This window comes from Hemitrygon akajei, chromosome 3 (genome assembly GCF_048418815.1).
Source record: "Hemitrygon akajei chromosome 3, sHemAka1.3, whole genome shotgun sequence".
Classification (NCBI taxonomy): Eukaryota; Metazoa; Chordata; class Chondrichthyes; order Myliobatiformes; family Dasyatidae; genus Hemitrygon; species Hemitrygon akajei.
In genome coordinates, this window is record NC_133126.1 from 137,563,787 (window position 1) to 137,707,965 (window position 144,179).

General features: G+C 41.2%; 2 protein-coding genes across 3 annotated transcripts; both read left to right on the forward strand.

The window, feature by feature from the left end:
* The first annotated feature begins 252 nt into the window (after positions 1 to 252).
* rbp1.1 (retinol binding protein 1, cellular, tandem duplicate 1) lies at positions 253 to 15,985 on the forward strand. The gene is made up of 4 exons (XM_073040911.1): positions 253 to 432; positions 2,762 to 2,940; positions 10,947 to 11,048; positions 15,739 to 15,985. Exons 1-4 carry the CDS (start codon positions 360 to 362, stop codon positions 15,790 to 15,792), a joined length of 408 nt encoding a protein of 135 aa, XP_072897012.1. The 5' UTR covers positions 253 to 359; the 3' UTR covers positions 15,793 to 15,985.
* Positions 15,986 to 16,107: 122 nt separating this feature from the next.
* Positions 16,108 to 68,050, forward strand: LOC140725448 (retinol-binding protein 2-like). Of its 2 annotated transcripts, none has more exons than XM_073040912.1 (5): positions 16,108 to 16,490; positions 28,817 to 28,903; positions 60,244 to 60,422; positions 66,121 to 66,222; positions 67,895 to 68,050. In XM_073040912.1, exons 2-5 carry the CDS (start codon positions 28,831 to 28,833, stop codon positions 67,943 to 67,945), a joined length of 405 nt encoding a protein of 134 aa, XP_072897013.1. In that variant the 5' UTR covers positions 16,108 to 16,490; positions 28,817 to 28,830; the 3' UTR covers positions 67,946 to 68,050. The 2 variants fall into 2 exon arrangements, with proteins under 2 accessions (XP_072897013.1, XP_072897015.1); XM_073040914.1 differs by lacking the exon at positions 16,108 to 16,490 and adding an exon at positions 17,771 to 17,898.
* Positions 68,051 to 144,179: the final 76,129 nt, after the last annotated feature.

Below are 144,179 nucleotides of genomic sequence, written 5' to 3' on the forward strand. Positions count from 1 at the left end.
TACACTTTTATGATTTTGCAGGCCATCTGGAATCCTTAATTAAATAACATTTAAAACCTACCGCTTTCAAGGGGAGTGGAGGTAGGTAATTAAGGTACGTACTCAGTTTGTTTTGAAATATGAAGACCATAAAAAGCAGATATTTAATAAATGCAATTGATTTCAGCTAAAGAGATTTCTTAGCCTGTTCTGAGCATTCATTCTAGCATTTTCCAAATAATCGGATCAAACAGCTCTCATTCTTAAACAAATTAATATAGGTCAGTGGCAACAGTTGCTGCAAGTTTTTGAACACAGAGAAGACGGACCTGCAAAGTGAAGTCTAACTTAGATCGCCATCTGTTTCTAAAGAGTTCAAGATGCCAATTGATTACAGCGGATACTGGAAAATGATAGCCAATGAGAATTTTGAAGAGTACCTGAAAGCACTAGGTAAGAATTTTAGTCAGAAGTTTGAAGTTTTGTACTTGGTAGATTAAACTGATCCTTATAGAATTAACAATATGATTCATTTGAAATCATTGTAATTTTTCAATAGTGTGCAAGCTTGTTCATAACATGAGCACTCCTAATTACCAATTTAAGTGAGGTTTACATTTTTAGAAGGAGGTTTTTGATGGCATTTCATAAAAGTTTTGTTAAACCAATTAAAAAATATTTCATTGTTCGCAAAGTGTTTTAAAACATGCCAAGGTAGTGAAATTACAATGTTAATTCATGAACACTGGCTGATGAGAGATATCAAGGCTCTGTTAAGGTAAAAAATTGAAAGCATATATTGAGTATAGGCAGTTGGATACCAATAAATCCCTCAACAAATATAGAATATTTAAGATCAGGCTTATGAAGTAAATCAAGAGGAAAACAATGGTGTGAGATAGATTTGATGGGCAGGGTTAAAGATAATTCCAAGCAGTTCTTCAGTTATATTATCAGTAAAAGATGACCAAGGAGAGACCAGGTCCTCCTAAGGGCCATCAGGGTTACCTATGTATGGAGCCACAGGAGATAGCTGAGACTTCTAATGTCTATTCCTCTTCTTTGTTTATTAAGAAAACTAACTCGGATACCAAATAAATGAGAGTAATAGATAGCGAGATCTTGGATCATATGCATATTATAAGGGAAGAGGTATCGGTAGTATTGAAGGGCATTAAGGTGGGCACACTCTCAGCCCTAAACAAGTCTATGCCTATATCTCACATGAGCCAGGGAAGAAATTGTGGAGGCACTTGCAGAGAGATTTGCTTCATCATTAATCACCAGCAAAGCTCTAGAAGACTAGAAAATGGCTATGTGTTCCATTGTTCAAGAAGTGTAGCAAGGATAGGGCAGAGAACTATACGTTGGTGAGCCTGATTCCAAGTGTAGGTAACTTATTGGGGGGAAATCTGGGGGATGAAATCTACCGTCATTTGGATGGTCAGAATAATCAGCGTGGTTTTGCCCATGGGTAGTCACATTTGATGAATCTGTTGAAGATTTCCAGAGAAGTAACTAAGGGATAGATGTTGTCTATGTGGCATATGTAAGGCCTTTGACAAGGTCTTGCATAGCAGGCTGATCTGGAAATTTAGACTGCATGGGATTCAAATTGAACAAATGAGTTGGATTCAGAATCGGCTTGGTGATAGGAAACAGGGATTGATGACTGATCGTCAATTCTATGACTGGGAATTTGTAACTTGTGGGGTGACAGAGAGGTTAGTGTTGGGATCTCTTTTTATGTAAATGATTTGGATGTGAATTTACTGGATACAATTAGCAAGTTTGCTGAGGATACTAAATTAGGGATGTTTTTGATAACGAGGCAGGTTACAATGAATTGCAAAGAGATTGTGATTGGTGAGGGACTTGGGCTGAGGAATGGCAAATGGATTTCAACTTGGGTGAGAGTGAGGTGATGTATTTTGGACAGTAAAGCCAGAGTCGGACTTGTACAGTGAATGGTACACTGATGAGTGTTGTGATAGAGGGGGACCTGGTAGTACGAGTGCACAGTTGGGTGAAAGCAGCTGTGCACGAAGGCAGAGTGCAAAGAAAGATTTCAGCATGCTGGTCTTCATCAGTCAGGGCATTATTTTTAGGAGTTGGGATGTTATATTGTAGTTATACAAATTGTTGGTGAGGTCACCCCTGGAGGGTTGTATATAAGACAGGGGAAAGGCATTGGAAAGACGTCTAGATTCAAAATGAGAAGAGAGAGACTAAAAAAATCTTGAGAGGCAACTTCTTCACCCAGGAGACAGTGAGAACTTGGAACAGGTACCAGAGGAAGTGTTTGAGGCAGGTACAATTACAACATTTAAGAGCCCTTTGTTTAGGTACATGGAGGAGAGGGGCTTGGAGAGTTAAGGGATGAATGTGGGCCACTGGGGTTAGCAGGGAGGATGCTATGATCGGCAAGAACCATTTGGGCAAAAGGGCCCATTTCCATGTTTTATTACTCTATGACTCTATGGCTCTAAGGGAGTGCAGAACATTAAGTTAATAGCAATGCTGGATCTTAGATCCTGATATTTATCTGAAGTGGATATTTCTGTCATTTTTACACTGCTGGCCAGAGATACAGTACAGTCAATGAATGTGATTGCATTAAGACCAGATAAAATACAATACGCGAGAATATTTATTGAGTGTTAATTAATCTTTTCATGTTAAACTAATTTTCACCTTGCATTATGAATAATACTCAGAGAAGAAAAAAGAAGAGTGCCATTTTGCTCTGGTTCAGTACAAACAATGTTTTCTTTGGCTACAGATGTTAACATTGCTTTGAGGAAAATTGCAGTGCTGCTGAAAGCGGACAAAGATATTACTCATAAGGGAGACCACATGGTCATTAAAACCATCAGCAGCCTCCGTAATTATATCATGGAATTCGATATTGGCAAGGAGTTTCCTGAGGATTTATCTGGAATAGACGATCGCAAATGTATGGTAAGCATTGTGCAGTCATGGTATCACGTGGTCTAAGAGGATCTTGTTAAGCTCCTGATCAGGATGGATTTGCAGCTAATTATTGTGAATAAATATTAGAAAGGTTGTGAGAATTAAGCACTGGCCAATTAGTGCCATGTAGACAATGACATTTTGTTTGAATCTCTGGAGAAAAGGGGAAAACTGAAAGAGGATTTTTTGACATAGGAGAGGCCATTTGGCCCATGATGGCTCCCAGAGGAGTAATTCCATTAATTCAATTGCTTTTCACAGCCTCCCTATATCACTCTGTTTGTTAAAACAATAGATTCTCAGATCGAACTTGATGAGACAGAAAAACTCCCAACACCAATTATCTACTTAGAACTACAAAACTACATTTATAAGGACAGACCAGAGCAAACATTAAAATACCTATCTAGGTATGCATGGGCCCCTCTCATTGAAGCACGCCTCCTGATCTACAGCACTGGTTCATGACCATCCCACCAATGTGGCCTTGATGAACTAGCCCAAGCCCCCTGATACCCTTTGCACTGATATGAATTGTTGCAGTAGGTGGGCCAAAACATAGCACCATCTCAAACCACCGAATTAGAACCTTTCATCACTAGTTATCGCTCTAGCTGAGCCCCATCCCTGTGTTCAGCTAACTTTCATGCTGTTCCCACAGTCAAAATCAAAGCCAGCTCTGTTACATTCAAGGCTGCTGTGGTGCTGAGACATTCGACAAGCATCAAGATTAACCCTTTACAGTACCCTCTCTTGCACATGCCCATCAACTCACCTTTGATTCCTTTTACCATCGATCTACATCAAGGGATCATGTAAAGCAGCAAAATAATCTATCCACACATGTTTGGGATGTAGGAGGAAACCAGAGCATCTGAAAGAGACACACTCATGGAAAAAACATGAGGTTAGAGTCAAAGCTGGGCAGCTGGAGCTGTGAGACAGCAGCATTGACTTTTGCATGAGCACAATCCCATCTTTCAATAAGGGGATTCTTTAAGGGAATTAAATAAGAAGAGGTAAGACATATGTGAGGGGAAAATACTAGAGCAGGTTTAGCATGTATATGGTAAGAAACAGAAATAATTACTAGCACAGATTTAACTATGTGGCTCTGTAGCTGATATCTAGATACAGCTAAAACTAGGTCAGGACCTGGGAAACAACTGGGAAACAAGGAAAGGAAAATGGAGAGGAATAATGACTATTTTGGTCATTGAAGATACCTTTAACATCAATAAAAAAGAAGATATATTGAGAGCTAAGCATACGATGACAGAAGTAAGAACTAGAAAAATACAAGATGTATCTGGACCCTTGGCAGAAGTTTGAAGTGGCAGGATGTATTACTGTTGAAAGTAGGGGGGCATATGGCAAGTTGGAATCATTATATTTAGGGACTTAAACTTCCATGCGTGTTGGGATGTGCTGAGTAGCTAATAGTGGTGTGTTGGACATTCAGCATAATTTTCTGTAAAGGCAGAGTGACAGGCAATATTTGGTTTAACAATGAATAATGAGACAAATATTGCTAACAAGTTAATAAAGCAAAACATTCTTCAAAGAGTAATATGATCAGATTCCATATTGCATTCAAAAGAGAAAATGGTGAATGTTAGCCAATGTAAGTTTTACACAGAGATAACTTCAACCAGCTAAGACAGAAATGACCTGGCGTAAATTGGGAAAAATTGCTGATGGGCAAAGGTAGAAGGATATGAGTTATACAGCTCTTGATACATGCACATGCAATTCAAGTCTTTGAGTGATTATTCAGAAAGTTTGAAGTTAATAACTCATCTCTTTCTACCTTAGGCCACGAACTTATTAATCACCCCTGATGAGTTATTAACTGATGAGGTATTAACTTCAAACTTTCTGCATAATCACGCAAAGAGTTGAACTGCACGTGCACGTAACGAGAGCTGTAAAACTCATCTCCTTCTACTTTGGGCCATGAACTTATCAATCACCCCTACTGTTGACACTTTCTGGAGGTCCAAGATCCGTATGCTCCACAACCGTTGGACTAAGTGTGTAAATGTAGGAGGGGTCTATATTGAAAAATAAACGTGCTAGGTTTTCTAAAATGGACTCCCTCTACCTTAGGCCACGGACTTATCAATCACCCCTGGTGTATGTTAATCCCACTTACCAACACTTGCTTTGTAGCCTTCTGGGCATCCATAATTCATTTACTTGTTGAAATAAGTTTCACGTTCCAACATTGGTGTAGGAATTAGAAAACAGCAAAAAATGGATAGTTCCTCAAACTGGAGCTGTGGTATCACCTCATTGAGAAACAATTCAGATGATGAAATAAGGTGCTCAGTTTATTCAATATACAAAGACGGACATCAATGAGAGCAGATGAAAGCAAAATATTGTAAATATATTTTAAATAAATGGGCAAACTGTAGAAAATACTTTTTTATGGGGAATAGACATTGAGTTCACCCACAAAAATAAATGATAATTCATATTTGTCTCTAATCAATGTAAAGCTGAAAACAGTGCCCTCAAACAAAAGGAAGGAACAAGCTACAAGGCTATGAAAATATCATGGAAAAGTAGAAAAGTTACTTTCAGAAAAGGCATCATGGAATAGAAAAGATACATCGAAGAGAAAACAACATGATAGGTCCTGGACTCCGAGATTTGAAGTATGAGATTGCACCAACTCAGTATTTTTTCTCCTTGAAATTTAGCAAGTTAAGGTTACAGAATGAGGGAAATTGATAGAATAGACAGAGTTTTGGCTCCATAAATCTGTCATAGCCAGGGGTAAGGGGTGGGGGATGTCAGTGGGGATGAGCTTCCACTACCTATTAAATGGCATGCATCTCAAATAGCCTCTGACTACCTAGTCCAGCTCCTGACCTTCACGTGTGGTTTAGCTACAAAGCCTAGCGGAGCTATTTCTAATGAAAGGAGAAGGGACAAAGGTGGATTACTGGTACACTAAAACCAGTCGCTTCAGGCAGATGGCGCTTGTTAGCTGTGGTTGGTAGCTCATCTAGGAGAAGGAAAACTCTGATCTCAAACCTCCACTGCCTCGTGGCTATACCCACTCAAGAAGAAGGCTTCAGGAGTACATCCAAGAAAATATCCAGAGCTAGAGTCCCGAAAGCAGAGCTATGTTGAGTTCAACGCTGACTGGCAACTACTGTGACATTGGTGGTACCAAACTGAATTGGTCTTTGATGTTCCCTTGGATTCATCAGCTGCATGGAGAGGGGGAGCCTGCTGCGTGGGTAACAGCTTGCTCTCCGTATCATACTGACCTGGTTTGAGTTTTGACTGAATGTAGACAGCGAGGACACAACATCCATGTTTGACCCCCACCAACTTCTCAGATTTCTCAGATAAAGTTTTGATAAAGGTTCCTGATCCCAAAGCAATAACTATACATTCTTCCACATGCACTACTCAACTTAAGTGTTTCCAACACATTGTCTTTTACTTTTTGTTTCTGATTCCGCTTCTAATTTTTTTCAATAATGATTATGTGCAAATAGTACTGATGTTTTAAACAAGGGCAGGTGCAGAGTTAAATAGAAATATCCAAAAATTCTGCATTCTACTGTTAACAAGTTCCATTTTGCTATCTGCTACACTAGACAAGCTTGTAATTATGTGAGAATTTTATTTGATTGATAGATGTGTATAAAATTTAATGTAATGATTTATGATGTGTAATGGTGTCTTTAGATAGATAGATAGATAGATAGATAGATACTTTATTCATCCCCATGGGGAAATTCAACTTTTTTCCAATGTCCCATACACTTGTTGTAGCAAAACTAATTACATACAATACTTAACTCAGTAAAAAAATATGATATGCATCTAAATCACTATCTCAAAAAGCATTAATAATAGCTTTTAAAAAAAGTTCTTAAGTCCTGGCGGTAGAATTGTAAAGCCTAATGGCATTGGGGAGTATTGACCTCTTCATCCTGTCTGAGGAGCATTGCATCGATAGTAACCTGTCGCTGAAACTGCTTCTCTGTCTCTGGATGGTGCTATGTAGAGGATGTTCAGAGTTATCCATAATTGACCGTAGCCTACTCAGCGCCCTTCGCTCAGCTACCGATGTTAAACTCTCCAGTACTTTGCCCACGACAGAGCCCGCCTTCCTTACCAGCTTATTAAGACGTGAGGCGTCCCTCTTCTTAATGCTTCCTCCCCAACACGCCACCACAAAGAAGAGGGCGCTCTCCACAACTGACCTATAGAACATCTTCAGCATCTCACTACAGACATTGAATGACGCCAACCTTCTTAGGAAGTACAGTCGACTCTGTGCCTTCCTGCACAAGGCATCTGTGTTGGCAGTCCAGTCTAGCTTCTCGTCTAACTGTACTCCCAGATACTTGTAGGTCTTAACCTGCTCCACACATTCTCCATTAATGATCACTGGCTCCATATGAGGCCTAGATCTCCTAAAGTCCATCTCCTTGGTCTTGGTGTCCTCTTTCACACCATGAGTCATGTTAATGTATGCCAATCTATGCCTTTGGCACTACAATTTGGATATTGAGTTTCAGTCATTAAGTTCTTTAAATTGCTCAGAATTATAGAGCAATTCAGCATGGATACAGGCCCTTTGGCCCATTGAATCCACGTCAACCATGGTTCCCACCTATCTAGTCCCAATTCAGATCTGCTGGAGGAACCATCTATGAAGGAAAATGAACAGTCGACATTTTGGGCTGAGACCATTCATTAGGTCCTCAGTGTCCTTTCTTCTCATATTCTGCTGTTATCATCAAACTTTCAGAAAGGTAGTGTATAAAGTTGTTTAAAGCTGAAGGGTGAAAGAGCTTAAGCATACAGTACAATCTCTTAAGACCATAGACAGAGAAGCTGAGTTAAGCCATTCAGCACACCATCTGGCACTCCTGTATAGTTCTGATTGTGTGCTGTATTGTCACTACATCTGAAACTGAATCTTCTCACAAATGTGCACTTAAAATGTCCAGTGGCAGTTTTCAAAGGCCAGTGTCCTTGCCTACATTTAAGTGATAAAGTTACAGCAGTTCAAAGGATTAGATTATTAATTTATTGTCACCAAACAATTGATACTACAGCGTACAATCATCACAGCGATATTTGATTCTGCACTTTGTGCTCCCTGAAGTACAAATCGATAGTAAATATAAATACATCCTCTACATAGCACCATCCAGAGACAGAGAAGCAGTTTCAGCGACAGGTTACTATCGATGCAATGCTCCTCAGACAGGATGAAGAGGTCAATACTCCCCAATGCCATTAGGCTTTACAATTCTACCGCCAGGACTTAAGAACTTTTTAAAAGCTATTATTAATGCTTTTGAGATAGTGATTTAGATGCATATCATATTTTTTACTGAGTTAAGTATTGTATGTAATTAGTTTTGCTACAACAAGTGTATGGGACATTGGAAAAAAAGTTGAATTTCCCCATGGGGATGAATAAAGTATCTATCTATCTATCTATCTATCTATCTATCTATCTATCTATCTATCTATCTAAAAATTTAAATTATAAATCATAAACAGAAAATAGAAAATGGAAAGTAAGGTAGCGCAAGTCAGGTCCAGATATTTGGAAGTTTTGGTGCAGATCTGGGTCAGGATCTGTTCAGCAGACTTATCACAGTTGGAAAGAAGCTGTTCCCAAATCTGGCCTTACGAGTCATCAAGCTCTGGAACCTTCTCCTGGAGGGAAGAGGGACAAAACATGTGTTGGCTGGGTGGGTCGTGTCCTTGATTATCCTGGCAGTACTGCTCTGACAGCATGCGGTGTGAAGTGAGTCCACGGATGGAAGATTGGTTTGTGTGATGTGCTGGCCTGTGTTCACGATCTTCTGCAGCTTCTTCCAGTCTATTTGTTTCATTGTTGTTAGGAGAAACCTGCTGTTTGAAAATTGGTTGCAATTTTTTAACTTTTTCAGAAGTAACTGAAATAAAGTGTTGGAATTGATAAGATTGAGAAAGGGATTGTGTAATTCTGACAAAGGTTCTTCAGCCTGGAACATTATCTCTGTTTTTTTTTTGTTACCTGAGTTGCTGCATATATCTATCATTTCCAGCATCAGCAATATTTTTAAATTTCATACAAGCTCCTATAAACCAATAGTTGCAGTTGTAATTGTACGCGTGTGCTGAACTGGTGACGGAATACTGCTGTCATTTCACTAAGCTAATAATTTATCAACTAATATCAGTTACTATTGCTGGATTTGTTATGTGTGAAAGTACTGTGTAATAGCTTTTAACTTAGCTTGTATTTTAAAATTGATTAGGTGATGCTGGTTCTCATTAAGGTGTAGGATACTGGGCAGTGAGGCAACCCGGGGCTGTAATTTGCCCTCAATATTTAATAAATATGGTAATGTATACATGTTGTATTTTGCTTGAAATTTTGGTCCATTGATTGTAATGAATTGTAGGTGCTGAATTTGGCATACAAACAATGCTAATAAATCACCCTTCTGGCACGGATGGCTTTAGATGTTTTTTCATTTCTGGAGGTCAGTCAGCAATAAGCAGAAAAGGCTCAGATTCAGTGAGATTATGCTGAAGGCAGACATATTCCACAGCTGCACATTCCCCCAAGGAACTGTGACTCCATCATGGGCAAATATTCTTTTCCTGCAACTGCGTTAATTATCTATTTCTATTCCAGTCAAAATCAGAATCAGGTTTAATATAACTGGCATATGTGATGAAATTTGTTGTTATGTGGCAGCAGTATATTGCAATAAATAATAATAAAAACTGTGAATTGCATTTTTTTTATATATATATATTTATGTGCAAAAACAATAGTGAGGTAGAGTTCATGGGTTTAATGTCCATTCAGAAGTCAGATGGCAGAGGGGAAGAAGCTGTTTCTGAATTGTTGAGTGTGTGCTTTCAGGTTCCTGTACCTCCTCCCTGATGAGAAGAGACGAGGGGTGTCCAAGGCGATGAGGTCCTTAATGATGGATGCCAACTTTTTGAGGCATTGCTCCTTGAAGTCCTGGACGGTGGGGAGTGTAGTGCCCACGATGAACCGACGAAGTTTACAACTGTCTTGTGTCTTATCAGATTATCCCTTTAATTTCAGATTTTGAACATTTCCTGAAATCTGAGCTTGCATTAAGAAAGGATTTTTCCTTCCCTCCCACAGGAACACTTCAACTATTCAAAAAGTCTGGAAAAATATCAAGGGACATTAGAAATTAAAAACACAGAACACATTCTAAAATATTCAACATCTAGGCAGTGCCCATGAAAAAAGGACTGAGTTAACATTTCAGATGTTGGCCTTTTGTTAGAACATCTGACAGATATACCTGGAGCCACCAGGTTACGAAGAGATTAACTTTGTGGATTGTATCAACCAAATCCCTCTTTTTAAATTGATAAAGCTGGTCCTAAGTTCTACAATCATATGGTTGGGTAAAAAGCTTTTGTTCACATGCGTCTTACAATTATAAGCATTTGAGTTGTGTGGAAATCGAATTTCAATGATTTATTATTAATCATTTATTGCCAGTACAAAACTCAGAATGTTACATTCCATGATAATGATTGTTTAAGTATCATTAAAATGTGCTTTGTTGTTGGAATGAGATAAAAGATAGAAAATCCAGATAAAGTTAAGAACATCTGGAAAATATTTACAAATGACTGCTTGGAACAAAGGGAGTATTTAAGTACCTAATTAATTTTTCAAGATTCATACTATTTGCGACTCATGATTCATTCATTTACTGGAGTTCCACTGTAGCTGTTTTAACATTGTGAAAATGTTGTTTGATTATTAGCTGAATTAAAATACTGGGTACTTCAGCAGATTATGATTCATGATTTTGTAATTAGTGATATAAATGCATGCAAAATCCATAATGGAATAAATTAATAAGAAGAAAAATGTCTCTCTTTTGACCAGCATTTGAATCATCTCAATGTGCAACCTATCTTATTTTTATTCCATGCATTTGATTTTATTTTCTTAGACTACCGTGAGCTGGGATGGAGATAGACTTGTGTGTGTACAAAAAGGAGAGAAAGAAGGTCGCGGTTGGACTCACTGGATAGAGGGTGATGAGCTACACCTGGTACGCAACTAATTGGTATTTGTAGACTATTTGTATTTTCAAAGAGTTTGAAATTTTACAATTTTGAATATAGCACACTCAACTATAAAATAACCTTGTTAGTGTTTCGAGCTACAGAAAAATAATTGGCAGATCATTTTTCCTTTTATGTTGAGAGCCTAAAAGTTATTACTGTACATGAATTCATCATTGCCAGTAAAGGAAACAGATGTCTTGTCTGTCAACACTAAATATTACAAATAAAGCCATTTTTATAATCTCTCTATTTTTATAATTTTTCAATAGGAATTTAAGATTGATACAGAATTCTAATCATTAATACATCATAATGGCGGTTCGTGATGCAGAAAATAAGTATTTTTGTCTTTATAAATTAGTAAGTTCAAGAGAAATGTCTTGGATCTGGCAAATGGTCAAATGTTTTTGAACAAGTTGTAATCTTAAGCATTTCCTAGTTTAAAAACCCCTGAGATTAATGGGACCTTGGAAAAAAAGCATGAAAGGGCAACTTTAACTGCACCCACTTGTCCTAAACTCCCTGAATCAGCAGTTAAAATCAATCATTACTTCTGAGTAGGAAAGCTACCAACAACTCCCACTGCTGAATTTGAACTAACTATTTGTAAAGAGCATGGTCACTTATCTAAAGCTAGAATGGTCCTCCTCTACATCTAGATGTTCAATCTCTTATTAAGCCTCAGCCACAATATTGTGTTTGCCTGACTATGTAGCTCTCAAGTAAAATAGGTAGATGGAATTGTGGTGAAGGAACCCAGTAGGTCAATAGATATCAAAGGAGAAAACATTCCAATGCCTGGAGTTGGTGCTTGCATAACAAAGGTGCCGGAGGTGGCCTATCCTGGGGTCAGAGAACTGTCTGTGTGTATGACCGAGTGGGAGGGTAGATGGTAGGGTGGAAATGGGCTTTTTTGCTGCTGCTGTTTTGTTACTGTTATTCTGCTGAATATTGTGGCCTTGTTCAGTTAGTGCCAGAATGTGTGGTGACACTTGCGGCTGCCCACAACACATCCTTAGCTTACATTCGTTGTTAACACAAACATTGTACGTTGCAATGTACATGTGATAAATAAATGAATCTGAATCTTATCTGAATACAGGAAGATGTTTGTGGCTGTACGAGATCAATCGTCTCTGCCAGGGATATCTCTCAGTGCTTCCTCACGACAGTGCCTTAGGCCAAACATCCTCATCTGCCTCATCCTTTGCCTTCCTTTCATCAGGAACTCAGAAGCGGGGATGTTTTGATATTGACTGATGATTCCATTCCATTCATAATTCCTTAGAGACCTGTGCAAACACAAGCTAATTAGAAGCAAGTAATTCTCATGCCACAAAAATAACAGAAAGTTACCACTTCCGCCAAGAGACAATCTAACCACGTACCTTCAATATTTAATGGTTCATCAGTATCTTATGTAGGATACTACTGAACTGAAATTCATCTAGAGCAGCCACAAAATTACCACGGCTACAAAAGCAAATGAGAGGCCAGGTTATGCTGGGGTGAGGTCGAGGACAACAAGCATATAAGAACACCATCACCTTGTAGTTTCCTACTAGCTATTCACCTCCCTGTCTAGATCTGTATATTGTCAGTTTTTCATTATTGTTGAGGCTAACTTGTGCAGCCCCCAGCGGTATTGTGGAAATACTTTCAGCAGAAAGACTACAGACGTTCAAGATGTCCACCTTCCCCAATCAAGATTATTATCATTTAATTATATACATGCATATCATCAAATCAGACAACGTTTCTCCGAACCAGGGTGTAAAGCAAAATAGTGCACATAACACAAAAGTTTAGGAAAGTAAGGATAAAACCTACAAATGAATTACACATGAATATGCATTGTAAAGTGCATAAATTAAATATTGTAAGGTACAGAACAGATTAACTGGTGACACTTCAAATGCGATGGGCAGGGAGTTCAGGATCCTAATGACCTGAGGGAAGAGACTGTTTCTCATCCAGACTGTTCTTGTTTATATGCATTGTGGTCTCCTGTCTGATGGTAGAAAGTCAAAGGGGACGCTGGATGGATGGGTGGGAACCTTGATAATACTAATAGCACTGGGTATGCAGCACTCTTGATAACTGTTCCCAATGGACGGTAGGGAGCCATTCTCCCAGTCTTTTGTAGGGGCTTCTGGTTCGATGCTTGGCTGCTCACAAGCCAGATGGAGATGAAGTTTGTCAGGACATTCTCAATAGTGCTCCTGTACAATTTAGTTAAGATGGGGGGCTGGGGGGGGGGGGGAGGGGGGAAGCCTTACTTGCCTCAATCTCCTTTGGAAATAGAGGCACTGCTGTACCTTCTTGCGCAGTGAGGTGTTTTTGAGGGACCAGGTGAAGTCACCCATGATATGAACTCCCAGGAATTTGGTGCATTTAACTCTCTCTACGGAGGGGCCATGTATTCGCAGAGGGGGTGATTCGCTTGGAACTTCCTGAAGTCCACAATGACTCCTTTGGTTTTCTCCACGTTGTTCTTCTCACCAGTTGCTCCACTTCCTCAGTGTACTCCACTTCATCATTGTTGTTGATGAGGCCAGCCAATGTTGCGTCATCTGCAAACTTAATGACACGATTGGCCTGAATCCTGTGATACAGTCATGCATCGGCAACCTGAACAGTAATGGCCGGGGCACACAGGCCCTGGGAGCAGCAGTGCTCAGCGTAGTGGGACTAGAGATGTTGCTGCCCCCACAGACTAACTGTGGCCTTACTGCTAAGAAGTCCGAAAGGCAAATAGTTCTGTTGAGAAGTCTCAAAGGCAAATAGGGAGGGGAAATAAAACATTAGCTTTGGCAACAGTTTTCCGATCCTGAAAATTAATCTAAGCAAGTTGAATGTTTATATATTGTTGAAGAGTACAGTGACAGTAGGATAACCTAAGTGATTTCTTACAATTTTTTCAAATTAAATTCAGTGAAAGGATTATGAATAAGATCAGATGTTATTTCTGGAGTAGCAGATGAATATCCAGTTCACCTTATTAGCCAACACGAGGAAATCTGCAGATGCTGGAAATTCGAACAACTCACACAAAATGCTGGTGGAACACAGCAGGCCAGGCAGCATCTATAAGGAGAGGCACTGTCGACGTTTCGGGCCGAGACCCTTCATCAGGACTACTTATTAGCCATTCATCTAAATCATGACTGAAATTAAAACTGGAGCCAGATATACCAGTTTTAAAATTTGTATCCATAAACATTTTATTGACCTTTATGTTTGATATTGCAAAATATATTTAATTTTTTTCCATTTTTTGCCCTGTCCCTAACACCAGTAGATAATTCTGACATTTATATGATGCCATATCAAGGAGTTATTAATTAGTTTCAAAATTTGAGACTAAATCTTTATTCACCAAGGGCCTATAGATGTAGTATCCCAGAATAACTGGATTAAGATTAGGAGCAAGTACACAGCCTCATTATATCTTCTTTATCTTTCCTCATCCCAGGGAAAAGGGAAATATAGCTTGTTGTAATTAAATTATTAAGCGGAGAGCTGGAAACAAAGCTATGACCCATTTAAACTGTATGAATATAACTGGATTCTATTGTTATCATACTGTTCCCTCATTAAGTCATTTGTCAAAGTCCCAACTCACTTAGTTTCTGTTTTCACTACTCTATTTGCTACTAACAATGAATTGCAATGCATCGCAGCCTGGTGTAGAAACACCGATGCTCAAGAACGGGAAAGCTTACAAAGAGTGATGGATACAGCCCAGACCATCACAGGAACAGCCCGCCCCATCACTGAGCACATCTGCAAGTCGTGCTGTGCAAGAAAGCATCACCCATCATCAAAGACACCTACCATCCATGCAATGCTTTCTTCTGGCTGTTGTCATCAGGAGGGAGGGTCAGGAGCCTTGGGTCCCACACCAGGAAGTTCAGGAACAGTTATTGCCCTTCAACCAACGGACCCCTGAACCAGCAGGGATAAATTCATTCAGCTCAACTCTGAACAGATTCCACAATCTATGGACTAATTTTCAAGAACTCTAGAGCTCATGTTCACAGAATTTATTTATTTATTTATTTGTACTTTCGTAGTTTGTCTGTGTGCACATTGGTTGTTAGTCAGTCCTTGTTTATGTGTAAGTTTTCATTGATTCTATTGTATTTCCATGTTCTACTGTGAATGCCTGCAAGCAAATGAATCTCAGGGTGACATATCTATACTTCAATAATCGTACATTTACTTTGATCTTTGCACAAATTATGGATCCTGAATTCTCTTCATAAGGGCATCAGGCAATGTATTCATTCTCTTGGGCACCAATGAAACAGCCTAAAATAATGGAATTAAAAAGCACCATCAATATTCTATATTGGAAGATCTTCCAAATATGCTTTATTAATCCTCAAAGAAATCAATTAGTTCAGCTACAGCAGCAAACAAAATGCTGGAGGAACTCACTGGGTCAGACAGCGTCTCTGGGGGGGAAATGATCAGCTGACATTTCAGGTTGAAACTCTTCATACGGACTGACCCAAAAATTTGACAATCCATTCCCCTCCACAGATGTTGCCTGACTTGCTGAGTTCCTCTGGCATTCTGTTCATTGTTCCAGATCCCAGCTTCTGTAGTCTCTTGTGCCTCAATTAATTTGACCTTTTTATTTTCTCTCCTGCTCTGTTTTCTTTCCAGGAGCTACGTGTTGAAGGTGTCATAAGCAAACAAGTCTTTAAGAAAGTGGAATGAAGAACTTGACCAGAGGCAAAAATGAAAGAGGAAATTTTGCCTTAAACCAGAGACCTCAACACCTCAGAGACCTAATTTCTAAAGGCTAAGTCTGTTGATATTGTCAGTGGAAACAATAATCTTATACCTGTTCAAATGTTACAAAAAATGAGATATTGAGTACAAATCACTCAAATAAATTTTTGTACCAGTAGAGTCATTTCCTACAGTATTTCTCTTTGATTGATGACTTAGCACTGTATGTATTTTGAATCTAATTTTGTCCTTCTATAGCTAGTAGCTCACTGACAGCAACCAGCTCAGTAAGTTTGTAGTTGCAGCTATTTTTCCGTGTTGTATGACCTTCCGTTATTTTCTTTTGTCTTCTTTTCTCTATTTCTATCACTTTTTATATCCTTCCTTTTCTATCTCATTCAATATTTTTCCTATATCTTGGTGTAGTTCTCCTCACTCTGTTCCAGTTAATGTAGATCATTTACTAGAATTACATTATTAGGAAACATGATCTTCACCCCTATGTGCCAATGCAGTGCACTTTATCCCTAGAGCTGGAATTCCCCTATTTCTGTGACTTTAACCTTACAAGATAAATATATTGTAATTAAATATACTGTATGTTACTGGTCAGCATATTTCAATAGCATTAGTTCAGCACCTGAATTTTGAACTTATTGAATGTTGCTACAGTCCATATCAAGGTAATATAATATTTGCTCAGAATTATTTTTAGTTATTTAGAGACAACTAATATATGGAATTATGCCTTAATTCAACTGAATCATAAAATTTCATCTTTCTGTAGATAGCTCTTCGAAAACCTTCATTGCATTTGCATTTTGTGATCACTGCCAAATATGCTTCAAGCCACTAATTTTATAATCCACCACAAAACATTATATTAATTGTGGTCTCAGAAGGAAAAGCAAGGTTATTATATTGTATTATGTACAAGTATAGAAGGGACGAGGAGTAGAACAAAATATCACCAGCCTTGCAGGGAAAATGTTAGTAATAAGCTTTCAACACAATGCATGCTTTTGTCTTTTCGAACGAGCTTTTTAAATTGATAAATTTGAGTAAAAGTAAATCCAGGGCAGAAATGATGCAAGGTCTTTATTCTATCAAAGTCAGGTTTGAGTTTAATGTCATAGGCACAAGTACATGTACGCACAGGAGTAACAAAAATTTTACTTGCAAACCACATCACATCATGTCGATCCCAAGAGTGAATTAATAGTTTGGAATTATTTGCTTTCCAACATTGCTGGCGATAAAACTGTGGCAAACGTGAAGTAACATTGCGGAGAAGTTCAGTAATGCATTGAAGCAAATTGAAGTCTACTGGTAGAAGATTAAAACTGAATGAGGCTATCCTGCAGTAGCACTAAAATCCACATTGAACCCTCTGAATGGATTTGCAGGGGCCCTACTATTGACAGAAGACATAAAATTAAATCTGGTCTGATCTGCATGAATGGTAAACTTGGTTCTAGTCAATTAAAATCTGAAATTGTGAATAACTGGGGAATACTTTATTCTTTGATTGGAATTGCATATTGAAATAATTTGATGAAATGGGAATTGTATATAATGACAGAAAATGGTTTAGTGCATTGAAATTTCATGCTTAAACCAGATCTGCACATTTATCTGTAGTCAAATATTATTCCCATTTGATAAAAACTTTTGGAAAACAATAAGTGATATTAAGTGAATTGATATAAGTGTTTTGATGGATCTGTTTAAATACAATGGGGTTTGTAGTGAACCCATACGACAAGTAAATTAATTTATTGAAGTTGCTTTCTTCAAAACCCTGTTTAAAACTATCACAAAAAATGTATTTCTATTTATGCAAGAATTAATGGCGGAACTCAATACTGCTTGGTTTAAAGTCCACAGAAGTTACACATTTACTGCAGTCATTTTTGTTGAACTGAACTTTGGCTTTGCTTTTCTACCACTGTTGGCAACGTGGCTATGTCAAAATTTCCTTCCTTCAATTGGCAATGATCAAAGTAATCCAAATCAAGGGAGCCTCTATATTTCCTTTTTGCTTCTGCACTCATGGTAACCTCACTAACTCCTGAACTATATTGATAGCAGGTAATGGAAACTAATCCAGTTTCTTTTCTTTTGATTACCAAACGCTGTTCCAGTAACTAGATATTTTCTTTGATGTTGCAAAACTGTATCCTTCTCTATATTGTAGTTAGAAGCTTAACAATGATCCCATATACAGAAATCTGCAAAACAGTTGGGGTACCGCATGGCAGCCTCTCTTTGAAATAGTATTGCAAAAGGACCCTTTCAGTAAAGCAAAAAAAATTAGGAAATCTAATTGATGCACCATCAATAACTCTCGGAGACGTGAGGCGCGATATAAGCTTTTATTCGCTGGAAGAGAGCAGTCAGCAGCAAGAGATCACCATACGACATCCTGGAGACTGAGGGAGGAGCAGTGCCTCCAATCGCCTTTATACAGGGGTCTGTGGGAGGAGCCACAGGAGCAGTCAGCAGGGGGGCATGTCCAGGCAGGTATATGTAGTTCACCACATTCACCCCCCATTTTGTTTTAAAAGAGAGTCCACATGGGGCTAAGTTTCTTACAAGTATATTCACAGGTTAAAAGTATATTTGCAGGTTAAGTCTATCAGGCGGTCGAATCTGTCGCTGCGATCTACATAGCACCGGTGGTGATTGCACCGGAGACGGTGGTTGTGCTGGTTCTGGCCTAACTTGAGGTGTCGGCCCATTAGGCGTCAGTGATTCCTCATGCGTGTGCGAGGCGCCCGGTATGGGAGTGTCGTGAGGAGTCTGTGTAGGGCTCAGTGTGCGCGGTGTCAGGTGGGTATACACCTCGGTGGGTACAGGGTTCATAGTTACCGTGGATTGTTCGGGGTAGGGGTCTGCTGCTCCTGCGGGCGCCAGGTCGCGGATGGAGACCGTGTCCTCCCGCCCATCAGGTAAGACCACGTAGGCATACTGGGGATTCGCATGAAGTCGGTGAACCCTCTTGACCAGCGGGGAGTATTTATTGCTCCGCGCATGTTTCCGGAGCAGCACTGGCCCTGGGGATGACAGCCAAGCCGGTAGGGTGGTCCCAGTGGCAGACTTCCTGGGAAAAGAAAATAGGCGCTCGTGAGGGGTGGCATTGGTGGACGTACATAACAGGGAGCGGATAGAGTGGAGTGCCTCAGGGAGGACCTCCTGCCATCGAGAGACCGGCAACCCCTTTGACTTAAGGGCTAAAAGTGTGGCCTTCCACACTGTGGCATTCTCCCTCTCCACCTGTCCATTTCCCCGGGGATTATAGCTCGTGGTCCTACTAGGAGCAATGCCCCTAGCCAGCAGGTACTGGCGCAGCTCGTCACTCATAAAGGAGGACCCTCTATCACTGTGGATATAGCAGGGATATCCATACAGAGTGAAGAGCTGGCGCAGGGTTTTTATGACGGACGTGGCAGTGGTGTCGGGGCAGGGGATGGCAAAGAGGAACCGCAAGTACTCGTCGATAATGTTGAGAAAGTAGACATTGCGGTCGGTGGAGGGAAGGGGGCCCTTAAAGTCAACACTCAGTCGCTCAAAGGGGTGGGTGGCCTTGATAAATTGCGCCTTGTCAGGACAGTAGAAGTGCGGTTTGCACTCAGTGCAGACTTGGCAGTCCCTGGTCATCGTCCTGATGTCCTCAAGGGAGTAAGGCAGGTTCTGGGCTTTCACAAAATGGTAAAATCAGGTGACCCCTGGGTGGGAAAAATCTGCATGGAGGGCATATAGCTTGTCGAGCTGCGCACTGGCACACGCTCCCCGGGATAGGGCATCAGGGGGCTCATTGAGCCTTCCAGGCCGGTACAGGATATCATAGTTGTAGGTGGAGAGTTCTATTCTACACCACAAAATTTTTATCATTTTTGATTTTGCCCTGCTGTTGGTTGCTAAACATGAACGCGACTGAATGCTGGTCGATCAGCAAGGTGAACCTGTTGCCAGTGAGATAGTGCCTCCAGTGCCTAATAGCTTCCACTATGGCCTGGGCTTCTTTCTCCACCGCAGAGTGCCGAATTTCAGAGCCCTGAAGGGTACGAGAAAAGAATGCTACTGGTCTGCCTTCCTGATTGAGGGTAGCAGCCAGCGCGAAATCGGAGGCGTCACTCTCTACTTGGAAGGGAATGGTCTCGTCCACCGCATGCATCGTTGCTTTGGCAATGTCCCCTTTAATGTGGCTGGAGGCCGCGCGGGCCTCGGCAGAGAGGGGAAAAATGGTAGACTTGACCAGGGGGCGGGCCTTGTCTGCGTAATGAGGGACCCATTGGGCGTAATAGGAAAAGAAGCCCAGGCACCGTTTGAGGGCTCCGAGGGTGGTGGGAAGAGGGAGTTCCAGCAGGGGGGCGCACACGGTCGGGATCAGGGCCAATTACCCCGTTCTCCATGATATACCCAAGGATAGCGAGTCGGGTGGTTCCGAACACACACTTGTCCCTGTTATAAGTAAGGTTCAGGGCTTTGGCCACTTGGAAAAATCGTTGGAGGTTGGTGTTGTGATCCGGCCAGTCATGACTGCAGATGATGATGTTGTCCAGATATGGAAATGTGGCCTTCAGTTGGCACTGGTCCACCATCCGGTCCATTTCCCTCTGGAAGACAGAGACACCATTCATGACACCGAAGGGGACGCGCAGGAAGTGATAGAGCCTGCTGCCTGCCTCGAAGGTGGTGTAGGGACTGTCCTCTGGGCGGATGGGGAGCTGGTGGTCAGCGGATTTCAGATCTATGGTCGAGTACACCTTGTACTGAGCTATCTGGTTGACCATATCCGCGATGCGGGGTAGGGAGTACACGTCAAGCTGCGTGAACCTATTGATGGTCTGGCTATAGTCCGTGACCATCCTATTTTTCTGCCCGGTCCGAACAATAACCACTTGGGCCCTCCAAGGACTTGTGCTTGGCTCATTGATCCCTTCCCTGAGCAGCCGCTGCACCTCCGACTGAATGAAGGCCCTGTCCCCCACACTGTACCTCCTGCTTTTAGTTGCCACAGCTTTTACAGTCAGGCGTCAGGTTGGCGAACAGCGGCGGGGGAGGGTTCTTGAGGGTGGAGAGGCTGCAAGTGGTGTCAGTAGCGCAGCCATTGGCATGGTGCTGGGTGGGATGTGTGGGTCGGTGTGTGTGTGTGTGGTCAGTAGCGGGGTATATGACGAAGACCCACAAAACTGAGGATTCATGACAGTGAGTGGTGGGAGGGGCCCGTCATACGCCATTGTCACACTTTGTAGGTGGCTCTGGAAGTCCAGACCCAATAGCACAGACGCACACAGTTGAGGCATGACCAGTAGCGCAAATTCCCAATATTCTGTGCCCTGCACCATCAATATCACTACACAACCCCCCCCGGATGTCTGTGGAATGCGACCCAGAAGCCATGGTGACCCTCTGGCTTACCGGCCGTGTCACGAGTCCGCAGCGTTGCACCGTGTCCGGGTCAATAAAACTCTCAGTGCTGCCCGTGTCAAACAGGCAGCTAGTCCTGTGCCCCTCCACCAGAATGTCCATCATTGACCTTGTGAGCTGGTGTGGAGCGCTTTGGTCAAGGGTCATGGAGGCCAAAGTTGAATCGCCGTCTTGGTGCCCGGTAAACACCCGTAGGTCGGAGGCAGGGAGAGGTGGCGCTGACAAAGATGGCCACCCCCATGCCTCGCACGAGGCGGGCAGGCAAGATGGCAGTGACAAAGCTGGTCACTCCCATGCCTCGCACGAGGCGGGCAGGCAAGATGGCGGTGACCAAGATGGCCGCCCCCATGCCTCACACGCGGCGCTGCTCGACCCCGCTTGTGGTTCAGACTTACAGACCTTGGCAAAATGGCCCTTCTTTCCACAGCTGGAGCAGGTAGCTTCTCGAGCCGGGCAGCATTTTCAGGGGTGTTTTTCGAGTCCGCAGAAGTAACACTGCGCGGACTCGCGAGTGGCAGCAGCTGAGGTCGATTCGCTGGCGGGTGGCGGGGTCTGCAGCGTCCATGGGACCGGCGGGAGCTCGCGCAGCTGGTCAGTGTCAGCGTTGTGCAGAGCAGCCTCCAGCGTGTTGGCCAGCTTGATTGCCGAGCGTAAGGTAAGATTGGCGTTTTCCAGCAGCTGCTGGCGCACATATACTGACCTGATCCCCGTAACGAAGGCGTCTCGTACCAGGAGCTCTGCATGCTGTTCTGCCATCAGTCCCTTGCAGTTGCAGGCCTGCACGAGCGTCTGTAGGGCCCGGGCAAACTCAGCGCTCGACTCTCTGGCCCGCTGCCGCTGCATCGCTAAGCGATGTCTTGCATAGACAGTGTTCACCGGCCACAGGTACTGTCTTTTGAGGGCATCCAGTGCCCCTTGGTAGTTCGGCAGGTCCCTAATAAGGGAGAAAACCCTTAGACTGACTCTGGAAAGGAGGATTTTTTGCATTGTGGCAGGCTCAGTCACGGGAATCTCTTCCAAGTATGATTGGAAGCATGCAAGCCGGAGTTCAAAGGCAAGAGCTGCTTCTGGAGCTTGAGGGTCCAAGTCCAGTTTTTTCCGGACATAAAATACTCTCCATGTTTTAAAACTTCCAGCGAATAAAATTGATGCACCATCAATAACTCTCAGAGACGTGAGGCGAGATATAGGCTTTTATTCGCTGGAAGAGAGCACTATCAGCAGCAAGAGACCATCACACAACATCCTGGAGACTGAGGGAGGAGCAGTGCCTCCAATTGCCTTTATACCGGGGTCCGTGGGAGGAGCCACAGGAGCAGTCAGCGGGGGTGGGGGGGGCGTGTCCAGACAGGTATATGTAGTTCACCACACTAATAGAATTTCATTTTTTATTGCAAGGAGAATTAAATACAAAAGTTGGTAGGTTATACTGCAGTCATATAGCATACTGGTAAGAGCTCAACTGGAATATGGTATATGACTATTAGTCTCTTCATTTAAACAAATATGTTGGAAACATATTTATTAGACTAAAACCTGGAATGAATGGGTTATGTCAAAAAGAATGATTCGAAAGGCCCAGACTGCATGTGCTGGAGTTGTGAAAAATCAGAATTTACGTAACTGAAACCTATAATATTCTGAGGGTCTTGACATGGTGGATGTGGAGAGAATTCATCATCTTGTATGGGAATCTAGAACTGGAGAATTGTTTACAAATAAGGATACAGTGAATGTTTCCACTCCTTGAGACTCTCATAGTTTGAGCTTCTTGAAAAGCAAGAAGATGAAGGTTTATCGGAATTGGGTTTAATATCGTCGGCATTTGTCATGAAATTTGTTAACTTTGCAGCAACAGTACAATGCATTACTTGATAATATAGAATAAAATGTGAATTACAGTAAGAATATATAAGTATATCAAATAGTTCAATTAAATAAGTAGTACAAATACAGAAATAAAATAAATAGTGAGGTAGTGTTTGTGGATTCAATGTCCTTTCAGAAATCTGATGGTAGAGGGGAAGAAGCTGTTCCTGAATGCTAAGTGTGTGCCTTCAGGCTTCTGTACCTCCTTTCTGACAGTAACAATGTGAAGAGGTCATGTCTTGGGTGGTATGGATCGTTAAGGATGAACCACTTTCTTGAGGCACCGCTCATTGAAGATGTTTTTAGATGCTGCTGAGTCTAGTACCCATGATGGAAGTGACTAATTTTAAAATTCGCTGCAGTTTACTTTGACCCTGTACAATAACCTCCATACCAGACAGTAATACAGCTGTTAAGAATGCTCTCCATGGTACATCTGCAGAAATTTTCAACGGTTTTAGGTGACATACCAAATTTCCTCAAACTCCTTATGAAATATAACCACTGCCTTGCCTTCTTTATAGATGCATTGATATGTTAGGGCCAGATTAGATCCTCAAATATATTAACACTTAGGAACTTGAAGTTGCTCACTCTGTCCAATTCTGATCCCTCCATGAGGATTAGTGTGTTTTCCCTTGTCTTACTCTTTCTGAAGTCCACAATCAGCTCTTTGGCCTTCCTGACATTGAGTGCAAGGTTGTTGCTGTGTCACCACTCAACTAGCTGGTATATGTCACTCCTGTCTCTACTCCTGACCCCTCTGTGAGGACTGTTTGTGTTCTCTTGACTTACCCTTTCTGAAGTCCTCACAGAACCTCAATGATGCACATTCACTCAATACCATTAAAGATTTCTGGTTGCACCTATCCATAAGCCTATTAAGTTAAAACCAGGACCAAAATGATGCAAAATTTGTTCTCTTAGAGTCTATTAAACTTTTGGGAAGCTCCAGCTGTGATACTTTGTTCCTGGGTTTACAAATGAGAGCAGTAGGTGTAAACAAGGTACATGAGGATATGGCAGAAAAGTGGATTAATGTTGAAGAGCTCTAATGGCATTCATGGTAGAGGAGTTTTAAGGTATTGTATGGCTTATTGCTGCTAAGTTTTTATTGTATCAGTAAAATATGTCACATTTAGAACAATAAATTGATATGTTGATAGTGTTGTAATGTCTACATGTATTTAACCCAAAACGGGACTAAAATATCTAGCAGTTTCATGAGTAAAATCGATGCTTACGTAAATGGAATTCTTGCATTGTACAATAGTCTTTATGGCATTGGTAAACAAGATTTTGTCATGATGTTACAAATTAATCTTCAATTTAATCTCCAGTTATCTATTTTTCCCTACAAATTCTAATATAACTTGTATAGTTTAAAAGTTTCCTAGGAATTAAAGAAAATCTCTTGATATATGGATCTCAAGGAACTAACCACGTGGTACTACATTTTAGTTAATATAGATGTTTGTAGACTAGTTTTTCACGAGAAAATCAAATTGAAAAGGGAGGATTTATTGCACATAAGGCAATAATGCCCAATAAGAACCAAACATCAATTCATATGCTCAAGATGAATACGTTTATTCTCTTTATATTGAAACAAGCAGTTCTAGAAGAGTGAGTTTCACCCAGTCTAACCAACAAGCATGGAGCTGGAACTGCTACAAAAATTGCTTTGAGTATTTAGCTTTTGTTCCCACAGATGTCCTGCTGACTTCCATTTTCTGCTCAGATCTTTGTTTAATCAACCAGGGTGCCCAATAGAACCAATGTCGAGCCCTCTGGAATACATGGAAATTTTGAGCACAATGTTGCCATCAGGTCTGCAGTGTGACAGGAATTCAAAATCACATTAGTGCACTTGCTGTATATAAAACTGAGTTTATGTTGGTTTCAAAGACTCTGGAAGGATTAATTGAAGAACCACTATAGTGAACAATAAGGATATGAGGCCGGTTCTGCTGTTTGGTCTGCTGGGAGAAATTCTAGCTTCCAGCTTTTTAATTCTGATGTGTTTTGTTTTATGTACCATGACTAAGCACGAAGAACTTATTGCAAGTGCTATTATATCCACTTTAGATGGGATGACGAGAGTGAGACACTCAAGGACCAGCACCAGCTTCAACATTCAGGAAGGACAGCTGTAGTGGAGGGAGGGGAGGGGTATGTGGAAGCTGCTGGCAGAAGCTGTATCCAACCCATAGAGTTTAAATCAAAGGTGAACCTGGACTCAGTTTACCTTTAGCCATGAAGGTGCAGCCTTTTGCAATCTTCAGTAACAAGACCTGTTGAGCCAGTTATTGCCAATATGTTGAATCCTTTCTGCAGCTTCCTCAAGATCTACCTGCAGTAGATCTAAGTCTTCTGTGCACTTCTGAACAGAGTAATGAAGCCCTCCTCATCAAAAAATCCAGTCAATTTCTTCCAATTCACTTCAACTCACCAGAATTGGGAGGGAAGGTGTAATCAAAGGATTGGAAAACAGAAAGTTTCATACATCCTTCCACATCTACTTGCATTGATAGTGCACCGTCAGCATTGTAAAATCACCCAAGAATATTCACAGGAGCATTACCAAAATTAAATGATCATAAACTTGGTCAAAAGTGTATGTTTTAAGGAGTGTCAAAGTGAGAAAACAAAATATAGTGGAAGAAAGGCTTTAGGTTGGAATTTCAGGATCTTACTCAACAGTTAAAGATGCAACTGACCGTGGTGCATGCTCAGTCCTCATTGCAATTAAACTGCCCTACTCCCGACCTCCTTCGCCTCAGCACTTCCTTTCTATTGCCCATCAACCAGCTACTGATGATGAGATGTCTGAAACTGGATCAGCTGGACCCAGAGTTGTTGAGATCATTCCTCAATACAGCATGGTACAAACCCATCGGTCCATGATGTTGTCAACCTACTCTAAGATCAATCTGATACTTACCTTCCACATAACCCTTCACTTTTTATTTAATCCATGTGCCTTTTTAAGCATCTCTTACATGTCCCTAATACATCTGCCTCTACCATGAGAACTGGCAGGCCTACTACTCTGTAAAAAAACTATCTCTGACATTGTCCCTGTTCTTTCCACCAATCACTTTAAAATTACGTCCTCTTTTATTAGCCAGTTCCACCCTGGGAGGAAGTGTCTGGCTGCCCACCCTATCATTGCCTCTTATCGACAAATCCACCTCTTCCAAGTCACCACTCATCTTCTTTTTCTCCAATTTGAAAAGCCTAAGCTTACTCAACCTTTTCTCACTTAAAACATTGTTGTTAATCCAGACAACACTTTGGAAAACCTCCTCTACATCTTTCCTATATTGAGGAAACCAAATCTGAACACAATACCCAGGTGTTGTCCAAGCAGTGATTTATAGACCTACAACATTAGCCGGTGGCGTAGTGGCATCCTGAGATCAAATCCAGCCAGTTCCAAAAGATCCTGGAGATGGATGGGCCCCGCTAGGTTTCAGATGCCCAAGACACACCGTACGATGAGCAATCACCAAAAAGATCGGTGTAAAAAGCTTGTCATGACGGCGCCCCGACGACTCCACCAGGAGTTAAGGGCACACACACACACACACACACACACACACTCACACACACACACACACACACACACACTCACACGCACACACACACACTCACACACACACACACACACACTCACACACACACACACACACACACACACACACACACACACACTCACACACACACACACACACACACAGACACACACTCACACACACACACACACACACTCACACACACACACACACACACACACACTCACACACACACACACACACACACGCACACACACACGCACACACGCACGCACGCACGCACGCACATACACACACACACACACACACACACCATTAGCTTGTAGCTCTTGGACTCAATTCCAGCCCCCCGCCCCCCCATGAAAGCCCAATATTCTTCAACACCTTATCAATTTGCCCATCAGCTTTGACAGATCTATGGATGTGAATCCCAAGATCCCTCTGATCCTCCACACTGCAAAGAATCCTGTCGTTAACATTATGTGCAAATGTATATTTCTGAATCAGAAATGACATATGCTTGTAATCCACCTTGAAGTTGTAGAACAATGAGCTGGTTGCAGTGTTTTACTTTATCCTGTAGACATGGAGGCTGTTCCAATACCAGCAATGGCTTTGAGGATGCCAATTTACACGCATGTTGGAAGGAAATGGGTGTTGATGACAGAGGCTGCCACTGTCAGCCACATGTGATGCTTCGCTCTGTGTGTTTCAGACTGCTCTCATAGAGGAAAGCAGAAAGCATTGGTCGGCAGGACATGTCCTGTGACAAGATATTTTATCGTCAGATTTGGGTAGTTTTCCACTCATTGCAGGCACCCAGGATGCTAAATGTGGGGGCTAGGCTTTAGTAACATCGTTCATTTTCTAAGAAGAAGTTGTTGGAGCATCTTGGATGGTTTGTGACATGTTGCCATATCTGAATATGGGAAAGGTCTTATCAGACTTGGGCAGTGCTTGTCTCTTTGGGCCTATGTTCTGTAGAGTGTATTCCCAGGTGTACATAGGCATGTCCTATCAGCACCTCAGAGTGAGTCTTTAACAATGCTACCCGCTTTGCTCTTCTTCTGCCAAATCCTTCAGTGCTGCCAAGTAACAGTCAAGAATTGGCCCTTACTTTTGTGAAAATGTGGAGACTGCAGTACATTAAAACCTCTCTAAAGTGATGTTACTTGATCTGACTGATCACCTAAATCTCTTCTTGAGGAACCTGAAGGCTGCTTGCACAGTTCCCACTTGTCTCACCTGCATGTTGTAACTGCCTTCTCCAGTAATAAGAGGACTGAGGAGCCCAGGATTCAGTGGGTAAATTCTCCCCAACAAATGTCAGCCTGCAGTTCTAGCGCAGCAGCTGATATATGGCAGATGCAGCAAGCCACCTCAAAGTTAAAAGAGCCCTGTCACTTTCTGATGTGGCTGCCTTTCTTCTTCACGTTCATCTTGATTTATTTGTTATCCTCAGTCTCTGAGCTCAAGGAAAGCTTGTTAACTTGGCCAATTCATGTGCTGTGTGCTGCCTGCTGTTCAAGAAAAGGAGGATGAATTTTCTTGTTCTTAAATAAAGAGCCTCTGCTAAGTTGTAAATGCAGCACTGGATTGTATTTTCTTTTCCAGAAAAGTTTTTTTTAACAAAATTTGCAAATACATGACATTGTGGATTCAAATGTCAACATTCATGGTGCAAGACATTTCTTTGTACTTGCTGACAAGATTTACATTAAGTCAGCCTAATTTATTTGTCATCAAAATTCCACGAGCAATGTCTGAAAGAGTTTTACACAGATTCCAGACCTTCAGTGTGCAATGGTAGGCGTGTCTTAAATTGTAGTCCTTCCTCATAGAACCATTACAAATTCTAAATGCTGATAACAAAACAACTCTTCAGATTTAATTTTTAGGCCTGCCTTTGTTAGTAGGGCTAGTTAATGAATTTGCTATTTAACCAAAGACTAAAAGAGATTATGCAATAGGTAAAAGTCTTGTCACTATTTTATGTGATAATATTATCTAATCTTTTGAACTATGGACTTTCATGATAAAACTATGAACAATATAAGAGCAAGAGCACATACTATAGCTTACAAGTAGATCCTCTGAAAATTTCTTTTCCTTGAATCTCTTTTTTTGAGGGAATACTGACAAAATGCCTGCAGATTACAATGGCACATGGGAGATGACAGAAAATAAGAATTTTGAGGGTTACATGAAAGCTCTGGGTAAGTTTTAACTGCTCTATAATCATTTATTGGCAATGACTTTTTTATTTTCCTGCATAAGGAATGTGCACGTAGTAATGGAACTGTAAGATATAAGCTATTATAAAGAAGGGGCAGAATAACCTGGGACCTGCGTGTGAAGATAAGTGATGACTGACACCAACTTTATTTCATGCCTATAATCAAAGTTCCCTTAGCTTTTGCTACACCCAATGTATTTGATAGCCTACCCATGCAAGTGAAGGGATAATGGTTTGTAATTTTGTAAGGTAACACATATAATAGCAGGTATGTTATTTGGTTTCTGTAATATATTTGTTAGTGTTTAAATTGGATTTGAGATTATGCATCTATATATTATTTATATCACTTACTGTTTGTTGAAACATGCTGGTGCACATTGCTTTCCGTGTTTTCCAGCAAAGTAAAAGATATTCTGACAAAATATTAACACAACACCGAATTAATATAGTTCAATTCTTAACATTTGGTAAACAAATCTGTACACAGCCCTCTGTGGAGTGAAAATATGCTTTCCTTTTCATTGATGCTTGAGTTCAGACTGCAAGTAATTTCTGCTTGAGGGGGAAGAACGTGATCCTGATGAAAATGAAGGGAAAAGGGAACATTATTGTTTTGAGGTTAGAGAAAATGCGACTGTGCCCGCAATAAAGGTGGGGAGTTGGATGTGATGAAATTTAAGAAATGGATCTGTGGCAAGGTAATTAGATAGCCCCATCCCCTCACCTTTTAAATCTATTCCTCATCTTTTTTTCTCCAGTTCTGTTGAAGGGTCTCGGCCCAAAATGTCAACTGTATTCTTTTTCATTGGTGCTACCTTGTCTGCTGAGTTCCTCCAGCATTTTGTTGTGTTGCTCAGATTTCCAGCATCTGCAGATTTTCTCTTGTCTGTAGATAGATAAGTTTGTTATCTTTGAGAATTGAGGCAGAAGTGTAAAGCTTCAGGGTGTGGTAGATGAGGAAAAACTAATGCTGAACTAAACATTTTGCAGGTGTGTTTAATCTGTTGAAAGTACAAATATAACGTTAACACTTTTTAAATAAAAAGAAATTCTTACAGTATAATTAATTAATGAAATACAAAATAATCTGGAAGTCCTGGCCTGAATAACCTAAAAAGGTTAAAATCATTACTGTGCCCCCATTACGTGGATCCAGTTTTAACTTTATCTGATTTACTGAAGTGAAGTGTATTTGTTGGTTTCTGAAGATCTGTTACTCTGTTGTTTTGCATGATATAGCATTAACCTCAGGGATGCTTGCTTAGTTCACTCATCTACTCTCTCTGCACCCACAAATGTCTGGCTAGGCACAGCTCAAATGCCATCAATACACTTACCAATGACACAGCTATTGCAGGCAGAATTTCAGCTGGTGATGAGGAGGTATACAGGAACAAGATAGATCAGCTGATTGATGGTGTTCCAGCAAAATCCTTACATTTAACATCAGTAAGACCAAGGAATTGATAGTGGACTTTAGGAAAGAGAAGTTGAGGGAACACATACCAGTCCTTATTGAGGGATCAGAAGTGCAAAGAGTGAGCAGTTTCAAGTTTCTGGGTGTCAACATCTCTGAGGATTGATCCTGAGCCCAACATATCGATGCAATTACAAGAATGCATGACAACAGCTATATTTCATTAGAAGTTTGAGAAGAATTGTTTTGTCACCAAAGACAGTTGAAAATTTCTACAGATGTACTGTGGAGAGCATTCTAAATGGTCGCATCAGCATCTGGTATGGAGGGGCCACTGCACAGGATCAGAAAAAGCTGTAAACTCTGCCAACTCCATGATGAGCACTAGCTCCCTAGCATCCAGGTTATCTCAAAAAAGCAACATCCGATTTTAAGGACCCCATCATCCAGGACATGCCCTCTTCTCATTGCTAAGGAGGAGGTACAGGAGCTTGAAGACACACACTCAAAATTCTTCTTCTTCTTTCCCTCCTCCATCAGATTTCTGAATAATGAATCCATGAAGGCTACCTCAATATTTTACCCTCTCTTTCTGCACTACTTACTCATTCAATTTTCTTTTTTTATATATATTCGTTATAATTCACACTTTTTATTATATATTGCATTGTAGTGTCATTGCAAAACAGCAAGTTTCATGACATATATGTGCCATTGATATTAAACCTATTTCTGATTCTAAACTTGAACAGTCATTAATACAAGGCTGTGTCTGTGTTAAGGCACCACTTCAGGTTGTTTTTGCAGATTTTTGGGCTAACCATTCAACTTCATGTCCATCTTGTAACATGCCTAAATTGATTAGTCAATGTTCATCCTAACCCATCAGAATATAAATGCAAATGATTCAATCACAAACAAGAGAACATCTGCAGATGCTGGAAATCTGAGCAACACACACAAAGTGCTGGGGGATCTTAGCAGGCCAGGCGGCATCTATGGAAAAAAGTACAGAGGATGTTTTGGGCTGAGACCACTGCTGGCTTCCTCCGGCATTTTGTGTGTGCTGAATGCAAATAATTCTATCAGTTTCCCATAATGAAAATAAGCTGTTTTTAAAGCAAATTAAAAGTGTTAACCTATGCTTATTTGAGAAGAGAATTCATTCTGAATACACACAATGCTTCTATTGACTAAAATGCCCCATTTTGCATTGTTTTTCTCTCTGGATTAACTGATTTCAAACAGGGAGCCAAGTTGTATTGATAGACTTGACATTATAGCTACAATGCAAAAGGTATTCACTAACTACTGCTTCATCTCCTAAATGTTCTCTAATGACAATAAATTGCTCAATCAAATGTATATTTTTAAGTAAATCGATCGTACTTTTTCATCTTTTGTCTGCAATGAACACTGAGCAGAAGTGGAATCAGATCATTATTTGAAAAGGGACATGGTGAGTTCCTTTTCTCCATGCTCATTTCTCCCCTGCTGTAATGTACATTATATTTTGAGCATGTTAAGCCCTTTAGAAGCTTCAGTGGCAGCAGGCCTATTTCACAGGGTAAGTGGGCTGTGAAGACTGCATGTATGTGGAGGTGTGATAATTTGTGTCAACAGTGACAAGTTGTTAGTTAGTAAAGGAGTTCTCAACCTGATTTCAGCTTATAAGGATTGAAAATACATGAATAAACCATTTTCCAAAATGTTGTATTTGCTACATGTCTTCCCTATAATGATATAACAAAACAACAATTCTGTCTTTATTTAATTAATGGTTATACCCCTTGAAAGATGAGCCCATAATTGTCAAGATCTATTCAAGATTAATCAATAGATCCTATTTTTATGATTCATAACTTGCTTTTATTCTCATGCGATATGTAGACTCATTATCTCAGTGTACTAACTTTGATTGCACTGATGGGAAAGTTCACAATATCATGTAATGTCATAGCAATTTGATTTAACACCATGCATGTGGTTTGAAGACAGTTTTCTGAGATTATGCATGAACATTTACCCAGTTAGAGCCATTCAACAGGTCACACAGCACCAATGGAAAGAGAAACAGAGTACAAATTTCAGGTTGAAAGTGCCTTTCAGAAGTGGAAACAATGAAGATCTTTCATGACTTCTGATGAACTTTTTTCAACATGAAGCATTGACTTTGCATCTCTTTCTGCCAATCTAGTCCAATGTACTGAGTGTTTCCAGCAATTTTGTTTTCATTTTATCTTCCCAGCATATGCAGTTCTTTTATTTTTATTGCACGAAGATGCCTGTTATTTTTCCATAGCATTTTTAGAGTCGGGTTAGCACACAAGTTAACACATCAGGTCTCATGTGATGTCTCATCCCCATATCATTTGGTTGAGATCTGTGGGAAGCATTGGATCATGGTGGAGATAAGTATTTTCCTATTTCAGTGTCACATCTATAATGACTACAGTCTGAATATCCCAGTACTGAGTTGCCAATATGAAGTATGGCCTTGAACCGTAATCCTTTACTATGGTCACCCATGGAAGCGAGCAAATATTGGAGTAATAGATTGGCTTCCTTCATTAGCCAAATTACTTTGAAGTTTTTGTACCGCTGCAAGGTCGAGTGACCTCTGAGAGCAAATATTAAGAATATGTTTAATTTTTTCACCATTAATGTCACTTCCCTTTATTCCTCATAAAATAATAATTTGACCTTCTCATTAATATGAAAATTAACATTATATAAATTGCAATTTGAAATGTAGCACAATGAACAGTAGCCAAGGAAATCTGATCAAAAGTAAAAGAGGGTGATTTCAGTTCATCTACAAATAAAAATTCTTGTTTAATGAGAATCTTTCCATCCAGGGAAGTCTGGGACAGACTAAAGTGAACTGTGCCTAAATCGCTGATTAAAGGGCAAATTTGAACAATCAGTGGCAGGTCACAAGTTTTTGCAATCATTATCCACTTAATAGTGAGAAGGGAATTTCATATTAAACTACCCTAATAATAATCATTCAAATAAGGTCATAATTAAGTCATAGCAATATGGAAAATATATGAAAGATCTTTGCATCCAGCATACAACTATATTGAGGGCATTTTAGAAATAAAACATGAGTGAAGTAACCCATTTTACACAATCACTTCCACTCTGGTGCATCAGGATAAGGTACACAGGATATCATCTCATTGCTATATTGTGGGTTCTACCCACTACCGACAGAGAGAGCCCACACTTACAGAACAGCAATATGTTAAGTGAATGTAAAACAGGGAAATATTTTCTGTTTTTTGTGTCAATTGAATTAAATATCTGAACATCTAAGGCTTATAGAGGAGATAAAATTACTTTTGGGAGACCCAGTCTTGAGCAGACATCTATAGAGCTTGGACAGCCCAAATATGAGCAAGAAAAGAAACCGCTAGGTGTTCAACCTGCGAGGAATTGCTGTGACCAAGCATGGCAATATTCCACATCCATATCGGGGTGCCTCCCCAACAAGATTAAAAGCCCTCCTTCCAATTATAACTGAGCTGGGCGTTAAGTATCCAATGTGATGAATACATGGTTACGGCAACCTTAATGAGGCTATATTTCAGCCAGAAGAGTCTAAATAATATGAGCTAGTATCTATTTTTAAGTGTAAAATGTGTTGTTAGAATTAACTGTAACCCACCATGTTAAACCAACATTTATAATTTGGCCACTAAAGAAGCCTTTTACTTCATGCAGACGAAATGACCTGGAGTTATCCACGTAGACATAATGAGATGAAAATTGATAAGGAGACAATGGAAGAAATGTTAGAAGGAGTATCCAAAAGCATAAACAAAGAGTTAAGTTATAAGCAGAATATAAACAGGTTAAGTACAGAAAAGTTCAGAGAGTCATTTTTAGTATTTTGAGCCTAGTTCTGATGACGTTGATCCATTTGTGGAATAGTAGGAACGTGAGTTACATGTAGACCCAAAGCTCATGATTATACACTGAATAACCTGGTGCATCCTCAGTTATATCTCTCACAGGAGCTAGTGGTATGCAGAGAAGGCAGGAGGATGGGGTTGACTAAACTTAAATCAACAATGGTTGAATGGCAGAACATAATTAATGAGTGAACGGCCTAATTCTGCTCCTATATCTAAAGTCTTTTGGTCCTAGTTATAGGCCTAGAGGAGCTGCTAGTAACCATTGCCCCAACTTTGTAACCAATCCCCACATGATGACTGCTGCACACCCACCAATTTCAACTCCATTAGTTTCTCTATAACTGCCCACTTCCAAATAATCACTAAACACAAAATTCTTGACAAACAACAGAAGTGAGAAATCTGAAACAAAAACAGAAAATGCCAGCAAGTCAGGCAATAGCAGAACAAATGGTAGGTCTGTTTATCGTTTCACTGATTCTACCCAATCGCTTAATGTAAAGATTGCGGCCTTATGCCACAGAATTACCGTGGGTTCTAGGTGGGGGATCTATTGAAGAACTTCCTGACGTTCAATGAAATTTTATGACCATAAATCCATCCCAGAACTGACAGAATTTGCTATTGATTTAGTAAAATAATGATTAACATTTAATCTGATGAACGTCTGCCGTCTTTCCTAGGCAAGTAAGACATTCACTTTAATCACAGATGATTTCAGCAAATGTGGCTGGGAAAGAAATAGGACAAAACCTTTAGTGAGATTTTTTGAGCTATTGTACCTTAAGATATGAATAAATTGCTGGATTTGCTAAGGCTGGCCAGCAAGCTTATTAAATGAAATAAATGCTTCCCCAGCAGACAGTGTTAGCAAGTCTGATAAATTATTCTGGGGTTGCTGCTGGCTGTATGATTCCCACTGCTCTGAAGTACATGCTCCAGAAAAAAAAAGTCAAACTTCAAAGCAGGATGGCGTTAATTTAAATCAGAATTTATAATCAGTCATTTATTTCTGATTTATCCTATGCATGTTTCCAACTGACAATGTCAACACAATTCTACCCTGTAGTTCTCTGAGGTTTTCCACAAACCTGTTTCTTTTAAGACTAATGCAGCAAACCAAGTAATTTAGTCACTTAATAAGGCTTGTGAGTTTCTCTCTCTCTGGATAATACTGCGTATCAAATGACAATTGTACAAATAACTAGCACTATACTAAGAACATGCAGTGAAAGAGTCTTGAAGTTGTGGCATTCACTGATGAATATTGTCATTGAAACAATTTAAGAGTACGCTGTCAATCAATTTACTTACGGTATATATGCTTTATTTATTTTAAACCAACCGCAGTGCAGCTCTCCTTAATGGACTGAACTATACATTCTAATATTAGTGCATTTTGACTTGTAGATTTGCTTGATCTGAGGGATTATCTTCATTTTTCTTTTTTTAGTGAATCAGGTGTAGGTTTCTTCCACATTGAACTATCATGATGAATGGACAACAGACACCCCATACAGTAATTGGATAAGTACAAGGGAAAGAAACAACTAAAAGTTCAATGTTAACATTGTTAGATTATACTGAATAATAAAATAAAAGTTCAAAATTCAAGGTTAGTTAATTATCAAATTACATATACTTCACCATATACTACTTTGAGATTCATTTCTTGCAGGCGTTCACAGTAAAAACAAAAAATACAATAGAGACAATGAAAAATTGCAAACAAAAACAGCCCATGAGCAAAAGAAGGAGAAACTGTAATAAATACATAAATAAATAATACTGAGAACATGAGTTGTAGAGTCCACACTGGTTCAGGAGCTTGATGGTTGAAGAGCAATAACTGTTCCTGAACCTGGTGGTTTGAGGCCCAGGGCTCCTCCTTGATGGCAGCAACAAGAGTAGAGCATGGTCTGGATGATGGGGGTCCTTGATGATAGATGCTGCCTTTTTTGTGACAGTTCTCCTTGTAGATGTGCTCAATTGTGAGGATAACTTCACCTGTGATGAAGTGGGGCTGTATCCATCAGTCTTTGGAGACGTTTCCGTTCTTAGGCTTTGGAGTTTCCATACTTGGCCATACCTTGTCAATACTGAATCTGCAGAAGCGTCTAAGAAATTAGAGGGGCTATCATGCCTTGTTTGTGATAGTACTTATGTTGTGGTCCCAGGACAGATCCCCTGACATGATAACACCAAGGACTTTAAAGTTACTGACCCTCTGCACTGCTAATACCCTAATGAAAGACTGGCTCATGTTCCTCCAATTTCTTCCTCCTGTAGTCAATAATCTGCTCTTTAGGTTTTCTGTCATTGAATGAGAGTTTGTTGTTGTGGCACCATTCAACCAGATTTTCAATCTCCCTCCTATATGTCAATTCATCACCATCTTTGACTTGGCCAACAATGGTCGTTTCATCTGCAAACTTAAAAATGCCATTGAATCTGTACTTAGCTGTTCAGTCATAGGTGTAAAGCAAGCAGAGCAGAGGAATAAACATGCATCCTTGTGGTGCATCTGTGCCTTGCAATTCAGTCCAACAGAGTAGTGTTAAACCTGTTGTACAGCAGCACCTGGTATATAGAACAAAACTACGTATATACCAAGGCTAGCATAACCAGACTTTGGAAACAGAGGAGATTGTGCAGCTGCTACTAAAGCAGAATTGAATTTAAAGAAAACTGAGTATAAAATTCAACAAATAGCCTGCTACTTTGAAAATAAAGTCAATTTTTTGTCAATAAATTATTCAGGAATAAATAAAGATACAACCAAAAACAAAAACACTGAAATTGCAGTTGGTGCATCGCCTTTGCAGGCTGCTATCACACAAGGCTGTACTATCTCCTTAGTACACCTCTGGAGTACTGAATACATTCCATTTTATTTTATTGAGATACAGCAAAGTAACAGGCCCTTCCTACCCATGAGCCTGCACCACCCAATTATACCCAATTGACTAATAATCTTACTAACCTGTGCATCTTTGGAACGCAGCAGGGAACCAAAGCTCACAGGGGAGACCTATGTGATCACAGGAAAAACATACAAACTGCTCACAAATAGTGGCAGGAATTGAACTCAGGTCAATGATGCGGTAATAGCATCACGCTAACTGCCGCGCTACCGTGCCGGCCTAAAGTTGTAAAGGAGGTTATTACATACTATGATCTCATTGGTCAACTGTCAATGCTACAAAGCATTCTCAATGGATCACAACTGACTGGATATACATGGTAAGCTGACTCAAGATGTAGCCTCAGAGTGGTGTGAAGAATTAGTTCTTGACTGCGATCAAAATCAAGACTGATGGGCTTCTGGATATGAGAAGAATCAATGAATATGTCTAACATGCAGGAAAAAGCTATTGAGCTAGAGTTCAGTCATGATCTTGTTGAATGGTGAACCAGGGTTGAAGAGCTGAATGGTGTAATCCTGTGTCTATCTCTTACCTTTTTGTGCTCCTTAGAAATGTTCTTTGTTCCCTTGAACATCAGATCGGGGCCAGGAATACTGTTTAGAGGAGACAGGACATTAAATAGCTAGAGGATGGTATATCCAGGGTGAATTGGGTCTGGTGATTGTGAAAGTGATGCTTCATTTCAGTTATGAGAAGGAATGCCCTCAGCATTGCTGATGTGCCCCATCCATGCCCTGCACATGCTGTTGCTGCTATCGGATCTATCTCCCATCTGACCTATTGATGAAAAATGGATCACGTTGCCTGAGACAATATGTGCACATCTGCAGAAAAGAGATGGAGGGTGGGGAAGGAAGAAATGCACCCACTGTGGCCTTTGTCCTGCTGGCTGTCTTTGTGTGTGTCCAATTCATGTTGTGCTCAGAACTTGGGGTTACAATTACCAACATGTGCTGAGATGCAGTGAGAGATGGGTCAGGCAACATGGCCAGTGAATGTTCCTTTCAGTCGTTTGCACTGCATCGCCTGACCATTGTGCAGAAGCACCCTTTTTCTACTAGTAAATCAGGCCGTGCTTTGTACAGGATGCTCAAGACACTGCATGAAAAGGAGATAGTTGGATAATTCTCCAAATAGATTGTCAAAGTCATTTCAATTGAATTCAAATTCAAGGCACATTTATTATCAAAGAATGGAAAAATTATACACCTTGAAATTTGACTGCTTATAGGCAACTACAAAGGCAGAAACTCTAATAACCCAATTTTAAAAAAGACCAAAAACACGAAAGATCTGATGAGAAAGACCGATCTCATCATCAGTCAAACAGATTATAAATTCTTTCATTGATGTTTCAAAGGAGGTTCAGGAAAATGATTCCAGGGTTAAATGACTTGTCATATGAAGAGTGTTTGATGGCTCTGGGCCTATATTCACTAGAATTCAGAAGAATGAGCAGTAACCTCATTGAAATCTATCGACTACTGAAAGGCCTTGATAGAGTGCACATGGAGACGATGTTGTGTGTGTGTGTGTGTGTGTGTGTGTGTGTGTGTGTGTGTGTGTGTGTGTGTGTGTGTGTGTGTGTGTGTGTGTGTGTGTGTGTGTGTGTGTGTGTGTGTGTGTGTGTGTGTGTGTGTGTGAGAGAGAGAGAGAGAAAAACACACATCATGTAAACAATACAAGCAAGCCAACAGCATCCCGAACCAGATTGTGTTCCAGATCCACTCTCAGAGCAGCCAAAGTAGGCCCAGATCAAGCTTTGGTCGCCATTTTTCACACCAGTGGAGCAGAAATGAGCAGCAGCCTGATCAGTTCACAGCCTTGGCGCCGAGGAGAAAGGAATAAACTTTTGTGGCAGATTAAGCAAAATCAGCCCAAACCTCGCCTCCGTACCCGACACTCAGGCTTCCAGCCTATCTGTGCCAGTGTTTAAATTGTCCAAGCACCCAGTAGTGCCACGTTGCAGGACTTGGATCCAGGCACCCCGATACACCTGGGCCACCCAGCCTGAAGCTGTTCTTGATTTCACTAAATTGGCTTGGTGCTTAGAACGATGCAACCTCACAGCCAGGTTGGGTGAATGGGTGTTGAAAATCTCCCGCATCAACTCCTCTCCAAATCGCTCACTCCATCTCCAGTAGCGTTACAAGTTCCATCTCCGTCTGGGGCTCAAACACGTTGCACCTTGCAATACCCCAGCACGGCTCATCCCCCAAACCAACCTCGCCTCCACCTGCCTCCTCGCTGTCTGCGGCAATTTGCTTCATGAAAGATGCTATAAGTAATGTTTTTAGTCGAACGTCTTGCCTTATGATTTGCAGGTGAGCTGTTGCACATCTTTGGTAGTGCCATTTTAAGCTAGAAGTACAATACATCATAAGACCATAAGATATTTGAGCTGAATTAGGCCATTTGGCCCATTGAGTCTGCTCTGCCATTTCATCACAGCTGATGCAATTTTTTCTCAGCCCCAATCTCCTACCTTCTGCCCGTATCTCTTCATGCTCTGTCCAATCAAGAATCTATCAACCTCTGCCGCACATATATATAAAGACTTGGCTCCCACAGCAGCCTGTGGAAAGAGAATTCCACAGATTCACCATCCTCTGGCTAAAGAAATTCCTTGTCATCTCCATTTTAAAAGAGTGCCTCTCAATCTGAGGCTGTATCCTCTGGCCTTAGATTCTCCCACCACAGGAAACATCGTCTCCACGTGCACTCTATCAAGGCCTTTCAGTAGTCGATAGATTTCAATGAGGTTACTGCTCATTCTTCTGAATTCTAGTGAATATAGGCCCAGAGCCATCAAATACTCTTCATATGACAAGTCATTTAACCCTGGAATCATTTTCCTGAACCTCCTTTGAAACATCAATGAAAGAACTTATAATCTGTTTGACTGATGATGAGATTGGTCTTTCTCATCAGATCTTTCGTGTACAGCCAGAGCCTCATTGCTCCTCCTGCTGCATCAGAGCAGCAATGTGGGAATGAGACAGCCAGCTATCTCTTTCTGGAACATTGATCTGGAAATGGTGCAGTGTTTATTATTGAGATTCATCATGCAGAGATGTGTAACACCAGGGTGTATAGTGTGATAAATAAGAGCATTATCAGCTCAAGGCACCCTCCGGACTGCCTGAATCGTGTTGTTTATGCATCAGTCCATGTCAAAACATTTCCAAATTCCAGGACCACATGCTGAGGAACACACTGAAACACGGTGTCTGTAAAGGAAAAGTCAATAGCATGCTGATGGCATAAGTCAGTGGAATGACATGGCTTGTACTGAGAATGCTGACATATGAAAATGTATGAAATGCATTACACATCCTGATAATTCATCATCCTATTGTTTGGAAATCCCAATTGACTAATATCTGGTCACCTAGTTCTGTTTCCCATATCTTGATAGCCATGGTTCCTTCATTCCTGGGTTCCCATTCCCACTCTCCTTTGAAACTTACTGGGCTTTGTTTCCATGTACATTTCAGACTCACTGGACTTCATTACCATGCTCCCCTTAACCTAATCTGCTTAGCCTGAAAATTCATTCTACAACTATATAACATCAAAATAGAAGTAAATTAAAAGTGTGTTTGAGTAGAAGTAGAAATGATATCCAACAGTCTGGAGTATCTGCTTGTCCAGGACATCAAAGCCCTGAGGGTGTTGGACCACCACGGTTTCATTGTATTTCAAAATTTTATGAACAAAATATAGTTTTATAAAACAGAGTAGACTTATGCCCACCAGCCAGTTCTGCTTTTCTTTTACTCCACAGCAGCCTCTTGTATAGTTGTTGTGTCTTTCATGGAGAGGATGCTTTAAGGTTACAACCTGCAGCCAAAGTTGTCTTATAGGATCAATGAGGCCATTGCAGTCTCCACAGCCAACTGCCAATGCATTCATGTAGGCCCCACTTTCACTCACCAAAATGGGGAAAAACTAGCCAACAATTTTTAAAGGTAAATTTAATCAATTTTGGGGGTTCACAATTGGGCATTGGGACTAAATACATCACGTATTTAAGTGGATAAATTCCAATGAACATCAATACAGTTATTTTTTCACTGCACCTATTTTCAACCATTTGAAATTAAACAGTACCAAGCTATCTCAAATATTTTAAGTAGTTTTCAAAGAAAAATTGAAAAAAACAAGTCTGGGAGACCGTTTCGCTAAACACCTACGCTCTGTCTGCCAGAGAAAGCAACATCTCCCAGTGGCCACGCATTTCAATTCCACGTCCCGTTCCTATTCTGATATGTCTATCCATGGCCTCCTCTACTGTCAAGATGAAGCCACACTCAGGTTGGAGGAACAACACCTTATATACCGGCTGGGTAGCCTCCAACATGATGGCATGAACATTGACTTCTCAAACTTCCGTTAATGCCCCTCCTCCTCTTCTTACCCCATCCCTGATATATTTAGTTTTTTTCCCCCTCCTCTTTTTTTTCTCTCTCTCTCTGGCCATCACTCTGTCTGTTCTCCATCTCCCTCTGGTGCTCTCCTCCCCCTTTCTTTCTCCCTAAGCCTCCCATCCCATGACCCTTTCCCTTCTCCAGCTCTGTATCCCTTTTGCCAATCACCTCTCTGGCTCTCAGCTTCAACCTATCATTTTGCATTTCCCCCTCCCCCCACTACTTTCAAATCTCTTACTATCTTTCCTTTCAGTTAGTCCTGATGAAGGGTCTCAGCCAGAAACGTCGACAGCACTTCTCCCTATAGATGCTACCTGGCCTGCTGTGTTCCACCAGCATTTTTGTGTGTGTTGCTTGAATTTCCAGCTTCTGCAGACTTCCTCATGTTTGCATTCTAAAATTTTGTTTAATTATGCTCATTCCTGGCTCACTTGACATTCCTGGTTTATTCCTACATTTGGTGATAAGCAAAAAAAAAAGTGTAAATGTTTAAGCAGTTTTTACCCTTGGGGCTGATTGCACTCAAAACAGCACATCTATCCACCTTTTACCCTTTATGTGTAAGCCTCACTCATACGTTATGTAAATCAATGCAAAATCAAAGTTCAAAGTTGAAAGTAAATGTCTTAACAATATACATATATGTCACCATATACTATCCTGACATTTATTTTCTTTCAAGCACTTACAGGAAAATTTTAAAAATTACAATGGAGTTCATGAAAAACCATACATAACAAAGACTGACTGCCAACCAATGTGCAAAAGAGGACAGAACTGGCAAATAATACACTTTAAAATGTAAATAGATAATACTGAGAACATGAGTTGTAGAGTTCTTGAAAGTGAATCCATAGCTTGTGGAGTCAGTTCAGTGTTGGGGTGAGTGAGGTTATCCACACTGGCTCAGGAGCCTGATGGTTGAGGGGTAGTAACTGTTCCTGATCCTGGTGGTGTGGGTCCTGAGGCTCCTGTACCTTCTTCCTAATGGCAGCACAAAGAGAATAGCATGGCCTGGATGGTTGGGGGGAGTTCTTGTTGATGGATGCTGATTTTTCTGTGGCAGCACTCCCTGTAATCATGCTCACTGATGATGAGGGCTTTGCTTGTGATGGACTGTGCTGTATCAACTACCTCTTGCAAACATTTCTGTTCCTGGCATTGGTGTTTCCATACCAGGCTGTGATGCAACCAGTCAGGATACTCTCTACACTTAATCCTGAAGTAGCGGGGCTGTCAAGGAAACTCATGTCAGCAAACCTTTAGTTTGAACTATTTTTAATAACGGAGGGAAAATGCAGTTTATAACTACCACATTGTCAGTTAACCTTGCAAAGATTCTCAAGATCAAAAATCATGATAGGTTGTTGGCACATGGCTGAAAGTTTGGAGCATTGGACTATTCGCAATATTGGCACTGTGCAAATTGAAAAAAAATCTCTTATAAATATGAAGCTGAAAGTCAACTGTACCTTTGCAGAATCAGTGGCTATTTTATTAATCACAGAACATTTCTCAACATCAATATTTAACACTTAATTATTTTGAAGTTAGATTCCTGGGAAATTTAACAATACAGTTTATAGGCTCAATGGCCTCTTTATTCTGTACCGAATAAAGTGGCCTCTGAGTATATGTTTGTGGTTTTCTGCTGCTGTAGCCCATCCACTCAAGGTTCAAAGTGTTGTACATTCAGAGTTGCTCTCTGCATACCACTGTTGTAACATGCGGTTATTTGAGTTATTGCTGCCTTCCTGTCAGCTTGCACCTGTTTGGCCATTCTCCTCTGACCTCTCATTACAAGGTTTTCACCCACAGAACTGCCGCTCACTGGATTTTGCTTTGTTTTGTTTTTTTTTTTGCATTGTTCTCCATAAACTCTAGAAAGTGTTGTGTGTAAAACTCCCAGGAGATTAGCAATTTTTGAGATACTCAAACCACCAACAATCATTCCATGGTCAAAATCACTTCCTTCCCCATTCTGATGTTTGGTCAGAGCAACAACTAAATCTTTGCATGCTTTTATGCTTTGAGTTGCTGCCACACAATTGGTTGATTAGATATTTGTATATGTACAGGTCTACCTAATAAATTGGTCACTGTGCTTGTAGACATGGTCTGAACAATCAACAAGATAAAAAATTACATTTAGAAATAACAGAATTCACTAAATCACGAGATACACTTGGAATGACTGGGGAAACATTTGGTATTACATGTTTCTGTTTCCATATCTAACACAGTATTATCTTGTTTAGCCCTCAATAAATGATGGCACTTACATCAATGTAGCTCTTCGCACTTTAAATCAGAGTCAGTGTTGATTTAAGAATAACAATAATCCATCCAATCTGCCTTGCCCCAACTGCTATTGATTCTCTTCTTAAAATGAGGCACTTTACCATTTATTCAGTTTATTTATAACAAAGAGCAACTTGGATTCAGTATTTACTCTTAATGCAGTAAAACAGCTCAAACATCTCACTATGATATTATGAGATAAAATTTTAATACTGACTCCATTCAGAAGATGTGACCAAAAGTGGCCATAGAGTTAAGATTTAAGGAGTATCTTGAAGGCAGAGAGGATAAAAGCTTCACCAAGGGCACTTGGCAAGTGTCGATGATGTTATTGGTACCAATGATATGCAAGAACTGGAGGAGTTCTCAGATCTGAAGGCTTGCATTGCTGTTGAAGATTACAGAGACAGAGAGAGGTGAGGCCATTAAAAAGATTTGCAAACATGGAGGTAGATTTTACAATTGATTCATTGCTTTATATCATTAAGCAAAGAGTCAAATGGTGCGTGAAATTTGGTGTGATTTTAGAAAGTATCATCGAACCTTTGGATGATTTTGAGTTTATGGAATGTATCAGATGGGAAGGTGATCAGGAGTCCAATTAAAAGGAAATAATATCGTTGATCAATGTTTCAGCTGCAGAGAAGCTGGTGTACTTGTGTTTCTTTGATTTGCATGTAGTTGAAATATTACAGCTTTACTTTTTTTAATTAAAGCCAGAGGAATCCACTCTGAGAAACATGATTTTGAAAGAAGACTTGGCATCCTTTACAGCCAAAAGGGAGTGAAATCCATCTGAACTAATGCTGCTGCAAACCTATTCCACAAGGCATGTGTGGTTGAAATTGGCATCACGTTAAATTTGAATGCATTGTATTTCATCTTGGAGGTCCAAGAGCAACTAATATTGAAATGAGTACAATATCTCTGCCAGGAAAATCAAAGCAATAGGATAACTGCTATAACTGATTTTCTCAGCATTTTATTTACTGGATTAAGAGTGGTTTGCTCATGCACAAGAACACATTAATTGAATCTTAATTTTAAAATCTAATCCACACAGTCTTCAAAGATAGTGATTTGTATTCCAGTCAAAGAGGTATCTTCTCGCCAACTTATTCCCTTCAGATTAGCCAGAAGAACTCTCTCTGAGTGTGGTTCTGTGCATACCAGCTATACCTTCTCTGCTTCTACACTATTAAGAGTTTTAGTGATTTGATCATGGGAAGTCTTTAATCGTTTCTTTTTAGCAAGAACATCTGAAATGGAAATCTTGCTTCACTTTTGTCTCTTCATACCTGATTACTGAGGACAATTGTAAAACTTCAATTGCCTGGAGAATCTTTATTTTCCATCTGGGTCAGTTACACATTGTCTTTACCTTGTGAACCATGGGGTGTAGTACCTGAAATTGGAAATAGTGATGCACTTAGTTCCTGCCTATTGATGGCAAAGGCAGCAGAATCAGAAGTTCATGTTGGCTACTTGTTTAGATTAACATTGTGTACTAAACAGCTGCTGAGTGGCTAATAGTACTTTTAAAACAACCTGCATTTCCTAAAGGGGGTGGAATATATTGTGGAAATCATACTGAGCACCATCAAAGAAAGGGACATCTTGGGAGAGAGAGGGATTCATTGCTTTAAGCTGGCACTTTGGTGAAGAAGATAAAGAATGTGAACTGTCCTTTATTGACAGGAAACCAGAAGGCATGCCAGGCAGGTAAATACAAGGCAGTGGGAGGACAAAACAGGATGGTTCAAGGCAGGAGCCAACTTGAGGTCATGGATGCAGGACCACTAATAGGTCACACACTTAACAACAATGCAAGTATCACATACTGATAAAAGTTGTATCACTTGGAGAGGAATCTGCAAGTGATGGTGTTCCCAAAGGGCTGCCTTTGTACAGGTCACAAGGCAGAAGAAAGCAAATGTAGTGGATTTATGCACGGTACACACTGACTCACTGTGCACTAGTGGTGAAGGGAATGAATGTTTAAGATGGCGGATGAGGTTCCATTAAAAGTGAGAAGCTTTTGTCTTGGATTTTGCTGACACTGCATCCATTTAGGCAAGTGGAGAGAATTTTTGCACATTCCTGACTTCTGTCAGTCCCCTGGAATGCTGGCTAGATGTCTACCATACTTCCATTTCTGTTAACCTCTTATCCATAAATTACGATTTCATCATGAGGTGGCTAAATTACTGGATTGTAACTCAAAGGCGTGGACTAACTATCCAGAACTGAAAGCTCAAACCCCACCCTGACAACCATGGAATTTTAAACTCAGTTAAAGATGATTGGGAGCTTTTCTTTTAAATAGCAGCATTGGCTAGCTCATGACTGGGAAATACTGGAATGAGGCTAAGAAAAATCATTTGATTCATCAAAAGTCCTTATTTGAGAAAGCTATCCTCAGCTAATCTAGGCTACGTCTGATGCTGGGTCCACAGAAATGTGTTGGCCTCTGAGATCACCTAAAAACTGTTTTGTGGAATGATAACTCCTATGTTTTGGAACAGAACAATGTAAAAAAATTGTTGCAAGCATAGGTAAAGATGGGCAATAAATGTTGGTTTTGCCATTGGCATTTTCATCCTGAAAAAGGAATAAACAAAATGAAAAAAACATTTAATTTCACAGAGGTCATTAATATTTTCTCCCTTTACATCTGTCATACTGTACCTGCATTTTATATTTACTCCTTAGGTGCAACGTCTGCATCATCCATACCTTTTGAAGATGATTGAAGCACAGAACTTGGAGTCATGCACCTGTTTTCTGTCACCATGTACAGATATCCTTCTTGGTCACTAATAGTCCCCCATTGCATTTCATGCATTTAAATATCATTGGCATTTCCTTGATTTCACTAAAAAATATTTATTGATATTCTGTCAGTTATCAACTTCGGCAATGTTAAATCTTAGCCTAGTGAAATGGACTCACTGCATTTTAGAAATTTTATTCTTGCCTACCTTCCTATTTTTTTCATAACAACTGCATTATCATCAACAATGCTAATGCTTTTCCAAACATATATTTTTTGTCTATCTAACTAGCTTCCTGAATTTCCCTCACTATAATTGTTATAAACTGCTGAGAAAAAGTTCTAAGAATTAATATTTTAAGAATTCATCACTTATGCTACCATTTTCTTTCTTTCTTTCCCAGTTAAATGTAATAAGATCACATGACTGGTCTTCCAGCCTGAACCTGTCAACTTGAGAATTGTTTTGGATACAACTGTGGAAGTAATATCTCACACTCCTTTAAAAATGTTACTTTTGGACATTCAGTTTTATGTAAAGCAGGTTCTTCCGGCACTGAAATGTATTAGGATGTGCGACAAAATAGTACTAGGAGCGATTGTGTGTGTTACACCACTTCTGGTGCAGGTGAGCCAGATGCGAGAGAAGTTCTACTTGTGTACACAAAATAATCTTTCTCAGCTGGTGAAAGACTAACAGCTGGTTCTGCCTTTCCCAGTACGGTGTGCAAAACGGGTTTATACTTAGTCATTGCAATATTTTGTTGGTGCAACACTAGTTATTCTAACTGCAACAGTTAAATTTCTTGGTTAGATTGGATCACTAGAGCATTAGTGATATTTAAAGTATCATGGAGCAAAACAACTGAGTTTTATTGTTAGAGTCAAGGGTAATAAACTCAGAAACTAAAATCACAGTTACTAAATTCACAAAGAGCTTGTGAAACCAGAGAGTGCAATCACGACATAGATTGTTCTTATTATCTAGCAGTTGAAATTGTTTTTGCAATTAAGGTAGCAGTTAGAATGACTCTATTACAGCTTGAGGCATTGGAGTTCAGAATTCAGTGAGGAGTTTGCATGTCCTCCCGGTGGAATGTATGGGTTTCCTTCGGGTTCTCCAGCTTTCTTCTGCTGTCCAAAGGTGTACTGGTTAGTAGGGTATTTGGTCATTGTAAGTCATCCCGTGATGAGATGAGAGTTAAATCGGTGGGTTGCTGGCTGCGCGGCTCAAAGGGCCGGGGGGGGGGGGGGGGGTCCTTTTCTGCACTGCATCCCTAAATAAATAAATAATTCACAGGTCAAGAAACATATGCAGAAACAGAGTAAGAGACTTAATATTTAGGATCTATCAAGTTCCAACAGAACCTTTCACCAGTAAAGTAGCTGAGATTCTGTACAGTTATAGCTCAGAACTTCAAAGTTCAAAAGTACATTTATTACTAAAGAACATATAAATTATGCAAACTTGAGATTTGTTTGCTTACAGGCAGCCACAAAGCAAGAAACCCAAAACAACCCAATTAAAAAAAAGACCAACACCCAATGTGCAGAGAAAGGAAAAAAAAACACAAATCATGCAAATAATTGAAGCAAGCATCAACATTCCCAACCAAAATGAGTCCATAGATCCAAACCCCGGTGCAGCCCAGAGTAGGCTCAAAGCCTTGGTATCAGTCCATCATATTAGCAGGCACAGAGTACAGCAGCCAGGGGCAGTCTTCATAGCCTCAGTGCCATGGAGAAGGAGCAAACATCACAGGAGAACGAGCAAAATCAGCTCTCACCTCCGATCCTGAAGCCCTGTCTTTCCAGTAGATTGTTTAAATTGTCCAAACAGTGCATCGTACCTCATACCAGGATCCAGGCACCATTGCAGCGAAAGGTTTCGGGCCTAAAACATGTTGCCCAGTGACTCGTTCCAGGCCCAGATTTCACCAACCAACCGAAGCGCTCTCGGTTTCTCTAAATTGGCTCATCACTCAGTGCGATTCAGCCTCGTACCCTGGCCAGTTTCACTGCATTGGAACTCCTCTACCTTGACTTCTCCTCTCTAAGTGACACACTCCATCTGCATCGATTCTGCAATGTACCAGCATGGTTCATCCTTGAATTCACTTCACCTTCGCTCACCTCTTCGTTGTTTGCGGTGATTATTTACTACAATTTACTTCAGAAAAGGTCTTATTAGTAATATTTTCAGTCAAATTTCTTGTCTTTTGAACTACCAGTGAGCTGTCACACAGGTATGGTAGCACCATCTTGAACTGAAAGCTCTATTGCTTTTGACATTTAGAAACTTCTCAGAAACTTGTAGAAACATTGTCTTCACCTACATGCATTCTAACATGTCTCCCAGTTTACTCTACATCAAAAGGAATACATACCTATTAAGCAACACACAGAAAATGCTGGAGGAACTCTGCAGGTTAGGCAGTATCAATGGAGGAAAATGAACAGTCAAAATTTCAGGCTGAGACCCTTTAGTAGGAATGGAAAGGAAGGGGGTAAGAGTCAGAATAAGTAGGTGGAGGGAGGGGATTGAAGGAGGAGGAGGATTACAAGCTGGCAGGTGATAGGTGGAAGAGGTAAATGTCTTACGAAGAAGGAGTCTAATATGAAAGGAATACCTATTAATGCATGCATGTCTGGGTTGAGCATGACCTTGAAATAGAGTTCAAACTCTTCAAATTCAGTCCTTTGTGTAACTTATATAACCAGTCAAAAGTATATGGTCAAATTGGAACATTAGGCATTGGAAATTGACAGACAACTACATTGAAGATTGCTTTAAATAGTGCTGGAGGGGAGAAGGATGGAGTCATGTTCTTCCAACTGCTAAAATATGTTCAGCAATAAAAGATTAAAAGAAGATACTAATTGGAACATTGAGCTACAATTTAGCAGCTGCTAGTTCTTATTAATGATACATGTTGACCACCCAATCTGCTTACTAAGTGTCCTTCAGTTAAATGAGGTCATTTTCTCACCAGTTTAGCAACCAGTGCAATTCAGGCCTTAAGTGCTGTCATGTGTACAATATGCTATATATGGAACCAATTCAGCATCAGTTACATCTAGAAGATGCATCTCTTGGTAGAGATAAAGCTCAGGAAAATATATAGAAGTAAAATTCAACACTGAATGCAGTATAAAATAAATTAACTCCAAGCAGCCATACTTGTGATTTTGTCCACCTGTGCAAAGAGTGCCCAGCCTTGTGGTTGTGTAGCCATTATCCAACTACACTGTTTCCTTTCAAAGTTGTCATAACTGGTCCAAATTTCACTCTGGCACTTCAGTTTTTGCTATATTTCCCTTTAAAGTTATGATACACATTGGATACATCCTGTATTCAAGTAGCTCAAAGATTAGGAGTTTGAATAGGTCAAATGCAGTGATTGGCTTTTCTCAGAAAAGGAAGAAGATGATGTCCAGATAAATGTGGAGATGTGGATATCCATATTTTCTTTGCCCTGAATCTTATATGAATCTTTACCCTGTTGAAGATAACAATGCCTGAGACAATGAAAGGAGAGTGTATGGCAGTAGCAAAAAAGCACAAGCTGTGACTTCTTTTGGTAATACTGAATTTCATTCAATTACAGAAGGAGTCAGGCAGAAATGATGAATAACTTCATCATTTTAGCCGTTTTTTCTTCTGGAAATTGAAGTAATTAGGAAAAACTCAATGGAAATGCTGATAATGCCAGATCTATAGTAGACCTGGCATCAGCTTATTTTAACTGCATGACTTAATTTGCTTTCTGTGAAAATTCAAGATTTCTATGGAAAGTTGTCCTTCAAACTCTGTTCAACTTCTCAATTCATAAAGGTAAAAATCATCTTGTGGGTATTATTGGCAGATATAAAGGCCATGGAGATCATAGACATGAGGAAGTCTGCAGATGTTGGAATTTTGAATAGGAAGTTTTTTCCTTTCAGTGTTATATATCGTTCTGTTTGTAAATTAGAGAAAATTGATTTCCAAAGTTAAAGTTCTTTACAGCAATCATTTTGCTTCACCCTTTCCTCTCTTTATTTTGCTTTGCTCTCCTCTGCCTTTCTCACTGCTAGCAAAATTTTAAGTGTGCAATTCCTTGTATTAATAAATGGGCCAACTAACACCATTAACAACAATAGGAAGCTGAATGCAAATCGTCTGCTGAGGGGCAATGAATTCAGAACAGAGCTTAACAATTTACCCCATTAAAGTACATTTCACAAATTATCAGTCTTTTAAGGATCAAAATATTTCTATTATTTACCTTTAGAGGGTGTATTTTTAATGTTGAATGGCACAATCAGACTCAGAATCTGGTATTTTATCAATGACATTTGTCATGATTTTTTTATTTTATTGAGATAGAGCATGGAATAGGTCTTTCTGTCTCTTCGAGCTACGCTGCTCCGCAACCCCCAATTTAACCCTAGCACAGGACAATTTACAATGACCAATTAACCTACCAACCTTTACGTCTTTGGACTGTAGGAGAAAACTGGAGAACCCAGAGGAAACACACGCGGTCATGGGGAGAATGCTTTGCAGTGGCAGTGGAGTGTAATACATAAAAAAATTTAAATTTACAATAATAATATATAATTAAAAAATATATAGTGCATAATGACAGCAAAGTAGAGAGGTAGTGCTCAGAAATTTATGGACCATTCAGAAATCTAACAGCGTGAAGGAGGAAAAAAAGCTTTCCCAAAATGTTGAATGAGTCCTCTTAGGCTCCTGTACCTCCTTTCTGACAGTAGCAATGAAAAAGGAGCAATGAAACGAGATGGTGAGGGTTCTTCATGGTGCATGCCACCTTCTAGAAGCATCCCTTTCGGACCATGTCCTTGATGGAGAGGAAACTAGTGCCCATGATGGCTCAGCCTACAAATTCTGCAGCTGTTTTTTTACAGATCCTGTGAATTGTTGCCTTCTTACCAGATGGTGATGCAACCAGTCAGAATGATCTCCATGGTATGTCTGTAGAAATTTGCATCTGTAGGCTTTGGTAACATACCAAATCTCCTCCAATTCCTAACAAAGCAGAGCTCCTGGTATGCCTTCTTTGTAATTGTATCAATATGTTGAGCCCAGGGTTGATCCTCTGAGATGTTGAGACCCAGGAACTTGAAACTGCTCACCCTTTCCAATGCTGCCTCCTCAATGAAACTGGTATGTGTTCTCTCAATTTGCCCTTCCTGAAGTCCATAGTCAATTTGTCTTAGTGACGTTGAGTGCAAAGTTATTTTTGTAACACTACTCAACCAGCCAATCTATCTCAGTCCTCCATGTCACAATCTGAGATTTTGCCATCAACAGTTATGTCATCAGCAAATCAGTTCTTAAAATGTTTTTCTTAAAATGCAAGTATTTATTGCTATAGTTGTTACTGCTAGGATCTGTAAAACTCCCCTTAGATGCACAACATTTTGTGATAATGTGATTTACAGTCTGATGATTGTTTAGTATTTTGTCCTTATACAGTTATTAAGTTAAAGAAGGGAAGTAGTGGCTACCTGTACTCCATAACAACAGGATAGGATATATCTGTAAAACAAATTATTCTGAATGGTTAACCTGACATGATCATCTCCGTCCAAAAATTGGGTTCATTGAATATAAATTCAGGTATATAAAGCGAATCAGGTCGTAAGACCAAAAAACCATAAGACACTGGAGCAGAATTAGGCCATTTAGCCGAATGAGCCTGCTCCACCATGGCTGCTTCACAGCTGATACATTTTCCCTCCCAGTCCCATTTTCCAGCCTTCTCCCTGTAACATTTGACACCCAGAATAATCAAGAACCTATCAAACTCTGCTTTAAATATATCCAATGACTTGACCCACATAGCCATCAGTGGCAATGAATTCCACAGATTCACCTCCATCTGGCTAAAGAAATTGCTCATCATCTCTGTTTTAAAGGGACATTCTTCTATACCAAGGCTGTGCCGACTTGTCCTTGACTCCCCCACTTTCAGAAACATCCTCTCCATGTCTACGTTATCTAGACATTTTAATATTTGATAGGTTTCATAAGATTCTCCCCTCATTCTTCTAAACTCCAGCAAGTACAGGCCCAGAGCCTTTACACCAAACACTCCTCATATGTTAACCCTCTCATTCCTGGTATCACTCTCATGAACCTCCTCTGGACCCTTTCCAATGCCTGCACATCAATTCTTTGATAAGGAGCCCAAAACTGCTCAAAGTACTCCAAGTGCGGTATAACCAATGCATTATAAAGCCTCAGCATTGCATCCTTGTTTCTTATATTCTAATCCTCTCAAAATGAGTGCTAACATAGCTTTTGCCTTCCTTACCATTGACTCAACCTGCAAGTTAACTGTCAGGTAATGTTAGCATTACCAGGTTGACTCTGTGGTTAAGAAGGCATACGGTGTATTGGCCTTCATCAATCATGGAATTGAGTTTAAGAGCTGAGAGGTAATGTTGCAGCTATATAGGACCCTGGTTGGACCCCACTTGGAGTACTGTGCTCAGTTCTGGTTGTCTCACTACAGGAAGGATGTGGAAACCATAGAAAGTGTGCAGAGGAGATTTACAAGGATGTTGCCTGGATTGGGGAGCATGCCTTATGTGAACTTGGCCTTTAAGAGGCATTGATCGCGTGGATTAGAAACATAGAGAAACATAAAAAAATAGAAAACCTACAGCATAATACAGGCCCTTTGGCCCACAAAGCTGTGCTGAACATGTCCTTACCTTAGAAATTACCTAGGGTTACCCATAGCCCTCTATTTTTCTAAACTCCATGTATGTCTGAGGTGGTTCATTTTGGTAGGTCAAATATGATGGCAGAATTTCGTATTAGTGGTAAGACTCTTGGCAGTGTGGAAGATCAAAGGGATCTTGGGGTCTGAGTCCATAGGACACTCAAAGTTGCTTATGAGAATAGGTTGTGTGAACTCGGCCTTTTTTCCTTGGAGCAACGGAGGATGAGATGTGACCTGATAGAGGTGTATAAGATGATGAGAGGTATTGATCGTGTGGATAATCAGAAGCTTTTTCCCAGGTCTGAAATGGCTAGCATGAGAGGGCACAGTTTTAAGGTGTTTGGAAGTAGGTACAGAGGAGATGTCAGGGTTAAGTTTTTTTTAATGCAGAGAGTGGTGAGTGCGTGGAATGGCCTGCCAGCGACGGTGGTGGAAGCAGATATGATAGGGTCTTTTAAGAGATTCCTGGGCAGGTACATGGAGCTCAGAAAAATAGAGGACTATGGGTAACCCTAGGTAATTTCTCAGGTAAGGACATGTTCGGCACAGTTTTATGAGATGAAGGGCCTGTATTGTGTTGTAGGTTTTCTATGTTTCTATGTAATTATCCCTGAGGACTCCCAAGTTCCCTTTCATCTATGATTTCTGAATCTTCTCCTCATTTAGAAAACACCCTATGCCTATTCCTTCCACCAAAGTGCATGACCATACACTTCCTCGGCTATATTCTATCTGCCACTGCTTTTCCAGTTCTCCTAATCTGTCTAAGTTCTTCTACAGACTTCCTACTTTTGCAACACTACCTGCCCCTCCACATATAATTGTATCATCTGCAAACCTGGCCTCAATGTCATCATTCTTTTCATCCATGTCATTAACATATTACATGAAAAGAAGCTGTCCCAACACTGACCGCTGCAAAGCACCACTAATCACTGGCAGCCAACTAGAAATGCCCCCTTTATTCCCAGTCTTTGTCTCCCGCTGGTTAGCCAGTCTTCTGTCCATGCTAGTATCTTTCATGTTCCACCATCAGCTCATATCTTGCTAAGTAGCCTCATGTGTGGCGCTTTTGACAAAGATCTTCATCCTCTCCACATCCACTCTTTCAAGGCTTTTCACCATTTGATAGGTTTCAATGCGGTCAACCCTCATTCTTCTGAATTCCAGTGAATACAGACCCAGAACCATCAAATGCTCTTCTTATGACAAGCCATTTAATCCTGGAATTATTTTCATGAACCTCCTTTGAACCCTCTCCAGGATTTTCAGCGCATCCTTTCTAAGGTAACAGGCACAGAATAGCTCACAATATTTCAAGTGAGGCCTCAACAGTTCCTTATAAAGTCTGAACATTGCATCCTTGCTTTTATGTTCTAGTCCTCTTTTGAAATGACTGCATACATCGCATGTGCCTTCCTCACTACAGTCAAACTGCAAATTAACCTTTAGGGAATCCCGCACAAGGACTCCCAACTCCCTTTGCATCTCAGATTTTTATATTTTCTCTCCATTTAGAAAATAATCAATCCTTTATTGTCTTCTACCAAAGTGCATGTCCATACACTTTCTGACACTGTATTCCATCTGCCACTTCTTTGCCCACTCTCCATATCTGTCTAAGTCCTTCTGTAGCCTCCCTATTTTCTCAAATCTACCTGACCCTTTACCTATCTTCATATTATCTGCAAACTTTGCAACAAACCTATCAATGCCGTGATCCAAATCATGGTCATATAACATAAAAAGAATCGGTCCCAAGAGAGACCCCAGTGGAACACCACTAGTCACCAGAAAAGGCTCTCTTTATTCCCACTGTTTGCCTCCTGCCAATCAGACACTGCTTATTCCATGCCAGAATCTTTCCTGCAATACCATGGACTTGTAGTTTGTTAAGCAGCCTCAACTTGTGGGAAAGAAAAGCCACTAGAGTGAAGTGACATTTACAATTTTCCTGTCCTCAGGAACAATTACAGAATCTGATGATCCTTGACAGTTCATTACTAATGCCTCCACAATCTTTTCATTTATCTTTTTCAGAACCTTGGGCTGTAGACTTATCTACCTTCAGCCTTTTCAGCTTCCCAAGCACCTTCTCCTTGGTAATAACAACTGCGCTCACTTCTGTCCCTTGAAACTCTTGAATTTCTGGCACACTGCTGGCATCTTCCACAGTGAAGACTGACACAGAATACTTGTTAAGTTTGTCCACTGTTTTTGTTGGCCCCTATTCCTGCCTCTTCAGCAAGGGAAAAAAGAGTTAGTGCATGAAATTAAAGGCAAATTTATACTTCTGCATTGAATCTACGCTATAGGTACGGCATAGCTGCATACCCTATGCCGTAGGCTGATGTGCATCTCCCCAAAAATGTAACTATGCATCGCGGCGAAGCAGACTGCAACAACTGTGATTGGCCCGCTTGGTAGCATCGCATTTCCTCCTATGCATTTCTGGTTGCTTCTTCTTCTCCGCCAATATTTGAAATGTATTTCCTTGCCCATGTCTCTCAGTGGCCAGACAAGCACAGAAAATTCACCCTCCTTCTGCCTCAATCCGTTCAATGGTCGTACACACCATCTCCTCCGACGTCTTTTCTCTTTTCTGCGTTGCAGTAATTTCAATAAAAGTAACTCTTGTTCATCATTTATTAGCTCCATCTCCAACATGATGCACTCAGTTTCAGTCGCCATTGTTTGAAGTACACAAAGAAACTCAACACAGTGGCATAGAAACCCCACCGCCAACTAGCGTTTTGGCAGTGAATTGCAGAGTGACACAGACACACCAATGCAGTATAAGTGCACACAACAGCGTAGGCCAATTGCGTAGGCTATGGCGTAAAGCCTACGCAGAAGTATAAATCAGCCTTAACACCTAGTCTAAAGATTTCACTAAATGAAAAGTCAGACACAAGGGGCAGAATTGTCTAATCCTACTTTTATTTCTCATGTTTTCACGAAGTATGATTGAAAAAATATTTACAAAGACAGAATGAAGAAAGCCTTTTGTATTTATCTGGAACTGCACACTAATAAAGATTCAATGACCTTAGGAGAGTAAAGAAAAAAAGATTAAATCATGAAGTGCCTTTGATCTCATTTTCTTTGCATTTTTAAATCAATCCTCAGCACTGTGACAACAATATCTCTGTGCTGAATCATCACCATTTCTGCTACAATTTAAGGAACTGTCCTAGCACCTCATGGTCAGAGGTAAATTTATTAGCGTAATGAAGTGGACACTGCTGGTGACAGATGGAAGTTACTGTTTCAAACATCAAAACAAAAAGACTATGCAGCAGTGATAAATCATCAGTGCAGCTTAGCTGAAGGTTACATCAGCATACAGTACCTGGTTGGAAAGAACTATAGTATGTATGGTGGGTTAGGATTTTAAGGGCTGGTTGGCTATTTTTTGGAACAGGTGAGACTTTGTATCCACAAAAGCTGATTACATGTTGAATACTGGAAACAACTTATTAACTTGCTGAAACCTAAGCCTGTAAGACTGCAGTTAAGAAATACCCAAGCAATTCCATTATAGTAGTTGCTCATTAAGAACCCCTCCAAGAGGACCACAGCCTGGTCACAGGGTTTGGAGACTCACCTGCCTCAATTACCTGGCAGCGGTGTTGTCTGAAGTCAGGGCCTTGAGCTTTGACTCTTGGTAGGGTCACCCATGTCAAACAGGTCAAAGGGTAGAGGTCAGACTAAGAAGGGTCCACTGACTCTCCAGGTTTGGGGGTTCAGCTCAGGGCTAACTACCCTGACTGGTTAAAAGAGAAATTTTTTTTCACAGAATCAGCAATGAAGAATCCTATATTTGTGCGACAGTATTCCTGAGTCTCCACGGGGATTTATATGACTGACAATGGTGAAAACCAAGAGGAAGCTACTGGCACGATGAAGGAAGCCCTGAACACTGCTAAGATATGAGAAGAGAGGACAACTCCATCATCAATGAAGCACTTCATTGGACCCCTGAATGAAAGGCAGAACACCAAAGACAACCGGGTTCTGTACAGTAGAGGCAGAAGTGAGGACCTTGAACCACACCTGGGACACAATAGAGAAGATGGCTCAGGACAGACAGAGATGGAGGACCTGCATTGCTACTCTAAATGCCAGCAGTGTAACAGGCATTTGATGATCATTGTCATCATTAAGAGCAACCTGATGCAGGGTTTTGACCTGAAACAGCCAATGCAGCCGTGCAGGGTCTCAAGATACTCAACAAGACGTGGGATTCTGACTGAGGGAGGAGAGAGTAACTGGTGAGAAAGGATCTGAGAGACATTGATCAGAGTGCTAATTCCACACTCATCATCAACATTTCATGGTCCTCCCACACTTCTCTGAAAACAGTAAACTGCTCCTAATGGTGGGGCATCAAATGGTTGAGGCTGTTATCCCAGTGAAGATGGGATTGATATTAAGTGAGCATGTGCATATGCTGAGTGAATGCAGGATATTTGTGGATGATGATTATGAGGAAGAATCAAAAGATTGCAAAGTGATGAAGTCAAATGTCACCGAGCAATGGCAGATGTGACCAAGTGCATCAATAAAGAGTGATTAGCAATTAACAAAGAAGTGAATGTGAGGAGCCATGTGCCAGAGTCGAGTTAAAAGAGCAGGGTGTGAGGAGAGGGGTTGTGCACACAGTAGATGTAGGTGACTGGTTGCTGTGATTACTGTTATGTTTTTTTTAAAGTTCAACACATTAAACTATTTCAAAGGAATCCAAAATGTGGGTCTAACCAGGTTTACTTTAAGTGAGGTGCACACATGTCATGTGGAAGCGTGATGATATATGCAATTCACATATTTATACATAAAACTCATAATGAATTATTTAAATAAACATGCTTAATCTAACAATACATATACAAAAATACTCAGATCTTGCTGAAATATTAAATACACAACAATTACCTTTCCTGATCTGATAAGGTCAATAAACTTCTTGCAATGCTGAGTTCAGAAGGAGGAAGTACATTCATGAAGCAGCCTTCGGTGCCTACTTTGTGGCACTGACAAGCTACTATCAAAAGAGAAGAAAAAACACTGCCTGGGGGTCTTATATCTCATAGCATGACAATATCCAGAGATGCATCACTGAATCATGGGACAGAGTTAACTTATTTGCTGCCTAGTCCTCTCTCTTCCTTTCAGGTGCAGTCAGCTTCTGTGTCCTTTTAATATAATGCTTTGCAGCAAGATGTCAAATTGTAGGTCTGAAATGAGATTGCATGCATTGTCATGCTGGAAGCTTAGCCTAATCAGTCCAGGAACTTGGAAATTATATATTACTGGATATGGCTGAATTAATTCTGAAAAAATTAAACAGCATTTCATATCTCCTGTACCCAAAAGCCTTCCTGCCCATTAGTTCACTGAGTAAATCTTTTCATAATGAAGCTAAATATACAAAGAGAAGGAATCAGCCAATTTTGCATGAGGAAACACGGTGAGACAATAATATTTTACTGTGTATTTAAAGCACTCCGAGCAAGCATTCAAAATTACAGCAATGGCATTGATGTGAAGGGCAATGTCTGGAGAGCCTTTGCTCAGTAATTAGGCAATGGATTTCTGTGCTTTTGATTTTACTGACAACTGAACCAGAAGTGATCATGATTTATTCTGCCGTGAGATAGACTTGCCTTAGAATTTCCTAATAAGAAATGACAAGCCGAGGTCAGATTCTTTATTCTTACCTAATTGTTAATTCCTGAAAGCATCATGCATTACCAAAATATAATCAACTGGCACAAGACATTGATTAGATCAAAATTTCCAAAATGAAAAATAGAACTCTAGATATAAAACAATTATGGACAAGACTAAAGACTTTGATATTCTGTTTCCTAATCTATGCAGCACATACTTTAATCTTAATATCTAATGTAGCTTGGACTTCTGTTTTGTAATAATTTATCAGTTTTATCTGTTTTATTTAATAAAATACTTTTGAGTTTTTGACTTCTTTTAAACCAAGTGGTTTGAAAATGGTTCAGAAGCAACTGAGGTTTGGGAATATTTTTTATTATAACGTCTTGGCCGTCAGGTAAATTTCTTTGTATGGATTCAGGGTAACAATTTGTATTTTGTTATGTTTATATGTTTCTGCAGCTCAAATGTCAATCAGCACAGCATGCTTCTAGTTCTGCTGTACCAACAGCAGTAGGTTAATTAGTAGACAGTTGCACACAATCATAATTATAGCCCAGAGGCACAAGATTCCCAATTATTATAGTCTTCAATTAGACTACCAAGTATGATTGAATAACAACCTTCAGCATATAAGACAGTTGTTTTTTTCATTATTGCCAATTGTCTGACATCTGCTGGTGACACTCTTCAATGTAATATCAGCTATGGCCTTAAACACAACCACTTCACTGTAAATTTCATGGTATAGACATTCATGGAACCAATCATAGAGTCAGGCTAGGCAAAAATGCTTCCTATCGAAAAGCACACAGATAAATTGAAACAAATATTAACTGCAATTTTCCAGCTGTAACTGTCATATTATGCTGAAGGGACCTCAGCTGTATAATAATGTTCTCACAAAATACAATCTTAATCACTTCCCTCAGGGGAAAAAAACTTAGCTCTGCAGGCCTGAAATGTCATTCCTATTTGTATATAATGTCATCACTAGGTTTAAAGCTCAGATATAAATGCTTCATCCTGATAACAAGCAATAACATTTCAAGCAGACAATGAGCTTAAATTAAACTGTAACAAAAACTCTTCAGAATTTTCATGCTGAATTGACTCTCTTCTCCTCGATGCAGACATAGATTTTGCCACCAGAAAGATTGCAATTCATCTCAGTCAAACAAAAGAAATCAAGCAGGAAGGGGACAGCTTTTTCACTAAAACTCTAAGTACATTCAGAAACTACAACGTGGATTTCAAAATTGGAGAAGAATTTGAGGAACACACAAAAGGATTAGATAATCGAGTGGTAAAGGTAAGTGCATGTCGATTTCTTTTTCACTGAGATATTTCCATGCCTCTGTGTTTTTCTTGCTGCATTCTGCACTTAATTTGCTTGGCCTACCACCATGAAACTAAAAGAAAGGTTGCATGGCCAGTTTCCAGGCTGCCATTAATTTATCTTTCAATCAGCTGTTTGTACTGTGGAGTGTCCAAATTAATTCCTAGGAATTTGTTTTCAATGTCCCATGAGGATTTCAACTGGCTGGTTTCCAAAACAGCATCCTCATGTAACACCGATGAATTGGCATTTCCCAGACAAAATAGAAATTAATTTTTGCAAGATCTTATTGGGGCCAGCACTTATACTTGCAGCTGTGGTTGCATCAAAAAAACTTTAAGGAGACATTCTGATATTTCAAATTCTGATAATTAGGAAATTGTACCATTTTAAGAATGGTTGCTACAGATACACAGGTAGGAAGGGAATGTGTTCCTAAAATATCAAAGGAAACTCTCTGGCTGGAGAAAGGTTCAAAGTTTTAAAGTTTCATTTTGTTATCAATGCATGTATGCAGAATACAGCTCTGTGATTTGTCTTCTCCAAGTAGCCATGGAAGTAGTCATAAGAAAGGAAAAGATAACAAGCCCACAAAAAAGGAAAAAGAAACAAAAAGCTTCCCTCACACAAATACTGACAGATCGCTCACCCGTAAAACGTCAGCTAGAACATCAAACCCCAAACCCCCAACACCCTCAATCCCGTCCCTTGCAAAAAGAAACAGTAACAAGAGCATCAAACCCCCACTACACTGTCTTGCACACAAAAACTAACAGACCACCCATACGGAAAAACCTCAGACCCTAAATCCCGCAACCCCTCCTTCACACAAAAAATCTCATTTATCGCCCACTCAGAAAATGGCAACAAGGACCATCAGACCCTCAAACCCCAAACCCCCAACCCACCAATCAGCAACAAGAAAGATAATATGGAAAACTGAAGGAGACTACAGTCCACACCAAGAATCACATGAATCTCAGAATTTCAAAAGTATCCTCCATCAGCAATGAGGAGAGTGACCATTTAAACTCAGTCCTTCTGTAGAGAGCGACTGCAAAATGAAAAGTAAAACAAAAGCCTACTGGAAATCTGAAACAAAATCAGGAAATTTTGGGAACATTTAGCGGGTTGGGCGTCATCTCTGGAAAGAGGACGGGTTGAAGTTAATGTTTCAGAAGATTCAGATGAGAGCGTTCCAACTTACAGTGTTAGCTCTGTTTTTCTTTCCATGGTTGCTCCAGAACTGCTAAGCATTTCTGGCATTTTTGTATTTTGGTAGAGAAGAACAGTACCCATATGAGGCACATTGTTTGTGAAGGGGGTTTTGGAAATAACTAGGGTTATAGTCACGTGTTTTTGGGAGGAGGCTGTCATGGAGTTCTGTGTGGAATATTTAGTAATACTCTATAAATGCATTCAATAAATGCCTGAATTTTGAATAGATTGCAGTGGTGGGAAATCCCTGCGCCTGCTCCACCATTTCCCTTTTCATTTGGAGCATGGTGCTTGGGTAAATCCTGAAAGCAGCAGTGTGCACTAGTCAAATACGGCAGAGATCAGTAGCAAACTGGAATGATCCTGCTGCCTCTGAGTAAGTATTGTTCATGATTGTGAGCTACACGGACAAAGCAGTTCCATCACCTGTATTTGAGGATGCCACAGATGCCAGGTCAAGGTCATACTTTAAACAGCAAAATTTTGGGGGACCTGGATTGGTTTAAAAACTCTCGGAACTTCTACAGTTGTTGAAAATCCTGTCAGAAATCAGTCAAAGTCCAGACATTGTCAGATTAAGCCTATTTTTAATTGTACATTTCTTTGGAGTTGTGTGAGGATATTGCTTGGCCATCATTTCCCCAAACAGAAAATGATAAGAATGAATTCTTGATCTCATCTCTGTTCTAAATGGACATCCCTCAAGCAAGGATGTAGTGCTGTGGCTTTATAAGGCATTGGTTAGACAGTGTGGAGTACTGTCAGCAGTTTTGGGCCAGTAACCCAAGAAAAGCTGTGCTGGCATTGGAGAGGATGTTCACAAGAATAATCTCATGAATGAAAGGGTTAACATATGAGGAGCTCTGGGACTATAGGATTGAGGGAGGATCTCATTGAAACCTATCAAATATTGAAAGGCCTAGATAGAGTGGATGTGGAGAGAATGTTTCCAACACTGGGGTAGTCTAGGACCAGAAGACACAGCCTCAGAACGGAGGGACATCCATTTGGAAAAGAGATGAGGAAAATTTTCTTTAGCCTTAGGGTGGTGAATCTGTGGAATTCATTGCCACAGACAGTTGTGCTGGCCAAATCATTGGGTATATTAAAGGAGGAGGTTGATAGGCTCTTGATTTTTCAGGGCATCAAAGGTTATGCGGAGAAGACAGAAGAGTGAGGTTGAGAGGGGTAATAAATCAGCAATGATAGAATAGAGGAGCAGACTCCATGGGCTGAATGGCCAAATTCTACTGTTATATCTTTTGGTCTTATGATCTTATGGACCTTGCAATCTACTTTGTCATGGCCTTACACCTTATTGTCTGCCTGACTTGCAATTTCTCTGTAACTGGAACATTTTATTTTACATTCTGTTATTATTTTATCTGTACTATCTCAATATACTGAAGTGATGAAATTATTTGCATGAATGCATGCAAAATGAAGTTTTTCTCTATACTTCACTATACGAGAATAATAAACCAATTTACCAATTTTAGATAAGTATTGAAAACCAAAAAAATGTCAGCTGAGAGATTGATAAAATTCTCCAGTCTTCAACTCCATATGAGGTATAATTCCCAATAGAGCACTTATCCCTTGATAGCAGTTTGGTCAAACGTAAACATTCCAAGATTATTCCAGGAATATATAGTTTCCATACATGCCATGCCTATCTATGGCAGGACCCCACTGGCACATTGGGAACATCAGCAGTGGTTATAGTTGCTTTTCAGACTCTGCAAGAGTCTGTTAACGACTAATACAGAATTCATATCACCTTATACTTCTTTAATTCTTTTAACATTTTCTAATAATGTAAGTAGTTACAATCTTTTCCCTTCAGTGTGTATGTACCCAGTGCAAATGACATATTACTTTGATAGAGTAACTTGGTCAATATGGTGCTTTTCATATTCCATTTCTGTGCTTCAGAATTGCCAAAAACCCAATCCAATGCAGAAGATGTCATGTACATAAATGCAGGGGCATGTAATAGAACCACTATGATTGAGGACCTAAATGAACAGGTTCTCTACCCATTCAGTATCAAACCAAATTCTTTTTTAGAAACATAGAAATATAGAAACATAGAAAACCTACAGCATAATACAAGCCCTTCAGCCCACAATGCTGTGCCAAACATGTAATTACTTTAGAAATTATCTAGGGTTACCCATAGCCCTCTATTTTTCTAAGCTCTATGTACACAACCAGGAGTCTCTTAAAAGACCCTATCATTTCCGCCTCCACCCTTGTCATTGGCAACCCATTCTATCATGCTCGGTGTAAAAGAACTTAACCCTGACAGCTCCTCTGTACATACTTCCAAGCACCTTAAAACTGCGCCCTCTCATGTTAGCCATTTCAGCCCCGGTAAAAAGCCTCAGACAATGTTGTACAAAGGCTGTTTTAAATCTGGTCAAGTAGAAAAGAAAAGCTTACGAAAGGTTCAAAAAACTTTATAATGATAGAGATCTATAAGATTATAAGGCTAGCAGGAAGGATTTTAAGAATGAAATTAGGAGAGCCAGAAGAGGCCATGAGAAGCCCTTGGCGGACAGGATTAAGGAAAACACCAAGGCATTCTACAAGTATGTGAAGAGCGTGAGAGAATATGTAAATAGCATCTAAGACATGAGAGAATAGGACCAATCAAGTGACACAGTAAAAAAGTGTGTATAGAACAGTAGGAGATAGCAGAAGTACTTAATGAATATTTTGCTTTAGTACTCACTACGGAAAAGGATCTCCGTGATTGTAGGGATGACTTACAGCGGACTGAAAAGCTTGAGCATATAGATATTAAGGAAGAGGATGTGCTGGAGCTTTTGGAAAGCATCAAGTTGGATAAGTCACAGGGACCAGATAAGGTGTACCCCAGGCTACTGTGGGAGGGAAGGGAGGAGATTGCTGAGCCTCTGGGAATGATCTTTGCATCACCAATGTGGACGGGAGAGGATCTGGAGGATTGGAGGGTTGCGGATGTTGTTCCCTTATTCATGAAAGGGAGTAGAGATAGCTAGGAACTTATAGGCCAGTGAGTCTTACTTCAGTGATTGGTAAGTTGATGGAGAAGATCCTGAGAGGCAGGATTTATGAACATTTGGAGAAGCATAATATGATTAGGAATAGCCAACATGGCTTTGTCAAAGGTAGGTTGTGCCTTATGAGGCTGATTGAATTTTTTAAGGATGTGACTAAACATGTTGATGAAGGTAGAGCAGTAAATGTAGTGTATATGGATTTCAACAAGGCATTTGATAAGGTTCTCCATGTATAAGATGATGAAAGGCATGGATCGTGTGGATTGTCAGAGGCTTTTTCCCCAGGGCTGAAATAGCTAGCACTAAGGGGCATGGTTTTAAGGTGCTTGGAAGCAGGCACAGAGGAGTTGTCAGGGGTAAGTTTTTTTTTACACAGAAAGTGGTGAGTCTGTGGAATGGGCTGCTGGTGATGGTGGTAGGGGTGGATACAACAGGGTTTTTTAAGAGACTCCTGGATAGGTACATGGAGCTTAGAAAAATAGAGGGCTATGGGTAACCCTAGGTAATTTCTAAGGTAAGGACATGTCAGCACAGCTTTGTGGGCTGAAGGGCCTGTATTATACTGTAGGTTTTCTATTTTTTTATGTTTCTGTATGTTCCTAATCCACACAATCAATGCCTCTTAAAGGCCAAGTTCACATAAGGCATGCTCCCCAATCCAGGCAACATCCTGGTAAATCTCCTCTGCACCCTTTCTATAGTTTCCACATCCTTCCTGTAGTGAGGCGACCAGAACTGAGCACAGTACTCCAAGTGGGGTCTGATCAGGGTCTATATAGCTGTAACATTACCTCTCGGCTTTTTAATGGGGATGATGAAACTAATTCCAAACATATTCAATGATTTGATCATTACCAATATTTTATATATCAATATCTAGAAACTAACATGAATTTTTCTGACCAAGTAAAGCTATGTTGAATACATGTTTGCATCACTTTAACAGTATTGCAGTAAATGATATCCTGAGCCAAGTTAATAATGGATTGAATTAGATTAGTTTTATATCATTCAGAAATCTGAATATTTTGATAAATAATTTCTTGGGCTTTGCTCTAGGGATGATGAGGTATGGTCTCATGAGTGCTATGTCTCCATCTAAATAGCCAAAGTATCAGAGGGAGCTAGATGAATGATCAAGGACTACTTGAATGGAGGACATCAGATCTGATTCTGTTCAAATCCTCACCAATGATCAGGTGCTTGGTTGCACTGAAGGATACTAATCAGGCAGGAACAGACAACCTGGCTGATCCCCAGGAAGAAAGTGGTCAATTGTGTTAATCCATCTGAGGTTAGATGGTTCATTTTAAACCCTGGCCTATCTTGCTTGGATTGCCTAGTTATAGTAAGCAATCAAGTTCATTGGTCAACAGTCCATAACAAGTCTATGTGTTTGTCTGCAGACACTGGTGCAATGGGATGGGGACAAGCTGGTCTGCGTTCAGAAGGGTGAGAAGCCCAACAGAGGCTGGAAGCAATGGATTGAGGGTGATGAACTACACCTGGTAGGTCACACTGTGCCCTCATTTAAGCTGTGCCAATAATGTGATTAATAATTATTTAAGTGAAATCTGGGATCTAATTGACAATAAAAACTGATAATATGATGAAATCTGTATGAATAATTGCTTTCATATTAACGTCCCAACCTTCTAGTCTGAGTATAAAACACAACAGGGCGTCACAATGTGTTGTTGCCTGCATGTGTATGTAAAGAATGCAATGCCGCAGTTCTGCTTTCTGCTTTTTTTGATGCAGTACCTCTATTTCATTATTTAAGTAAGTGTTCGTTGGGACTATGAATTTCATTTAGACTTGATTGCAGTTGACACAACAGTGGATCACTTGGCAAACATGGTTTCATCTGGAAGCCCAACACCATATTCTAAGAACAGTGAAGAGACTTGCAATGTAAAAAAAAATCAGCCCTGCTAGTTTTGCCTGGATATCTTCACCAACCATTCTTACCACCCTCTTACCAGCACCCTCTACTGCTTCATGTCAAACACTCCTAGAAGCTGAAGTGAATTTCTTTTTTAGCGCAAGGGTGACTTTAATATAAAAAATCAGATTAATAGAATTAAACTTGTGCACTATATTTCAGTCCAGCCATAAAGACTCTTTTGGTTACAGTAATTTTTTTTATTACATGTCACTAAAGTGATAGTATAAGATCATTGTAATTTTAGCATTAATTGACATATCATTTGGTGGCTGTATGCCAAAAGGAAGGAGGCACGTAGGCTATGAGAAGAGTACAGGAATGAGTCTTGTTAAAGTATTTTACTGGAGGACAGTAGCCAAGTTTGTTCTGCAGCTGGCTTAAGTGCCCATAAATGGTGTGGCAATTGCTTGCAGATTTTAAATGCGGGATGGCATGGTGGGCTTTGGTGTATTTATTAAAAGGGCTTGCAAGATGAAAATGGCCAGAGTGTCCATGGTAATGAAGTGGAAAGTGTGAAAGTGAAAAAAACACTTCCTAACAAAAATCGAGCAGGGACTTAAAATATACAGTAAGTGGTAAATTTAGTTAATTTCCCACTGTACAATTTCAGCCTTACTTCAACAGCACTTTCTCAGCTGGGCAAACAAGTTTTATCGAGACAGAAGGAGTTATGCTCTTTTAACCACATTGGACCCTAGTGATGGTGCCACTGGCTGAATGGGGTCATCTCTGGCCAGGGTCATCAGTCCAAGAATATCAGTGATTACTTTGCATTTTTGAAGCAGTAGGGGCATTTCTTTAGGTCCCAGAAAGCAACTTTACCTTGGCTGCTTCGATTCACACAAATCCCACTCACAAGAGTCTTCTGAGCCCTTCTGATGCTTTACACCCCCCCCCCCCCCACAACTCCTAAGTTTTGTTCCACCCAGTCTTCAACTAGAACTTCTTGTCTCCTTGTTTAGCCAATTGCCCAAACTATGTGCTAAAAGTAATTCTGTAAATTTTCTTTTGTAGGTTATACTGTATCTTTGGATTTTCTTTTACTTACTGTTCTCTCCTAAAGGAACGTACTACGTTTGCACCAGAAGTCAAACAATACCTTGCTCAGATTGAAATCTATCGGATGGTGTTCGAGGCTGTCTGGCACCATCTGAACCAACCCCGATCCTGTGAATTAGCTATTCCAGTCATGTGTGATAATTGTATTCTAATTTATTTTTCTTTCCTTGCAGGAACTAACGTGCAATGACCAGGTCTGCCATCAAGTTTTCAAGAAAAAGTAAACAGTTGAATGTGGACTTAAATTGTTCTTATATGTGGCATTTCTATGCTCAGCATCACTGAATGTGTGCTGTGGTATCACAATAAAAGTGTTTGTCCTTAGAGAATGAATAGTGATTTAAATTACAGTAAATGTATTTGTATTGCACATCATGTAGAATAAAATCATTACATTAGGAACCTTCTATCTTTAGCTCCCAGTGGTTGTTTCCAAAGAGACAGCGTATTATCTTTAATGTTTTGCTGTCAATAATGCATCACCGGGACTCAGATTCATCCGTATTTGCCTAAGGCAAACACTTCTTTCTTTGGCTTTTCCTCAGAGGAAAGCTCCATCAGAGCTCTCAGAGAGAAAAATAAATCTTCTTTCTTTCAAGGCAAAGGGATTAAACATTGCATAAGAGAACTCAGGAAGGAAAAGATATTTTACGACTTCTGGATTTCTAATTTTATGTTGAGGTTGCATGATTATTAAACACTTAATACTAGGTAAGACGGTATGGTATTATAATAATTCACAACAAAAGCAATAAGTACAACCAATTGGTTTTTTTTCTGACCAACTGGAAAAATAGCTCAGGAACATAGTCAATAAAACAAGAACTTAGCTTATTTTATGCATATTGAACACTAGCAAACCATAACAATCTCTCAGTTCTACCAACATTCTTTTACCTCAGGAATATCACTCTTACTGAGCATGGTTCCCATCAAAAATATTGATTTTAAAACAGGAAGGGCTGGAAAAGATCAGCATAGGTGTGGAATGAAAAGCAGAGCTAAGATCTCATTTGAAAATCAAAAGCCTACAGATCCTGGAAATCTGAAATAAATATAGAAAATATCCACATGTCAGGCAGTACATGTAGAGAGAGAACCAGAGTTAAGATTTCAGATCAACAAACTTTCATCAGAAATGGAAACTGTTAGAGATCAAAAATAAAAATTAAATTGCAGAAAAGTCAGAGAAATGGAGGGAATGAAGGTAATGTCTTCGGCAAGGCTGAACCCAAAGCACAATTGTTGGCAGTGCCAGCTGAGCCAGGGGAACGAAGACTTCTTGATCACAATACAAAAAAAAACTTGATCTCAAGTAAGCTAGTTTCACAAATCTACAAAGCTGCAGGTCATTCCTCACAGCCTTAGCTCTGTTAAGGGAGTATTAGAAAATTCTCGCATCCTGGTTCTGGAAATAAAACAACAGTCTGCTGATTAATTTGTGAGTAGGTAGCAATGTGCTTGTGATGCATTTAATGCATTCTTCAGGGTCTCATTTGAGGGTTTTATGATGTGGTACATTTCTCTGCCCTTGGGGCCAATGAGTTATCACCATGTACATCTGTGCTGGTTTATTTTGCACTGTCAGCCCAATATACAATGTAAAGCTTTCTCTCAACCAGCTCCATTATTCGCATCAGTACAAACAGGAGAAAATCTACAGATGCTGGAAATCCACGCAACACGCACAAAATGCTGGAGGAACTCAGCAGACCAGGCAGCACCTTGGAAAAGAGGAACAGTTGATGTTTTAGGCCGAGACCCTTTATCTGTCCTGATGAGGGGTCTCGGCCCAAAACGTCAACGTTTACTCTTTTCTATGCATACTGCCTATCCTGCTGAGTTCCTCAAGCATTTTATGTGTGTTATTCACATCACATACTTGGCCAGAAACCTACTTACTCGGGCATCTTTTTTTATTCCACAGTGTAGTGTCATCCAGCTTGCTCCTCTCTGGAGTCACAGTGACTCACTTCTGAAGCTGAGGACTTTCTGGTTAGAAAGGCACACCCACTACAGCTTCAGAGTTCACAGAGTTCACTGGGAGGGAGAAGGTACTTAGAAGTAGCAGGAAGGCAAATACTCTGTTGCTAGTTGTGACAGTGAAGAAAGTCACCAGAGAGACACTGAAGCTGGTGGACATAGAAGTCTTCATCCAGCTAACCAAGCAGCAGGCATTATGCTCAAGACACTTTTAGAAGAAAAGGCTTGCCTGGCCCAACATTACTTGATACTTTTATATATTAAAGATCAAAGGTGACAGCAGGACAATTCTACAGTTACAATGTAGCCACAATGATTCCTTTGAATTAACTATAATTTAATAACACCTCCATCGTCACACCCACACTCCAGACACCCTAGACTGAATGTCTCTCTAGATGCATTCATGCATATCCAGATATCTCAAGTGAATGTGTGTTTCCTGGTTTGCAAACAACCCCCAGTTTGCAGCTCCAGGAAGACCACTGTACAGATCTGCAATTTAAATTCAATCCACAGTCCACATTCAGATTTGACGACTGGTTGCTGTTTAAATTAGTAATTGCTATATACCACATCGCTAGAATATGCCCTAGCATTGTTCATTAGAAACACAACAGAGTCTGCAGATGTTGGAAATCTGGATCGACACATACAAAATGCTGGAGGGGATCAGCAGGTTAGGCAGCATCTGTGAAGGCATAGGAACAGAGAATGTTTCAGACCAAGACATGAGTTCTGATGAAGTGCCTCGGACTGAAATGTTGACTGGTCATGCCCCTCCATAGATGTTGAGATCCTCCAGCACTTTATATGTGTCATATTGCTCATTGCTAATCTTTAATCTTTATACTCAGAAAAGTGCAACCAGACCCAAAAATCTAACACTTCTAATATCTCAGCTGTTGTAGACTAACAACAATGAGAGAAAATTGGGAATCAGGGATTCAATAATTAGGGGACAGATGGCATTTTTTGTCACTTAGTTGGAACTCTAGCATTTTCTGTTACAATTTCAAATTACAGCCCCTTCAGTTTATTAATTTCCCTTAAATTCTGAGAGAACATTTCTTCATATGGGAGGACACTGAACCAGAGAGCGTGGTCCCACAATAAGGAGGTACCATTTCAAGCTAAGAAGAACAACAATGTCGTACCTCAGAGGATTGTGAGTCATTGGAACACTTTGTCTTGGAGTGCTGTGGAGGCAGGTTCCTCAGATATATTTAATGTTGGGATAGACAGGTTTCCAATATGTAAGCAATTCAAGGGTTAGGTGGGAAAGGCAGGAAATTTGATCTAAGAATTCCAGACCAGTTATGATCCTATTGAATGGTGGAGAAGGCTTGAGGGAATAGATTGTCTCTTCCTACTCTTAAGGAAGTCTGTAGTTTCCTGGTCTACTAAAGCCAAACTGCTTCCATACTTCATTGCTTCCTTTGATAATTGAATCTCTACTTTACTTTCAAATAAAACTTCAGTATATTTTGATAATTAATTTAAACTAATTAATCCCTTCTTTTTCTACAGTATTAAATTTAAAACATGCAAATGTCACTCCAGTCTTTAAGAAAGGAGGAAGGCAGCAGAAAAGAAATTATAGACCAGTTAGCTTGACCTCAGTGGTTAGAAGATGTTAGAGTCAATTGTTATGGAGTACTTGGTGACACAGGACAAGATAGTACAAAGTCAGCATGGTTTCCTCAGGGATAATCCTGCCTGAAAAACTTATTGGAATTCTGAGAGGAGATTACGAGTAGGATAGATAAAGGGGATGCAGTGGATGTTGTATATTTGGACTTTCAGAAGGCCTTTGAAAGGGTGCCACACATGAGGCTGCATACCAAGTTAAGAGCCCATGGTATTACAGGAAAGTTACTAATGTGGTTAGAGTATTGGCTGATTGGTAGGAGGCAGCAAGTGGGAATAAAAGGATCCTTTTCTGGTAGGCTGCCAGTGACTAGTGGTGTACCACAGGGGTTGATGTTGGGACCACATTTTTTATGCTGTATATAAATGATTTAGATGATGGGTAGATGGCTTTGTTGCCAAGTTTTCAGGTGATACAAAGATTGGTGGAGGGGCAGGTAGTGCTGAGGAAACAGGTAAGCTGCAGAGAGACTTAGACAGATTTGGAGAATGGGCAAGAAAGTGGCAAATTAAATACGATATTGGAAAATGCATGCATGGTCATGCACTTCAGTAGTAAAAATAAATGTGCAGACTATTTTCTAAACAGGAAGAAAATCCAAAATTCTGAGATGCAAAGGGACTTGGGAGTCCTTGTGCAGAATACATTAAAGGTTAACTTGCAGGTTGATCGGCAGTGAGGAAGGTAAATGCCATGTTAGCATTCATTTCAAGAGGTCCAGAATACAAGAGCAAAGATGTGATGCTGAGGCTTTATAAGGCACTGGTGAGGCTTCACCTTGAGTATTGTGAACAGTTTTGGGCCCCTCATCTTAGAAAAGATGTGCTGGCTTTGGAGAAGGTCTAGAGGAGGTTCACAAGGATGAATCCAGGAATGAAAAGGGTACTTTATGAGGAAAGTTTGATGACTATGTGTCTGTACTCACTGGAATTCAGAAGGATGAGGGGGAATTTTATTGAAAACTTCCAAATATTGAAAGGCCTAGACAGAGTAGATGGGGAAAGGATGTTTTCCATGGTGGGGGCGCCTAGGACAAGAGGGCACAGCCTCAGGACAGAGGGGTGTCCTTTCAGAATAGAGATGAGTAAAAATTTCTTTAGCTAAAGTGTAGTGAATTTGTGGAGTCCAGGTCATTGGGTGTATTTAAGGTAGAAATTGATAGATTCATTATTGGACATGGCGGTAGAGGTTACAGGGAGAAGGCCGGGAACTGGGGTTGAGGATAAGAAGAAAAAAAGATTAGCCATGATTGAATGGCGGAGCAGATTCGATGGGCCGGATCACCTAATTCTGTTCCTGTGCTTTATGGTCTAAATCATCATCTTCCTTAGTCAATACATTAACATTCTGATCTAGGATTCGATCTCATGTTCATACTGTTATGCCCGCAGCCCCCTCCTTTGTGAGAATTGCAAGAGCACTATTGGGTTGGGTCAGGGGACCCAGGAAATGAGAGAGAGACGTGCAAAATGCCTCGTTCCCCGGCGATGTAAAATCACGGGACATATCCATTGTTTCTTGGGGACACATTTGTGGATTGTGATCCTATGCTACATGACAGCCTTCGGGCAAACTGGGATGGGTGACGGGGAGAGATTGCATCATCACCTCAATCTGATTGACATCTACAACCCTGCAAGTCAGGATAAAAGAGGGGCTGTAGGAACAGCCCCCTTGAGACGCATCAGAAGAACCGCTAGCGATCCCGTAATAGCGGGAAGCCATTTGAAGGAAGCCACGTGCGTTCAGTTCCCTTGGCTGGTACCACGGAAAACGATTTTTTGAACTAACAACGGGGAACCAACTCCCCCGACTCAACGGATTGGCCTCATAAAGGACACGGGCAAGTTTAAGTGTCTTTCTCTACAACCCAAAAAGCTGCATCTTGAATGACAATTGACTTTTATTTTTCCATCGGACAATACAGTAACCCCTAGACAAACGATAGAGCTATTTCTTATGGATGATTATGATTATACCCACACGTTTAGATTGAGTATTGACGACGTATATTATCTGAATGTTTGTATTAATCTTATTTTTGTGCTCCTTTATAAATAAAGACTTTTAAAAATAGTACCATCAGACTTCAACGGACCTCTCTATCTTTGCTGGTAAGTGACCCAGTTACGAGGTACGTAACAATACCAAGAATTCATCCCTGCATCATTAGAATGAGCTTGATTTGTCTAGTTTATTTGTGAATTAAAGTCCCTCATGATTATGACAATATTCCATTCCATATTATCTATATTGTGTCTTGCATCATAATTACCATTAAGAAACCCACAGACAACTTCTCACAAATTTTTCTGCTCCATACTGTCTCCTACCTCCATCACATCAAGGACAGTACAATTCTCTATCATTTTCCAATATTCCAAGACCCTTACTATATCATCTTGATGCAATTCCTTCTTTAAAAGGTTTATAGTACTTACCCTCCTCATCCTTTTTCCTGCCTGTATTGCTTAAATATGTAATCTTAGAACATCTAATTCCCAGATTTGGTCACGCTGCAGCCACATTTCTCTAAAGACAAGTAGATCATATCCATTTATAGCCCTTAATGTCACTTTTCCATCACATTCTTGCACTTACTGTGAACATTTTGTCATACATATAGTGCCTTTAAATGTAGCCTGTTAACATTTTTCCATGATCTATTCCTATTTACTGTTTACTTTTGTTTCCACTGGCTACCTGCCAAATGTTTCTAGCACTTTTTCTACATGATTTATGGCTCCCTTGGTTTCATCTCATCTATTTCCCGTAGCCTTTCCCTCACTTCCTCTGCTAGGCAGAGCAAAATTACTTCTTCAAGTTCCCACCTTCTATTCCCCAGGCCGCCTACTCCTGCCCCTAATTTGGATGTCCCTTTGGAAGCCAGAAAATGTTTGAGGTAAACACAGGAAATTAGAACAAACATTATTTCAGAGTTTTATAGCAGAGATAGACAGAAGATAGTGGTTACAGTATAGGTTGGTTACAGTGCAGTAAATGGCTTTCAGGGAAGAGATAGTTCAGATATGAAATAAGTAAACATCTTTAACAAGTAAAAGCAAATGTCTAAAGTTAGATCAGAAGACATAGGAGCAAAATTAGGCCATTTGTTCCATCAAATTTGCTCCTCCATTTGATTATGGCTGATTTGTTTTTCCCTCTCAACCCTATTCTCCTTCCTTCTCCTCATAACCTTTGACACCCTTACTAATCAAGAACTTATCAAGCTCCATTTTAAGGAAACCTAATAATGTCCACTGCAGCCTTCTGTGGCAATGAATTCTACAGATTCACCACCTTCTAGCTAAATATATTCCTCCTCATCTCTGTTCTAAAGCAACAACCTTTTATTCTGAGGCTAGGCCCACTGGTTCTAGACTCTCCCACTACTGGAAGTATCTTGTCCGTATCCACTAAGCCCAAGTGTATCATATTTAGTAGGTTTCAATCCTGCTAAACCTTGAAACATCAAATGATCCTGATATGTGAAACACTCAGGTTCTGTTGGCTGTGTAAGTCTAGGGAAGACAATCTCTGGGCCCGCCAAACGTGTGAGATTGAGGTAAGATTTGCTAGATGCTGTGTGATGTGTTACCCTGTTACAAATCAGTACCATGAAATAATAGACAACACACCATACACAATTACACAATTTACATTTATAATTCTTAATTTGGCTAAAGAATTTGTAAAGAAAATGCTAAAAAAGAAAAGGGCCCATTTTAATGAAACTGTCTAATGTACACAAGTTGGAGTTCACGGTTTTCCCTTCGCCACTCTCCCTTCGATCTCCCCGGCCTTCGTCGGATCATGACACCACTCTGGGTTGAGTACTATAATCTCTCCCTCCGGCTTCTCCCTTCATCTCCCACCAAACAAAAACCCAAATCACCCCAATGTCAGGCGCAAGGCACGAAATACATTCCCCTCATTGGACAGCTCACATTCCAAAGCACCCGTTAATCCTAACCATAACCCAAACACTGCTTCTACAGAAAAATCATTATATTAGCAGTGAAACCTTTCCCAGGGTGTTACATATGTTAATCCTCTCAACTCTAGCATCATTCTCATAAACTTTGTCTTGTCCCTCTTCAAAGCCAGCATATCCTCAGAAATGGGTTTCAAAACTGCTCACAGTATTCCAACTCTGCACCTTTGATTTCATTATTCTCTCTCTATTTATAAAATACAGTAATTTCTGCCTCTATTCCTTCTACCATGGTACATGACCATTTACTTCCCTGCACTATACTCCATCTGACTCTTCTCTGGCCATTTTCCCAACCTACTCAAGTCCTTCTGCAGACTTCCTGATTCCTCAATACTACCTACCCCTCCAAGTATCTTTGTACTATCTGAAGCCATCTGTTTTGTCACCCAAATCATTTACATATAACATGAAAGGTAGTGGTCCCAACATGACCCCCATAGAACACCACTAGTCATTGGAAGACAAGTGAAAAGCCCCCATTCATTCCCACTCATTGCCTTCTGCCCATCAGCCAATCTTCAGTCCATGATACTACCTTTTCCATAATACCAAGGGCTTCTATCTTGTTTAGTAGTTAATGTGAGGCCAAAGGACTTCAGAAGTACAAATAAACTACATCCACTGACACTTCTTTGTCTAACATGCTTGCTACATCTTGAAAGAATTCCAACAGATCTGTCAGGCAAGATTTCCCTTTAAAGAAGCCAAGCTGACTCCAAAATATTTTATCATGTGCCTCTAGGTGCCCCAAAACTGGACTGTAAAATCTTACCAACCACTAATTTGGGTTAACTGGCCTATAAATTCTTGTCTTTCACATCTTGCCCTTCTTAAAGAGTGGATTTATATTTACAATTTTTCCAGTCCTCTGGAACCATTCTGGAATTTAGTGACTCTTGCAAGATCACGACTGACACCTCTACAATCCTTTCAGTTACTCTTTCAGAACCCTGCGTTTGTGATCCATCTGGTACAGGTGACTTATCAACTTATCCAGCTTCAGACCTTCCCACTTTCCAAGGACCTTCTCCTATGATAATTTCTGATCTTGCTCTCTCAAACTTCTGGTATACTACTAGTGCATTCCACAGTTAAGACTGATCCAAAATACTTATTTAGTCCAACCGCCATTTCATTATTTCCCATTACTACCTCTCCAGCATTACTTTCAACCAGTCAGAGTCCACGCTTACTTCTCTTGCTTTTTCTACATCTGCAAAAGCTTTAGGTAACCTCTTTTATATTATTGGCTAGCTTACCTTCATATTTTATCTTTTCTCTCCTTATGGCTTCTTTAGTTGCTTTCTGTTGACTTTTAAAAGTTTCTGAATCCTGTAACTTCTGTAATTTTTGCTATATTCTATGCCTTCTCTTTGCTTTTATGTTGTCTTTGACTTCCATTGTCAGCCATGGTTGCCTCATCTTCCCCTTAGAATACTTCTTCATCTTTGGCATGTATCTATCCTGTAGCTTCCGAAATGTTTGCAGTAACTCCTGCCATTACTGCTCCACCATCATCCCTGCTAGTGTCTCCTTCCAACCATCTTTGGCCTGTTTCTTAGTCATGCCTCTGTAGTTTCCTTTATTCCACTGTAATATTGATACATCTTATTTTAATTTCTCCTTCTCAAACTGCAGGGTGAATTCTATCATTTTGTGATCACTGCCTCCAAAGGGTTCCTTTACCTTAATTTCTCAATTGCAGAACAGCAATTGTCTTATCTCTAGTGGGCTCAACAACAATCTGCTCTAAAACAAAACATATTGTAGGCATTCTCCAAATTCTTTCTCTTGGGATCCGGTGCAAACCTGATTTTCCTAGTCTATTTGTATATTGAAGTCCCCAATGATTCTTGTGTTGTGTGTGTGATACTGGGAAGCTGGGTGGCCGTGAATATCACACCCAAGAGATGGAGAGGTAAGGAACAAATGTAGTGCTGTTTATTTTGCCTGTAAGTCATCTCCCCAGAATGCCCTTTTACATTAAATTCAGTACAAAACATACAAGGAAGCTTGACAGCAATCTGTAAGGGTTAAAATATACATGAGTACATATCATATCCCTCCCCTTTATTTTAAAGTATTTTCCCCACTCCCATACACGGACGAGCAGCTGAACTATTAACATTCAATAGAGTAATTATCAAATTCAACTAAAAACAAAAATAATTTTTCTAAGCTATGGAGAGGGGGTAGGCTGCCTCTATTCCCACACAAAATCCTAGGAATCATTCTGCTCCATGTTCCTGTGAGGCTATCTCTGGGTGGTGTATGTATAGATCTTAGCCTGGGTACTGCATTTTCAGTAGGAGACACTTCAGGAAGCACAGGTGATGGGGAAGCACTGATTGTGTCATTTTGTCTTAATGGAGGTTCTGTCATTGTCTGAGAATCCAGTTCCATTTCTACAACAAGATCTAGCCTGGTCAGTTTGTGTTGGTTTTCAGTAGCCTCGGAAGTAGGCAACAGCTGATCAACATGCATTCCCCAGATGTCATTACTAGTTTCTGCTGTGTACAACACAGGACTACTTCATGCCACCAAGTTCACAGGTATCTATGTTGTTCTGAAGATGTAATTCCAGACAAGTACTCTTTCTCCTGCTGTGAAACTTCGGTGCTTCACTTTAGCATGTCTCTCTGCTTGGGTTTTCTGTTCATGTAACTATTCATACAAGGTATTTTTGTTGGTAGGATCCCTTTGAAGATGATGAAAGTTGTGAAGAATGATCTGCTGGATGAGGAAGCTATGACATGTCGGTCCATAGCCTCCTCTTCTGCCACAACAAAGCCACCCTTAGGGTGGAGGGATGGCAGATTATTTTCTGTCTGATGGCATAAATACTTATTTCTCTTTCTGGTAAAGAAAAATCCCTCCTCCTCCCCTCTTCTCCTATTCCCCATTTTCCAGTATCTGCAGAATTTCTTGTTGTACTACTGAATCAGATTCACAGATCTGACAACTGAGACAGGAAGCACACTGACTTTGAATAAATATATTAGTCATTTATTTACAAAGAGTAAAAATTCAACCAAACATTCATGTTTCCAAGTTACAGATACTACAAAGCTGAATATTCAATGAACATACATAGCTAAAATGCATACAAAGCATACCTTTCCAATGGCTATGTGTACCACTTGCCTTATACAAAAGGAGACAGAACCTCCCATATGTGCTCTCTATATATCTAGGATATTTGAAACTGAACACCAGGCAGCTAAATTTACCAAAAAGCCACCAGTCCCACCCCAGAGTGTAATAGTTTATGAGCTGGACCCCATTTAATCTTATACACTGATTCTGAGGTGCATGGTGTTACCTGACACATCTGGACTTCAGTTGAAGTATTCTTGACCAATAACAGTACAAGTGTCACCTTCCTTTGTGAGCAGGTTTTCCAAGGTTATTAAAATCAGTTCCTGTGACAATCTGACCATGTCATGCTGAGAAAGGCTATCATTAAAAACCTTTCTTCCTTTGTAATAGCCCTCTTACCAACGAGCATGAGCAAGGTGTTCTTCCAAGGCACTGGGTGGCATATGTAGGGCACCACATGTCAACTGCACCACCTGTGGAAACCACAGATTAGGTACTACATATCCAGTAAGTGCCATTCAGTGTCCAACATGTGCCTACATTTACAACACCATTTGACGTAGAGACAACCATTCGGGATACTGTTTCTACTCACATTTGCCATCCACCTTGTACATTGTACCTGTACTCAACATGTCATCTACACCAACACTCTCTATCAGGTGGGGAAATCACAAATATTCTCCACCTTCCAATTAAACAAATGGTAAGTAGGGAAATACCAGCCCTTAAAGCACTTAATCCACCAGGGTTATTAAGGCTCAAGTCCCTTAAAGCTGTTAACATACATTGTGTTGAGGTTGACTAGAATATACCACTCCCTCCCTGCTCCCCCAAAACAGAATGCCCAAACCTAAAAAGCTGGATATCATCAAAGGGATTAATATCAGAGGTATCTCTTCCATCATATAGAAATTCATACAACTTCAGAAATATGAAATGGTCCAATGTGAAAATTCAAATGATATCCCCAGGAATGTATCACAGGATCTCCCACCACAAGTCAGCATCCACCACTTTGCCATTCTGTAATGCAGGGAGATACAAATGCACTTGCCCTTGATTAGTCACTTGATATTTTGAAAACACAGAAACAACAGAACTACTGGAATTACTCCCCAAGTGCTCAATTCCCTCTGAATTGTGGGCATCTCATATCTGGAATAACGTTGCATAAATTTCTACCAAATTTCAACTCAAATTTCACGTGGGCAGTATGAAAAGTGAGTCATCCCTAAAATCGATTGCATGGGGAAACAAGTAACAAAGCAACAGATTAAGACACAATAGACATGTAACAGATTAACAAAATAAAAATCCCAAAAAAGCAAAGTAACTAACTAGATATACACAGGAAACTAAGTAACTGATTTGAACACAAAAGACAAAGCAAGGGACAGAGCTATGATTTCAAGGATTAAACCGAGGTGTCTGCACTACCCTCTCTCCCTCTTTTCATTATCCACCAGACATCCCCTTCCCCCAGCCCCACAGCAGAATCACTGGCCCACCTCATCATGGCTCGAACTTTAACAGGTGCGGGCTGCTAACCAACTTGTTGTGCAGCATCTAAGTGCTGTAGCTTCAATAGTTGACAAGTTATCTGCATATTTGTATCCTTTATCTTTGAAGCCCTACTCTGAGCCATCAATGGCGAATCTCTCAGAATAATATTGTGCTGACAGAGATTTTCCATTCATTCCTAAGACTTCCTATTGTTTTATACTGATGTCCTATAACTGCTGTAAACATTCAGAAAGTATCCTGCTGACTATTCTTTTTCCTGGAAAAACCCAACAATTTAAGTATGGAAACAAGGTGGTGTCTTACTTCAACCCTGGCTAAATCTAACAGGTCTGGCATTCCATAAACCATCAGTTGGTTAGCGAGACTTCCAAAGCCCTCACTATTATCTGCCTAACCTCGGATTCTGCATCTCTCAAATGGAGGCACCTACCTTTTCAAAAAAACCTTTTAGAGAAATGCATTTTTGCTCAAAAAGCCAGACGCTGCTCAAAGCAGCATCAAATGTAATGTTGAATCAGGTTTGTAGATCTTGCAAGTGAGAGAAAATGCATTGACTTCAAATAACTATATTAGTCATTTATTTGCAAACAGTGATAATACAACCACACATTCATATTCCCCAAGTTACAGACACTACAAAGCTGAATATTCAACAAACATACATAGTTAAAAGTGCATACCTCCCAATGGTTATTGCCTTAAACAAAAGAAGAGAGACAGAACCTCCCACACTTTCTCTCTACATACCCAGGATACTTGAAAGTGACACCAGGCTGCTAACTAATTATAAAAGCAGTTGCAGTTTCTAACCAATCACAACTGAAATAACTTTCAATTATCAGGATGATCAGAATAAGCCAACACCCACCCCCCCCCCCCCCCCCCAACAGGACACTCATGTTTATCTTTCCCCTCCCACTCTAAATTCCTCTGCAAGTTATATAAGATGCTCCAAACCCAAGCACTAAGCAAGTAACAGAGCCTTGGGGACGCTTAATCCCCATAACAAAGAGTTAAGTCTTTTTCTCAATTACAACTACATTTCTCTTCTCTCCTCCCTCTTAAATGGCTCCCTAAACCATAACGTCATAGTTAGGCTACTCATTATTCTTACAGCCACCAGTTTTACCTGCACAGGGAGCAAAAATCAGAACTATTGGACAAAGTCAAGGGCAGATTCTCCTCCAGCACTACCTCTTGGATCCCCCTACCTGCCTCACTCACAGTCACACCCTCTTGTCCCTGACCATAGAAGCAGTTAATTTAATGCGCTTGACTGCCTTCTGAATCACAGTGCCAAGTTAGTGCATTGTCAATTACAAAGAAATTTCAAGTAATGTATCACAGAAAGAAGAGTATGGCAAATATTAGGAGCAAGATTTTGTTAAATATCCAGTAAAATTGTATAAAGTACAAAAAGTAACTGAAAAAGAGTCAAAGCAAGGCTACTGGATAAAGATTGGTAAGCTCACTTAAATTATACATTTTAAAATATGCCAAGGGTAAGGGGTAAGCCAGGGAACTGGAGGGCATTTTAAAAATCTATTCATCAGAACATGCCCTTCCCAAAAACTGATGAAAAAGTCTAAGACAGATGATAAGACAATTTTCCCAAGCCCTCCTCCCTCCTCCCCCCACCACCATCTCTGCAATCTGTCAGAGTTATTTATTTGTTTTAATTTAGCAATGCAGTGTGGAGTAGACCCTTACAGCCCTTTGAGGCACAATCTCATAGCAACCCCAAATTAACTCTGACCTAATCACAGGACAATTCACAATGACCAATTAATCTACTAACCAGTACATGGTTGGACTGTGAGAGGAAACCGGAATAGCCGGGGGAAACCTACACATTCCCTGGGGAGAATGTACTGTACAAATCCATTGCAGGATGGTGCTGGAATTGAGCTCTGAACTGCAGAAGGCTCTGAGCTGCAATAGCATAGTGCTAACCATTATGCTTCCATGGCACCCAATCAAATGCCAGAGGCAATCATATCTATTAAATTGAAGGAAGACATTACTTTTCTAAAAATATTGCTTAAGCAATATAAAATCTTTTAAAACACTTAAATAATTAAAAAAAATACTACTGCACACATAAATGATTAAAATATAACATCTTTCCTCCTCACAGGATAAAATCTTCATTGTAATTAATGGGCTCAGGGATGTTGCACTAAGTTTAGCCTGGCACAGAGACTGTGACCTGATTCCCTTGACTAAGTGCTGGGAGATCTTAGTGAATTTGTTTTCTGACATTGGCCTCCGTGTGGAGACCAGCAAAGGAGTGTGCTGATAGATTAACCAGCTGAAATCTGTCAACAAGCATATGACCTCTGCAATTGCATGCAGATACACAGTAATCTTGAACACATTGGCACTTAATAGGATATAATTCACCATGGAACTGATGACATTTAATGACAAGATCAACTGTATAATTTTGTTAGTCTTTTTACGGTTACTGCCTATCCTGCTAAGTATTATTGGCATCTTCTGTTTATTTTCTGCATTACTAGCATCTAAAATATTTTGTCTTTGATACTGTTTAATTGTAGATTAGAATAGATGGTGAACACCTAATCATGGCTTAGGACATAGAAACTGATCAAAGGCAGAGTCATTAGTTCACTTTTTTTTCTATGACGGGGATTATCTTCTGGGATTTTTCTCCTTACTTACTTACTGCCCATTACACCGCTGGTACTTAAGGCAGCAATGAAGGTCCTCCATCTCTGTTTGTCCATACCATTGCACACAGACATAGAAGGATTCTTCATTGCTGCTTCTGCAGCAATTTTTTTGACCAGTCAGTGTTGTTAGCCCTGAGCTGAACCCTCAAACCTGGAGGACCGATGGAGCACTCTTAGTCTGGCCTTTACCATTTGACCTGTTTAGCATGGGTGACCCTACCTAGAGCCAAACCACAAGGCTCTTACTCCAGCCAACGTAGCTCTCCAGGTCTTTCAAGCCTCCAAGCCCTATGACAAGGTTGTGGTCCGCTTAAAGATTTCTTCTCCTAGCATGTTTTAAGTAACTTGTAATTATATGGATAAGTAACAGCTCTGAAGAGGAAGTATGGAATTTAATGTTAATACAGTTAATAGCTTTGGTACCTTGGACCTAGATCAAGAAAAGTTCTTGCCTGTATCACAGTTGAAAAAGACTTTCTGAAAGTAATAACCCATTCTGAATCCCTTGATTAAATATTCTGACAGATGTGATCAAATTTGACAGTCCATTGAAGTTTCCACATGCATGAAAATTGTAGTAATTTCTTTTTATTGAGGCCTCATGATTTTATGTATCTTCTATCTCGATAACATTGGGTGATTAGTAAAAAGAAATTAACAACACTGGTGCCTGTTGTATGAACTGGCTTGTGGTGAAATAGCACCAGAAGACACATTATGTGAATACATTAACATACACACTTACAATATATACCAATTAGAAGCATACTAGATAGATCACAGTTTTATTCAGAGTGCAACACTGATCTGGCGCTGTCACTACCATTTTTGAACTCAATGCTAATGAACTCGCTTAACCTTCCCTGCTGGTGACATTCAGCAGCAGGAAAGATCTGCTCACCAACCCAACTTAAGGAATTTGTGTTATCTAATGGATAGACGCTAGTTGTTTTGTTCCCACTGTGGTTATAATTTTTCAGTGCTTGCTACAGTTGTTTCAGGCTCCAGGTCTAAGAGGAATATTGTATCAATTACTGAGGAAAATTGTGCCAACATCAAGGCATCTGTACAAACCAATTTCTCTCAGACTTGTGTGCATTAGTAAGGATTTTCTTTGGAGAAGTACTGGGAGAATAGACAGTGTAAGCAGCTGGAAGACAGAGGGTCAGTGTGATGGGGGATGGGAAGGGTAAAATAGTTCAAAGTGGGATCCTAGTTTTGGAATAGATTATTCAGAGAAGAATTGTCCATCATGAGCCTCAGTGAAGCACAGTATTTACACTTATTTAATCACATCTCCACTGAAGTCTGCTGCCTGCAAGAGTCTAAACTGAGCTTCACATCAGGAAAGTAATCTCAACGCCAGTGGCTGTCTCGGTGAAAGTAAAGTAAAATGTAGATGCTGTAAATTGAAAATGTAACCAGAAAATACAAGAAATAGTCAAAATATCTAGCAGGATGTCTGGATAGTGAAAAATAGAGTTAACATTTCAGGTGAAAAACACTATCAGGCTTCTGTTGATACCTTTTATAACACATTTTGTATGCATTGGGTTTCATTCCGGCCTAAGCAAATGTTATTTACAGCATTCCAGTTTGCTATCACTGTTGCATTAAATAGGTCAATATTCAAAGGGAACAAGCAACATTGTTCCTCTTATCAGAAACAGTGCATCTTTTTGCTAGAATTGCAAGTTTCCCCACAACACACTATGCCATTAATTGCATTCTCATCTGCACATTACCTTGCGACACGAGATGCCACGCCAGATAGTAAAGTAGTAAGCCAAAGGCAAAGATGATTTGTATTTTGGTCAGTCTATTATCAGAGGCAGGGAATCAAGAAATTCAAATCAAGTTTTCTTCAGTAGCATATTTTACTTCTACTGATGGAGTCAAAAAACATTTGAGACTGTGAAAGATTTCAGCCAACATTACAAGTTTGCCAAGTTAGTTACCTATTGTAGCTTGCACTGGGTACATTTATAGGATATGATAAAGAATAGTTCAAATTTTTAGATCAAAATTGTCAAAAACTATTACATTTTGGAATTTGGAAGGATGAGTAAATCTCACATAGGCTTCCAACTCAGCTGTCCAACGTTGCCATTTCATCAGATATTGTTGAACAATTGGAGCACTCAGCTTCACATAACATTCAATATTCTAAAAAGAGCATATAGTTATTTTCCATCATTATCCTAGAAAGTATCCCATGTAGTTTTACAACAGTTATATCAAACAAAGTTTTACATCAAGCAACTGAAATGGAGGGACAGATAACCAAAGTACGGTCAGAGACCGATTGCAAGAAGGCATTGTAAAAGAGTAAAAAGAGACAGTCAGACAGAAAGATTTATGGATGGAATTTAAAATGTGCTCAAATTAAATAAAAATTGATGGGTTGGATCTTGCTTCTGGTCAACTTTACAGTTTTAATGAATATAAATCCAATGATGAATATGTATGTATTCAGCCTGGTTAAAGTTTCTGTCATTTTGGTCAATGGCAGAGGCTTCTTTCTCAAGCCTCTGTCATTGTGATTCTATAAGTATGTCAGATCCTAATTACTTAATTACCAAAGTCATATAGTTTTTCTTCATGTTACATTTGCTTTTTTTTGAAATACAAGACCTTGGACTCTTCACCACTCAATCGTGTAAGTATTCCCCTTACTTACATTGGTCCTGATTTTTGCAGAAGGCTGCTGACATTTTCCTGTGTATAAGCAGAAAACTAAAACTAAAACCATGACACACAAGGGAGTGCAAATGCTGGAATTTGGAGCAACAAACTCAACTCACTGAATTATTTCAGCAGATTGATTGTTATAACAAAGAACAGTGCTTTGATTACTATTGCCTTTTTGAATAATGGCATTTCCTATGTCTGGATTGTGAAAGCTTATGTAACTGCATATATGTCAAAAATAGGCCAAAAAGTGTTTAACATAAAAAATATGCATTGAAGTGGTGCTATCTTCTGGTTTTACAAAGATTGTGAGGGAATGTCATTGCAATGCGCAGTCCTGGGTACTGTGTGCATAAATCATACTGTAGGTTCAAAGTTGGGAGCAAGATGTTTTCTTTGCATTCTCTCACATATCAGAAATTTTCAAGCATCAATCCTTATCAGGAAAGTTTGATTGATCTATTACTATGTGTTTTTCTTGGGCATTGGGAGAGATATTCAGGGTGGGGATAAACTAATGGGACACAGGATACATGCACCTCCAATATCAGAAATCATTAACCCTTGAAGAAGAAATGAAGGGGAGGGAAAAAGAGCAAAAGATTGAGTTCACAATAAAACTTCAATAATTATATTTGTTCTGAAATTCCAGTGTTTCATGATCTGTCTCACCAAGGCCAGGTTACCTATGCTCCCTTGTACCTTCAGAATCACTGGGATTCTATTTCTGCCCTCCCTTTAAATTAAGCTGACTTACCAGAAAAAAAATATAATAGTTTTAACAGCTAAAATGAGTAAATTAAAAGTGTGTTGGAATATGAATGGAAATAATATTCAACTGTCTGAAAATTCTGCAGGACTGGCATTATCAAAGACTAGAGCAGTCAGATTATTGGAGTTTTATTGCATTGCGATTGCTCTTACAAAATGAAGGTCTCCTTCTGCACTGGAATGATTATATGATTCATTGAATTATCCAACCATCATGCAGGATAGTAGATGGTCCTGCCAAATTGAACAAATATGAATGGAATTGCTTAATGGGGTGAAGTTGTACACTTCTTCTAGTTTATAGCAAAATCTGTCATTCATAATTTGATGATGGATGGCTTTTACTCAAATAGTAGAAACTGATATAAAATCAGAAGTTTTGATTTATTTGCTTAGCAGCTCACACCTTGTAACACTGGTTTATTTTATATTAAGTCAACTGTCATGAAGAAAATGTAGCAAATTACAATAGCCAAATAAGTGAACCTTAATGGCTGGATGATGGCTTTGAACTGACTCATATTGATTTAAGTTCTTCACAATGATGGCAGAGGACAAATAGTTCTTATTCTACCTGGAAACACAGATTAAATTTACGAAGATTATTTCCTTGGTGATGCATCCTGGTGTGAATGATTATCTTAGTTTACATGATGAGGGTGAAACAGCAAAAGTCTGCCCTAAATTACTATGACATCATTTCTATAATTTGTTCATAATGTAACACAATGGACCTGTGTAAGGATTCAATATCACATCCTTTTGAAGAAGATACAAAGCCAATAATGATACTGGAAAATAAAAACAAATCATAGGCAATTGTTGAGTAATATTTTTGGCAGTAACATGAAGGATTAAAATGAAGTAAACCTATCCACTTGATAGGCTACAACAATTTTAAAAACATACATTATTGTCAGGTTAATGACTAATATTTAGATTGTAAATAGGTAGCATTTCTCTAAATCTACATTGAAATCATCATGTTCAAACTCAAGTTATTTACTTCTGTATGCATTTGAATCTAGCAGCACACCTCTATGTATTGACTGCTCACTGACATTGAAAGTGATTCATTCATCAATGCTGCACTCAACCCTGGATCAGGAGAATTATTGACTGTGCTGCCTGTTGGGGATGTTGTATATATAACAGGAAAAGCTCAAAAAGAATAGCATCCAGTGAGTTCTGCCTTTCTTGATCCTCATTGACTGACCACTAAATCCATGCAGCTAGGAACTCAAGATGAAAACTATGACTTTCCATCTATATCCCACTGGGTACACCACAAATGAGATTATTCCTCATGAAAACAAGAAGTGCCTGCAACATGGTTCAAAACCAGGCAAGGATGACCATGTAGATTACATTAATGAATACTAGATGTTCAGAAAACACAGAAAACATTAATAGGGGTGGGGTGAAGTACTAGTAAAGTTACAGAGTGTAACTCTCCTAGGTTGGACAAGGACAAATCAAGTTGACTGGCAATAAGAAGTAAGAAACACATAACTAGGGGTATCCTAGAGCTCACAAGATACTGAGACAGAGATAGAGGGGCATATCTGCAGGGGAATCATAAAGACTGGAACTTCAATTACTCCAGTGTTGATATGATATTGCTATGGTCAACAGAAGTGAATGGGAGGAATTCCTGAAGAGTGGTCAGCAGAACCTCTTTAATCAGTACGTTTTAGCTTAACAAGGAAGGAGACATTGCTTAATCTTGTCCTGGAAAATGAAATTGCCCAAGTGGAGCAAATGTCAGTGAGGAACCATAATCGTCATACTGTAACTTTTAGACTATAAAGTAGAAGAGGAAGAGTCAATCTTTATTGGAGGAGGGCTAGCTTCAATGAGTTAATAATGGAAAATCCCAAGGTAAAATGGGAAAACAAAACACGAGCTCTCTGGATGACAAATATGGTAGAGAATGTAGTGATGCCAAGAAATGGATATTTAAAGTGCATATCTGATGAATAACTCAGATGAGAATCAGGATGACTATAGTAAGCTAAAAGTAGAGGTGAAAGGGAAATTGATAAATAAAGAGTGAATGTCTGAATAAGTCATGGCTAATATAATCAGGAAATCCATAAGCCTTCTATAGGCATGTGAATATTAATTAAGGCAATTGAGGAGCTACTTAGGGACCAAGAAAGTAATTTATGTATAGTGGCAAAAGCAAGGCAGAAATATTTAATTAGCAATTTGCTTTTATAAGCAAAGAGGATGCTATCAATATCTCACCAGGAAATAGGGAGACAACAAATGAGATAGAAGTAATTATGGAGAAGGCAAAACAAAGACATTGATATCAACCGATATATTTATGTATCCATCCTCTATTTCTGTCTTTCATCATTAGCAAACTTATTTATGGATTTTCTAGTTCATCATCCAGGTTATTAATAAATATTGTGATTAGATGAGCCCAGACCACAGGTTGCATTGAGAGGTCAATTGTCATATGTTGTTAATTAAAATAACTGACAGTTATCATTAATTTTTGTCTTTTGTCACTCAGCCAATTTTTGAAGCATGTCAATAATTTCCCTACAGTTTTATAAGCAAATTTAGCTGACAATCTCTTCTGAGGTATTTAATCAAAAATCTTCATATATATATATTTTTTTTAATCAATCAGGATTGTCACCTGTCACTTACCCTTAAAACTTCATGCTGGATCTCAGAGTACAGTTGAAAAGCTTCAAGATATTCAGTCCTTAATTATGGATGCAAGGAATTTCAAAATAACAGATTTGAGACTCACAGGTCGATAATTCTTTGGTGAATGAATCTATTGTGGATGATTCTTGCAGATCATTAAAGGAAACACGCATGATAGGTGCTGATATATTTTACAAAAATGCTGACTCCCAATGTTGTCTTGCTGTGTGGTACAGTATCTGCTTTGTCCAATACTTTATTGATCCAGTTATATCTTTAGATTCACTTGTACTTATGTCGCTATCCCTCCAGAATCTATCCTTGACCAAATTCCAATTCTCATCTATATGCAGTCTTACAACAAAATCATCCAATGACAAAGCATCAGTTCTTGCATGCATGCTTGCTACTCCCAGGTCCATTTATACATTACAAACAAGAGAAAATCTTCAGGTGCCGGAAATCCAAGCAATACATACACAATGCTGGAGGAACTCAGCAGGCCAGGCCGCATCTATGGAGAGAAATAAACATAACCCAAATTTTTGACTGTTTGTGCCTCTCCATAGATGCTGTCTGACCTGCTAAGTTCCTCCAGTTTTTTTTTGCGTGTGTTGCTCTGGATTTCCAGAGAATCTCTTGTGTTTACACTTTCAGTTAGACCACCTCTATTATTTCACACACCTCTGCTCTTGCCTGAGATTATGTGCTCATCAAGTATCTCTAGGATGACTTGTTGCAATAAACTTCTTGCTAGCTCTCCTCATTGTATAAATTTCAGATCATTGCCTGTGCCCTAACTTGTATGTCTTGTTTAATCATCAGCTGTTTGTTTAATGACTTCCATTGGGTGACGGTTAAGCAAAGCATCTATTTTTAGATTACTCACACTTGCTTTCATTTCCTCCTATAGACTTACCATTCCCAGCACTTGCAATCAGCTCAGGCCCCGAGTCATATCAGATATCTACACTTCTCCACATTCAGCTTCTCAGTAGTCCTTAAGTTCTTCATCTCGGGTGGTTTTTAGTGCCAAGCGTCTAAGTATGGAAACTCTGATCTTAGATCTTCCTCCACAGAGACACGGGTGAAAGTGCAGATGATGGATATCAGGAAAACAGGGATTAGGGAAAATGGTGGTTCTGGGGGTGTGGGGGAGAAGGAATAGTGGATCAAGAGGGGAGTAATTACTGGAAATTAGAGAAATTGATGTTGATGCCAACAGTTTGGAGACTATCGAAAGAGAATATGGCCTCTTATTCCAATATGCATCTGGAGGAGGCTATGGACAGACTAGTCAGTGCAGGAATGAAAAGTAGAATTAAAATGTTTGGCCACTGTGAGAGACTGCAGTTTGCAGCAGATGGGATGAACGTGCTTCACAAAGCACTCCTCCAATCTGTGTCGAGTCTTATCGAGTCGAGGAAAAACCAAAGCTGATCTTATTGTCTCGTCTTATCTTCCTGCCCAGTATGATTCCACAACATAATATTCCCAATAGAGTCAGGCAACTCTTTCTTCGCAATATAGAGTTGTGGAGGCAGCCTCAATTGTGTGTACCCGTATTAACTATATTTTGCCCTCTGGGTAGCTCCACTCTTATGGCAGGATTATAGTAATGCTGTACAGGGCTCTGGGGTGATCATCAGACACTGTGTCCGAATCCCTGACTGTTCCAGACACTGCCAGGCACACTATTTGCTGATGAAATTCTGTGTTTGTGATGTGCTCTTTGAAGTGAATCTGCTTTATTTGTCACAGACACTATAAGTTGAAAGCGTACTGATTTCTGCTCAGAGGCATTATCATTGACCTGGCCCTTGAACAACAAAACCAAAAGGATGTGCATGTTGTACATGCTGATCTTTGTTGCTGAGGTGAAACTGGATGACCAGATGTATTGATTGAAGTTTTTAATGCAGCCACGCACAACAGATATTCATTTTTATCAATTTCTGCCTTACTGCTGGTATGCTATAGGTCGCAGCCAAGGGAAGTGAATGACTTTACCACTTTGACATTTTGCTCTGTATCTGTTTTTGAGTTAAGTTGTCAGGCTTTAACTGAATTTACATACAAGGGGTGATTGATAAGTTTGTGGCCTAAGGTAGAAGGAGTCAATTTTAGAAAACCTAGCACAGTTATTTTTCAACATAGTCCCCTCCCACATTTATACACTTAGTCCAGCGGTCATGAAGCATATGGATCTTGGACCTCCAGAAAATGTCCACAGCATGGGGTGATTGATAAGTTCGTGGCCTACAGTAGGAGATGAGGTATTAACTTCAAACTTCCTGCATTATCACTCAGAGTTGACCTGAATGTGCATGTAACGAGAGCTGTATAACTCACCTCCTTCTACCTTAGGCCACGAACTTATCAATCACCCCTGCTGTGAACACTTTCAGGAGGTCCAAGAACCATATGCACCACGATTGCTGGACTAAGTGTGTAAATGTAGGAGCGGACTATGTTGAAAAATAAATGTGCTAGGTTTTCTAAAGTTGACTCCTTCTACCTTAGGCCAAAAAATTATCAATCACCCCTCGTATAAGCCAAAGGGGAAATTTTCCAAGCAACGTGTCTACCAGGTTACCTTCATCAGCATAATCTGGGTTGGTGAACATCTTGTGGTTCGGATTTGCTCAGCAGATATTTGTGAGCCATGCAGTCTGTTGACAAACTTGCCCTGGGTCAGATGTTTGTACAGGCAGGAGTCATGAGGATTGGTGATGCTCCTCACTCCAAAGTCACTGGGGCCAGAGGTCCATGCAGTCTGGTGGTCATCCCAAGATTGGTAGGTCTTGGGGTCGAGGCCTGAAGATCAAATCCAAGATCAGTGAGTCAGTGTACGGGGCTAAGGACTGGAGGTCCAAAGGCAGCCTGTCCTAGGGTTAGAAGTGTGTGGGTGAATGGTTGAGAAAGTGAGAGCGGGATTTTTTTTAGCATTTGTTGTCTTGTACTGTTGTTATTGCTCTTTTTAATGCTTGTGTTGTTCTGCTGGATACTGTGGGCATGCTATGTTGGCACCAAAGTGTATAGTGACACTTATGTACAGCCAACAGCACATTCTTGAATATGTTGGTTGTTAATACAATTGACAAATTTCACTGTACAGTGTATTTTGATGCACACAAGACAAATAAATCTGAATCTGTATCTGAATTTGTATTTGCATTTCCAATCTGCAGAGCGGTCTAAGCGCATCATATTTGGTAGTGATTGGATTGGAATCCAAATGAAAGAGATTTATATAGTCAAAGCCATGAATAGGGGAAGGTCCAGGTGTGAAAATACTCTGTTCATTGTTTGCTAATTATTTAGGTCAACTTTTTCAGAGCTTTCTCAGCTAAAGGAGCATTTACTCCATGATTGCTATTGACTTCAGCTTTACATGTCAATAAATACAAGTATAGTAATTTAGTCGTTTAATAAGATGGCATAAAGGTTACAACAGAGGAACAGGATATTTGCCTTGATTGATCCAACCTCGTTTCATTACGAACTTAAGGAGATCGAGGTTGAGAAGCTTCAAGTTCCTGGGCATCAACATCTCAGAAAACCTACTTTAGTCCCAACACATTAATGCAATCATGAAGAAGATGTGACTGCAGTTCTGCTTAATTAGGAATTTAAGAAGGTTTGTTAAGTCACCAAAGGTTCTAGCAAAATTTTTTACAGACATACCATGGATAGCATCCTGACCGATTGCACCATTACCTGATATGTATAGGACTGAAAGAGGCTCCAGAAGGTTGTGACCACAGTCAGCTCTATCATAGATACAAGCCTCCCCACCAACAAGGACATTTTCAAGAGGCTGGACCTAAAGAAGGCTGCAGTAAGGTCCATCACCATTCAGGACTCTTCTCATTACTGCCATCAGGGTGAGGTACAGGAGGTTGAAGACCCACATTTTAGGAACAGCTAATTTCGGATTTTCAGATGGTGATGAGGAGGCATACTGGAGTGAGATAGTTCAGTTGATTGAGTGATGTTGCAGCAACAACCTTGCACTCAATGTCAGTAAGACTAAGGAATTGTGGACTTCAGGAAGGAGAAGTCAACAGAACACACACTAGTCCTCATCGAGGGAAAAGAAGTGGAAAGGGTGAGCAGTTTAAAGATCTTGGTTGTCAACTTCTCTGAGGATCTATCTTGGGCCCAACATATCGATACATCTAAATTTTTGATGGGGTGCAATCAGTGTGAGAGTTTGCTTGTTGGTGATGAAGTGTGAGGCTTAATAAAGAGCTCAAGTGCTTTCAGGACTTTGCGGTGGACTTCAATCATGGCGATTTGTTAGGCACTCAAAAGGGTGAAGTGGACCAGTCACTGTGGGAGTGCCCATTGTGTGAGTGGGCAGTGTTAGAGTGGTTAGGGTTTGGCCAACAGGCTTATGTGAGAACTAGCTTGGGTAAGCACAGGTGGAAGCTCTAATTAAGTTTCTAGTAAGTTTTTTTCTCTGTTAGTACATAGCTAGTGCACTGAAAATGGGTCCAGAGTTAGTCGTATCTTCCTTGTGTAAGATGTGGGAATGTTGTGAAACCTCCCAGTCTCCCTGATAACTATATCTGTACGAAGTGCACTGAGATGCAGATGAGTGAACTTCAGCTTACATGGGAAAATACGGAGGTGATAGATAGGAGCTACAGAGAGATACTTAGTAATTTAAATCCTCCCTAAGTTGCCTGGATAAGGTACCTGGATGATTATCAGGAGAAGGAAAGGGTATAGTCAGCCAGCGTAGAGTTCCTCTCAATAATAAGTATACAACCTTGGATTCTGTTGGGAGGGATGATCTATCAGGGTAAAGCCACAGAAACTTGATCTATGACACAAGTCTGCCTCTATGGCTTGGTAGGGAAGGAGGGAGCAGAGGAGTGGAGTGGGGGTAGGGGGCTCCATAGTTAGAGGAGCAGACAGCAGATTCTTTGGATGTGAAAGAAACACCAAGATGGTAAGTTGCCTCCCAGGTAGCAGGGTCAAGGATGTCTCGGATCAGGTCCACAGCATTCTAAATGGAGTTAGAGAACAGCCGGAAATCCTGGTAAATGTTGGTACCAACGACATAGGCAGGAAGATGGAGGAGGTCCTGAAAAGAGAATAGAGGGAGTTAGGTAGAAAGCTGAAATACAGAATCTCCAGGATTGTTATCTCTGGATTGCTGCTGTGCTGTGTATCAGTGAGGGTAAAAAAAAAGGATAATTTGGCAGATGAATGCATTGCTGAAGAATTGATGCAGGGGGCAGGGTTTCAGATTTCTGGGTCATTGGATCTTTTCTTGGGAATATGTGACATGTACAGAAAGGACAGGTTACACCTAAACACAACGTATGAGGGGAACCAGTATTCTCATGGGCAGGTCTGCTGTGGTTGTTGGAGAGGGTTCAAACTAATTTGTCAGGGGGATGGGAACTAGAGTAATAGGGCTGAGGATGGGACAGTTGATATATAAATTGATGCAGTGTGTAGTGAGACTGTGAGGGAGGACAGGCTGATGATAGAGCAAATTGCAGTCAGTGGGATGAGTTAAAATTTAACGGGGGCCAGAATTGAAAAGGGTGATAACTGCATTACTTAAGGTGTTATATTTGAATGGACACTGTATACCATATAAGGTTAGATTTTGTAGCAAAGTTAGAGCTTGGCAGGTGTGATGCTGTGGACATCACTGAGTCATGGCTGAAAGAAGTTTGCAGCTGAGAGCTTAATGTCCAAGGGTACATATTGTATCAACAGGATGGGCAGGTGGACAGTGGAGATAGAGTGGCATCGCTGGTAAAAATGAAATCAAATCCTTAGAAAGAGGTGACATATGATCAGAAGATATCAAATTTGTAGAATGTTTTCAAGCTGGCTTTTTAGAACCCTACTTACGGGAACAGCAAATCTTAACTGGGTGTTATGCAATGATCCCAATTTGATTCAGGAGTTTACAGTAAAGGAACAGTAAAGGAGGCAGTGATCATAATATGATAGAATTCACCATGCATTTTCTGAAGGAGAAACTGAAATTAGATGTATCAGTATTACAGTGCAGTAAAGGGAATTTATGAGGCATGAGAAAGAAGCTAGAAAATTGATTGGAAGGGGACACTAGCAGGGATGATGGAAAAGCGGCAATGGCTGGAGTTTCTGGAAGCAGTTCAGAAGGCACTGGAAAGGTACAATTCAAAAATGGAGAGGTATTCTAAAGAAAGGATGAAACAACCAGCCGACAAAGGAAGTTAAAAACAGTATAAAACAAAAGGGAGAGCATATCATCTAGTAAAAATTATTAGGAAGTGATAATAAACCTGATTCAGATTCTGATTCTGACTGACCATGTACACCATATCAGCTTTTTTCCTAACTGACATCGTTAATCATTAAGCAAGTTCTCCTATTCCTTTAACCCAAATACACTTGTTTAGCTTTACTTTGATTGCATTTGTAGCACATAAGATTTGTAAATAATGAATGAATGTCTGTCAGGTTGAATGACAATTTAGCTCTTTCTGACTCGTAGCTCATGAAGTTTGTAGGTTTGTTAGAGACTAAATGACTAATAGTAAGTAAACACAGAAGGTTTGACAAGTGGTTTGATAGCTGGATTGATGGATCCTTTCTTCTCAGGTTTATTGCTTATATGTAAACGTTAATGTATTTTGTAAGTCCAAGGAATATTATCTGTCCAGATACTGAGAGATTAAGGGATGTTGTGGGCTATGAGATGATGAGGAGTAACCATTCAGATGTGTAATTGATCTATGAGGGTATGCTGAATACTGTCCTAATAGGTATTGTTTGAATAAAAGTAACCAGACTGTGTTGATGGACAAGAACAAAGAATTGTCTGTCTCTCTGCTCTTGAAGCTTGTAGATATATTGGGCTACTTTTTGAATATTATTTGGACTTCACCGAGAATGGGATCACAATCAGTAATGGGGTCTCAGGGGTTGTTTCATGAGTCAGAAATCAGTGTCCCCCCAACAGCAATAATCAAGTGGTGAAGAAACCATAACCCAGGAAATCCTTGTGACTTGCTATGTAGTATTTTCTGTAGTTTATTTGTGCTATTTTAGGAAAATAAATTAGACTTAAGTTACTTTGTTGTGCTTGTATGCTTATTGCCACATCTCTTGAACACTCGAATAATTTAGTCTGATTAATCCAGTATTCATACTATTGGCCTAGATATTCCATGCTTTGGTATATTTTCCATTACATTCCAAAGTCTTTCTATCTCCACAAAGAAAAATGAATGTTCATGTCACTACATCCAAGAAGTTTGACATGATCCAGAACAAAGTAGCCCACTTGTCTGAACCCTTCTCACTATTCCAAACATTCATTCCCCCACCACTGGCTCTCAGTAACTGAAGTTCGTACATTGCTAATAAAATTGACAGTAGTTGGTCATCTAGGCTCTCAGAGAGTATTTTCCAAAACAGACTTCCCCCACCAAAAAGGACAAAGGCACCAAACCTTGGAGAACACGCCCCCCTGCAGATTCCCCTCCAAGTCACACACCCTCCTCAACAAGTCTTGCAATTCCATCCCCTACCATGTTCATCAGAAAGATTGCAGTAGTTCAAGAAGATGGCTCACTATCAGTTTCTGAAGGGAAATTCTGCATATCCAGTAATGATGGGCTTCTTATTGATGCTCTGATCCTGAAAATGAATTCTGAAAAAAAAAGAAAATGAAGAAATAAAAAGAAAGCACAACAATTACTTTCTGGATAGGGTATTTCTTTTGAACTTTTTATAATGCCTATTACTAGTTTTTAGCTACTATCTACATTTTAATGCCCAAACCTTTGATTTGAATTATTCAGGAAGGAGAAACACTTTCTCCACAAATATCCCTTCAAACCTGGTCATCAAGTCTTCTCTCAGCCATCTAATCCTCAAAGTAACATGTCCTGGAATGCCCCATCTGCTCTAATACTTGCAATCTTTCTTCTTTTCTGATATCATCCTTGCAAGCCTTTTTATTTGCCTTCTCCAAAGCCTGGATTTATTTTTTGTAATCTGGAAACCAGACCATCCATGATATTAGGTGATGGCTCTTTATGTCATTAAATTCACTTATTTGTTTATGATCTTTGAGATTACTGATAAGATGATAAAATTTAATTACTGTTTTTGTATTTTTCAATTTTTGATTATATAGAAATGTTTATAGGAAATCTGATAATGCCTGTTAACTTAGATAAGCTATTTCATGCTTGCTTCACTCCACTATCAATAAATTGTCAGCGTTCATGAAAGCATTGCAATCATCATATCAGATATACCTGTAAGAAGTCTGGAGTACAAAGTCTACTGCAATGGTTATCATCACAAATGCACTCCTTAAGATGTTACAGGAGTTAAAGAACAATTCAGTTGAGCAAATTACAAAAAAGATAGACTATTGACAGTGGGCAAAGATTTCAAAGCTCCTGTCAGGAGAAGAAAAATGCGTGCAGAGATTTGAATTACATGAAAGCATGGCAGAGTCCCTCTGGTGATGTGCAGCAGATAGCAAGTGTGGTGACAGGGCGAAGCTCCTGTGATAGGACTGTGTTTGCTGACCATGCAGTTCTAAACTCAAATGAAGACCTTATGCCCTATAGTAAATAGCCACAAACACTCTCACTAAAGGGAGAGTATTCTCTAACTATCCTATCTTCAAAGACTAGTTCACTTCCCATTTATTCTCCATGGAGATTTTAGCTGCCAGTACCTACTATTTGAGCAGTGGGTCTCTGATGCACCATCAATAACTCTTGGAGATGGGAGGCGAACAATAGGCTTTTATTAGCTGCAAGAGACCACGATTAGCAGCAAGAGACCACCACACAACATCCTGGAGACTGAGGGAGGAGCAGTGCCTCCAATTGCCTTTATACAGGGGTCTGTGGGAGGAGCCACAGGAGCAGTCAGCGGGGGGGCGTGTCCAGGCAGGTATATGTAGTTCACCACATTCACCCCCCCCCCCTTTGTTTTAAAAGAGGGTCCCCATGGGGCAAAGTTTCTTACAAGTATGTTTACAGGTTAAGTCTATCAGGCGGTCGAATCTGTCGCTGCGATCTACGTAGCACCGGTGGTGATTGCACAGGTGCCGGTGGTGACTGCACCAGTGACGGTGGTTGTGCTGGCTCCAGCCTGACTTGAGGTTCCAGCCCATTAGGCGTCAGTAATCCCTCATGCGTGTGCGAGGCGCCCGGTATGGGAGTGTCGTGAGGAGTCTGTGTAGGGCTTGGTGTGCGCTGTGTCTCGTGGGTATACACCCCGGTGGGTACGGGATTCATAGTCATCGTGGGGTGTTCGGGGTAGTGGTCCGCTACTCCTGCGGGCGCCAGGTCGCGGACAGAGATCGTGTCCTCCCGCCCATCAGGTAAGACCACGTAGGCATACTGGGGGTTCACATGAAGTAGGTGAACCCTCTCGACCATCGGGGAGTATTTATTGCTCCTTGCATGTTTCCGGAGCAGCACTGGCTCTGGGGATGTCAGCCAAACCGGTAGGGTGGTCCCAGTGGCAGACTTCCTGGGAAAAGAAAAGAGTCGCTCGTGAGGGGTGGCATTGGTGGACGTGCATAACAGGGAGCGGATAGAGTGGAGTGCCTCGGGGAGGACCTCCTGCCAGCGAGAGACTGACAATCCCTTTGACTTAAAGGCTAAGAGTGTGGCCTTCCACACAGTGGCATTCTCCCTCTCCACCTGTCCATTTCCCCGGGGATTATAGCTCGTGGTCCTACTAGTAGCAATGCCCCTAGCCAGCAGGTACTGGCGCAGCTCGTCACTCATAAAGGAGGACCCTCTATCACTGTGGATATAGCAGGGATATCCGAACAGAGTGAAGAGCTGGCGCAGGCTTTTATGACGGACGTGGCAGTGGTATCGGGGCAGGGGATGGCAAAGGGGAACCGTGAGTACTCATTGATTATGTTGAGAAAGTAGACATTGCAGTCGGTGGAGGGAAGGGGGCCCTTAAAGTCGACACTCAGTCACCCAAAGGGGCGGGTGGCCTTGATAAGTTGTGCCTTTTCAGGATGATAGAAGTGCGGTTTGCACTCAGCGCAGACTTGGCAGTCCCTGGTCATCGTCCTGATGTCCTCACGGGAGTAAGGCAGGTTCCGGGCTTTCATGAAATGGTAAAATATGGTGACCCCCAGGTGGCAAAGATCTGCATGGAGGGCGTATAGCCAGTTGAACTGCGCGCTGGCACACGCTCCCCAGGATAGGGCATCAGGGGGCTCATTGAGCCTTCCAGGCTGGTACAGGGTATCATAGTTGTAGGTGGAGAGCTCCATTCTCCACCGCAAAATTTTATCATTTTTGATTTTGCCCCGCTGTTGGTTGCTGAACATGAACGCAACTGAGCGCTGGTCGGTCAGCAAGGGGAACCTTTGCCGGCGGGATAGTGCCTCCAGTGCCTAATAGCTTCCACTATGGCCTGGGCTTCTTTCTCCACTGCGGAGTGCCGAAGTTCAGAGCCTTGAAGGGTACGAGAAAAGAATGCAAACTGGCCTTCCTGCCTGATTGAGGGTAGCAGCCAGCGCGAAGTTGGAGGCGTCACTCTCTACTTGGAAGGGAATGGTCTCGTCCACCGCATGCATCTTTGCTTTGGCAATGTCCCCTTTAATGCGGCTGAAGGCCATGCGGGCCTCGGCTGAGAGGGGAAATGTGGTGGACTTGACCAGGGGTGGGCCTTGTCTGCGTAATGGGGGACCCATTGGGTGTAATAGGAAAAGAAGCCCAGGCACTGTTTGAGGGCTCTGAGGGTGGTGGGAAGAGGGAGTTCCAGCAGGGGGCGCATACGGTCGGGGTCAGGGCCAATGACCCCGTTCTCCACGACATACCCAAGAAGAGCAAGTCGGGTGGTTCCGAACACACACTTGTCCCTGTGACAGGTAAGGTTAAGAGCTTTGGCCGCTTGGAAAAATTGTTGGAGGTTGGTGTCGTGATCCTGCCAGTCGTGACCGCAGATGGTGATGTTATCCAGATATGGGAACGTGGCTTTCAGTTGGCACTGGTCCACCAACTGGTCCATTTCCCTCTGGAAGACAGAGACACCATTTGTGACACCGAAGGGGACGCGCAGGAAGTGATTCAGCCTGCCACCCGCCTCAAAGGCGGTATAGGGGCGGTCCTCCAGGCAGATGGGGAGCTGATGGTAAGCGGATTTCAGGTCTATGCTCAAGTACACCTTGTACTGAGCTATCTGATTGACCATATCCACGATGTGGGGTAGAGGGTACGCGTCAAGCTGCGTGAACCTATTGATGGTCTGGCTATAGTCCACGACCATCCTATTTTTCTGCCCTGTCTGAACAACGACCACCTGGGCCCTCCAAGGACTTGTGCTTGGCTCAATGATCCCCTCCCTGAGCAGCCACTGCACCTCCGACTTAATGAAGGCCCTGTCCCCCACACTGTACCTCCTGCTTTTAGTTGCCACAGGTTTACAGTCGGGGGTCAGGTTGGTGAACAGCGGTGGGGGAAGGATCTTGAGGGTGGAGAGGCTGCAAGTGGTGTCAGTAGCGTGGCTGTTGGTATGGTGCTGGGTGGGATGTGCGGGTCGGTGTGTGTGTGTGTGGTCAGTAGCGGGGTATATGACGAAGTCCCACAAAACTGAGTATTCCTAACAGTGAGTGGTGGGAGGGGCCCGACATACGCCATTGTCACACTTTGAGGTGGCTCTGGAAGTTGAGCCCCAATAGCACAGGGGCACACAGTTGAGGCATGACCAGTAACGCAAAGTCCCGATATTCTGTGCCCTGCACCACCAATGTCGCTACACAACCCCCGTGGATGTCCGTGGAATGCGATCCAGAAGCCATGATGACCCTCTGGCTTACCGGCTGTGTCACGAGTCCACAGCGTTGCACCGTGTCTGGGTGAATAAAACTCTCTGTGCTGCCCATGTCAAACAGGCAGCTAGTCCTGTGCCCCTCCACCAGGATATCCATCATTGACCTTGCAAGCTGGTGTGGAGCACTTTGGTCGAGGGTTACAGAGGCCAGAATTGAACCGCCATCTTGGTGTCCGGTAAGCACCTGTGGGTTGGAGGCGGGGCGAGGTGGCGCCAACAAAGATGGCTGCCCCATGCCTCGCACGAGGTGGGCAGGCAAGATGGCGGTGACCAAAACGGCAGCCCCCATGTCTCGCACACGGCGCTGCTCGACCACGCTCATGGTTTGGACTTACAGTCCTTGGCGAAGTGGCCCTTCTTTCCGCAGCTGGAGCTGGTAGCTTCTCCGACTGAGCAGTGTTTTCGGGGGTGCTTTTCGAGTCCGCAGAAGCAACACTGCACGGACTCGCGAGTGGCAGCAGCTGTGGTCAATTCGCCGGTGGGTGGCGGGGTCTGCAGCGTCCATGGGACCGGCGGGAGATCGTGCGGCTGGTCAGCATCAGCATTGTGCAGAGCAGCCTCCAGCGTGTCGGCCAGCTCGATCGCAGACTGTAAGGTAAGGTCGGCGTTTTCCAGCAGCCGCTGGTGCACGTACACTGACCTGATCCCCGTAACAAAGGCGTCTCGTACCAGGAGCTCCTCATGCTGTTCCGCCGTCAGTCCCCTGCAGTTGCAGGCCCGCACGAGTGTCTGTAGGGCCCGGGCAAACTCAGCGCTCGACTCTCCGGCCCGCTGCCGCCGCGTCGCTAAGCGATGTCTTGCATAGACAGTGTTCACCGGCCGCAGGTACTGACTTTTGAGGGCGTCCAGTGCCCCTTGGTAGGTCGGCAGGTCCCTCATTAGGGAGTATACCTGTGGACTGACCCTGGAGAGGAGAACTCTGTGCTTGATAGCAGGCTCAGTCACGCGAATCTCTTCCAGGTACGATTGGAAGCATGCAAGCCAGAGATCAAAAGTAATGGCTGCTTCGGGAGATTGCGGATCAATGTCCAATTTGTCTGGTCGTAAAATGCTCTCCATGTTTTAAAATTGCAGCTAATAAAATTGATGCACCATCAATAACTCTCGGAGACGGGAGGTGAACGGTAGGCTTTTATTAGCTGCAAGAGACCACGATTAGCAGCAAGAGACCACCACACAACATCCTGGAGACTGAGGGAGGAGCAGTGCCTCCAATCGCCTTTATACAGGGGTCTGTGGGAGAAGCCACAGGAGCAGTCAGCAGAGGGGCATGTCCAGACAGATATATGTAGTTCACCACAGTCTCCTTTCTCTACCAAGGAGAAGATAGTTCCAACTAACAAAGTAGTTTAAAACACAGTTAATTTATTTTCAGATTATTCACACATTTACATCCAAACAACACTCTTAAAACACATTTAATTCTCGCAGAGGATTTCTATCTTAAACATCTCCAAATCACAACTCATTGTTAAAACACAAACCACAAAGGATTTCCAATACACAAAGCATAAAGGTTTTCCAAAACACAGGCATAATTTCTATAAACTAAAAAAAAAACATACTGAACCAAAGAGTTTCAGACAATTAAATCATCTTTCACAGAAATCAAAGCCAGAGGAATGTTCTCTAGTTCACCTCGTGATTCTTCCATTGCTTCTTGATGTTCCTTACACATTGCTAATAAGCCTGAACTGTTCTCTGTATTTATACCATTCATCCACTTGGGTGACTTCACACACAAACAATATTTCCTCAAAAGCCATTTTTAATACAAATGATCTAAAATAATCTTCAAGGTATAGTTACAAGCAAATGCTGTAACGCGAACTTCCTTGACATTAATGGATCACTTATTTGATATACTAAACAATATTATCTATCTGGTCTGCAAGCTTCTTTGAACTAGGCAAATTATAGTCAGATGGTCTGTTTATAAAAGCCAAATTAAACAACCCATTGCCTTATACACTACTCTTGAGCAGCAATAAAGCAGCTGTTGTGAGCTAGCATTTGGTACTACAGACAGAGCATACACAAAGCTACTCTAAAAGCAATAGCAAACACGAGGAAATCTGCCGATGCTGGAAATTCAAGCAACACACACAAAATGCTGGTGGAATTCAGCAGGCCATGCAGCATCTAAAACTTTGTTTTGACTTCGAACTGATTACAATTAATGCTTTCCATTAACATTTTAAAAACTGAAGACTGACTCCCATTTATGTATGATCAAAAGTTAAAGAAACCATTATTTGGAAGTTTACTTACAACCATGTTATCTTACAAATGGCAGCTCCTGTGCTTAGAAAGTAATCTTTACAAAATCCAAGGGGCCCACTGGCCAAGAAGGGAATATCCATCACACAGCTCTCTTGCTAAGTTAAGATTTATGACCCAGCTTCTTCCTATGGACAACAGCTTTGAGATCAAGACTCCTGCCAAAAGTCTTCTTGGGAATAGGCTATTTCTCTTCTATCTGTTTCTGTAGGATTACTGGTGCTCAAAAGGCTCCCTCTGATCTGGTACTCAAAGAACTCATTGAGCACTTGTCCCTGTGGGGGTTTTGTATGATTTTCTCTTTAGAGTGCTCATTTCCTCAGACACAACTGCACACACTTCCACGCCTCATGGGAACATCACCATTATAACTTTCCATAAAGACACGACAATGACATGTCAATGTCTATATTACAAATGATTATTAGTACATCTTTAAAATCTTCTTCCCTAAAACAGTTCTTGCCATTTCCTTAATGCAAGTTCGATTCGCTGTCTCTGTCACTATTAGTTCATCAGGTCAACTGGCAATGTCTCTCAATAAGCTGAAGATAGTTACCGGTAATTTCTTTCATGGGGTGTTCATATTTCTTTTAATGAAGTTCATGATTTTACTCAGCTTTCCTGAAAACAAGTCTTCTAAGCAAATTACTGATTGTGCATTGCTGCCTTTTTTGCCTGAGGCTTAGTAATGTTATAATTTAGTTACAGAAAATTATATCCTTCAATTATATGATTTCACAATATAATAAAATAAATAAAAATTAATTATTTACAAAAGTAAGGAAAAGTACAGTTCTCCTGCTGAGGGTTCTGCCTAAACCTGGCTCCCTAGAAAAAGATGTTGTTTTATATTTAATATCTGAGTGCCATTGTAAATATATTGTTTGATTAAGCATTCTTGTTCACTTAAATAATTCATTATTGTTTATATGTAAATAGAAGTGAATTTATATAAACACATCATACGGGCTTAAAGTAAAAACAAAACTAGACACATTATTTCCTGCCCTCTGTCTTCACTTTTAATTAGCTTTGTTTTGGAGTTACAAAGCATATCAGTGGCGATTAGTAAGATTTAAATGAACACAAGATGACTACCTATCTAACGAAGCACAGGGAGCGGTTCAAGTTAAAAAAATGCAGCACAGCATGTGCCTCTTCAGTAAAGGCAACAGAGATGACTGAGTGTTAAAAAAAAACAGAAAAAGGACAAATTCACTGGTGCAATGGCACTAATCTGTTGTAGTAATTGACAAAACTGTGACACTTCCTTTGGTTTAGGGACATCCACCACTGCTTGAATTTTCTCATCACACTTGTGCAATTCTTGTGTGTCATTGTGACCACATTAAGTGATGCTTGCATTAAAGAATTCACACTTGAAACATTGTGCTCTAAGCCCAGAATCTTATTTTACATCTTTTTTTTACATTGTCTTGAGATTTTGGAGATGACCTTGTCATCTGTATCTGTAACAGTGATGTCATCCAGGTAATACTGAAGGCCTGGACAACCTTGCAGCATCCGGCCCACAGCTTTCTGCGAGAGTGCAGGTGCAGATGTTGCTCCAAAAATAATCCTATTACAGCAATAAAACCTTATGTGAGTGTTCATGGTGAGAAAACCTTTGGACTTTCTTCCATCTCCATCTGTAAGTAAGCCTCAGCTGTCCGTTTTGTTGAAGTGTGTTCTTTCAGAAAGGTTTGCAAAGACATCCTCTGTCCTGGACAAAGGGTTATTGATCTGCTTTCAGTACTAAATTGATGGTGACCTTAAAATCAGCACAGATCCTGACAGACCAATTCTTTTTGGCTATTACATCCACTGACATTGCCCATGGGCTCCACTCAACCTTGGCATGAATTCCTTCAGCCTTCATGTCCATGCAGCCTAGGTCACTGGCTACTTTATCATGGAAAAAGTAGCCAGACAGGCCTTGAAAAAATTGGGTGTGGGATTTGCATTTAAGACAATTTTACCTTTGATATATTTGTGTTTTCCAGAGCCATCCAAAAGCACCACTGTGGCATCATCCAGTACCTTTTTAATTTGCTTTCAGTTGACTCTTTTAAAGTGGATGTGGGATGCAAACGGTGGATGGATCTCCAATCAAATGGCTCAGCAACTTGGATATGCACAATGCTGGCTCAATGTGACTTGGCATGTACTGCTGGGATGCGACACATCCAGAAGCTGCCAAGATGAGCACCTCTACATACCTGGGAAAGGTCTGCATTGGTCTAGCAAAGAATTCATGTCAATTTTGTCGGGCCATTCATGGGCACAAATTTCTTAGTAGTAGTGGATGCAGCTACAAAGTGGTCATAAGGATTCTCAATAACCTGCACTAGAGCCTTGCACGCCGATGATGTGTTAAGAAGCCTCTTCTCAAGGACTGTTGATCCAGAACAATGGACCAACTTTGTTGCGGAACAGTTTCAGTCATTCGTGAAAATTATTGTAATAAAACCTATTACATCTACACCATGCCATCAAGCTACAAGTGGCTTGGCAGAAAGGTTTATCCAACGTCTAAAGAATGCATTTTGAACAGTATCAACAGAACATACTGCATTGACATTGAATCAGAAGCTTGCCGATTTCCTCCTTGCATATTACAATGCAGTACCTTCCACAACCAACAACTCATCATCTATGCTGTTCCTGGGTTGTCCCTTCCAATCACACTTGGATCTCCTCAAACCCAATCTCAGAAGGAGTATGCAGGGCAAACAGCTGAGACAAATTGAAGGCTCCTCAAACCAAGAGGTTTGATGTTTCACTCCTGGACAAGCAGTCCTGGTGATGGACTAGAGAGGAGATCAAAAGTGGGTGCTCGGCAAAATTAAGGACAGAATTGGACTTCTCTCCTATAGAGTGGAGATGGCATCTGGTATCATCTGGAGACAACATATCAATTACTTGAAGAGAGGAGAATCAATTGTTAGAAAAGTCTCTAGAGCTGTCAGAACCACCTTCTGCAGTCCCCAAGTCGATTCTTACAACCACTATGCAGGAGCCTCCAGCACCTGAGATTGTCTCACAGCCACAAGTATCACTTGCCAAGCAAAGTGAACCTCCTTGTCAGGAAAGACAGTATCTCACAAAAGTAAGAAAACCTCCACAGCAATTAAATCTTTAGGCCTGAATGGGACAATTTAAAATTTACTATGCTCTGGATGTCTGTCTAGTATTTGAATTAAATAGTAAACTGTGTATGCATATTGTTGAGATGCATTCTATATTGATTTGGAGTTTATAGCTAAGCAGGGAGGAGTGTTTTATATTTAATATCTCAGTGGTATTTGAGTAATATTGTAAATATATTGGCAACATGCACAAAATGCTGTAGGAACTTAACAGGCCAGGTAGCATCTATGGAAAAGAATACCGTCAACGTTTCGGGCTGAGACCCTTCATCAAGACTCTCTTGTAAATATATTGTTTGATAAAGCATTCCTGTTCATTTAAATAATTTGTTACAGGTTATAAGTTAAAAAAAAGCAAATTGCATACATGATGATACTACAAGGTCATATGCGTGTGCCTTACTTAAAGAAAAAATGAAATGAGACATGTTTCTGTGTTTTTGTCTTTAATTAGCTTTATGTTTTGGAGTTACAAAGTGTAACAGATGTCAGAACATAAGGATTGGTTAAGTCCTTCACAAGGGAGTGAGTACCTATTGGTGTACTGTAACTTAACAGTGTGATACCAACCATACCATCTGAATAAGTGTCTTCCTCTTTTGGTGATTCTGAACTCTTGGTCTAACTGTTCAGGTCTTGTCCAGTTACTTTGTTAAGGATTGCACAAAACTGAGAAGAATTGACATATCTTCCAACTTTTGTATTTTCCCAGAAAACGAAGCATGGGATTTTATCAACCATATATACAATTGTTCCAAAGTAGCTAACATTAAATATAACACAAATAGCAATATTAATAGACTTAGTGGTCCTATGTGTTGCATTGCAGGAGTGTCAGATGCACAATGTCTGTTCATACACAAATACTGAGTAAAATACATTCAAACAGTTCTACCTTGGAACCATATAACACTTTGTAAACCTCCGAGGTCTTAGGAATACATCTCTATTTTCAAAGAAATCATAATAGAACAGGTAAAAAGGTTAACAGGTGAATAGCTTTCCACTGGAGTAGCCATCTTTATCCTCCTGCTAAGTAAGTCCTTTTCCATTGTATAACAAAACACAAAAAAAATTGTAAGACAGGTTGGCTTTAAAAGTCAAAGCTATAAATTATGGTAGTATAATTCCATCATTAGAAGTAAACAACATATTTACAAAGAATGTTATATAAAATCTTAAGAACCATGATAATAAAACATCACTCATGTTAGAAACTAAATATGTAACAGCTAGTTAGATAAGCGCTTGTTGTCTTTCTGTAGGATTGTGTTGTTAGACAAATTACTCACAATAGACACATCCCAACACCCCTCAGGATGAGCAAGCAGCATGCATACTCACATGCAACATTAGTGAATATGACTAGGAAAAGTAGAGGAGCAAAGATAACATGATAGAGGCAGTCCCTGCTCTTCACTCTTCCAGGGTTATGGACGAACCAGATAAAGAGATGGAATGAGGCAATGTACAACAAAACAGTCATAAAAGAATTGGTAAAGGGGCGAGTATGAGGCAACGCACAGCCAAGCAGTCATATGAGAGATAACTCATAGTAGTGCAAGTTAGGTATGGGAGTCTTACAAGTGGAGCCATTATACAAAAGACAGAAGTCACCAAACTTCCATCCTTGCAGACTTCAACGTCTCAGCAGAAACAGTACTACAAAAACTATTAATTCCAATGGCCCAGTTTATCAATCCATCAGCAACTGTATTAGCTGTTGTGGAGCTTTAAGTTGCAACAGCTGAAAAGGTCTTAGCTATTGTTTCATCTGAAGTGCTAAGTCAGATTGGGGCTTGGGGTGGGTCTGCAAAGGAAACTTGTGAAAGGAGGTGCCTCACTTGTCTGATTGTATCAGTTACTCTCATAATGCATAGAGAATATTGTTTTAATTCGACTGAGTTTCTTCTAACTATTGTTTAGGACATCAAGTTCTTCTAGAACATTCTTTGTTGCATCCATCATAAATTGTTCCTTAAAACTGGACCTGCATTTCTATTTTGAGATATGCAGCATAGATTAAATCATCAAATTCCTCTGAGAGTCATTTATTTGGTGCCCTGAATGGTAGTGAGGGAGGAGGTGCTTCCAAACCTATACTTGTGTCTGTTCCCCTCTTTTCCTATGCTACATCGATAACTGCATTGGTGTTGCTTCCTGCACCCATGCAGAACGCGTCAACTTCATTCACTTTGCCTCCAACTTCCCCCCACCTTCAAATTGACCTAGTCCATTTCTGACCCTTCCCTTCCCTTTCTCAATCTCTCTGCCTCTGTCACTGGAGATAGCTTATCTCCTGATGTCTATTATAAACCCACAAACTCTCACATCTACCTGGACTATAGCTCCTTCCACCCTGTTACTTCTAAAAACACCATCCCCTTCTCTCAATTCCACTGTCTCTGCCGCATCTGCTCTCAGGATGAGGCTTTTCATTCCAGAACAAAGGAGATATCCTCCTTCTTCAAAGAAAGGGGCTTTCCTTCCTCCACCATCAACACTGACCTCAACACCATCTCTTCTATTTCATATACATCTGCTCTCACCCCATTCTCTTGCCACCCTCTTGGGATGGGGATCCTCTTGCCCTCAGCTACCACCCCACCAGTCTCCGCATCCACCATATAATCCTCCATAACTTCCACCATCTGCAATGGGATCCCACAACCAAGCACGTCTTCCCCTTCCCCTACTTTCTGCTTTCCACAGGGATCATTCCCTGCGCGACCCTCTTGTCCATTTGTCCCTCCGCACTGATCTACCTCCTGGCACTTACCCTTGAAAACGGAACAAGTGTTAAACCTGCTCCTACACCTCCTCCCTCACTACCATTCAGGGCCCCAAACCACCCTTCCAGGTGAGGCAACACTTCACCTGTGAGTCTGTTGGGGTTCATATACTGTGTCTGGTGCTTCCAGTGTGGTCTCCTGTATATCAGTGAGACCCAATGTAGATTGGGAGACCGCTTCATCGAGCACCTACACTGCATCCACCATAAATAGCGGGATCTCCCAGGGGCCACCCATTTTAATTCCACTTCCCATTCCCACTCCAATATGTCCATCCATAGCCTTCTCTACTATCGCGATGAGGAACAACACCTTACATTCAGTCTGGGGAGCCTCCAACCTGATGGCTTGAACACCGATTTCTTGAACTTCCAGTAATGACCTCTCCCTCACCATTCCCCATTCCCTTTTCCCTCTCTCACCTTATCTGCTTGCCTGCCCATCACCTCCCTCTGGTGCTTCTGTCCCCTTTTCTTTCTTCCATGGCCTTTCCCATTAGATTCCACCTTCTCCAGACCTGTATCTTTTTCACCAATCAACTCCCCAGCTCTTTACTTCACCCCTCCCTCTCCTGGCTTCACCTATTACTTTGCTTTTCTTCCTGCCCTACCTACCCCCACCTTTTAACTCCACTCTTTTTTTTTTCTCCAGTCCTGCTGAAGGGGCTCAGACCAAAACTTTGACTGCACTCTTTTCCATAGATGCTGCCTGGCTTGCTGAATTCCTCCAGCATGTGATGTGTATTGCTTGGATTGATCAGTTTTATTTGACCAGGGAGAAAAAAAAAACTTTTTATCTTTGCTTCTGCTTCAATGCATCTTTCCATCTTAGCTTCTCAAGCAAAAACCAGATCAAGGCTTCACTGACCCATTTAGAACATAACCCAGAAAAGCATATAATTGTCCTGTTAACATGACATTGAACAATGGAGTGGAATAAAGGCCATAATTTGAGAAATGGAACATGTAACATCTTCATAGTAAGTATGTCATATATGTTGGCGATAAAGGGAAAGTGCAATAAGATATCTGTCCAATGTAGAAGTCTTTATTAAAAATTAGGTCTTTCATAATGTTCTAGTCTATTGATTTCAATGTCCTGTTTCCACGAGTGGGATCATTCAATGTCATGACAATGTCTACTTTTCCTCAAGAGCAGAAAGATCTATGTCAAGGGACTCCTCCATTAGTCTACCTTCAATATCTAGGCTGGAATCTTTCCATTTTGCTAGGATATTGTTAATCATCAGACCAAGAGGTAAGGGCAATTCAGTGATATTTAGAGTCATCCTTGTTTACAGATCCCTTTAATCTAATATTCACTGAGCCATTAAGTACTAGGGGTGTCTGAGCTAGATGAGACAATTTTCTTAGTAAGTGCAACTTCATCTGTTTAAAAACAAATGTTCAGTAAAGCAGAAGTAAACAATATTATTATAAGCACAAATATGAAAAGAAAAATACAGCAAAAGCCAAAGAGAGGGCATATAGTAGAGCTAAAATTAGTGCAAAGTGAGAGGATTGGGAAGCTTTTAAAAACCAACAGAAGTCAACTAAAAAGGTCATTAAGAAGATAAGGATGAAATACGAAAATCCAGCCTGACAAATTTGGTAGAATTCTTTGAAGAAATAACAAGCAGGTAGAAAAAGGAGAATCTGTTGATGTTGTGTACAGTACTTGGATTTTCAGAAGGCCTTTTACAAAATACCACCCATGAGGTTGCTTAGCAAGCTACAAGCCCATGGTATTACAGAAAAGATTCTAGCATAGTTAAAGCAGTGTGTGATTGACAGGAGGCAAAGAGTGGGAATAAAGGGAGCCTTTTCTGGCTGGCTGCCAGTGACTAGTGCTGTTCCACAGGGACTTGTGTTGGGACCAGTTCTTTTTACAGCATATGTCAAAGAATTGGATGTTGGAATTGATGACTTTGAAGCAAAGTTTGCAGACGATATGAAGATGGGAGAGGAACAGGTAGATTTGAGGAAGTAGAGGACAGACAATGTAAGAGAATGGGAAAATAAAATGGCAGATGGAGTATAGTGTTGCCATACACTTTGTAGAAAACATGAAAGGATTGACTATTTACTAAAGGGAGAGAAAATACGAAAAACTGAGGCGCCAAGAGACTTCGATTCCTTGTGCAGGATTCCTTCAAGGTTAGTTTACAGGATGAGCCTATGGTGAAGAGGGCAAATATGATGCTAGCAATCATTTCAAGAGGACTATCATATAAAAGGAATGAAGTAATATTGATACTTTATAAAGCACTAGTGAGGCACCAGTTGGAGTATTGTGAGCAGTTTTGGGTTCCTTATCTTAGAAAGGATATTCAAAGAAGGTTCACAAAAATGATTCTGGGATTGAATGAAGAACATCTGATGGCTCTGGGCCTGTATTCATTGGAATTCAGATGAATATGGGATGACCTTATTGAAACCCATCAAATAATTCAAGACCTTGATAGATTGGAGACCTTGATCAGGGTGTCCTTTTATAACATAGATGAGTAGGAATTTCTTTTGCCAGAGAGTAGTGAATCTGTGGAGGTCTTGGTGCAGGGAGTCCTAGTCTTTGCGTATATTTAAGGCAGAGGTTGATAGATTCTTGACTGATCCCGAAGGGATACGGGAAGAAGACATGTGATTGGGTTTGAGAGGTCTATTAAATCAGCCATTTTGAAATGGCGGAGCAGACTCGATGGGCCAAAAGGCCTAATTCTGTTCCTATGTCTTATGGTCTAAAAGCAACATTTCTTCTTGGAGTTTGTCGTACTTTGAAAACAACAATGCATTCTTGGCAATGTATCCATGAGATCATCCTTAAGCGAACAGGAATTTTCTAGTTGCTTTTTAGATCTACATGTGTTTGGTCTTGTAATTAGACAACACCACCACCCCCCCCCCCCTCCAACTTCTATAGGGCTATAGGAGTTCCATGCTGGACCCATGTACCAAACTAATATAAGGGTTCCACTCATTCTGGGGAGGGGATTATATCCTGCTGGGAAAGATTTGATGTGATCTATTGAGACAAGTTTACTTTCAGTCTTGTTTTTCCTTCCAGGCTCTATTACCAGTTCTGTCATTTGTAACCTGGATAATGAGACAAGAAGATTTCATCTAGGATGGAAACTGGGATTTGAATTATTTATCTTGGATCCAGTCCCTTTTCTGTTGTCTCCAAACTATCTAGCTTTCTCTTAAATTCCTATAAACTCTCTCAATTCCCAGAAGCGAGCTGTATTGAGTGTACATGATGGCCAGCTTGAGTTAGTGATTAGGGTGTATTTACTGTTGGTGGACATTTTACATTAGGAAATAAGGTGTAACATTCTTGTGTACTTCTATTTGCACAATTGGCACTTCAGGCACAAGTGTAGCCTACTTTGCCTCGAAAGTAGACCAGATTTGTCAAGCCTGCAGAATCTCTCGATTCCTTCATTCAATCATGCTACTTAATTGGGTCTAGAATTGAGTGGTCTACTCCGCTTGTTTGCCTGTTTGCTCACACAAGTCTTGATAGCCTTTTCCACTGAAAGAAGATCCTTGGTCAGCATGTATACAAGAAGGAGTGCCAGCATATGGGAGTATCGAGTTTTGGAGTGCTGTGCCAGTTGTGGTTGCACTACAAGAAGTTATGGAGACGAACCATGTGTAATCCTAGACAAAGGTCAATTATCACAAGAATATACTTATTCAGTTTCCAATAGACTAGCTTGACTTAGAATGCCAGAAATAGGTTTATTTAATTAAGTTCTGCACCTGCATTTGTGCAGTTGGTTTTGTTTGTCTTATAGGAGGCTGTCCTGTTACTGTTCTTTTGTAAAAGGGCCAGATATTCTTCACTATTTGCAGTGAATTGCTTACAATCATTCAACATGTAAGGTCAAAAGTATAACATAGCTAATTTCACATGAGCAGCTTGTCTGTCATCATGACTATGTCCGAATCTTGTTGGCCTTCTTGAATCAGTGTGTCCTATTTGTGAGCAGGATGTATTTTTAGAGCAGCATACCTAAACCTTACCTTCACCATCAGCTTCATATTTGTGCTATGTTGGAATGCCTTTAGAAGTAGAAACACAGAAACATAGAAAACCTACAGCACAATACAGGCCCTTCTGCCCACAAGGTTGTGCCACACAAGTCCCTACCCTAGAAATTACTAGGCTTACCTACAGCCCTCTGTTTTTCTAAGCTCCATGTACCTATCCAAAAATCTCTTAAAAGACCCTATCATATCCACCTCCACCACCTTTGCCGGCAGCCCATTCCATGCACTCACCACTCTCTGAGTAAAAAACTTACCCCTGACATCTCCTCTGTACCTGCTCCCAAGCACCTTAAATCTGTGTCCTTTTGTGGCAACCATTTCAGCCCTGAGAAAAAGCCTCTGCCTATCCACACGATCAACACCTCTCAACATCCTATACACCTCTATCAGGTCACCTCTCATCCTCCGTTGCTCCAAGGAAAAAAGGCTGAGTTCACTCAACCTATCCTCATAAGACATGCTCCCCAATCCAGGCAACATCCTTGTAAATTTCCTCTGCACCCTTTCTATGATTTCCACATCCTTCCTGTAGTGAGGCGACCAAAACTGAGCACAGTACTCCAAGTGGGGTCTGACCAGGGTCCTATATAGCTGCAACATTACCTTTCAGCTCCTAAGTAGTATCAAAGAGAATTCATAAAACATCATCCTGATTATTTCTTATTTATTATTTAGTTATTAGCAAAACCCTGGCCTCCTTTATCGTAGTAAAGTCCATTCCAACAGCTTGTTTTACTTGTTTATTATTTAGTTTATTACCATGGCTGCGTAAGTGGCCTGCAGTAAGTCCCAGGACATGTAACACCTCAACTATTGGTCTAGTCAATAATAATTCATAAATATTCTTCCATGTGGACAAATGCAGAAGCAGTTTACCTCTGTGCGTTCTCCATCTGGTTGTTGACCAAATGGGAGATTTCTTTCTACCGCATTCCTAACATTAATTTGAGTCAGTACATATCAAGATTAGTTTAATTGTATTTACTTGCTTTAGACATAATTCTAGGGATTAAGCCTCTGCAATTGAGCAGTATGATTCCCTAAAGGATGCACTTGCAACTAAGTGGTTTGAATTCGCTTTCTGATAATAATTTTATTTTATAATCAGGAGCAGGGATTATAATTGAATTAATTCATCATTCTGAATGGATTTTTAAAAATACTTCTCTGAAGGATGTCATGGTATATTAGGACGCATAGTCATAGAGTCATAGAACAATACAGCACAGAAACAAGTCCTACAGCCCATCTAGTCCATGCCAAACCAGTAAACTGTCTAGTCTCATCAACCTGCACCTGGACCACAGCTCTCAACATCCTTCTCCTCCATGTCTCTATCCAAATTTCTCTTAAACATTGAAATTAAACCCACAACACCACTTTCACTGGCAGTTCCTTCCACACTCTCACTCTCTGAGTGAAGAAGTTCTCCCTCATGTTGCCCTTAAGCATTTCACCTTTCACTCTTAACCTCTAGTTGTTCTCTCACCCAACTTCAAAGAAAAAATCCTGCTTGTATTTACCCAATGTTTACTGCTTATAAATTTGAATACCTCTATTAAATCTCCCCTTCTACATTCTAGGGAATAAAAGCCATAAGACCATAAGAAATAGGATCTTCGAGTAGGTTCCGCCATTTCATCATGGCTGATCCCAGATCCCACTCAACCCCATAAGTCCTGTTAAGTCCCACCTATATAACCTTTCCTCTGTAACTCAGGTCCTCAAGTCCTGGCAACAACCTTATCAATTTTATCTGCATTCTTTCAATCTTATTTATGTCTTCCCTGTAGGTAGGTGACGAAAGCTACACACAATACTTCAAATTAGGCCCCACCAATTCCTTAAACAATTTCAACATAACATCCCAACTCCTGTACTCAGTACTTTGATTTACAAAGCCCAATGTGCCAAAAGCTTTCTTTACAATCTATCTACCTGTGGCATCGCCTTCAAGAAATAATGGATCTGTTTTGTCAGATCCCTCTGTTCTACTGCACCCCTCAGTGCAACAACCACTCACCATGAAAGACCTACCTGTTTGTACTCCCAAAGTGCAATACCTCATACTTCCCTGTATTAAATTCCATCTGCCATTCTTCAGCTTATTTTTCTAGCTGGTCCAGATCCCACTGCAATCTTTGAAAGCCCTCCTCACTCTCCACTACATTCCCAATCTTGTTGTCAGCAAATTTGCTGATTCAGTTCACCACATCATCATCCAGATCATTGATATAGATGATAAATAGCATTAAAACCCAGCAGTGATGAAGGTGGCACACCACTAGCCACATGCCTCCAGTCAGAGAAGCAACCATCTAATACCTCTCTGGCTTCTCCCACAAAACCAATGTCTAATCCTATTCATCTTGAATGCCAAGCCACTGAACCTTCTTGACCAACCTCCCATGTAAGATCTTGTTAAAGTCCATGTAGACAATATCCACTGCCTTGTCTTCATCAACTTTCCTGATAACTTCTTTGAAAAACACTATAAGATTGGTTAGACACAATCTACCACACACAAAGCCATGTTGGCTAACCAAATCAGTCCATGTCTACCCAAATATTTATGTAGCCAGTCCCCTAAAATACTTTCCTATGGCTTTCCTATTTCCAGCATTTCTTAAACAAAGGGAAACATCAGCTATCCTCCAATCGTCCGGCACCTCACCCATGGCTAATGATGTTTTAAATATATCTGCTTTAGCCCCTACATTTTGTACTAGCCTATCACAGGTTCCAAGCGCACATATTGTCAGGTCCTGGGGCGGCATGGTATTGTACTAGTTAGCACAACACCTTACAGTACCAGTGACCTGGGTTCAATTCCTACCGCTGCCAGTAAGGAATTTGTATGTTCTCCCTGGGACCCCATGGGTTTCCGCTGGATGCTACACTTTCCTCCTGCAGTCCAAAGATATACCGGTTGGTAGGGTCATTGGTCATTGTAAATTGTCCTGTGATTAGGCTAGGATTGAAATTAGGGGATTGCTGGGCAGCACAGCTAGAAGAGATTGCTCTGCACTATACGTCTCTAAATAAACAAATAAATAAATTTATTGAGCCTGATTTGCCACAAGACAGCAAAGACCCCCTCCTCTGTAATCTGCATTATGTCCAAAACCTTGCTGCTTCATTCCCTCAATTCTATAGACTCTATGTCATCTACCGAGTAAATACAGATGCAAAAATTCAGCAACTTCTCCCCCAGCTCTGTCAGCTCCAGACATAGATGACCACTCTGATCTTCCAGAGGACCAATTTTGTCCCTTGCTATCCTTTTGCTCTTAATATATCTGTAGAATCCCTTAGGATTCTGCTTCACCTTGTCAGCTAGAACAACCTCAAGTCTTCTTTTAGTCCTCCTAATTTCCTGCTGAAGTGTTCTCTTGTGTTTTATACTCCTTAAGTACCTCATTTGTTCCTGACTGTTTCTACCTGCTCTTTACCAGGGCCTCAATATCTCTCAAAGATCAAGGTTCGCTAAACCTGTTAACCTTGCCTTTTATTCTCACAGGAACTTAAAATCTGTGTACTCTCAAATCTTCACTTATGTAGGCGTCCCACTTACCAAAAAACAGTCTGTCCCAATCCACACTTTTATTTCCTTATTATTGAGGTACTGCACAGAATAGGCCCCTCTGGCCCTTCAAGCCGTACCACCCAACAATCCCTGATTTAACCTGAGCCTAATCACAGGACAATTTCCAATCACCGATAACCTACCAACTAGTAAGCGTTTGGACTGTGGGAGAAAACCAGAGCACCCGGAAAAAATTCAGACAGTCGCAGGGTAAGTGTAAAAGCTCCTTACAATCAGCGGCTGACACATGCCAAAATCTTTCTGATACCATCAAAATCGGCCTTTCTCCAATTTAGACTATCGGCCTGAGGACCAGGCCTATCCTTTTCCATAATGACATTGAAACTAATGGCATTATGATCACTAGGTGCAAGGTGTTCCTCTACACAAGCTCCTGTCACTTGCCCTGTCTCATTCTCTAACAGGAGATCTTGTATCGCACTCGCTCTAGTTGAGACTTCTCTGTAGTGATTAAGGAAACTCTACTGAACACATTTGACAAACTCTTTCTCATCCAGCCCTTTTACAGTATGGGAGACCCAGTCAATATGTGGAAAGTTAATATCACCTACTACCACAACCTTTTGTTTCTTGCAACAGTCTGATCTCTCTACAAATTTATCTTTTAAATCCTGTGAACTGTTGGGTTGTCTATAACATAATCCTATCAACATGATCATCATTTTTCTTATTCATGTGGTCATGGAGAAGATGGTCCTGCATCTTCTGTGACAGGCAAGGATTGTAATTCACAGGACTTAGGAACGTATTCCCACTTTAAGGTGCTACCTTGTAAAATGATTTGCCATCACTTTTCAAAGCCACAAACTATTTGTATCATAATTGCTTTGTCCCCTTACAATAGCCTTACTGCAATAAGTGTACAGAATACCATTGTAAGATTGTTCTAAAGTAGGGTTAAGTTATTTGAGGCAGAGCATTTTGCCACTGAACTCGTATCCTAATACCTTGACTTCATTCTGTCCCCCTTAGTTCAGTTCCTTCGAACATACATGCTCTCAACCTCCCCACTAACTTTTAATTCCCTGACCCTGACCACCTTATTTTTATAATGGATGTTTAGTTCCTATACACTTCTGTTCCCCCATCAGAAGGCCTTAAAGATTTTACACTTTATATATCTGAAGAAACTTTTTCTCTCCTCCTTAATATTATTAGCTAGCTTATCTTCATATTCCATTCTTTTCCTTCTTAGTGATTTTTTTAGTTGCCTTCTTCTAGTTTTTAAAAGCTTCTCAATCTTATAACTTCTAGTAATTTTTGCTTTATTATATGCCCTGTCTTTGGCTTTTATGTTGACTTCTCTTGTCAGCCACGGATGCCTCATCATGCATTCAGACTACTTCTTCTTTGGGATGTATCTATCCTTCACCTTCCGAATTGCTCCCAGAAATTCCAGAAATTGCTGCTCTGCTTTCCTCCCTGCTAGTGTTCCCTCCCAATCAATTTTGGCCAGCTCCTTTCTTGTGCCTTTGTAATTCCTTTTACTATGCTGTAAAACTTTTCCTTCTCAAATTTCAGGCAGAATTCAATCATATCATGATAACTTGCCCTAAGGGTTCCTTTACCTTAAACTCTCTAATCAGTTCTGGTTCATTGCACAATACCCAATCCAGAATAGCTGATCCCCGAGCGAGATCAACCACAAGTTGCTCTAAAAAGTCAACTCAGGCATTCTACAAATTTCCGCTCTTGGGTTCCAGCACAAATCTGATTTTCCCAATCTACCTGCTTAATGAAATCCCCCATGACTATCATAACATTACCTTTTGATGTGTATTTTCTATCTCCCGTTGTAATCTGTAGACTACATTGTTACTACTGTTTGCTGGACTGCATGCAACATCCATCAGGGTATTTTTACCCTTGCAGTTTCTTAGCTCTACCCATAACGATTCTACACTTTCTGATCTTATGCCACTTCTTTCTAATGATTTGATTTTTTTTTACCAACAGAGCCACATCACCCCCTTGGCATACCTGCCTGTCCTTTCAATATATTGCATATCCTTGGGCTTTAAGGTGCCAGCTATAATCTTTTTTCAGCTATGATTCAGCCACAACGTCATACTTGCCAGTCTTTAACTATGCTACATCTACTTTATTCTGTATAATGTGTCATTCAAAGAGAGCAGCCCCAGTGCTGTATTCATCACCCTTTTCGATTTTGTCCCTTTAACATTACAGCTCATCCTGTTCACAGCAAATTTGCCCTGTCATCCGTTTCACTTTGGTAGCAATCTGACTACACACTATCTCTGTAAACCAACTACCCCATCTTTAGCACTATCAGCCAGCCCTATTTAAGACCAAAAGTTTTAAAAAAACTTTTAGTTGGAAGTTTGCTTACATATGTTTTATCTCACAAGTGGCGATTGCTGCATTTAGAAAGCGAGCTTTGCAGAATACCAAGGGGCCCACCAGCCAAGAAGTGGAAATCCATCACACTACATTCCTCCAATTTAAGCACTTAGGATTCTCTATCTGTAAAAGGATCTGGTTTGCTGTCATTTCACACTTGCTTCTCAGGTTACACACTCCTCCCAGTCACTTTTTTCTTTTAACAATTACCGGTATGTCAAAAAGAGAATAAATATAGAGAATTTCCCAACTAAGAAGAGACCAGTCCTAAGAGAGACAAGGAGACTTCTAAAGAAGGATAGAAGCATCAGAAATACAATGAGCCAAGACATTTTCAGAATCAAAACATCACACTAATGATTTATATTATATAACAGCAAACTTATTAATTAGCTAATATTCTGAGATACTGAAGGCTTATTGGGTGATAACTTAGATTTACAGATCCAAGGGCAAAAAATTATAAAATTTATGACATGAAGTAATCCTGTCCAAAGCCCATTTGCCTTGCTCTTCATTTGCATTGAATTGTCAGTTTTGTCAGTAACTAGGGCATGGTATAGATACAGCAACCAAATTAGCTGAGAGCTATAAGAAGCTTGTCATTGAGAGTTGTCAAATACTCTTAAGAAATCTATAGAGAGCTTAATGCTTCCACAGTCCATTGCAGTGTAACTTCCAAATGTTGAAAATGGATATTCCAGCCAGTATGCACTTTAATTAGCTTTTAGTGATTAGAAACATTTGTTATTACTGTGCTAGAAGACTGTAGGGTATGATCATTTTATTAAGTTCTGCAATGATAACATGATTATAGATTGCCAATTCTTTTATTATTTGATTGTCATAAAATGTCTGTTTCGTTCATAATTGAGTCCTACTATGAAGGGAGCAATGCAAATGGAAAACTGATTAGTCAACTGGAAAGCTATTGGGACTGCTGAAATCCCATTGCCCATACCTAATGAATCTATGTCAGTGGCTGAAAACTCTGCTTCTGTAGTCTTTATGCTTGCATTTTCAACCTTATTGTGCATGGTTGTATGTTTTCTTATCAAAGTCTTTGCAAGCTCTTCCTTTAGCATAACTTGCTACCTGCCACCTGTTTTAGATAGGGATGCAAGAGTTGTTAATTAACTGTGTGGTTCTTCAAATAGAATTGAATTCATTTATTCCATTAAAAGACTTCAAGAGGCATTTTAATTCAAGACCACAAGGTTTCTTATTAATTTTCAGAATTTAGTAATCTGTGTCATTTTGATTTCAATGCAATCATACAGAAATGTGGATATCTTGCAAAATAGTAAACACTCAGCACGCAATTCATACACTACCTTATTGTAACGTACTATCTTTTTGCAATTCATTGAGGCCAAGACAGACTTAAAATATTCAAATCACAAGGAATATGAAACGTCAGGAAAAAGAGGAGCAACTTGATAATATTAAATGGAAGAAGTGATCTATTCAGCTTTATCATTCTAAAAGAACATAGCTAATCTTTTACTTCTGCACTGTTTTCACTTCTGACAAGTGTGAGCTGATGCAGTTTAAAGGGTCAAATAATAGTAGGATATACATCATAAAGGTTAGGGCCCAAGGGAGTATTAAAGGACAAAGGGGCCTTGGTGTAAATGTTGAAGGATCCCCGAATGTGGGAAAGCAGATAAGGTGGCGATGAAACTATAGGGGATGCTTTTCTTCTTTAGCAAGACATAGAATATAAGAGCAGGGAAGCCTTGCTATAAATTTATAAAACATTAGTTAGGCCACAGCTGGAATATTGGAGCAGTTCCAGTTGCCGTGCTATAGGAAGGAAGTGATTACACAAGAGAGGGTACAGAGAAGTCTTGCCAGAATGTTGCCTGGAGGGACTGGATAGCCTGAGTTTGTTTTCTGTGAAGTAGAGGAGGCTGAGGCTGACCTGACGGAGGTGTACAAAACTCTGAGAATCAATTATAGAGGACATAATAAGAAACATTTTCCCCTCACAGTGATATTGAAGATGCATGAGCATAGGCTTAAGTGAGCAGTAAGAGGCTTAGAAAGGAGGATTTATTTTACAGTCTGAGAATGCTTGAAGTCTGAAACACACTGTTCCAGAAGACAATGAAGGCAGATATCCTCATAAATTTAAGAAGTATCTGAGCCAACTGTAAGGTCTGGAGGAAGATAAGTCACCTGGACCAGATGAACTACACCCCAGGGTTATTGACACAGATAGCCAAAGAGATTGTGGAAACATTACTAGTGATATTTCAAAAATCACTAGATTCTGGAATAGTTCCAGAAGCTGAGGAAAATTGCAAATGTCATTCCACTCTTTAAGAAGGGAATCCAGTTAGCCTTAATTCATTGATCAGCAAGATGAAAGGGTCCATTATTAAGGATGAAGTTTCTGGGTACTTGAAGGCACATGATAAATAGGTCAAAGTCAGCATGGTTTTCTTAAGGGAAAACCTTGTGTGACAAATCTGTTGAAATTCTTTGAGGAAATAACAGGCAGGATTGATAAAGGTTTGTCAGTGGATATTGCTTACTTGGATTTTCAAAAGGCCTTTGACAAGGTGCCACACTTAATGCTACTAAACATGGTAAGACCCCATGGCATTGCTGGAAAGATACTAGCATGGATAGAAGAATGGCTACTGGCAGGAGGGGAAGAATGGGAATAAAGGAGGCCTTCTCTGGTTGGCTGCTGGTAACTAGTGGGGTTCTACAGGAGTTAGTGTTGAGATCACTTCTCTTCATGTTATATGTCAATATTTGGATGACAGAATTGGTGGCTTTGTGGCCAAGTTTGCAGATGATATAAAGACAGGTGGAGGAGCAGGTAGTATTGAGAAAGCAGGGGGTCTGCAGAAGGACTTGACCAATTAAGAGAATTAGCAAAAATTAGCTGATGGAATACAGTGTAGGAAATTGTATAGTCATGCACTTTGATAGAAAGAATAAAGGCATGGACAACTTTTTAAATGGAGAGAAAATTCTGAAATCAGAGGTGCAAAGGGACTTGGTGATCCTTGTGCAAGATTCGATAAATGTTAACTTGGCAAGGAAAGCAAATGCAAAACAGCTAGAATATAAAAGCAGGGTTGTAATACTGAAACTGGTAAGACCACTCTTGGTGTATTATGAGCTGTTTTGACCCATTATCTAAGAAAGGATGTGCTAGAATTGAAGAGGGTACAGAGGAGGTTCATGAGAATGATCCTGGGAATGAAAAAGTTAATGTATGAGGAGAATTTAATGGTTCTGGGCCTGTATTCACTAGAATTTAGAAGAATGAAGAGGGATCTCATTGGGAGTGTGGATGTTACATATAGTGGGTGAGTCTACGACAAGAAGGCACAGCCTCAGAATAGAAGGAGGTCCCTTTAGAACAGAGATGAGGAGGAATTTCTTTAGCCAGAGGGTGGCAAATCTGTGAAATTTGTTGTGTGATGATATTGAGTTTGCGGACTGCGAAGCTCTAAATTCAAAGTAAGAACTGAAGCCCTATATGAAATAGATAGTTATGGGTAACCTCACTAAAGGTAGGTTGTACTATAGTTACCTACTCTTCAAAAGCTAATTTACTTCTATTTTTATCTTCCATGGTGAGTTTAGCTGCAACACCAACTATTTCAGCGGTTGGTTCTTCTCCCTACCAAGGAGGAAGTAACTCCAGCTAACAGAGTTCATTTTTTTTAGTGAGAAACATATACATTTAGATAAAATTATTAAAATGCATTTAAAACTCACAGAGAATTTATATCTTATAGAAGATTTCCAAATTATAAATGATTTCTATAAGCTAAAATGACATTACAATAAGTTGCAGACAAATGAGTCCATTGCAAAAATCAAGGGCAGAGGAATGGATTCTAGTTCACCCCATCTTTCTGTCATTCTTCTTGATGTTCCTTGATCTTTCCTTACAAGCCTGGCTACTCTCTTATATTTATACTACACTTTTGCAGCTTGGTGACTTCACATACATGTTTTTCCAGGTAACTTTTCACATAGATGATCTAAAAGCTTCTGGGGACAGATATCCCTGACACTCAAAATTATTGCTGTGAATGCTGACTCTGAGTACACAAATCTTGCAATTATTAATAGATCAGCTATTTGATGTACTAAATGATTCTATCACATACATGTGATTTTTGTCTTTGCACACATCCACAAAAAAAGGAACCCAGAAAGAATGAATGACAGAAAAAAATTTGAACCCCAAAGCCCCGCTCCTCCTCTCCTGCGCATGCAACAGCAAGCATCAAAGCAGCAATTTTGCCTTTCAGCAAAACACATCTGCACCCACCACCTACCCAGCAACAGCAAAGCACTCAAAGAGAGACCATAATCTGCAGTCAACAAAAACTCCTGTTTACCCGACAGTTCAACAACCCACAAACACTCTCTCTCTCCCCCCCACCCCCGTCTCACTCACTAACAAGGGACAGAGAGATATCACCCAATTTCACACTTTTACAATGAAAGGGGAGACTAACAGTCGCTGTTACGGTGTTACAGTCTGTAATGTTGCTTTTCATTCTGAGAATCCTGACCCGAGAATTGGCAGCAAACTCTCCTCCCATCGAGAGAAAGAGAGAGAGAGAGTTTGCAACCGCTCGACTACAATTATCTCAATCCATACATCCGCCTGATGTTCCATCTCTCTCGCTGCCTCAGTTGGCAAAACCGGCCTGGAATCAGGTGTCCACAGGGTCGCACCAGAGGCACCATCTTCCAAGCCATGCCTGGAGAATGTCAGAAAACAGCCAGCTAATGCAATTCAGGAATGAGAACTTACCCAGCATAAATAAACCAGAGTTTGAGTGCCACTTGCAGATCAGAACCTCGATAGAACCCCAACCACATTGAAAAAAGAAAAACAGAGATGTTACAAAGAGGAATTTAAGCCTTTTCTGCAGATGATCTTGAAGAGCCAGCCTCTTGGCACCATCTTAACTCTGCCCACTTCTGTATTGTCTGATTTGATACCAGCCCAATTAAGATAACCTCATTGTCTTACACTGCATTTCTTGAGCAGTTATCCCTGTGCTGTGGGCCAGTAGTCTGTGCTCTATAGATAGTGCTATTTGTCTGTAAATCTGTCTTGTTAAGTTCAGACTGTTATTGATTGCAATTTACATTAAAAACTGAAGAGTGGTTCCCGTTTATAGCAAGAAGCTGAACAAAGAATATTGATAACAAGTTTAAGCTACACAAAAATGGCTCATTGATCTCTAGAAGTGTCAGCTGCTGTTGGAAAGCTGAGCTTGGCAAAAAGGTCCCCCAGACCTGGGCAGTGATGCCATGGATGACAATGGAGGCCAAGTCATTGGCTATATTTAAAACAGAGGTTAATAGTTTCTTCATTAGTAAGGGTGTCAAATGTTATGGGGAGAAAACTGGAGATGAAGTTGAGAGGGATAATGGATCAACCATGATAGAATGGTGGAGGAGACTTAATGGGCTGAATGGCCTAATTCTGCTTTTATGTCTTATGGTCTTATTTTCTTCTACGGTCCTGCTCTGATTAAAGTTCATCATGCTGAAGTATTAATACTGTTTCGCTTTCCACAGCTGTTGTCTCAAATCTTCAGCTAATTTCGAAATGTTCTGCTCTTTCTGGCTTCTGGCCATTTAATGGACTGACTTTAAACAATCACAGTCTCCATCTGGCTTTCAGATATCAGGCAAAATGTTATAATAGCTCAGGATGCCATCTGTCCTGCTCCTCCTGTCCTTAAATGTTTTGCTAATGAAAAATGCTTAGTTTCCTGCTTCGGAGATACAAATTAGAAATGATGCCTACTAGGAAAGTTAAAATGCGTAGTAGGAGTTTCTACATATATATGAAATCCCCTGGTTTCCTTGGCTGCGTAAGTCTCGGGAAAACACTCTTGGGTCCCTCCAAACTCATGAGACTGAGACTGCTCTTCCGCCCCAAACCCCGGTTTGCATATATTCTGTGTAATTTGTTACCCTATTACAACTTATTGCCACAAAATAACAGACAATACACTTGTGAATCTTAATCTAACTAAAGGTTTAGTAAAGAAAAACAAATAGAAAATGGCCCATTTTAATTAAACACTGAAATGGGCAAAAGTTGAAGCTCATCTTGAACTTCTCTGTCACTCACATGCTGGGCCGTCAGTCAGCGTGAAAGCACACGCCATCTTCCAAACGTCACTCGCAATCCATCTTGAACAAATGGGTCGCCCACCGCGTTGTATCCTACAACCGGTTCTCCCCAGTGTCTTTTCTCTTCATCTCCCACCAAACCAAAAGAAAACCCCAAGACCAACCTTAGTATCGCTCATCTAGAAAACTTCGCCCTAATTCTACCATCCTAATTAGATGGCACACATTCCTCATCATCCCTTATCTTCAATAATAATCTAAAATGGCTGACAGCAGAGCAGAATGCTCTAACAGAACAGCTAAATAAAATACATACAGCATAACAGTAAAAATATGAACCAGGGCATGACACACTCCCCCCACCAAAATAGTCATGTCCTCATGACTAGTAAATAATTTGTCATCTCATCATTAATAACACTGTTTTCAAAGGAATTTTGTGATGTCAGAACATCTATTCCATTTGTAAATGATAGTGACATATCTCAATAGGGGATAGTCGTAACACTCTGTTCCCTTGGTACTACATAGTCCAGACTATCTGGGCGTCTCCTGACTCTTTGATACCTTGTATCCCGTCATCTACGGCTTCAGTTTCAGACACTCCTTGGGATAGTTCTGGTCTACATGGCAAGGCCTCCCCCGGTCTATTACTCAAGTCCCTCTGCCACTTGGCTGAGCTCAGTTTCATTCCAAAATACTTTAGAACCTATCCCCCCTTAATGGTGCAGCTGTATGCCTGCCTGTCCACTGCTAGTTTACCAGCCCCTCCACCCCATTCCACCTGCCTCAGTGTGAGAAGGGTTGGGAATCTCTTCCTCAACTAGTCGGGAGTTAGCGAAAGGCAGCATATACCATACCCCCATCGCCTCATCCTCCGAGTCCGTATGCCATTCAGGGACAGGGACCAGTCTAACCTTTCCTGTTGCTAGTCCTTCAGCCTCCCCATGTTGCCATGGAGTCCTCTTATAATGTGTAAGTTTGAGGTCAGGCTCCGGGTGAACAAGCATCTTTTGTCCCAGAGGTAGAAGGTGGTTTGAATGGAAAATCTTGACAGGCCCTTTCCCATCCTTTAGTTTCACCCAGAAAACTGGTACATTTGGCATCTGACTTTGGACTACATAGGGTGTAGCACCCAGCAGTCAGCCAACTTATGCTTCCCATTCTTCCTTGATTCTGCTTAGTAGCTGAGATCTCAGCTAACTCTTAAACCTTTTTCAGCTCCCTTCTCATATCAGATACATACTTCAGATAAGTCTTCTGTGGTAGATCTTCCTCACCAGTACCAAAACAGAGGTCAACGGGCAACCTTGCCTCATGCCCAAACATCAGATAATATGGCAAGTATCCGGTAATTTCATTCTGTGTCCAGTTGTAGCAGTAGACCAGATGTCCAATATGTTGACTCCACTTTTTGCTGATCTCCAAGGTTCTGATCATGCATAGCAAGGTCCAATTGAACCTCTTGTGCTGGGGATCACCCCACGGGTGATAAGGCGTATTCCTCGACTCCTCAACTCCAAGCATGCTTAGTAACTCATGTATGAGCCGACTCTCGAAATCCCGTCCCTGGTCGCTATCTATCCATCTGGGGAGGCCATGATAAATTAAATACTCCCATAATGCTTCAGCCACAGTGGGTACCCTCTGATCCTCTGTAGGGAAGGCTTGTGCATATCTGGAGTAGCAATCCATAATGACCAAGACATTTGCCATGTTACTGGCATCTGGCTCTGTTGACAGGAAATCCATACACACCAGGTCAAGTGAGACAACGGAACGACCTTTGTAGCAGTGTCTTCCTCCGTATACATCAAGTGCACGACTTGCAGTACTCTTTGGCCTTGGCTCCATTCAGAGCCAGTAGAACTGATCTCTGACCAATCCATAGGTCTTGTCAACCCTCAAATAGCCAGAATGGCTGTGAGGTGACTTCAACACAATCCTCCGATACTTCTCAGGCAGAACCAATAGGGAATGCCGAGGCCAGTCCAGTGGTGATGTGACCTGGTATACGATCTGGTTCCTCAACTCCAACCTGGGCCATTCTCTCAATGGTAGAGACAGCACAGAGTGTTTCATCTTGTCTGCTTGGGCCATGTCCCCGTTCGCAACTGCTGACCAAACAGTACCAATATATGGGTCATCTCGCTGAGCAGTTGCCACATCTCCAGGGTTCAACTCTGGCAACTGCTTTGTCTTCAAAGCAGTCAGGTTGCAGTAAGTTTGTGGAATGGCATCAGCAGAAGCTCCCAAATGATCTACTGCTCAATTCTGCTCTTGCCTTCCCTCTGCTTTCGCTGTGAAGGAAAACTGGCACATGGCATTGACTCCAGGGGCAGGAACACTCTTCCACACTCTATCCCTGTCCAACCCTTCATGTGCATATTGGCACAACACATCGGCATCAATGTTCCAACTCCCCGGCCGGTACTATAGACTGAATTCACAGGCAGACAACGCTACCAACTACCGATGGCCTGTGGCATCCAATTTTGCCAAGGTCAGGAAATAAGTTAATTTGTTGTTGTCTGTCCTCACCTCAAACTTGGCACCATATAGGTAGTCACTTAGCCTATCCATCATAGCCCATTACATCATCATAGCTCCGCTCCCTCTATGGAGCAATATTTACTGATGACATAGAGATAAGAAGGGAAATCAGTTGTGAAGAAGAAATAAAGGTGGTTACAAAGGGAGACAGAATGAACTAAAATGTAGAAAACTGAATTTAATATGGTAAGGTGTAAAATTTTCTATTCTGGTAAGCAAAATATAATCATGAAACATATTACCTAAATGGTGAGAAATTATAGAATACAGAAAGGCAGAGGGATCTTGGTTTCTTGGCTCATGATGCACAAAAAGCAAGTATGCATGCACATACAGCAAGGGATTTGAAAAATAACATATGCTACTGTTTACTGTTTGAAGATCTTAATGTACAGATAGGGAGGTTAAGCTTCAGTTGTGGAAAGGGTTGGCGAGTCCAGATCTGGAGTCCTGAGATTAGTGTTTATCTCATTTATGGAGGATGTAAATGTTTTGGAAGCAGTTCAGAGAAGGTTTCAAAACTGAAAGGGCAGGTTGACTTATGTTAAAATGTTGGACAATTTAGATTTGTGTCTGTGGAGTTTAGAAGAATGACAGAGAGCCATCGAAATGTATGAGATCCTGGGTTTTCCGACATAGTGAATGTAGAGAGAGTTTCACATACAAAATGTTGGAGTAACTTGGCAGGCCAGGCACCATCTGTGGAAATGAATAAATAGTTGACATTTCAGGATGAGACCCTTCTTCTGTATGAAGAACTTAATACTTAAGGTGACTGTTTAAAAATATGACATTTCTCATTTAATGCAATGATCAATATTCACTGTCCAGGGCATGGGACCTTTTCTGCCAAGTTAAGATTTCTAAAATAGCAGCTAAATCGTGTAGGAATCAAAGAATTGTTCCTGAGTAAGCTAAACTTCCAACTATATTCTTTGCACATCAATTATTTTCAAAAGTGTTGGTTCTTCAAAATTATTTTGTGCATATGATTGACAGCTTGAAGCTGAACACAAATATAATTTCAGCCTACTTGAATCACATAGGAATTTTGCGAAACAAGAAATTAACTTTTATTGAATACAATGTGTTTCTGTGCATTAAGGTGCTGACGATTTGATCATAAGACTATAAAATATAGGAGCAAATTTAGGCCTTTTGTCCCATCGAGTTTGCTCTGCCATTTCATCATGGTTGATCCATTTTTCCTCTCAGCCCAATCTCTTGTGTTCTCCCATATCCCTTCATGCCATGAATAATCAAGAACTCTACTCTAATCTCTACTTTAAACATACATAGGATCGTGGCCTCCACAGGTGTCTGTGGCAAGGAGTTCCACAGATTCATCACCCTCTGTCTAAAGAATTTCCCCCTCATCTTCATTCTAAAAGGTCGGCCCTCTGTTCTGAGGCTGTGTCCTCTGGTTTTAGACTCTCCCACCATAAGAAACATCCTCCCCACATCCATTCTATCAAGGCCTTTCACCATTTGATGGGTTTCAATGAGGTCACCCCTTAATCGTCTAAATTCCCATGAATATAGGCCCAGTGCCATCAAATGCTCTTCATATGACAAGCCATTTAACTCCGGAATCTTTTTTGTGATCCAAGATATCCCTTTCACTCTAGCACTGTTCCTTGGGTCCAAATCCTTCCCAGTCCATGAGGTATTTCTGAACACCCCAAACAGTTTGTGAATCCAATATTCTTTTTATGGTGAAGACGTGTTCCCCATCAACAATCCTGGGTGGTAGTGGGACTGATGGTCATGGAGGTAGTGGACTGGTGTTCACAGGTTTTAATTTGGAAATGCGGAAGGCGAAATTGATCTTGAAGGTCTTGGGGAGCTGCAAGGTGTAAGCCGCCAGGTTTACTTACTTTGGAACCTTGAAGGGTCCAATGAACTTGGGTGCCAACTGCCTAGACTCCACCCAGAGAGGCAAATCTAGAGTAGACAGTCAGACCAGTTGCCCAGGCTGCAAAGCTGGCTCCTGTGTTCTTTTGTCGTTAGCCTTTGTTTCAGCCTTCTGAGTAAAGGCTGACAAAATCTCCCTTACCCTAATCCATTTTTCCTTGCAGAGTTGGCTGAGATCTTTGACCACAAGAACCCCAACCTTGGCCTCCTGCTCAGGGAAGAGTGGTGGAGAATACCCAAATTGGTATTTCAACAGGGATGTCCCATGAGCAGAATGCTGTAAAGTGTTGTGGGTGACCTCTGCTCTCCTCAAATGGTAACACCACTGATATGTTTTTACTGAGGCCAGGCATCTTAGAATTCGTTCCATATCCTGGTTCATCCACAACGTCTGGCCATTGGACTGTGGGTGAAACCAGAGGAAAGACTCTCTGTTCCCCCAGTACACCTCCAAAAATGTGACATGAATTGAGGACTGCTTTCCAAAACAATGTCCACCAGAAATCCATGGATCCTGAAGACCTGGTGAGGGACAATTTCAGCCATCTCCACCACCGATGGTAATTTGTCCTAGGCAATGAATTTGCAACCCTTCATAAAACAATCTACATTTACCATGATGACTTGGAGGGTGGAAGACACTGGTGATAAAGTCTTTGGAGATGTGCACCCATGGTCTGTCTGGAAAAGGTCGAGGTTGAAGGAGCCCTTGAGGTTGAGTGCAGGGCTCCTTATTCTGGGCGCACACCCCACATGCCTACATGAATCGTTGGATGTCTCTCACCATTCCATGCCACCAGCATCTTCTCTTAATGAACTCAAGGGTCCTGTCAATGCCTGGGTGAGCGCTCTTTCTTGATACAGGTCCCCATTGAGGTACCTGAGATCTGACAGAACTTGCGAGGACCATTCTGAGGAATCTCCCCTTGAGCCTGGGCCTTGCAAACAAGTGCATCAATTCCTCAATGAACTGGCGATATCATCTTAGCTTGTGACAAAATGGTGGTCAGCTGCTTCTACTGATTGGGTTCATTGAACTGATGAGTCAAGGCATCTGGTTTCTGATTCCTTGACGTTGGTCCGTAGGTCAGGATGAAACTGAAGCGGTTAAAGAAAAGAAACCACCTGGCCTGCCTGGAATTCAGTCTTCTGGTCTCCTGAATATAAGCTAGGCTCTTGTGGTCTGTCCATGCAATAAAAGGGTTCTTGGCCCCCTTAAGCCAATAAGACCATTCCTCAAAAGCCAACTTGGCTGCAAGCAGCTCTCTATTCCCAATGTCATAGTTCACTCCTACAGGGGATAGCCATCTGGTGAATGCACGCAGATGCAGTTTATTGTCCGAAGGGGCCTGTTAAGACAACACTGCACCCACTCTAACATCTGAGATGTCAAACTCCACGTTGAAGGGAAGGTCCGGGGTAGGTGAAACCAAAATGGGAGCTGTCGTGAGCCATTATTTGAGCTCTGCGAAAAACAGTCTTCACTATGGTAGTCCAAACAAAAGGGCCAGTGGGTCTCTTAGTGCTGTCAGTGGAGCTGCCACTGAGCTGGGGTTCCTGAGGAACTTCCTGTAAAAGTAGGCAAATCCCAGGAATTGTTGGATTTGTTTCATATTGGATGGGTGTTGTCAATCTCTGACTTAGTAGGGTTTGTCTTGAGATTGTCATTAGAGATGATAGAACTCAAAAATGAAACAGTGTTTACATGAAATTCAGATTTCTCCAGCTTGGCATAAAGCCCATGATCTACAAGTTTATTTAAGAAATCTGTGATGTGAGCAAAAGGCTCCTCCATGGACTTCGAGAAGATTAGGATATCATCCAAGTAGACGAAGGCATACTTATGGAGATCATCCTGGAGCATATCATTTATAAAGGCCTGGAAAATTGCAGGTCCATTTGCAGGGTTGAAGGGCATGACCAGGTACTCAGTGCCTTGTCAGTGTGTTGATTTCAGTTTTCCACTCATTGCCCTCCTTTATGAGACCAGATTGTACACACTCCACAAGTCGAGCTTCAAGAACACTCTTGCCCCTTGGAGAATCCCAAAGACAGTGTTCATGAATGGAAGGAGGTAATGATTCTTAAACATGATGTGATTCACTCTCTGTAATCAATGCATAGCTGCAGGCTCCCGTCCCTTTTCTGTGTGAAGAAGAAGCCTGTGCTGGCTGGTGAGGTGGAGAGCTGAATGAATCCCATGGCAAGAGCCTTCGTTAGTGCCTCTCCTCCTCAGTGCCTCTCTCTGGGCCTGAGGGCACGTACAGTCAACCCCATGGAGGACAAGTACCAGACAGTAGATCTATTGCACAGTTATAGGTTCAGTGTGTTGGGAGAATTCAGGCCTTTTCCTTGCTAAAGACTTCCTCCAAATCCTTGTAGACAGAAGGGATTTTAACTGACTTGTGTGTTGCAACTACCCACGAACATCCTTCCAAGGACGACTCCTGGGGCTCCTTAGGTAGCAGGGGTGGGGTGATTCGACACACATCAGAGTCTGCTCCATCGGTTCTTGTTGAAACAGACCAAATCAGAGTTTCAAATCATGATCTGTATCGTCAGGCAACAGCAACAAGGCACTACAAATGGTCTTTGTGTTCCTGGGACTAGGCTCCAAGGATTTACGTTAAGGAGCTTTTCCCTTTGACGGGAGCTGGAAATTGGATCACATAGGCTTGGCTGCTAGAGCTCCAGACTGCTTGGGCACCTTCTTGGCTTGCTCCTGAACCAGAAACCCTTTCTCACTTGTTCCAGCGCATCCTTGATTATACTGGGTCGGGACTCATATGGTCCTGTTGACAGGAGCTGGCTTGTTTGCTCCTGGAGTCAGGACTGGGTCTCCCAAAGGCTCTAGGTTACCCCGAACATAAGTCTGCTTCCTCATCAGCCATTTTTCAGGAGAGTCTAAGGGTCAGAACACCAAGCCAAAAACATTCCCTCTTGCATTGACTAGACCATGCAATGATCCTCCCTTCCTTCCAGTTCACAGAAGGGTTATGCTGGGACAGCCAAGGGTGCCCGAGGATCAGGGGTATGTGAGGAGAATCGAGGATATAGAAACAAATGTTCTCCACATGTTCCTCTACCTGCAAAACCGATGTATGCTTCAGGTTCTGCCCAGAAACAAGAGGATGACCACCCAGGGCAGTTGCGGGCATCGGCTGGCTCAACTCCTGCAGAGCCGACGGGAGGTTCCCACATCCAGGAAATTACCAGCTGCCCACAACAGCATTCACCGGTTTCGCAGCCTTCAGCGTGACACCAGAGTCAGTAGTTTTGGGGGAAGTGGCAGCTATCGTCACGGTCCCCCGAATCTGGACGATCCTAGCAGCTGCAGCTTTGGATATTCGGCCTGTAGGTGACCTGCGGTAACAGGAGCAGTCTTAACTCTGAAGCCGGGACCTCGCATCAGCGGAGAGTCTTGTGCAACCAATTTGCAGGGGCTCGACAGGATCTTGAGCAGCAGACGGGTTGGTCATTGTCCAAGGTCAGGAAGCGGAATGACGATGCGTTGAGGCCAAGCTCAGGCTTGCCCTCCTGAAGTATGCCACTTTCGATCCACCAGGGATTATTGAGGCGGATGGACCGATGAGCAGAGCCTCTGAGTCCTCCAACAGCTCTCACAAGGCAAGGGATTCCTTCAGTTCGCCTCAGAGTCTGCAGTGGTATAGATGGCCCAGGCCTCCCTGTTCCAGCCGCTCTCCTCGGCCGAAGTCTGAAACTCAATAGTGTAGTCGGCTGCTGACTAACTGCCCTAACGCACCTTCGTCAGACGGTCTGAGGCTCTGTTTGCTGCAGCTGGATATGGAACACCATCTTCATGGTGGCCATGAATGTCTCCAAATCCTAGGAGATCTCCAACTTCCGCTTGCAATACATGGTGGCCCAGGCCAGGGCACTCCTGATGAAGGACACCTTCCCGTGCTCTGTAGAGAACTGGGACAGCTGGATTTCAAAACACTAATAATCACTGAGTGTGGAAGCCATGATAAGAGCCCAGGTCGCCACCAAATCTCTTTCCACAAGATGGACTGACTCTACTGAGGGACTCACCTGAGCGATCCTGGCTGCCTCCTATTGGCAGTTGGTGCGTGGTGACCTGCAAGCCATGTACCTCCTGGCTCTGTCTTGAAGTTTTCTCATTGTGGCTGCCTCTGATACACAGCTGGGTCCATATTAGGCTCAGTCGTCCTGTGACGAGAGGCCTAGCTGAGGATAGTAAGGACCCAGGAGCTGGAGTATCTGAGAATAGAATCGAGATACGATATGAGACTGAAACAAAGGCAGGATTCTAAAGTAGACTCCAGACAAGAATTCAAAGTTAAGCTGATGATTGATCACCAAACCTCAGTTCAGATGGTCTTTAAATATTAAAATCCTGGCACCAAAACATGATCGCCAATTAGTGAGGTGAGCCTGGGTCTTCAAAGGGGCCATGCCAGCTATCCATATACCACAGAGTTAAAGCGTCTAAACCCCAGAAGCTGGCATTGTTGGGTGTGTGTTATAACACCCACCTATTTCAATTATGCTGGTGCCTAAGAAGAATGTGGTGATCTTCCTCAATGACTATCATCCAGTAACAGTTTCATCTACAGTGATGAAATGTTTTGGCTCAGCTGTTCTCCTGACTTTTTAGTGATTACTCTTGTCACTTGCATTTATTGAAGCATTACAGTGCAACTTTTTCACATACACTGAAGTTATCACTGGGATGAGGTTAAGGTCTCTGAAGATACATTCACTGACATTGAATATAGATGTAAGATCATTGTACTTATAATCACTTCATGCAAGGAGTCAAAGCTCATGCAATCAGCTCTGCACATACTGCATCTTCTCACACTTGCTCGTTCGATGCATACCCTATGCACAAAGCTACGTCTTTTTTCTCTGCATGCTATTCTTTGAGTGCAGGATCAGGACTCAAGTTCCATAACATTGTACTATCCTTGAAAGTCACACCCTGCACCTGCCCATAAAGAGATGTAGGTTGGCTTTATGTATTGAAGTCTAGTTTTAACTTGTACTAGTCACTTCTAAAATTGTGACTCTGCTGAGGGTCACAGACACTGAACACTGGGGTTTATGTCTTATGTAGAGAGCACAAATTGGGAGTGATGCCTGCATTAAAAGAATAAGCATGTGAAAAATCTGCATCATATTCACTGAGATGTGTTTGGAATGATTCTCTTTCCTCCAGCGCTAATATAGGTGTGTAGGAATCACTAACTACAAGCTGAGAGTAGATTCCCATTCTAATATTTTCACATCCCATTCTGCTTGCCTGACTGAGAGATGAAACCAGGATGGAATGGTTAATGAATTTCATCCCCCAAATGTTTGCATTAAAAGATATTGCAACACCATTCGTGACACTGAAGGGGATGCACAGGAAGTGATAGAGCCTGCCGCCCACCTCGAAGGCGGTGTAGGGGCAGTCCTCCGGGCGGATGGGGAGCTGATGGTAAGTGGATTTCAGGTCTATGGTCGAGTACACCCTGTACTGAGCTATCTGATTGACCATATCCGTGATGCGGGGTAGGGGGTACGCGTCAAGCTGCATGAACCTATTGTTGGTCTGGCTATAGTCCACGACCATCCTATTTTTCTGCCCGGTCCGAACAACAACCACCTGGGCCCTCCAAGGACTTGTGCTTGGCTCAATGATCCCCTCCCTGAGCAGCCACTGCACCTTCGACTTAATGAAGGCCCTGTCCCCGCGCTGTACCTCCTGCTTTTAGTTGCCACAGGTTTACAGTCGGGGGTCAGGTTGGCGAACAGCGGTGGGGGAGGGATCTTGAGGGTGGAGAGGCTGCAAGTGGTGTCAGTAGCGCGGCCATTGGCATGGTGTTGGGTGGGATGTGTGGGTCGGTGTGTGTGTGTGGTCAGTAGTGGGGTATATGATGAATTCCCACAGAACTGAGGATTTCTGACAGTGATTGGTGGGAGGGGCCCGTCATACTCCATTGTCACAGTTTTCAGGTGGCTCTGGAAGTCGAGCCCCAATAGCACAGGGGCACACAGTTGAGGCATGACCAGTCACGCAAAGTCCCGATATTCTGTGCCCTGCACCACTAGTGTTGTGACACAACTCCCCTGGATTTCTGTTGTATGCAACCCAGAAGCCATGGTGACCCTCTGGCTTACCGGTTGTGTCACAAGTCCACAGCGTTGCACCGTGTCCGGGTGAATAAAACTCTCAGTGCTGCCTGTGTCAAACAGACGGCTAGTCCTGTGCCCCTCCACCAGGATGTCCATCATTGACCTTGCAAACTGGTGTGGAGCGCTTTGGTCGAGGGTCACAGAGGCCAAAGTTGAATTGCCATCTTGGTCCGGCGCAGTGGGGTGCCCGGTAAGCACCCATGGGTCATAGGCGGTGCGAGGTGGCGCCAACCAAGATGGCGACCCTCATGCCTCGCATGCGGCGCTGCTCGACCCTGCTCGCAGTTTGGACTTACAGGCCTTGGCGAAGTGGCCCTTCTTTCTGCAGCTGGAGCAGGTAGCTTCTTGGGCCGGGTTGTGTTTTCGGGGGTGCTTCTCAAGTCCGCAGAAGTAACACTTCGCGGACTTGCGACTGGCAGCAGCCGTGGTCGATTCGCCGGCGGGTTGCGGGGTCTGCGGCATCCACGAGGCCGGCGGGAGATCGTGCGCCTGAAGAGCATCAGTGTTGTGCAGAGCGGCTTCCAGCGTGTCGGCCAGCTTAATTGCCGAACGTAAGGTAAGATCAGCATGTTCCAGCAGTCACTGGCACACATACACTAACCTGATCCCTGTGACGAAGGCATCTCTTACCAGGAGCTCCGCATGCTGTTCATCCATCAGCCCCCAGCAATCACAGGCCCGCATGAGTGTCTGTAGGGCCCGGACAAACTCAGCTGCCTGTGGTAACAAAGTCCACAAATTCACCACACTCCAGCTGAAGAAATTTCTCACATCTCTCTTTTAAATAAACACCCCCTATCCTGAGGCTGCGCCCTTTGTCCTGGGCTCCCCCACCATGGGAAACATCCTTTCCACCTCTACTCTCTCTAGGCCTTTCAACATTTGAAAGATTTCAATGAGATCCCACCCCCCCCCCCCACCCCCCCCCCCCGCTCATCCTTCTTAATTCTAGTGAGTACAGCCCTAGAAATACCAAACTTTTCTTGCATGATCACCCTTTCATTCCTGGAATCATCCTTGCGAACCTCCTCTGAACCCTCTCCAATACCAGCACATCTTTTCTTCAGTGAGGAGCCCAAAACTGTTCACAATACTTAAGGCCAGGCCTCACCGGTGCCTTATAAAGCCTCAGCACCACATCCCTGCTCTGTTATTTGAGACCTCTAGAAATGAATGCTAACATCCATCTGCCTTCCTCCCACTGACTCAACCTGCAAGCTAACCTTTAGGGTGTTCTGCACAAGGACTCCCAAGTCCCTCTGCATCTCAGATTTTTGGATTTTCTCTCCAAATAGAAAATAGGCTGCACATGTATTTCTACTATCAAAGTGGATGACCATGCATTTTCCAACATTATATTTCATTTGCCGCTTTCTTGTTCATTCTCCTAATTTATCTAAGTCCTTCTGCAGTCTGCCTGTTTCCTCAACACTGCCACTCCACCAATTTTCATATCATTTGCAAACTTGGCAGCAAAGCCATCTAAATCATTGATATAAAGCATAAAAAGATGTGGTCCCAACATGGACCCTGTGGAACACCTTAACTCACTGGCAACCAACCAGACAAGGATCCTTTTATTTCCACTTACTGCTTCCTACCAATCAGCCAATGCTCTAATCATGCCAGTAATTTTCCTGTAAAACCATGGGCTCTTAACTTGCCAAGCAGCCTCATGTGTGGCACCTTATATAAGGCCTTCTGAAAATCCAAATGCACAATATCCACCGTATCCCCCTTACCTATGCTACTTATCACCTCCTCAAAGAATTCAAACAGGTTTATCAGGCAAGATTTTTCCTTAAGGAAACCATGCTGATTTTGCCCTATCTTGTCCTGTGTCACAAAGTACTCCATAATCTCATCCTTAACAATTGAATCCAACATCTTCCCAACCACTGAGATCAGGCTAACTGATCTAAAATTTCCATTCTGCTGCCTTCCTCCTTTCTCAAAGAGTGTGAGTGGTATTTGCAATTTTCCATTCCTCTGGCACCATGCCAGAGTCCAATGATTTTAAAAGATGATTAGTAATGTCTCCACAATCTCTACTGCTACCTCTTTCAGAACCCAAAGTTGCAGTTCGTCTGGTCCAGGTGACTTATGTACCCTAAGTCTTTCAGATTTTTGAGCACCTTCTGTCTTGCAATAGTAACTGTACTCACTTCTCTTCTCTCACACCCTTCAATATCTGGCACACTGCTGGTTGATACAAAATACTCATTTAGTTCATCTGCCATCTCCTTGTCCCCAGTTATTATTTCTCTGGCCTCATTTTCTAGCAGTCCTATATCCACTCTCATCTCTCTTTTACTTTTTGCATACTTGAAAAAGCTTTTACTATCCACTTTCATATTGTTTGCTAGCTTGCTTTCATATTTCACTTTTTCCCTCCTAATGATTATTTTCTTTGTTCTCTGTAGCTTTTTAAAAGCTTCCCAATCCTCTATCTTCCTGCAAATTTTTGCTCTGTGGTATGCCCTCTGTTGCTTTTACATTAGCTTTGACTTCCTTTGTCAGCCATGGTTGTACTATGTTGCCATTTGAGTATTTCTTCATTTTCGGAATACATCTGTCCTGCACCTCCCTCACTTTTCCAAGAAACTCACACCGTTGCTGCTCTGCTACCAGTTTCTCCTTCCAATTTACTTCCAACTCCTTTTTCGTACCACTGTAATTCCTTTTACTGCACTGAAATATTGCTATGTCAGACTTTACTTTCTCCCTAACAGATTTCAAGTTGAACCTAATCATTTTATGATCACTTTCTCCGCAGGGTTCTTTTACCTTAAGGTCCCTTATCACATCTGATTCATTACATAACAGCCAATTTAGAATAGCTGATCCCCTAATAGGCTCAACAACAGACGGCTCTAAAAAGCCATCTTGTAGGCATTCAACAAACTCACTTGAGATTCATTACCAACCTGATTTTCCCAATCAACCTTCATGCTGAAATCTCCCATGACTATCATAACATTGCCCTTTGACATGCCTTTTCTATTTCCTCTTGTAATCTGTCCACATCCCAGCGGGATCCACATCAGGTAGATGGAGCCTGACAGCCTGGGAAGGCAGTCCATCTAAGAGAGGGAAAACTCTGACTTCAAACCTCCGCTGCCTTGCGGCCATACCCACTCATGGGAAAGGGTTTGGGAGTAAACCCTGAGGACAAATCCGGAGCTAGAGTCCCTAAGGCAGTCCGACGTTGTCTTCAACCTCGTTCTGGCAACTCCTGCGATGTCACAGGTGCCAAGCTGTATCGGCCCTTGCCCTTCCCTTGGACAACATCGGTGTCATGAAGAGGGGAGACTTGCTGCATGGGCAACTGCTGGTCTTCCATACAACTTTGCCCAGGCCTGCCACCTGGAAACCATTCCAGGTGCAGATCCATGGTCTTGAGAGACTAACAGATGCCACCACATCTCAGCTATTATTGGGAGGCCTGTATATAACTGCCATCAGAGTCCTTTTACCCTTGCAGTTTCTTAACTCAACCCACAGGGATTTAACGCCTTGTGATCTTATGTCACATCTCCCTATGGATTTGATGCCATTCTTTACCAGCAGAGCCACGCCACCCCCTCTGCCTACCTCCCTCTGATATAACATATAACTTTGGACATTCAGCTCCCAACTACAACCATCCTTCAGCCATGATACAGTGATGGCCACAACATCATAGAAGACAATCTGTAAAAGTGCAACAAGATGATCCACGTTATTTCTTATACTCCATGCATTGAGATATGACACTTCGAGTACAGTGTTTGCTAATCTTTTTGATTCTGATATTCAATCTGCTGGCTGCAATTTTGTCATATTATCTGTCTACCCTTTCTGACACTCTGACTGCACGCTATCTTTGCTTTTTTTTTACCATCCGTCCTATCCTGAGTCCCTTCACTCCGGTTCCCATCCCCCTGACAAATTAGTTTAAACCCTCCCCAGCTCTACCAAACCTGCCTGTAAGAATATTTGTCAACCTCAGTTTCTGGTGCAGCCTGTCCCTTTAGTACAGGTCATACCTCCCCCAGAAGTGATCACAATGATCCAAGAGCCTGAAGCCCTGCCTCCTGTACCAGCTTCTCTGCCACGCATTAATCTGCCAAACCATCCTGGCGTGTGGCACAGTCAACAATCCAGAAATTACTACCCTGGAGGTCCTACTTCTCAGCTTTCTGCCTAGCACTCTAAGTTCTGTTTTCAGGACCTCTTTGCTTTTCCTTCCTATGCCAATATGTACCATGACATCTAGCTTCTCTCCCTGTGAATGCGATTCGAGACATTCCTGACCCTGGCGCCAGGGAGGCAACATACCAGTCACGTGTCCCATTCACATCCACAGAATCTCCTGTCTCTTCCCCGACTACTGAACATCTGTCTTGATGACGAGGCTGGTACCAACTGAACCATGATCATTACAACTTCTTATCACAAGTACCTTGATAACAACGATTATAAAAATCATTGATCATTCCTGAGTCATCGATAATATTTCAGTTAGCGTGATGACTAAATAATTTTGTCTACAGCAAAACTGCTTCATTTAGATTACCTCATTTAGATTACTTTACTGACAACGCAGGAGCATTGGACTTTGACTCAAGCAAAGCACACGGGGCAGCAACAGTATCTAGTAATAGACCATAAAATAAAACAGCAAACTCATGAGCAACTGAATGAGCCACCTTGCTAGTGACATCTATTTAAGATCTCAAATGAGAAAGCACTTGCTAGATGTGTACTACTAACAGATACATTCAGTATTGAACTGAAATTAGAAGCTATTATATATTTCTGTGATAGACTTACAAAGGACTAAGGTCAGGTTGCACATGAATTACTGAGCACAATGGTGAAAGGAGAAGTGACCTAATATATTTCTTTAAAATTAAGCAATGGTTGGATTGAGAAAACGTGGGGGAAGCATTTCCATGTGGAAGAACCCATAGATAAAAGCTACTAATATTTATAAACACAGATTTTTGCCAAAGTGGTTAGAATGTAAAACCTACTACATCAGAGATTTTAAAAGGAGAGTACTTCCGCATAAGGGAGAGGATGGATTAGAAAAGTATGTTGAAAAATAACGTGGAAGGAGGTTTGTAAAGATTACAAACACCAGAACAAACTGAATGGGGCAAATTGTTACTTGACACAGTATTTTGTTGTCTCTATGTTAAATTCCTAGATAAAAGAATTTAAACATATCTGTTTTATGCAGATTATTCACCATTTTCTTTTATGTGAAGTTCAGTTTTACTCTTATGCATAATAATTCTGAAAACTTTTCATCATGGGAGAGTCCAGTCCTGCTGTTTTCATTGAATATTAAAGAAACTGCAGATGCTGGAAATATGAAATAAAAAACAGAAATTGCTGGAAATGCTCAGCAGGGCATGCAGCAACTGTGGAGAAAGAAAATGAGTTTTAGTTTCCATCATGTTATTGTCGTGCAAGTTCCCTTTTGATCTTCTTCTCCTTGGCTTTGCTGTCCTGCTGATGTACTTGAATTATTTGTCACTCAAAAGCAGCACATCTGAATCATAATCCCTCTGTTGAATTTTCATCTGACTGTTCAAAACATTTAACAGATTTAAAGTCATATTTCCCTGAGCATATATTCTGCATACAGATGAAAATAGCTCAGCGCCATAAGTTTTGTTTGTTGTTTCACTTAGACCCTTTGCCAATTAAAGCGGAAGATAGAGTTGGATAAATCACATGTGAAAGTTTGTTAACGGGGTAAATGATGGCCAGCATAATCAACATTGAAACAAAGGGATTGAAGACATCTGAGGTCTTGATCTGGAAACCAGATAAAAGTGATCTCAAATATGAGTTCAAATTTTAGATTTTTTAGAGTAGATTCCTGGAAACCCTGGAGCAGAGGTGAAACATTTTAGACTGTGGTGGACGGAGAGGTAGGTACAACCAATTAATAAAACAATTCACTGTAATAGCAGGAAACAAAAATGCACAGGATGTAACTGTATATTGGTGGAACCCAAATAGCTTTTTTCTCTAGGGATATATATTCAGGCTACCCCAGATTATATGGTGTTTTATTTTCTCTTACTCTAACACTGTTAGAATCATTGTGCAATCTGCATCTCTGGAAATAAAAAAAGTAGTGAGGTCGTGTTCACAGGTTCAATGACCATTCAGAAATCAGATGGCAGAGGCGAAGAAGCTGTTCCTGAATCCCTGACTGTGTCCCTTCAGGCTTCTATACCTCCTTCCTGATGGTAGCAGTGAGAACTAGGAATGACCTGTGTGATGGGGGTCCTTAATGATGGATGCCACCTTTTTAAGGCATCACTCCTCAAAGATGTCCTGGATACTATGGAGTCTAGTGCCCATGATGGAGATGACTAAGTTTACAGCTCTCTGTTCCTTATTTTGATCATTTGCAGTAGCAGCTCCCCCTCCGCCCCATACTAGATGGTGTTGCGGCCAGTCAGAATGCTCTCCACAGTACATATGTGGAAATTTGTGAGCATCTTTGGTGACATGCCGAATAACTTCAAACTCCTAACAAAATATAGCTGATGTTGTTGAGTCTAGTAAAGATCCTCGGAGATATTGACACCCAGGAATGTGAAATTGCTTACTCTTTCCACTTCCAACCCCACTATGAGGACATTAAAGAGGTCAGTTAGATCTTTCTTTAAAAGTTGAAGACAAATTTAAGATGACATTGGATTAAATCCTTAGTTGTATACAGTAAGTAGGCACACATTTCTAAAATTGAGATCAGTTGACTTCCATGGACCTAATTTTGAAAGAAGAATGTAAGAGGAACTTGATCATATGCATTGGTTAATTTGAATTAAAAATGAGCAAACAAGAAAGACTTTAAGTAAATTTGAACTGCTAACTAATTCAAATATAACATGGGAATTTGTTTACCAGTTCTAAATATTTTAAAACCAATAACCAGCATGATTACTTATCTCTACAAAGACACAAATAGGTGAGAATAAAATGTAACCCAGAGCTAACCTTTACTTCTATTTGATAATGTGCAATATCTGCAGTGTTTTGGTGGACTGCAGCTGCATAATTCAGAATGCACTGGAAGACAGATCCCCTTCCTGGTTGACAGTGGTAGTACATCAACTAGCAGCTCTGAGCAATTCTTACTGGCAAGCCTTCAGTGTTTCCTGTACATTGTGAGTCTACAGAAATAGTCACATACATTTCAATTATGAAGGAAATGTCCCAACTGTTTCACAGAAAATAATTTTCTTAAATGAGGAGATATATCAGGAGAAAATGCATTTGTTAAAATCAGAGAGAATGTTAAATCCTATTCTTCAAAGTAATACTATATTGTAGCGGTGTGCCACACGCAGCGCTGAAATAACAACACGTAGTCGGTGAGTTGCAGTTGCAAAAAAGAGATTTATTCCAACTTCGTGGCCTCGCTTTAAAACCTTCCTGTTCCCGCCCTCCCTGGGCGGGAATGCTGTAGGGGGCGCATATTCACAGTCCCGTCCCGCGTGCGGGCTTTTCCCCTTGCTGGTGAAGAAGGCCTGGCGCCCTTTTTGGGACCGGCCTCAATGCCGGCGCGCGCCACTTTGTGAGGCAGTTGGAGTGCGCTGGGAAGTGGGTCGCCACATAACCCCCCCCCCAGAACCGGCGATACACCCCCCACTGTCTTCAGTCTGAGTTGGTCTCTGATTGGGAGGTCTGCCTCTGTGCCGCAGTGCCTGAATCTCGACCGGCTGCGCCAAGTCCACATGGGCCGGTTTGAGTCGGTCCACTGTGAAAACCTCCTCTTTCCCCCCAATGTCCAGCACAAATGTGGACCCATTGTTCCTGATCACCGTAAACGGCCCCTCGTAGGGCCGCTGTAGCGGTGCCCGATATCCGCCCTGTCGTACAAAAACAAACTTCCAGTTTTGCAGGTCTTTGGGTATGCAGGTCGGGTTCTGCCCATGCTGCGAAGTGGGTATGGGGGCCAGGTTACCGAGCCTCTCGCGTAGTCTGTCCAGGACTGCTGCAGGTTCTTCCTCTTGCTCCCTTGGGGCTGGTATGAACTCTCCTGGGACGACCAGGGGTGCGCCGTACACCAACTTGGCCGACGAAGTGTGGAGATCCTCTTTGGGCACCGTGCGGATTCCGAGCAGGACCCAGGGAAGCTCGTCCACCCAGTTAAGCCCTTTGAGGTGGGCCATGAGAGCCGACTTCAGGTGACGGTGGAAACGCTCCACTAGTCCGTTCGACTGTGGGTGGTAGGCAGTTGTGTGCTGCAGCTGTGTCCCCAAAAGGCTGGCCATAGTTGACCACAGGCTGGAGGTGATCTGGGCGCCTCTGTCGGAGGTAATATGGGCCGGTACACCAAAGCGAGATACCCAGGTGGTAATCAGTGCCCGGGCGCAAGATTCGGAGGTGGTGTCGGTGAGTGGGACCGCCTCTGGCCATCTTGTGAACCGGTCCACGATAGTCAGGAGGTGCCGCGCTCCTCGCGACACTGGCAGGGGGCCCACGATATCCACAT

Excerpts from the sequence above, each read along its gene's own strand:
- rbp1.1 (XM_073040911.1), top strand. The coding sequence starts at position 360 with ATGCCAATTGATTACAGCGGATACTGGAAAATGATAGCCAATGAGAAT. Across the intron at positions 433-2,761 it reads AGAGTACCTGAAAGCACTAG|ATGTTAACATTGCTTTGAGG; the intron begins GTAAGAATTTTA and ends CTTTGGCTACAG. Across the intron at positions 11,049-15,738 it reads AGGGTGATGAGCTACACCTG|GAGCTACGTGTTGAAGGTGT; the intron begins GTACGCAACTAA and ends TTTTCTTTCCAG.
- LOC140725448 (XM_073040912.1), top strand. The coding sequence starts at position 28,831 with ATGCCTGCAGATTACAATGGCACATGGGAGATGACAGAAAATAAGAAT. Across the intron at positions 28,904-60,243 it reads GGGTTACATGAAAGCTCTGG|ACATAGATTTTGCCACCAGA; the intron begins GTAAGTTTTAAC and ends TCCTCGATGCAG. Across the intron at positions 66,223-67,894 it reads AGGGTGATGAACTACACCTG|GAACTAACGTGCAATGACCA; the intron begins GTAGGTCACACT and ends CTTTCCTTGCAG.